General features: G+C 49.0%; 1 protein-coding gene, 1 long non-coding RNA gene and 2 other non-coding genes across 7 annotated transcripts; 1 reads left to right on the top strand and 3 right to left on the bottom strand.

The window, feature by feature from the left end:
* Positions 1-48,451: 48,451 nt before the first annotated feature.
* Positions 48,452-53,019, bottom strand: LOC119969259. Its single transcript, XR_005461321.1, has 5 exons — positions 52,918-53,019; positions 52,274-52,376; positions 50,040-50,103; positions 49,584-49,672; positions 48,452-48,601 (listed from the first exon to the last, which is right to left on the bottom strand). It is a non-coding gene; the product is annotated as an uncharacterized LOC119969259 (long non-coding RNA).
* LOC119978744 lies at positions 49,445-49,515 on the bottom strand. Its single transcript, XR_005463560.1, has one exon. It is a non-coding gene; the product is annotated as a small nucleolar RNA SNORD50 (small nucleolar RNA).
* LOC119978737 lies at positions 50,318-50,386 on the bottom strand. Its single transcript, XR_005463558.1, has one exon. It is a non-coding gene; the product is annotated as a small nucleolar RNA SNORD50 (small nucleolar RNA).
* A 4,297-nt stretch (positions 53,020-57,316) lies between the features above and the next one.
* On the top strand, positions 57,317-127,171 carry LOC119969245 (transcobalamin-1-like). 4 transcript variants are annotated; one of them, XM_038802605.1, is made up of 8 exons: positions 57,319-57,538; positions 73,807-73,909; positions 86,178-86,372; positions 88,054-88,203; positions 92,525-92,680; positions 116,577-116,749; positions 119,309-119,492; positions 127,028-127,171. In XM_038802605.1, the coding sequence occupies exons 1-8, from the start codon at positions 57,536-57,538 to the stop codon at positions 127,054-127,056; spliced, it is 993 nt and encodes a 330-aa protein (XP_038658533.1). In that variant the 5' UTR covers positions 57,319-57,535; the 3' UTR covers positions 127,057-127,171. The 4 variants fall into 4 exon arrangements, with proteins under 4 accessions (XP_038658551.1, XP_038658533.1, XP_038658543.1 ...); XM_038802595.1 differs by having other exon boundaries at positions 57,349-57,538; positions 73,804-73,909; XM_038802623.1 differs by lacking the exon at positions 86,178-86,372 and having other exon boundaries at positions 57,317-57,538.
* The last annotated feature ends 17,008 nt before the right edge of the window (positions 127,172-144,179 follow it).

Below are 144,179 nucleotides of genomic sequence, written 5' to 3'. Positions count from 1 at the left end.
CCAGAGTTCCCGGCGGTCGGCCATTCTCTGTAGTCGACCACCGGGCTAACAACTAGCTGATTAAAGCCACAGTTCGGATCCTAAATGTGTCTTGAGTCGAATTGATGGTACATCAGTCACTCTGCTTGACTAGTTATCCAATTGAACAAAAGTACTCTCCGACACACTTTGCAACAATGCCTGCGACTAAACAGGAACATAAGACATAGGAGCAGAATTAGGCTGCTCGGCCGATCAAGTCTGCTCCGCCATTCAATCATGGCTGATATTTTTTTTTGTAATATTTTATTTAGGCATGTATAATTTTAACAATTTTCAAGAGGAAAAAACAACAAAGCAAATAACACCCAATCAGCCAACCCCAGCCAACATGGCTACATACACAATTCCCAAATCCCCCTTTCCCACTAACTATTTCCCACCTCAACCAGCCCCCATTTTTCCTCTTTCCCTTTATTCCCCCCCCCCCCCCCCCCCCCATTTCTACTGACAGCTTAATTTTCCCCAAAGAAGTCGATAAATGGCTTCCATCTCCAGGCGAACCCGAGCATCGATCCCCTCAGGGCGAATTTGATCTTCTCAAGCCCGAGAAACCCGGCCATGTCACTAACCCATACCCCCGATTTCAGGGGCTCAAAATCTCTCCACGCCAATAAGATTCGTCTCCGGGCTACCAGGGAGGCAAAGGCGAAAACATCAGCCTCTCTCGCCCCCTGGACTCTCGGGTCTTCCGACACACCAAATATCGCCACCTCTGGACTCGGAGCCTTCAATACTTTTCACATGTCATCGGCATATCCCTGCAAAAATCCCCTAAGCCTTGGACATGTCCAAAACATGTGGGCATGATTTGTGGGCCCACGCGCACACCGCCCACACCGATCCTCCACCCCTTCAAAGAACCTGCTCATTTGGGCCACATTCATATACACCCTGTGGACCAGACCTGTATCAGGCTAAGCATGGCACATGATGAGGACGCATTGACTCTACTCAGGACATCCTGCCATGGCTGATATTTTTCGAAATCCCATTCTCCTGCCTTTTCTGCTTGTAACGGTTCAAAATTCCGTTTTGACAGAGCCTGATAAAAACACGTGATTAACTGCATTAAACCTAACTGGGTGACCCACAGCACACCCAGGCCCACCCATGAACATGTCCCTATTCTTTACTGACATCTTTAATCTGACTGAGATCTCAAGATAAGATTTTTAGCAAAAATGAAGTGACACCATGGGGGCAATTCTCCAATATGGAGCCCAAGTGTTTGCATCGTCGTGAACGCCATCACGTTTCACGGCGGCGCAAACTGGGCCCGGGTACGACCGATTCTGGCCCCCACAGGGGGCCAGCACGGTGCTGGAGCGGTTCACGCCACTCCAACCTCCTTTCGCGATGCCAAATGGGCGCCGCGCCAACCCGCGCATGTGCGGGGACTTCTTTAGTGCGCCGGCCCCGGCTCAACATGGTGTCAGTGTTCAGGGGTCGGTTGCGCCAGAAAGTGAATCAATTGGATCCATTAACATTAATTTTAAGATGCACTTGGAATATAGTGTTCAATTCTGGTCGCCATACTACCAGAAGGATGTGAAGGCTTTGGGAAGGGTACAGAGAAGATTTACCAGGATGTTGCTTGGTATGGAGGGCATTAGCTATGAGGAGAGGTTGGAAAAACTTGATTTGTTCACTGGAACGACGGAGGCTGAGGGGTGATCTGAAAGAAGTCTACAAGATTATGAGGGGTATGGACAGAGTGGATAGTCAGAAGCTTTTTCCCAGGATGGAAGAGTCAATTACTAGGGGGCAATGGTTTAAGGTGCGAGGGGCAAGGTTTAAAGGAGATTTACGAGGTAGGTACGTTTTTTACACAGAGGGTGGTGGGAACTCGCTGCCGGGGGAGGTGGTGGGAGCAGATATGGTAGTGACTTTTAAGGGGCGTCCTGACAAACACATGAATAGGATGGGAATAGAGGGTATGGTCCCCGGAAGGGTAGGGGGTATTAGTTCTGACGGTCGGTGCAGGCTTGGAGGGCCGAAGGGACTGTTCCTGTGCGCTAATTTTCTTTTTTCTTTGTATATGTGACCAGCGATGGTGAAGTAGGAGTGATTTTCTTGTTTTGTCCAGCTGCAATCCCACATCTCGGAATGTTTTGGAAATCATTGGAAATTTAGATTTGGACATCAACAATTGGCAAGGGCATAGCTTCAAAAATACTGCAAATATAGCTCGAAAGTATTCCGGTTTACAGGCAAGACTGAACAATGCAAACAATGCTTTATTCATGTACCATGTTCTAGAAAAATGGAGAATAAAAATGTGCAACTGCACAAAGGTGGGCACATAGTTGTGTTAAACATTATAATATTGTTAGGTTTCTGTTGTGCACTTGAAGCACATAAATATTGTTTTTTGCATCGTTTTTCCGTCTTGTACACCCTTGGTTGCTGGCTAACCTGTGACTTTTTCAGTCATTTGATGATGGCATAGAATCCCTACTATGCAGAAGGAGACCATTCATTCCATCGGGCCTACACTGACTTTCCAAAAGAGCATTCTACCTCGGTGCACTGCCCCTGTAACCCCGCACATTGATCATGGCAAATCCACCTAACCTACATATCTTTGGACCGCGGGAGGAAACCGGAGCACCCAAAGGAAACCCACGCAGACACGGGGAGAAAGTGCAAACTCCACACATACAGTGAATCAAGGGCGGAATTGAAATCAGGAACCTGGCACTGTGAGGCAGCAGTGCTAACCACTGTGAATGGGAAGCCATAACTTGATGGTGTCCAATGAGATCTGGGAAAGGGATGCTTGGTTGTTTGCAAGCCTGCTTTGACAATGTCACGAAGAGGGGCAACGGATAGTGATTTTTTGGATGTGGTTGTTAGATGGGTGGGACAATAATTAGGTAATCTGGACATTTCGGACAGCAATGTGCACTGCTGGTGTTGCATTGCCCACATCACCCTCCCCCACATCCTCATCTTCTTCCTCCCTATTCCTGCTCTTTGGAATTATTTTAAGTGGTCTATGACCCGGCTCTCCTGAGGTCCAAACTTCGCTGTTGTATGATGGCGTGGAGGCACAGCACACCATGATAATGCTGGTAACCCTGAGTGGTGTTTACAGGAGGGTGTCTTCAGATCTGTCCCAGCACCTAAAATGTGTTAATGACTTGTTTGATGACACATCTGGCAGTCATTTGGTATTTAATGTATTGCAGCAGGGCCTAATTTCTTGTATTTCTGAGAGATGTGATCAGCCTGGTTTTAAGTGGGCATCCTTTGTTTCTAAGCAGTTGGCTTGCTTCCAGGTACAAAGATGTTTGGGAAGTGGATTGATACAGCGTGAAACCATCACGGCAGCTGTCCATAAGTAGCTTTTTTGTGGTTGCATTTCAACTGCACATTGATGGAGTGGAAGCCCTTGTGGTTGATGAATTCTCTGGGGTGATCGGAGGGTGCCTTCATTGCAGTCAGTGCCACTCAGTACATTTTGGATGTCAGCCAGAACCTCAAACCTGAGCACCTGCTTAATCCAACTGGCGTCATTGCAGACAAAGCTAACATAATTGATGACATTGGCAAACAGCCACCTGTCATTTTGTGTGCCATCTGCAAGATCCTGCAAAGCTCTCCAGCAGAACCCTAGAAGGATTTAGAGACCTAAAAAAAACATTGAGGACATCGCCTTTAACAGCCACTAGTCAAGCATGGTTTCTATGTTCAGTGTCGGCCATGTAGAGCTACATGTCTATAAGTAGCAGGGTATCTTTTGTGCTTCTGTAGTTGCTGTCCTGTTGTTGACCACCTTGGCCCTTGTCTGATGTCCTCGCTAATTCACCTGATTAAGGAGCTGCACTCCAAAAGCTAGTGATTCGAAACAAACCTGTTGGACTTTAATTTGGTGTTGTAAGACTTCTTACTGTGCCCACCCTGCCCAACGCCGGCATCTCCACGTCCCGGTTAAGGTGGAGTAAGCGACACCCATACTGCTTTGATGAATAAAAGGTTCACTATGCAGATCAGACCTCCAAACATCCAAAATGCAGATGACATGCCCAAAGCATTGGAAAAAAACTTCGGCACATATAAAGTAACCATTTAGCACAAGTACTGTGAACAAACCTTTGCCCACAAACAGATAAATTAACAGCTTTGAGTCCTGAGGCCTTATTAGCATTAATCTTTAACATGGCTTCAGCGACAGCTGCTGCTGTGTACATGCCTTGCTTTCACTGACAGTTCCAGTTAGCCTGGGAAACACCTGGACTCAAGGTTAAAGTGGTAAACCGATGTTAATATTGCTCTAATTGAACAATTAGCAGATGGTAAGCGACAACGTACCTCACCCAAAGGGGATGGGGAGTTGCACACATGCAGCCTAACCCGCTGGAGTGAAATGTGCAAGTTGGTGGGATGTAGTTGGTTTACCAACGCGCTGTAAATGTTACCGGTTATAACCAGCAAACAGCACCTGAACCCACAGGCTCCTGCTCATAAAAATCAAATCCATACTTTAGCAGATTGAGCATAATTCCCCCAGTTTTGTACTCCATGTATCTCTTTATATAATGGGTCACTGTCTGTCTGGAGTCTGTACATTCTCCCTGTGTCTGCTCCGGGTGCTCCGGTTTCCTCCCAGTCCTGAAAGACATGCTGTTAGGTAATTTGGACATTCTGAATTCTCCCTCTGTGTACCTGACCAGACACCGGAATGTGGCGACTAGGGGCTTTTCACAGTAACTTCATTGCAGCGTTAATGTAAGCCTACTTATGACAATAAAGATTATAATAATTATTATCATCCTGAAGGTCAGCGGCACTCAGGCAAGACTGAACATTCAGGCAGAGAACAGCATTTCGACCGCGGCAGGGGGGGCAAAGAAAGCATTGGGAGAGGGGGATAGCAAGGGAGGCAAAGGGCCAAGAAAGTATTGAAAGGGGTTGGGGAATCCACAGGAGAAAAGGGGCAGGAAGATATTGAAAGCCTTTGGGGTAGTGATGGAAGGAAGAGGCACAGGAAGGCTTTGCCAGGCGCTGGAGGAGGAGGGGGGACAATAGCAGAAGGGAGGCATAGTGGTGGAAAACTGGAGCCCTTCAAGGGAAACTGAGACATTGAGAAACAAGGATGTAGATGGGACATCACAAGTGTGAATGAGAGGAGATGCACACAGACTCTGAAGTAGGAAAGTGGGGAGGAATGTGTCAGCGTGACACAAGAGGGATGGGAAGCACTGAGACTCATGAAGGTGCTGCCGGGTGGGAAGGGAGACCGTTTTGTGTTCAGTCACACGGGCGAAGGGGAGCTCATTGAAAGTCAAAGTCCTTGGTCTAGTGACAGCAGGTCAGAGATTAGGGACTTTTCTGGGGCTCACAGTCGGGAATGAGACTGTCCTTGGACTCCCAGTCGGGAATGATGCTGTCCTTGGGCTCACAGTCGGGAATGAGACTGTCCTTGGGCTCACAGTCGGGAATGATGCTGTCCTTGGGCTCACAGTCGGGAATGATGCTGTCCTTGGGCTCACAGTCGGGAATGAGACTGTCCTTGGGGTCACAGTTGGGAATGAGACTGTACTTGGGCTCACAGTCGGGAATGAGACTGTACTTGGGCTCACAGTCGGGAATGATGCTGTCCTTGGGCTCACAGTCGTGAGGGAGACTGTCTTTGGGCTCACAGTCAGGAGCCAGAGAATACAGACTGTCCTTGGGATCACAATCGGGAGTGAGAGAGTACAGACTGTTCTTGGGCACACAGTTGGGAGTGAAGGACTACAGACTGTCATTGGGCTCACAGTCGGGCGTGAGAAGGTACAGACTGTCATTGGGCTCACAGTCGGGAGTGAGAGAGTACAGACTGTTCTTGGGCACACAGTTGGGAGTGAAGGACTACAGACTGTCATTGGGCTCACAGTCGGGCGTGAGAAGGTACAGACTGTCATTGGGCTCACAGTCGGGCGTGAGAAGGTACAGACTGTCATTGGGCTCACAGTCGGGAGTGAGAGAGTACAGACTGTTCTTGGGCACACAGTTGGGAGTGAAGGACTACAGACTGTCATTGGGCTCACAGTCGGGCGTGAGAAGGTACAGACTGTCATTGGGCTCACAGTCGGGCGTGAGAAGGTACAGACTGTCCTTGGGCTCACAGTCGGGCGTGAGAAGGTACAGACTGTCCTTGGGCTCACAGTCGGGCGTGAGAAGGTACAGACTGTCCTTGGGCTCACAGTCGGGCGTGAGAAGGTACAGACTGTCCTTGGGCTCACAGTCGGGCGTGAGAAGGTACAGACTGTCCTTGGGCTCACAGTCGGCGTGAGAAGGTACAGACTGTCCTTGGGCTCACAGTCGGGCGTGAGAAGGTACAGACTGTCCTTGGGCTCACAGTCGGGCATGAGAAGGTACAGACTGTTCTTGGGCTCACAGTCGGGCGTGAGAAGGTACAGACTGTCCTTGGGCTCACAGTCGGGCGTGAGAAGGTACAGACTGTCCTTGGGCTCACAGTCGGGCGTGAGAAGGTACAGACTGTCCTTGGGCTCACAGTCGGGCGTGAGAAGGTACAGACTGTCCTTGGGCTCACAGTCGGGCGTGAGAAGGTACAGACTGTCCTTGGGCTCACAGTCGGGCGTGAGAAGGTACAGACTGTCCTTGGGCTCACAGTCGGGCGTGAGAAGGTACAGACTGTCCTTGGGCTCACAGTCGGGCGTGAGAAGGTACAGACTGTCCTTGGGCTCACAGTCGGGCGCTAGAAGGTACAGACTGTCCTTGGGCTCACAGTCGGGCGTGAGAAGGTACAGACTGTCCTTGGGCTCACAGTCGGGCGCTAGAAGGTACAGACTGTCCTTGGGCTCACAGTCGGGCGTGAGAAGGTACAGACTGTCCTTGGGCTCACAGTCGGGCGTGAGAAGGTACAGACTGTCCTTGGGCTCACAGTCGGGCGTGAGAAGGTACAGACTGTCCTTGGGCTCACAGTCGGGCGTGAGAAGGTACAGACTGTCCTTGGGCTCACAGTCGGGCGTGAGAAGGTACAGACTGTCCTTGGGCTCACAGTCGGGCGTGAGAAGGTACAGACTGTCCTTGGGCTCACAGTCGGGCGTGAGAAGGTACAGACTGTCCTTGGGCTCACAGTCGGGCGTGAGAAGGTACAGACTGTCCTTGGGCTCACAGTCGGGCGTGAGAAGGTACAGACTGTCCTTGGGCTCACCTTGAAGAGAGTAGCCCTTTGAGTACATGATGCGAGTTTGAGTTTGGAGGGAGTTAAGGATGACTTACCCGAGCAGAGCAGATTAGATCAGGTGCCATTTAAATATGGTGGGAGGACTTTAACTTCCTGCGGGTAACAGCGGGGAAACAAGTTAATTCCCGACCCACCAGGTGATTCAGAGAGTTATTCGCCTGCGCATAATTTGTTTCTTAAATTTAAGAGCACCCAATTCTTTTTTCCCAATTAAGGGGCAATTTAGCATGGCCAATCCACCTATCTTGCATATCTTTTTGGGTTGTGGGCACGAGGCCCATGCAGACACGGGGAGAATGTGCAAACACCACACTGATAGTGACCTGGGCCAGGATCGAACCCGGGTCCTCGGCGCCGTGAGGCAGCAGTGCTAACCACTGTACCACCGTACTGCCCTCATCTGCACAAAATTAATGAACTTCCAAGTACAGAATTGGCACCATTCCCCACCATTCAGACCAGTGGGAAATGGGCCAAGGAACACACCCGCCATGGCACTTAGCTTCAAAAACGGAAAATTTGGGTCAGCATGGCGCAGTGGGTTAGCACTGCTGCCTCATGGCGGCGAGGTCCCAGGTTCAATCCCGGCCCTGGGTCACTGTCCGTGTGGAGTTTGCACATTCTCCCCGTGTCTGCGTGAGTCTCACCCCCACAACCCAAAGATGTGCAGGGTAGGTGGATTGGCCACGCTAGATTGCCCCTTAATTGGAAAAAATGAATTGGGTACGCTAAATTTATTTTTAAAAACATTTTTTTGATGGAAAACTCTTCCCACAGATTTGCATGTATTTATATTGCAGGCTTTCCCAAAAATCCTGGGATCTACCGGCTCGTAATGCCGAAGGGATTTAATGCAATCTCGTGAGACGTTGCGATGTGAATCCCAGCCACAATGGGCAGGATCACCTTTTAGCAAATCTGCATACAGTATTAGAGTGAGGCAGTAATTCCCGAGCCACCTGAGGCCCATCACCTCAGAGATCTCAGGCCGAGCGCTGTTCAGCACTGGTCCCCACAAATGGGCACCTGACAGAATGACACTCATGGGGTGTCTCCCAGGGGATCAGAGACCCCCAGGTGTATGCCCTTTGGACAGGGTAGTGCCCTGGCACTACTGATGCCAGCCTGGCACCTGGGCTGTACCACCTGGGTGTCAGCCTGGCATTGCCAAGGTGCCCAAGTTGCACTACTAGCTGCCATGGGCACTGCCAGGGTGCCAAGCTGGCATTTTTGTGTGTGCGATTGGGCTGGTGTTGATGCTGTGGGTGTTGGGAGAGGCCTGTGTTTGGTCTGGGGGAGAGGTCGGGGATTATTTCGGGGGACTCGGATGTTGAAAATGGCGTCCCAATCTCTCGCTACAATGGGGAGTTCTGGCGAGCGGAGCTCCTCACTGTAAAAAACAGACCTATGTGCGGCCTCGACTGCATGTTCCCCATTCAGGCCCCTTATTCAATGCGGGTCATGTTGAATAGCCATGTGTTTCTTGGCTCTGTGAGTGCCGGGACACACGTGGCTAAACGTGCTCGCTATGAGACTTTGTTCCTTTTTGGGAAAATCGCACCCATAATTTAATCTAGCACAATCTATCGTTGTGTTTATTGAATGTGTAAATTGCACATAAAATCATCTAGCAGTTGGTACAGAGGAAGACATAGCATTACAGATTGGGAGGCACATTACACATTATAATGTGCATTCGACTGCTACATATGTAAAGTGTGTAAAGTGTAGAACAATGCGAATGTACAAGCAGTATCATAATATCCCTTTGCCATGTAAATCGGTAATTAAAAATGCAGAACTTTTATTCACACGAATGCACAATATTCATTTTTGTAAATTAATTGTGGGAGGGTGGTGCAAGTCTGAAGGTTTACCCTCGGGCGCCTAATATTTTAGCACCAGCACTGATCAATCCACACTTCTGTGTTAAATTATGTCAACCATGCATGAGACCATTTCACCACAGGCAGGTTCGAGACTTTGCCAGAAAGGAGATACAGAGGGCAGCACGGTGGAACAGTGGTTAGCATTGTTGCCTACGGCGCTGAGGCCGGGTTTAAATCCCGGCCCTGGGTCACTGTCCGCGTGGAGTTTGCACATTCTCCCCATGTCTGCGTGGGTTTCACCTCCACAACCCAAATGATGTGCAGGATAGGTGGATTGGCCACACTGAATTGCCCCTTAATTGGAAAAAATAATTGGGCACTCTAAATTTATTTTTAAAAAAGGAGATCCAGAGCTTTCCAGTGGAGCTGGCTTCCACATTGCTGGAGGAGGTGCTGATGACGGGGACTGGAGAAGTGGGGTAGTATCGGCGGTTTACAGGGCTATTTTGGAGGAGGAGAAGGCGCCACTAGAAGGGATCAAGGCAAAGTGGGAGAAAGAGTTGGGAAAGGGTATGGAGGAGGGGTTCTGGTGTGAGGTGCTCCAGAGGGTGAACGCCTCCACCTCGTGTGTGAGGTTTGGGCTGGTACAGCTGAAGATGGTGTACAGAGCGCACCTTACAAGGGCGAGGATGAGACGGCTCTTTGAGGGGGAAGAAGATGTGTGTGAATGTTGCGGGGGAGGCCCTGCAAACCACGTTCATATGTTTTGGTCCTGTCCAACGCTGGAGGATTATTGGAAGGATGTTTAGGGTAATCTCTAAAGTGGTGCACGTGAAACTGGACCCGGGACCTCGGGAGGCCATATATGGGGTGTCGGACCAGCCGGGGTTGGAAACGGGCACGGAGGCAGATGTTGTAGCCTTCGCCTCGTTGATCGCCCGAAGGCGGATCCTGTTAGGGTGGAGATCAACCTCTCCATCCTGTGCCCTGGCGTGGCGAGGGGGACCTGCTGGAATTCTTAATGCTTCAAAAGGTCAAATTTGAACTGAGGGGAAGGATGGAGGGGTTCTACAATTCATGGGCGTTATTCATTATGCACTTTCGAGAATTGGATCACATCGAACATTAGGGGGGTTGGGGGCTGGGAGGGTTGGGGGGAGGGGGACTGTATGTGTCAATGGTGATTATGGGTGATTCCTGATTGTCATTGGTTTATGTTAACATGCGGGCTAATGTCTGGGGTTTGGTGGGAGGATGGGATCGTTGTTGTTGATATGGCGATTGACATTACATTCGTTACTGATTATTGTTTATTGTTGGGTGTAAAGTTGGGAGAAAATGTGAAAAAGGAGGAGAATAAAAAAATATTTAAAAGAAAAAATTAGACCATTTCACTATTTTGTCCTTGTCCTCCTGAAATTTGATTGCTATGTGCCTAAAATCTTTGACCTCATCTGCGAACTTTGTATATTAACGCCAGGTCATTTGCCTATATATCAACAGGAGCAGTGGTCGTAATATCAACTCCGAAGGGATACCATCGTTCATTTAACTCCAGCCTGAAAAATAACTATTCACCATAGTTTTCTGTTTCTTCAGAACAATTTATATCCATTCTACCATTGCCCTTTAACCCCATAGATTTCAATTTTGCTAACAAGCCTGTTAAATGGTAATGCCATTGAGGGCAGCACAGTGGCACAGTGGTTAGTATTGCTGCCTCACAGCGCCAGGGACCCTGGTTTAATTCCAGCCTTGGGTGACTGTGTGGAGTTATCACATTCTTCCCATGACTGTGTGGGTTTTCCTCCGGGCGCTCCGGCTTCCTCCCATCATCCAAAGATGTGCAGGTTGGGCGGATTAGTCAATCTAAATTGCCCCTTAGTGTCCAAAAGATTAGGTGATGGTTACAGGGCAGGGGAGAGGGCCTAGATGGGTGCTCTATCAGAGGGTCGGTGCAGACTCGATGGGCTGAATGGCCTCCTTCTACACTGTTGGGATTCTATGATTTGCAAGTCCAGCATCGACTGCTGAACAATCAACTCTTTTTGTTACTTTATCAAATAATAAGTCAAACATGTAGCTTTACTGTATCTGTCTGGCTGTCATTTGTTAACACATATTTCCCAAGAGTCAATTGATTCTGCCTCAAATCATTGTTTCTACTACATGGATGGGATGAGCTTGGAGTGGGTTTGCGGAGAAATGGCAAAGAGCAAAGTGCAGTGCTGGAGTGTCTGCGAGTTTGGGCAAAATGGGATGTACGAGGGTTGGAGAGACCAGTTGATTTGTTGGGAATAAAGACATTAAAGGCAGATTCGGGTATGATCGTGGGGAAGGTCAAAAGGGCTTCTTTTGCAACTTGTGAAGGGTGGAGAGCTAAATGTGTGTATGTGGGAATTTGGGACTGAATTTGTGAGAGTTGATGCAGATTGTTTTCAATGGGAGAATGGTGGTGTTGGAGGACACTAGGAGGGCACTGATGTTTAAACAGAAATGTTCAGAGACTGAGACCTCAGCTGCAGAGAGGTCATGAGTATCGATGAGGTCAAAGAGCAGGCCATAGGTTTGGGTGGGGAATTTATTAAGATTGAGGGAATACAGCAGGGTGGTGAATTCAGAGAGGAGAGGGCTAGGCTAGAGATGTAAATAGAAAATCGGAGGCCAAGGATTCACTTAGCACAGAGACTTAGGAAGAGAGATGGTAGATCATCCCCACTTCTGACTTTATGATGGAGGGATAGTCATTGATAAAGTAACTGAATATGTATGGGCTTAGGACACAATCATAGAATTTAAAGTGCAGAAGGAGGCCGTTCAGCCCATCGAGTCTGCACCGGCCCTTTTGGAAAGAGCTCCCACTTAAGCCCACACCTCCCACCCTAGCCCTGTAACCCCACCCAACCTTTTTGGACACTAAGGGCAATTTAGCATGGCCAATCCACTTAACCTGCGCATCTTTGGACTGTGGGAGGAAACCGGAGCACCCGGAGGAAACCCACACAGACAAGGGGAGAACGTACAGACTCCGCACAGGCAGTGACCCAAGCCGGGAATCGAACCTGGGACCCTGGAGCTGTGAAGCAACAGTGCTAACCACTGTGCTACCGTACCCCCCTCCACTGTGCTACCATGTTCCCCTGGGGAACACTTGCAGTGATATACTGGGGCTGAGATGATTAACCTCCAACAACCACAACTATCTTCCTTTGTGCTAGATATGACTCCAACTAGCTGGGGGTTTTCACCTGGTTTCCATTTACTCATGTTTTGCTAGAGCTCCTTAATGCTATAATTGGTGAAATGCTGCCTTGATGTCAAGAACAGTCACTCTCACCTCACATCTTAAGTTCAGTTCTTTTTTTTAAATGCACTGTGCAGAGCATAACAAACAAAGTGCACTACAATCAAATGTTATACCCCAAGCACCGACAGACCCCCCTCTGAAAAAATAAGCAATTTAACTTCAATACAAAACTAAAACAAGATACGAGGGTGCAACCACCTCCATAACAACTTTTCCCAATCGACAAGCAAAAACATGTAACAATATTTAACAGAGTCAGAACTTCCACCCACATTCCTCTTTCAGCCCTCCCTCAACTTTTGTTCCTTGATAAAGTCATTCACCTCTGCCGGGGTCCCAAAGTAATAGTCCCAACCCTCTAAAGTGACCCAATGTTTGGCCGGGTACAACACCCCAAAACTTTTTTTTTTTTTTATAAATTTAGATTAGCCAATTATTTTTTTCCAATTAAGGGGCAATTTAGCGTGGCCAATCCACCTACTTTGCACATTTTTGGGTTGTGGGGGCGAAACCCACGCAGACACGGGGAGAACGTGCAAACTCCACACGGACAGTGACCCAGAGCCGGGATCGAACCTGGGACCTCAGCGCCGTGAGGCGGTTGTGCTACCCACTAGGCCACCGTGCTGCCCTCAACACCCCAAAACTAATCTGGCACCGGTACCACACTGTATTGGCCCTGTTGAACCCCTCGCGTCGCTTGGCCAGCTCTGCAGCAATGTCCTGGTAAATCGGATTTGGTTTCCTTTCCAATCGGAATCCCGCTGCACCCTGGCCCACCTCAGAATCTTTTCCTTGTCCTGGAAGTTGTGCATACGCACAATCACCACCCGTGGCGGCTCCTCTGCTCTTGGCTTCTACCTCAGGGATCGATGGGCCTGATCCACCTCCGGGTCCTTGTCCAGCGCCTTCTCGACTACCAACCTGGCCAACATCCTCACGACGCAGCCCGTTGAACACGTTCCCGCCACTCCCTCCAGTATGTCCATAATCCGAAGATTTTGCCGCCTTCTTTGTCTTGCAGCGTCTTACACATTTCCACTTCCAGCGACACAATCCGATCAGTCTGGTCGGATATCACCTTCTCCACCTCTTGGATCGTCACCCCTTGTACCTCCCAGCTCTTGTCCACCCATCAAAAATCCCGCGAAGAGGTGCCACTGCCCCCTCAAGTGCCTTCGACCAGTCACTCTGCATTTCTTTACACCAGCTCTTGATTAAAATTGCTAACTCCTCCAAATTCTATCTTCAACTTGGGTGTTTAAATACTTCAGTAGAGGTTGTGCACATCATTGGTTAAGCCAGTATTTGCCCATCAGAAGGTGGTGGTGAGCTGCCTTCTTGAATTGCTTTCGTCTCTGAGGTGGATGGACACCCGCAGTGCTATTAGGGATGGCGTTCCAGGATTTTGACCCAGCGACAGTGAAGGAACAGCGCTATATTTCCAAATCAGGGTGGTATAAGACGTGGTGCGGAACTTGCAGATGTTGGTGTTAACATTCATCTGCTGGCCTTGTCTTTCGAGGCGGTAGAGGTCAGAAGTTTGCAAGACATCTGGTCCATGAAGAGGAGCGCACCTTGTGATGCCAACAGCTTTCATTTTCTTTTTCACTGCCAGGTAGAGGCATCCCAATTCATGCCGATTTATCACTTCTGCCGGCTGAAGCTCGGAAACAGGTTGGTTGTCTTGGTGTTCCTGGAAAGAGGGAGGAATAAAGTGGTGTTAGGAACAAATTCAGTTTCGAGTGTGGTCTCCCTGCCTGCCCAAGGGTGCTATGCAACTAGAGAACGAGAAGGTTGAATCATCAGCAAATCTCAGAAGCTCAATTCACAGCCTCCAAGAGTGGCCCATGTGCCAGTTAAACCTGTAGGATGCAGGCATGGATTTAAACCTATGGGAGCGTAGACCTGTTAGAGGTTAAAATAAGCCTCTCCTGAGGTTTATAAACCAACTGTTGTTCTATTGTCCTTTACTTTTGAAAAAAAAAAGCAATCAAATCTGTGTCTCCTAATTAATGAGATGGCAGATTTGATGTATCTGCAGGCACCTGAGGAGACCAACATGGTAACTGTGAAACTTAAATTGGGCTCCTAGGTGAACTGTGGGAACCTGATTTTAAATATGTTAATAGAGTGCCCAAGGATGGAATACTCAGGTGGCCGAAACAGGGCAGCACGGTAGCATGGTGGTTAGCATAAATGCTTCACAGCTCCAGGGTCCCAGGTTCGATTCCCGGCTGGGTCACTGTCTGTGCGGAGTCAGCACGTCCTCCCCGTGTGTGCGTGGGTTTCCTCCGGGTGCTCCGGTTTCCTCCCACAGTCTAAAGATGTGCGGGTTAGGTGGATTGGCCATGCTAAATTGCCCGTAGTGTCCTAATAGTAAGGTTAAGGGGGGAGTTGTTGGGTTACGGGTATAGGGTGGATACGTGGGTTTGAGCAGGGTGATCATTGCTCGGCACAACATCGAGGGCCGAAGGGCCTGTTCTGTGCTGTACTGTTCTATGTTCTAAACCTGCTGCCATAAAAATAGCTATGGGATCGTACATAGTGAGATGGAGACCTTTTTAAACACCTCTTGACATTCTCATTTTTGTCGTAAGGGTGTTAGCACTGAGACACAAAACACACCCACCAGAACTGGCCCCTAGTTCAAGTCAGGACCATTTTCATTTAAGTTCCACAACAGCTGGGGCAGCACGGTGGCGCAGTGGTGAGCACTGCTGCCTCACAGCGCCAAGGACCCAGGTTCGATCCCGGGCCCAGGTCACTGTCCGTGTGGAGTTTGCACATTCTCCCCGTGTCTGCGTGGGTAACACCCCGACAACCCAAAGATGTGCTGGGTAGGTGGATTGGCCACGCTAAATTGCCCCTTAATTGGAAAAAAAAAATTAGGGAATCTAAATTTATTTTAAAAAGGGTCCACAACAGCCAGTGTAGCTGACATGGACAATCATGAGTAAGGGTTCTCATTCAAAGTAAGAAATGTGGCACAATGGCACAGTGGTTAGCACTGTTGCTTCACAGTGCCGAGGACCCGAGTTCGATCCTGGCCTCGGGTCACAGTCCATGTGCAGTTTGCATTCTCCCTGTCCCTGCGTGGGTCTCAACCCCACAACCCAAAGATATGCAGGGTAGATGGATTGGCTGCGCTAAATTGCCCCTTAATTTAGCCAGTGTCACTCTGCAGAACCAGGGGCCAAGGTGGGTGGTCAGTGGGCTGTGCAGCAAGATGGCTGCCTTACATAGAACACAGAACAGTACAGCACAGAACAGGCCCTTCGGCCCTCGATGTTATGCCGAGCATTCTCCGAAACCAAGATCAAGCTATCCCACTCCCTGTCATTCTGGTATGCTCCATGTGCCTATCCAATAACCACTTGAAAGTTCCTAAAGTGTCCGACTCCACTATCACAGCAGGCAGTCCATTCCACACCCTAACCACTCTCTGAGTAAAGAACCTACCTCGGACATCCCTCCTATATCTCCCACCCAGAATCTTATAGTTATGCCCCCTTGTAACAGCTACATCCACCCGAGGAAATAGTCTCTGAACGTCCACTCTATCTATCCCCCTCATCGTCTTATAAACCTCTATTAAGTCGCCTCTCATCCTCCTCCGCTCCAAAGATAAAAGCCCGAGCTCCCTCAACCTTTCCTCATAAGACCCTATCCTGCAAACCAGGCAGCATCCTGGTAAATCTCCTTTGCACCCTTTCCAATACTTCCACATCCTTCCTTTAATGAGGTGACCAGAACTGCGCACCATACTCCAAATGTGGTCTCACCAGGGTCATATATAGTTGCAGCATAACCCCGCGGCTCTTAAACTCAAGCCCCCTGTTAATTTTTTTTTTTTTTTTAATAAATTTAGAGTACCCAATTATTTTTTCCAATTAAGGGGCAATTTAGCGTGGCCAATCCACCTACTCTGCACATTTTTGGGTTGTGGGGGCGAAACCCACGCAGACACGGGGAGAATGTGCAAACTCCACACGGACAGTGACCCAGAGCCGGGATCGAACCTGGGACCTCAGCGCCGTGAAGCGGTTGTGCTAACCACTAGGCCACCGTGCTGCCCTCAAGCCCCCTGTTAATAAACGCTAACACACTGTAAGCCTTCTTCACGGCTCTATCCACTTGAATGGCAACCTTCAGAGATCTGTGGACATTAACCCCAAGACCTCTCTGTTCCTCCACATTCCTCAGAACTCTGCCGTTGACCCTGTAATCCGCATTCAAATTTTTTCTACCAAAATGAATCACCTCGCACTTATCAGGGTTAAACTCCATCTGCCATTCTTCGGCCCAGCTCTGGATCCTATAAATGTCTCTTTGCAGGTCACGGCAATGGCCGTTAGTGCCTGTACACCGTTCCAGTCCCGTTTACTGTACGTGCGTTCTGGAATGCATTGACGCTGCTTTCGTGGTGACAGAGAATTACAATTTGCTGTGAAATCGATGCCCACCCCGATTTTGGCGTCAGAACCGATTCTCCACCCATTCGCGTTTCCCGAATCAGCCTACAAAAAATCCCGCCCAGGTTCATGGTTTAACGCACTTTTATTAACAAATCTCTCACTCAACAAAGTATGACTCAGCCTCACAGCTGAACTTTAGGTTTTGTTGCACGTTTTACTTGAGTGTAATTCGCGTTTATTGGAGTGTATTAACACGCCTCCGTTTAAAGGCCGTGTGCTTAACACTGCTAGGCTCTATATGTGTATTTTCAGCTCGGGAGTCGCCAGGTGCCGTATAAACACCTCACAAATATTCCAAGGTCAGGTACAAAGTAATAAAACGATACACCGATTAGTAAGTTCCAAACGATTAGTATTTATTATTACAAATATAATAAATACGCATGCACACGCTAAGGGACTAAGCTACAACTAAATTAAGCGATCAGAATACTTAACTAAACAGGAACAGGCAAGGTCAGGGAGCGAGGCCCTCGTTTCGATCTTGGTCTGTAACCTTCAGAGAGTGTGCTGGTCGCTGGGGGTCTAGGGCGGCTGGTTCGCGTAGCGAGCGTCGTATTGTCACTTACGGTTCGGCGGCTGGTGCTCAACGGCTGGAGTCAGGATACAAGTCGAAGTTCTGGGTCGAAGCCAAAGCCGGAGCACGAAAACAGACAGGACCATGTGTGGGGGTCTATCTTTATAGTGGGCCCCAATGTCCGTGCCTTTTCGGGGCAGGCTTTACCTTCCATGCATTGATTGGATCGATTCTCAATCGATGTCTCATTAATTCCCCAATCTGAGGGTCCCTTGTCGATGGGTGGGGCGGTCTCTAGGGTCTTTTGAGGTGGATACCTTTGGTGCCGCTCTGTCTGGACATCCACTTAAAGTATCTATTCAAACCCAAATGTTGCCATTTAGTGTGCCCAGATCTGGATTGCCTCGTTAATATGCAAAGCGTTTTGCCATTAACACCTTTGGTTAAGATCTTCCACCTGGCCTGAAACTAGTTTTGCTGCGTGCAAAATGCTAATCAGTCTTTGCAGACTGCTTGTCTTGGCTAAACTGCTTTTTCCCTGCAGTCTTAGCAGTTCTCCATCTTGTTAGCCCAGTGTCCATCTTAGGTGGCTACATTCCCTCCTTGTGATCCTCACAATCAAAAATATTGTGAAGGATCACCTATGCACGTTGCTTCGAGTGCTTCTGGGTGCCTTCTTTGTGTTTCCTGACCTCGGCAAGTTCCTGAGCGTCTACTCTGTCCTTGACTATGGGAAGAAAAATTTTTACCTGACATCTCTACTTGGCGCTATGTCAAAGGGGACATGCATTACCAAAAACCGGGAACCTCTACCTATCACAACTATCCTTATCTTACCTTAAACATTTCATTACAGACTAAACCTCATCCATTCATACCACATCACATAACATTTCCTGACTCGGCAGTCGAGTTCAGGACAATATAATACATGGGTATATTTTATTTTATTCACACAGTGCTTTTTATTCATTGAGGGGCTGGGGGGATTGGTGGAAACCGAAGATAGGAGATTGAACTCCATAGATGGTTGAGGGGCAGGAACGGGAGGCTCTCCTCTTCCACTTCCTCAACCTGAGGGTCTGTACGATGATGAAGAGGATTGCAATCACTAGCAGTGATTCAATCACATATGACATGGAGTACCATGTCATAAATTTTGTGCACCAGGTCTGAACCTCACTGATCAGAGCTGAGCACGGGGAAGTTGTTGTGAGTGAAACATTTACGGCGGGGGTTGCGGGGGAAACGTGTCTTGCTTTGACATAAACAAATACAACATTTAAGAGCAATAAGTAGGCTTCCATCATCTTCTCTTCGTTCTTTTTCTCTTCCTCCTGTATGGCCGATCCTTGCTGTGAACCCTTTTTCGTCCTTCGAAAGCTATGGGATCAAGCACAGTATCTGTCAATACAGTTTAATATCCGTACTTGTTAGTGTATCTGTCTTTCAATTCCAATTGACCCATTAAAATGACTGGCCAAGTCACACCCTGTGACTCCCCTCATTTTTTTTTTTTTCAAAAGCGAATTTAATGAACACAATACACCTAACAACTTTCCTCCTGCGAGCCGTCTCGCAGGCTTTGCTCATTTACCATCCGAATGTTCCTGGATGTAAATAGCATGTGGGATGGCGGCCTAAGGGCTGCCTAACGAAAAATGAAAACAAATTGGAAACAAAAGGTCTAATGGGTTGCGTATGGGCGCTACGGGTACGATTTGAATGGGATCCCCGGGTAGGGCGTGCTGTGCCATACCCGAGCTTGGCTGACCAAAGTGGGTTCTCAGACAGGGCGGGTCCTCAATGCCGTTTGTCCACTGCCTGAGTAACCTGGAGTAAACGGGCAAGAATGTGTTTACCGTGGATTTTCAGCCTCTATTCGCCGAATAGAGGGGCACCTAAAAACAAGGGAGGAGCCAAGATGCTCCTTTTGAAAATTGTGCTGGGCTTCAGATATTGTAGCCGATAAGGTGAGCTGCTCACCATAGAAAGTTCTCAGAGGTATCTGCAGACAAACTAAAGTGCGTGCGAGGTGGTCACAATCTTTTCAGCTGAAAAGATCTGCAATCAAACCCTTAACATATTAACAAGGAAACAAACATAAACTGACAAACAAAACATACATGCAGGTTCCATCAGAAAGGACATCGCTTCCCTCAAGCAGTTCCTATTTTACATCATCTGGACACCTCACTTTTCCTCTGTCTCTGTGAACAGGGTCACAAAGGGGTTGCCGTATCGGGGTTCAGACACCGTGTCGTCCTGCTCTCCCGGATCCCACACCCTTGTGTGGATCAGGCATGAAATCTTTGAATTATGTGACCGGGGGTCACTTTCGTCGTTGCGGACAAGTCGGTACGAATTGTCCCTGTGCCAGAGTGTTGGGTCTAAAAGTGAATGGGTATTGTCGGGGTAGTCGGGGTCGGGTGGTGGGTCTGGGTTTTTAATGTAAGTGACTTCCATGGGGTCACTGGAGTCGGGGTCATTGTCGCTGCAATGTGGGCTGTAGTTGGTGTGCTGTGGCTGTCCTCAGAGTCAGTGTCTGTATCGCTGTCTCTGCTGCGGCAGCTTGTGGACGTTTCGGGGCGTGGTCTGTCGTGGTCAGTGGGCGGAGTCGTGGGCGAGTCCGATGAAGAACTGGTCTGTGAGGGGGATGGTGGAAACGTGTCTCTAGTGGGTGGGGTGAGGTGTTCTGCTGCGTCTAGCAGGACATGGTGTGCATGGTTGGCCTGTGTTCCATATGCCTTTAACTGGTTGATATGGAACCACACGGTCTTACCATTAGGATATTTTATCCTATAAACTGAGGGGCTAATTTTATCCGAAATTGAATATGGGCCGGAATATTTTGGTGCCAAAAAACTGCTGGGGTTGTATACAGATAGCATTACCTGTTGCCCAACCTGGAATTCTGTGGGGTGTACGGTCTTGTTAAAACAAGCTGTGCGTTGTCTACGCCGTTTCCCTAGTTGAACTGCGGCTGCGATCTGTGCAGACCTCACAGTCTCAACAAGATCTTTAACTGTCTTTTCATGTGTGAGGGCCGTCACTTCGGGGCTTGTCATGTCCAGTCCTAAAAGGAATTCTGTACCTTTCATAGGGCGTCCGGTCATGAGTGTGTGTGGTGTGTATCCTGTGGAAGTTGAAACTGTATTTCTGATGAACATGAGTGCAAATGGGAGCACTGAATCCCATGTGGAGTTGTTTTCTTGTACCATTTTTCTAAGTGTGGATTTTAGGGTCCGATTCATGCGCTCTACAATCCCGCTGGACTGTGGGTGATACGCAATATGAAAGTTTTGTTTTATGCCAAATATTGTCAGGACGTTCTTCATGACCCATCCTGTGAAGTGAGATCCCTGGTCCGAATCAATACTTCGGGGTAAACCCCATCTCGTGAAGATGTGGTGGGTCAGGATCTTTGCAGTTGTCTTAGCTGTATTCGTTCTAGAGGGGAATGCCTCTACCCATTTGGTAAAGGTATCGATTACCACCAGAACGTATTTATAGCCATTCCTACAAGGGGGCAATGGGCCTATAAAGTCGATCTGGAGGTTTGTCCAGGGGCCATTAACTGGTCGAGTATGCCGAAGTTGTGCCTTTTTAGAATACCTCTCCGGGTTATTCTGGGCGCAAATAAGGCAATTCTCGATGTAGTGACTTACATCTGTCCTTAGGTTAGGCCACCAACAGAGCTGCCTGAGGTGCCTCGTGGTTGCGTCGATCCCTTGATGCCCGTGCCCATCATGGAACAAAGCAATCATTTCATTCCTGTCCTGCTGCGGGACCACATAAAGCTGATCCTTTATGATCACACCCTCATGTGTGGTTAGTGCGTGTCTGAACTTGTCGTACTGGGGCATAAAGTTGCCTTTGAAAATCTCCCTGAGATCCTCATCCTGCTTCTGTGCCTCTACTAGATCTTTAATATCGGTCTGTGAGACTTGAACTGCGCTCACAGGGGCGCTAGCTGGTGCGCTAGCTGGGGGTGTCCACAAGTGTCCTCGCCTGGAACCTGCCTTAGCCAGTGCGTCGGCTTTTACATTCCCAGGGGGGATGACCTATGGTGGCTTCTCACTTTGAAGCACACCTTGCTCCAATAAGCTACCTATTACCTTCTCTATTTCTCCCTCTGCTTCTAGGGGAAATCTGTACTGTTTCTGTGGTCTGGCGTCAGGTCCGGTAACGTGAATTTGTCCAGTCATTCTGCCACAGTCGTGCCGGTGACTGGCAAATGCTGTCCTATGTTTGTTTAATACTGCCTTAACTTGTCTGTCCGTGTTTAGTGTAGTCAAGTCAAATGAATAGTCTCCTACTGCGCTAATCCTATTAGCGTAGTCTCCTACTGTGAGGGTAGCGGGTGCTCTGTCCGATCTTGCCATTCGCCAGACACACTGGTTCACTGGGTCGAACGACAGGCTATGGGCATTCATAAAATCTATCCCTAGGATGTGTTCTGCTGTCCGGGGAAGATTTACTAAAACTACTGGGTGTTTGGTGGAAATGTTCCCTAGCTGGATCACTACGGGTGCTGTGATATGTCCCTGCTGCGAGTGTCCTGTGAACCCGCTAAGTGTGATGGTGGAGGTGGTCGGCCACGTGTCTGCCTGTGCCGTGGTTGTGGAATTAATCGTGGTGCGGGACCCTCCTGTGTCCCAAAGTAACTCTATGGGCTTCCCTCTTACCTTTGCCGTGACTACCGGTCTTCCGGATGGATCCCATAGTGTGTCACAGACCCAAGTGGGGGAGCCCGAACACCGTCAGTTCGTTCCGTCCACATTGGTGGGTCCTGACTGTACGCCTATACTGTGAATCGGTTTTGTTTTATTCCTATTCAGAGTGCCTGTCTGCTGGCCTCTCTGTGATCTCTGGGGTGCATTACATTCCTTAGCCCAATGTCCTAACTGGCCACAGTTGTAGCATTCCTGCGACTTCTGTGGAGGGCTGCTCTTTCCTTCATTCACCCACGCGGGGTTTTGGTGCGCTCTCACTGCCTGTATGTCTGCTGCAGCCTGAGCCTCTTCTGGGGGTTTCACTTTACCTCTGCCCTGAACTGATTGCTCCCAAGCGCGGGACAATCTTTTCAGGACCCACTTCTCATTATGGGCTTCCTCTGAGGGGTCATAGCTGTTGCAAGCGCTCTGTCCTGCTTCTGTTGCATGAGAAATTATGGTGCGCGTCCATTTAACCATATTTTCTCGGTTCAAATGGGCTCTATTTAAATCGCCAAATACTGCGTTAAAATGGATCCACAGCCTTCCTGCGAATGCTGTGGGGTGCTCGGTTTTCTTCTGTCGGCACTTATTAAGTCCTTCTACGGGGTCACCTCGATTATACCCTATGGCATCTAAAATGGAGGTGTGCATTTCCTCTAGGGTGCCTCCGCCAACGTTCTGTGGGTCGGGGAGGGCTGCTACTACCGATTGGTCCAAACTCAGAACTGTGAGTTTAACCTGCTCTCTTTCGTCCAGGCCGTACATGGTTGCCTGTTGCTTTACCTTTGCGAAAAACTGGTGGGGGTCTGCGGTGGGGAGAAACGGAGTGATCTTTTCACACGCGTCCCTTAGTTGGGTTACAGTTAAGGGGGTGGTGTAAGTAATATCGGGTGCGCCTTCTGTGGTCGCTTTCCGTTGGGTGGTGACTGGATTCATTGGTACGGTAATTATCTGATCTGTGGGGGGTTGGGGTGCTTGTCTTTTCTGCTGCGCTGCTGGCGCACATGTTCCCTGAACATATCGCTGCGCTGTCTCACTTAACTCTTTCCAGTCTGGGGCATTCTCCTCATCTAACTGCGTTCCAAAGGTGCTTTGAAACCCATTTTGTACTGAAAGCAGCGATTGCAGCTCCGCAATCTGCTTCCTGCATTTCGCATGATCTACAGTACTCTGTCTTTGTTCTGTGGTGGCAGCATGGAGTGCTCTCAAAGCAGCTTTAAGGTCAGAGCATTGCCTCTGCAAAGCCTCTACCTGCTTCTCTGATTCTTCTCTTATCAGGACGGCACGTTGCACGTCCTGATAGGCCTTTTCGTACTGGGTCTGGGAACTGCTGTGATGGGCTAGACAAGACTGATGTGCCCTCTTGGCATCATCCACCTCTCTACCTTTCTCTGCCAACTTCCCTCTAAGATCCATATTTTCCTTTTCGATGTCCCTGACATCCACTTTACTCATTCGATTTCTCTCCTCTAATTCTGCCCGGAGCGTCTGAACGACCTCCTCTGTGCCTCGCAATTGTGCCAAACAGGACACAATCGCCATCGGCTTACGTGCTTTACTCATATTTTTCTTGTGAATTTGAGAGAGGTTCTCCCACCAAGTATGTCCTATACTTCCGGGACCTGTCTCCTCATTCAAACAAAACTCTTTCCAAAGGGGCCATCCCTTTCCTTGCAGATACTTGCGGAGTTCCAGCTCCCACACGGGACACTGACCTACTCGGCTACTGCTGGTCGCTGCGACCACAAACCATTCTGGGTTCATGAGGCGTTCCATTGCCTGCATGGCCATTTTTCTGACTCACTTTAATTTGGAACAGGGGGTGTTGAGGTTATGTCTCACGAAACGGGTAAGGCTTACGCTATGTTCCGTTCACAAAACTACCGAAAGTTTGTGGCAACAAAAATGCTTTCAGGTTTTCCTTACAACCCTGTTAGTACGCATGCACTAAACACACTTCCGAATTACGTTTATTCCTTTGAACACCTTGAATATTTGTGATTTCTTTCCTTTTTCTTTACCAGATTTCTAATTCAAATTTCAGGGTCCTCGACGGAGTGGGGGTACCACTTGTAACCGCATCCCACCAGAGTCGCCACTAAATGTTGCACGTTTTACTTGAGTGTAATTCGCGTTTATTGGAGTGTATTAACACGCCTCCGTTTAAAGGCCGTGTGCTTAACACTGCTAGGCTCTATATGTGTATTTTCAGCTCGGGAGTCGCCAGGTGCCGTATAAACACCTCACAAATATTCCAAGGTCAGGTTCAAAGTAATAAAACGATACACCGATTAGTAAGTTCCAAACGATTAGTATTTATTATTACAAATATAATAAATACGCATGCACACGCTAAGGGACTAAGCTACAACTAAATTAAGCGATCAGAATACTTAACTAAACAGGAACAGGCAAGGTCAGGGAGCGAGGCCCTCGTTTCGATCTTGGTCGGTAACCTTCAGAGAGCGTGCTGGTCGCTGGGGGTCTAGGGGGGCTGGTTCGCGTAGCGAGCGTCGTATTGTCACTTACGGTTCGGCGGCTGGTGCTCAACGGCTGGAGTCAGGACACAAGTCGAAGTTATGGGTCGAAGCCAAAGCCGGAGCACGAAAACAGACAGGACCATGTGTGGGGGTCTATCTTTATAGTGGGCCCCAATGTCCGTGCCTTTTTGGGGCGGGCTTTACCTTCCATGCATTGATTGGATCGATTCTCAATCGAAGTCTCATTAATTCCCCAATCTGAGGGTCGCTTGTCGATGGGTGGGGCGGTCTCTAGGGTCTTTTGAGGTGGATACCTTTGGTGCCGCTCTGTCTGGACATCCACTTAAAGTATCTATTCAAACCCAAATGTTGCCATTGTGTGTGCCCAGATCTGGATTGCCTCGTTAATATGCAAAGCGTTTTGCCATTAACACCTTTGGTTGAGATCTTCCACCTGGCCAGAAACTAGTTTTGCTGCGTGCAAAATGCTAATCAGTCTTTGCAGACTGCTTGTCTTGGCTAAACTGCTTTTTCCCTGCAGTCTTAGCAGTTCTCCATCTTGTTAGCCCAGTGTCCATCTTAGGTGGCTACAGTTTTACCCGCACTTAGTGAAGGAGGCTGGAAGACTGCGGTCACTTGATGTGGATATCTTCTCTAGGTTTCGAAACCCAGGGTCCTTTCTTCTTACGATGATTGTGCCTGGGGACTCCCAGGTTATCGTTGAAGATCTATTCCAAATGTTCCTTCCTTTATACAGGTCTGTTAGCATTGAGTCATAGGTATATGTGCACAACTGGACTGAGTTCTATTGTCGTATCCAGACCCCAACTTGTTAATGAGAATGACCGGATACTCCTGTTTGTCCAGGGTGATTCAATGAAGACCCATTGTCCTCTTACACACCCTGGTCTGACCAACCATCAGCTCATTATGGAATCTGACAGCTTCTTTTGTCTGTGCTTCAACCTGCTGCAAAGTTGATCACCTGTGTTTGGAAATTCGTCCTATATTCATAGCATGGTCTTGTTCTTTTGTGTAAACGTGAGTGGGTAATCACAAAGTCCATGGGCAGAATTCTCCAACCCCCCAGGGGGTCGGAGAATCGCCCGGGGCCGGTGTCAATCACGCCCCCGCCGTGGCCCGAATTCTCCGACACCCAGGAATCGGCGGGGGCGAGAATCGCGCCACGCCGGTCCCCCTGCGCCGATTCTCCGGCCCGCGTTGGGCCGAAGTCCCGCCGCTGACAGGCCGTTCTCGCCGGCGGGAATCAAAGCACGTCTGGTGCCGGCGGGATTGGCGGCGCGGGCGGGCGCCGGGGTCCTGGGGGGGGGGGGGGGCGCAGGTCGATCTGGCCCCGGGAGGTGCCCCCACGGTGGCCTGGCCCGCGATCGATGCCCACTGATCGGCGGGCGGGCCTGTGCCATGGGGGCACTCTTTTTCTTCCGCCCCGCCATGGTCTTCACGGCGGAAGAGACCCCCTTCCCTGCGCATGCGCCGGTATGACGACAGCAGCCGCTGACGCACCGGCACATGCGTGGACCTCCGCCGGCCGGTGAAGGCCTTTCGGCCCTGGCTGGCGGGGTGCCAAAGGCCGTTCCCGCCGGCCGGCGGTGCGGGAACCACTCCGGCGCAGGCCTAGCCCCTCAATGTGAGGGCTTGGCCCCTAAAAGTGCGGAGAATTCCGCACCTTTGGGGCGGCCCAACGCTGGAGTGGTTCACGCCACTCCGACACGCCGGGACCCCTCGCCCAGCTGGGTAGGGGAGAATCCCGGCCCATATAGCAATAACTTTGAAAAGAATTATCCAGACTCATAGCGTTAGCTCCCTTTTCTCTCCACAGATACTTTCAGACCTGCTGAGATTGTCCAGTATTTTCTGTTTTGGTTTCAGACTCCAGCATCCGCAGTAATTTGCTTTAGCACTAACAAGTTTGTGTTTCCTTGAGTGCTCTTGCAGACGGCAATATCAATTCCAGCAAGGGCCTCATGTGACAGTTCCTGGCCTTGCCAGCCTGACCACATGGCAATGCAACAAAGCGTTAAGGATGGGTCATTGCCTTTTCATCTTCTGTGGGGAAATCAGCAGTATAGTTTCTGGATTTAGGTATAGTTGTCCTTCACTATACAGCCCACCCTTCCTATTCCAGTTGCCTCTCATAGACGAGATCATCATTTTTTAAATCCAGGTTTTCGCAGAAAATATCCCAGTTTTGGGAAAGGGTTGGTCCCAAGACCAAAAAGGACAGAACTTTTTTAATGCTAAACCAAAACCAACACTAGCCAAGAGAAACCGTGATCACCTAATTACTGTTCCCAAACTGACATTCCTCGTCACAATGGATGTCTCGGCACTCTACACCAGCATCCCCCATGACGACGGCATTGCTGCAACAGCCTCAGTCCTCAACACCGACAACTGCACATTCCTCATCACAATGGATGTCTCGGCACTCTACACCAGCATCCCCCATGACGACGGCATTGCTGCAACAGCCTCAGTCCTCAACACCGACAACTGCCAATCTCCAGACGCAATTCTGCAACTCATCCGTTTCATTCTAGACCACAACGTCTTCACCTTCGACAACAAATTCTTCATCCAGACGCACGGAACAGCCATGGGGACCAAATTTGCACCTCAATATGCCAACATCTTCATGCACAAGTTTGAACAGGACTTCCTCACCACACAGGACTTTCAACCGATGCTATACACCAGATACATCGATGACATTTTTTTCCTTTGGACCCACGGCGAGACATCACTGAAACGACTACACGATGACATCAATAAGTTCCATCCCACCATCAAACTCACCATGGACTATTCTCCAAATTCAGTTCCATTCTTGGACACACTCGTCTCCATCAAGGACGGTCACCTCAGCACCTCGCTTTACCGCAAGCCCACAGATAATCTCACGATGCTCCACTTCTCCAGCTTTCACCCGAAACACATTAAAGAAGCCATCCCCTATGGACAAGCCCTCCTTATACACAGGATCTGCTCAGACAAGGAGGAGCGCAACAGACACCTACAGATGCTGAAAGATGCCCTCGTACGAACGGGATATGGCGCTCGACTCATTGATCGACAGTTCCACCGCGCCACAGCAAAAAACCGCACCGACCTCCTCAGAAGACAAACACGGGACACCACTGACAGAGTACCCTTCGTCGTCCAGTACTTTCCTGGGGCGGAGAAACTACGACATCTTCTTCGCAGCCTCCAACACATCATCAGCGAGGATGGACATCTTGCCAAGGTCATCCCCACACCCCCACTACTGGCCTTCAAACAACCGCGCAACCTCAAACAAACCATTGTTTGCAGCAAATTGCCCAGCCTTCAGAACAGCAACCACAACACCACAAAACCCTGCCAGGGTAATCTCTGCAAGACATGCCAGATCATCGACATGGACACCACCATTACACGTGGAAACACCACCCACCAGGTACGCGGCGCATACTCGTGCGACTCGACCAATGTAGTCTACCTCATACGCTGCAGGAAAGGATGTCCCGAAGCGTGGTACATTGGCGAGACCATGCAGACACTGCGACAACGAATAAACGGGCATCGTGCGACTATCAACAGGCAGGACTGTTCCCTTCCAGTTGGGGAACACTTCAGCAGTCAAGGACATTCAGCCTCTGATCTCCGGGTCAGCATTCTACAAGGAGGCCTTCAGGAGACGCGACAACGCAAAATTGCTGAGCAAAAACTTATAGCTAAGTTCCGCACGCATGAATGCGGACTCAACCGGGACCTGGGATTCATGTCGCATTACAGTCGGCCCCCACCAACAAGCCTGGACTTGCAGAGGCCTACCGACTGAACTGGCTTGGGACAATTCACACCTCTTTAACCTGGAGTTACCTCTCTCTCTGCATCTTTGATGATTTGATTGCCTGCAGGTGCTCGCATTCCGGGGCATCTCTGACTGTGTCTATATAAACATTTCTGGAACAAGCCTTTCCATTCACCTGAAGAAGGAGCCGTGCTCCGAAAGCTCGTGTTTGAAACAAACCTGTTGGACTTTAACCTGGTGTTGTAAGACTTCTTACTGTGTTCCCAAACTGGCGAGGGAGACAATGACACCCACTGGTCTGATGTGATCATGGAGATGATAGAGCCAATTGGAATGCAGTTCACACATTGTATAATATTACAGACCAGGAGATTCTTTTGTTCTGCAATACCAGCGAGACGAGAGGTGGGCAAGCAATACACATTCGATCAATGCTCTCTGTCCAGGGGATCAATCAATACAATTTTTGGGTTTGTTTTTGGCCTCTGGATGGATCGGCGGAAAACGGTGTAACTGGGGCATTCTCTGAAATGAAAGGGGGATCGAGACGTGGGGTGAAATGGAAAGGATGGAACACGAGGTAGATAGCTTGACAAGATCGGTACATCAGAGCAGGGTCTGGCTCTCTCTCTGTTGCCCTCTCTCTACAACCAGGACCGGAGGAAGTCACATTCTCCCCGTGTTTGCGTGGGTTTCGCCCCCACAATCCAAAGATGTGCAGGCTAGGTGGATTGACCATGCTAAATTGTCCTTTAATTGGAAAAAGAGAATTGGGCACTCTAAATTTTTAAATAAATAAATTGCCCTTAAGTGTCCAAAATGGTTAGGTGGGGTTAATGGTTTACAGGGATGGGCTTAAGTAGGGTGCTCTGTCCAAGGGCCGGTGCAGACTCAATGGGCAGAATGGTCTCCACAGTAAATACTATGAATTCCACATAAGTCTGCCTCTTCTAGAGACTAATTATTATAATTTTTGCTCTAATTTAATTCACCTGCCTGCCCTCTGCAAGACTATTTAATCTCAGTGCTCATATTGAGAGAAGAGGCTTGTTGAATAAGACATGCTGCAGCTAATTGAGAATACAAAACTGTGTTTTATATCCTGTTTGCAATCTGGAATAAAATACGACTAACTCCATTGGGACGGAATGGTTCAGGTGCTTGGATCGTTTATTAACCAGAATATAAGAGGAGACAGGGTCCACCCAAGGGAGTCAGAGCATTTTAGATGACGAACAGCTCTGCTTGATGAGGAAGGATAAGAAGACGAGGGAAAGCATTACCTCATTAAAGACACTTGCAAACCTTATGTTAGATATCCCAAACCGGGGCGGCCTGTGGCGCAGTGGTTAGTACTGGAACTGCAGCACTGAGGGCCCGGCCTTGGGTTACTGTCCGTGTGGAGTTAGCACATTCTCCCCATCTCTGCATGGGTTTCACTCCCACAACCCAAAGATGTGCTGGTTAGGTGGATTGGCAATGCTAAATTGTCCCTTAATTGGATAAAATAAAAATAATTGGCTACTCTAAATTTATTTTAAAAAAGATATCCCAATAAGGTCATGTTCAAAGAAAGGATTGCCACCTCTGTGAGACTCTTTCTCTTCCTTATATTTTTCTGTCGGCACTCCAGATCAATGCACATCAATTAGAGATCCATGAACATAAAGCAATTCGAAATCTAATGCCATATGTTTGCATTTCAGCACAATCCCACAGTGAGAGCCACACAAATGGATCTCTAGTTATCCCTGGTAGAATCATAGAATCCCTATAGCTCAGAAGGAGTCCATTTGGCCCATCAAGCCTGCATTGACCCTTCAACTGAGCACTCTGCATAGGCTCATCCCCATTAGCCCATCCAACTATTGGACACAAAGGGGAAATTTTAGCATGGCCAATCTATCTAACTTACACATCTTCGGACTGTGGGAGAAAAGTGGAGCACCCGGAGGAACCCCACGCAGACACGGGGAGCAGTCACCCGAGGTCAGAATTGAACCAGGGTCCCTGGCGCTGTGAGGCAGCAGCCCTAACCACCGTGCCGTCCCTAATTATTGTTTTAGAAACGGGTGTCAGTGGTGGGTGGTCTGGATAATTTCACTGAAAGCTGCCTTTACAGTTCACAGCACCAGGGACCGTGGTTCAATGCCTTTACACTAAGAGTTGGAAATATGTATAGAGACAAACTCTCAACAGGTAATGCCAATATACAATTTGATAGACTCTTAACTGGTTCCTGGCAACTGCTGGGATTGCAGCTGGGAGAAGAGGACATCATCCTCACAATCAGGTAGATGGAGGTCTGTGGTTACTGCAACCATTGCCACCCCTTTCCATGGGCCAAAAAGTACCTGAAGACTCAGCCCAAGGGAGGCTGCCAGCATTCGCCAAAGGGTCTCCCCACATAGTAGAGGGCCCACCGCAGCGATGGCGGAAAGAAATCCTTAATTAGCCTCTGGGCGGGAGGGACGTCCTCAACTTTCCCCAGTGCTGCTCTAACGGCACAGCGGTGGGAAGACACTCCACCCTCTCCTGCTATACCGGCGGGATTGGCTGCGCGGGCGGGCGCCGGGGTCCAGTGGGGGGGGGACGCAGGTTGATCTGGTCCCGGGAGGTGCCCCCACAGTGGCCTGGCCTGTGGAAGAGACCTCCTCCCCTGTGCATTCGCCGGTATGACGTCAGCAGCCGCTGACGCACCGGCACATGCGTGGACTTCCGCCGGCCGGTGAAGGCCTTTCGGCCCTGGCTGGCGGGGCGCCAAAGGCCGTTCGCGCCGGCCGGCGGTGCGGGAGCCACTCCGCGCGGGCCTAGCCCCTCAATGTGAGGGCTTGGCCCCTATAAGTGCGGAGAATTCCGCACTTTTGGGGAGGCCCAATGCCGGAGTGGTTCATATCACTCTGTCACGCTGGACCCCCCGCCCCGCCGGATAGGGGAGAACCCCGGCCCATATAGCAATAACTTTGACAAAGAATTATCCAGACTCAAAGTGTTAACTCCCTTTTCTCTCCACAGATACTTTCAGACCTGCTGAGATTGTCCAGTATTTTCTGTTTTGGTTTCAGACTCCAGCATCCGCAGTAATTTGCTTTAGCACTAACAAGTTTGTGTTTCCTTGAGTGCTCTTGCAGACGGCAATATCAATTCCAGCAAGGGCCTCATGTGACAGTTCCTGGCCTTGCCAGCCTGACCACATGGCAATGCAACAAAGCGTTAAGGATGGGTCATTGCCTTTTCATCTTCTGTGGGGAAATCAGCAGTATAGTTTCTGGATTTAGGTATAGTTCTCCTTCACTATACAGCCCACCCTTCCTATTCCAGTTGCCTCTCATAGGCGAGATCATCATTTTTTAAATCCAGGTTTTCGCCAGAAAATATCCCAGTTTTGGGAAAGGGTTTAAAAACACAGGGTGTTGGTCCCAAGACCAAAAAGGACAGAACTTTTTTAATGCTAAACCAAAACCAACACTAGCCAAGAGAGACCGTGATCACCTAATTACTGTTCCCAAACTGGCGAGGGAGACAATGACACCCACTGGTCTGATGTGATCATGGAGATGATAGAGCCCATTGGAATGCAGTTCACACATTGTATAATATTACAGACCAGGAGATTCTTTTGTTCTGCAATACCAGCGAGACGATAGGTGGGCAAGCAATACACATTCGATCAATGCTCTCTGTCCAGGGGATCAATCAATACAATTTTTGGGTTTGTTTTTGGCCTCTGGATGGATCGGGCGGAAAACGGTGTAACTGGGGCATTCTCTGAAATGAAAGGGGGATCGAGACGTGGGGTGAAATGGAAAGGATGAAACCTGTATCCTGAGAACTCTAGTATTCCTACAGTGCAGAAGGTGGCCATTCAGCCCATTAAGTCTGTACCAACCATCTGAAAGAGCACCCTAATTAGGCCTACCCCACCACCCTATCCCTATAACCCCACCTAACCTGCACATCTTTGGACTGTGGGAAGAAACTGGAGGACCTGGAGGAAACCCACACAGACATCGGGAGAAAGTGCAAACTCCACACAATCACCCAAGGCCGGAATTGAACTAGAGTATCTTGCGCTGTAAGGCAGCAGTGCTAACCACTGTGCCAACTACATCACTTGCATTATTCATCTTCAGCGGGGTCCATAAATGTTAATCCCAGACCTTTGACCGTAAATGAGTCAGTTCAGTCGTGACCAATAAGGCTGAACGATCCTCACACGACTGTAACATCCTACAGAACCCCCCCTTCATACACAAGAGCTCCCATCATATACCAGAGCACATCTTATATACAAGAACGCCTCCTATATATCAGTGCTCCCCTCATACACGAGAACTCCCCTCACACAACAGCTCCTCTTATACATCAGCTCTCCTCTCATATACTAGTCCTTCTTTTCTATAGCAGCCCTCATTTCATATATCAGCCCTCACCTCATATACCAGTCTTCATCCCCGTATCAGTTTTCTTTTCCTACGCCACAGCTCTTCACCTATACTGGCCCGCTTAGCCTGTATCAACCTTCATCTCTTAAACTTGCCCTCCTCTCCTACATCAGGGTAGCACAGTGGTTAGCACTATTGCTTCACAGCGCCAGGATCCCAGGTTCGATTGCCGCTTGGGTGACTGTGTGTGGAGTCTGCATGTTCTCCCCATGCGTGCGTGGGTTTCCTCCGGGTGCTCCTGTTTCCTCCCACAGTCCAAAGATGTGTGGGTTAGATGGATTGGCCACGTTAAATTGCCCTTAGTTGGTGGCGCAGTGAATAGCACTCCTGCCTCACGCCGCCGAGGTTCCAGGTTCAATCCCGGCTCTGGGTCACTGTCCATGTGGTTTGCACATTCTCCCCATGTTTGCGTGGGTTTCGCCCCCACAATCCAAAGATGTGCAGGCTAGGTGGATTGACCATGCTAAATTGTCCTTTAATTGGAAAAAGAGAATTGGGCACTCTAAATTTTTAAATAAATAAATTGCCCTTAAGTGTCCAAAATGGTTAGGTGGGGTTAATGGTTTACAGGGATGGGCTTAAGTAGGGTGCTCTGTCCAAGGGCCGGTGCAGACTCAATGGGCAGAATGGTCTCCACAGTAAATACTATGAATTCCACATAAGTCTGCCTCTTCTAGAGACTAATTATTATAATTTTTGCTCTAATTTAATTCACCTGCCTGCCCTCTGCAAGACTATTTAATCTCAGTGCTCATATTGAGAGAAGAGGCTTGTTGAATAAGACATGCTGCAGCTAATTGAGAATACAAAACTGTGTTTTATATCCTGTTTGCAATCTGGAATAAAAATACGACTAACTCCATTGGGACGGAATGGTTCAGGTGCTTGGATCGTTTATTAACCAGAATATAAGAGGAGACAGGGTCCACCCAAGGGAGTCAGAGCATTTTAGATGACGAACAGCTCTGCTTGATGAGGAAGGATAAGAAGACGAGGGAAAGCATTACCTCATTAAAGACACTTGCAAACCTTATGTTAGATATCCCAAACCGGGGCGGCCTGTGGCGCAGTGGTTAGTACTGGAACTGCAGCACTGAGGGCCCGGCCTTGGGTTACTGTCCGTGTGGAGTTAGCACATTCTCCCCATCTCTGCGTGGGTTTCACTCCCACAACTCAAAGATGTGCTGGTTAGGTGGATTGGCAACGCTAAATTGTCCCTTAATTGGATAAAATAAAAATAATTGCTCCCTACTGCTCCCCAGACCTGGAATACCTGACCGTAAAGTGCCGCCCATACTATCTTCCACGTGAGTTCACTTCAGCCATTATCACAGCGGTCTACATCCCACCCCAGGCAGAAGTGAGGAAGGCGCTGGATGAACTGTACACAGTCATAAACAACCATGAAACAGAACACCCGGAGGCCCTGTTCATTGTGGCCGGAGACTTCAACAAAGCCAACCTCAAGAGTGTACTGCCAAAATTCCACCAGCACATCTCCTGTACCACCCGGGGCGACAACACTCTTGACCACTGCTACTCAAAAATCAAGGGTGCCTACCGTTCCATCCCCCGACCGCACTTTGGGAAATCAGACCATAAGACTGTGCTCCTTCTCCCGGCTTACAAGCAGAAACTCAAGCGGGAGAATCCAGCTAAGAAGGTTGTGCAGTGCTGGTCCGAGGAGACAGAAGAGCTCTTACGTGACTGCTTGGAGACAGTGGACTGGTCCATATTTAAGAACTCAGCGGCTAACTTAAATGAGTATGTCACCACCGTCACAGACTTCATCAGCAAATGTGTGGACGACTGCGTGCCAAAGAAAGCAGTACGTACGTTCCCCAACCGGAAACCATGGCTCAACCGCGAGATTGACTCCCTACTGAAGGACAGATCTGAGGCGTTCAAGGCAGACGACCCTGTCCTATACAAGAAATCCAGGTACGACCTCCGCAAAGCCATCCGAGATGCCAAGAGAGAATATCAAACTAAGCTAGAGTCACAGACAGACTCTCGGCGGTTGTGGCAAGGACTAAGCAACATAACGGGCTACAAAGCGAAGCCGAGCAGTATCTCTGGCAGCAGTGCACCCCTCCCCGATGAACTTAACGCATTCTATGCTCGGTTTGAGCAGGTAACCAACAACCCGCTATCGAGTGCCCCAGCAACCCATAATTCACCCATACCCACCATCACAGTTTCCGAAGTCAGATCTGCCTTCCTGAAAGTGAACCCACGGAAGGCGATGGGCCCGGACGGGATCCCTGGTCGTGCACTCAGAACCTGCGCGGACCAGCTGGCAGACGTTTTCACAGACATCTTTAACCTATCCCTACTCCACTCCGAGGTCCCCACCTGCTTCAAGAAGACCACCATCATACCGGTACCAAAGAAGAACCAGGCAACGTGCCTCAATGACTACCGCCCGGTGGCCCTGACGTCAGTTGTAATGAAGTGCTTTGAGAGGCTGATCATGAAGCGCATCACCTCCATACTCCCGGAATGCCTTGACCCACTTCAATTCGCATACCGTCGCAACCGGTCCACATCAGACACCATTTCCCTGGCCCTACACTCATCCCTAGAGCATCTCGAAAACAAGGACTCCTACATCAGACTCTTATTTATTGACTACAGCTCCGCCTTCAACACCATAATCCCAGCCAAGCTCATATCAAAGCTCCAAAACCTAGGACTTGGCTCTCCACTCTGCAACTGGATCCTTGACTTTCTGACCAACAGACCACAGTCAGTAAGAATGAACACCAACACCTCCTCCACAATAGTCCTCAACACCGGTGCCCCGCAAGGCTGCGTACTTAGCCCCCTACTCTACTCCCTGTACACACACGACTGCATGGCAAAACTTGGTTCCAACTCCATCTACAAGTTTGCTGACGATACGTCCATAGTGGGCCGGATCTCGAACAACGACGAGTTTGAATACAGGAGGGAGATAGAGAACTTAGTGGAGTGGTGCAACGACAACAATCTCTCCCTTAATGCCAGCAAAACTAAAGAGCTGGTCATCGACTTCAGGAAGCATAGTACTGTACACACCCCTGTCAGCATCAACGGAGCCGAGGTAGAGATGGTGAGCAGTTTCAAATTCCTAGGGGTGCACATCACCAAAAATCTATCCTGGTCCACTCATGTCGACGCTATCACCAAGAAAGCACAACAGCGCCTTTACTTCCTCAGGAAACTAAGGAAATTTGGCATGTCCACATTAACCCTTACCAACTTTTACAGATGCACTATAGAGAGCATCCTCTCGGGCTGCATCACAGCCTGGTATGGCAACTGCTCGGCCCAGGACCGCAAGGAACTTCAGAGAGTCGTGAATACCGCCCAGTCCATCACACGAACCTGCCTCCCATCCATTGATTCCATCTACACCTCCCGCTGCCGGGGGAAAGCAGGCAGCATAATCAAGGATCCCTCCCACCCGGCTTACTCACTTTTCCAACTTCTTCCATCGGGCAGGAGATTCAGAAGTCTGAGAACACGGACGAACAGACTCAAAAACAGCTTCTTCCCCACTGTCACCAGACTCCTAAATGACCCTTTTATGACTGTCCTCATTAACACTACACCCTGTCTGCTTCATCCGATACCAATGCTTATGTAGTTACATTGTATATCTTGTGTTGCCCTATTATGTATTCTCTTGTATTTTCTTGAATTCTGTTCAATTCCCTTTTCTTCCCATGTACTGAATGATCTGTTGAGCTGCTTGCAGAAAAATACTTTTCACTGTACCTCGGTACACGTGACAATAAACAAATCCAATCCAATCCAATTGGCTACTCTAAATTTATTTTAAAAAAGATATCCCAATAAGGTCATGTTCAAAGAAAGGATTGCCACCTCTGTGAGACTTTTTCTCTTCCTTATATTTTTCTGTCGGCACTCCAGATCAATGCACATCAATTAGAGATCCATGAACATAAAACAATTCGAAATCTAATGCCATATGTTTGCATTTCAGCACAATCCCACAGTGAGAGCCACACAAATGGATCTCTAGTTATCCTTGGTAGAATCATAGAATCCCTATAGCTCAGAAGGAGTCCATTTGGCCCATCAAGCCTGCATTGACCCTTCAACTGAGCACTCTGCATAGGCTCATCCCCATTAGCCCATCCAACTATTGGACACAAAGGGGAAATTTTAGCATGGCCAATCTATCTAATTTACACATCTTCGGACTGTGGGAGGAAAGTGCAGCAGCCCTAACCACTGTACCGTCCCTAATTATTGTTTTAGAAACGGGTGTCAGTGGTGGGTGGTCTGGATAATTTCACTGAAAGCTGCCTTTACAGTTCACAGCACCAGGGACCGTGGTTCAATGCCTTTACACTAAGAGTTGGAAATATGTATAGAGACAAACTCTCAACAGGTAATGCCAATATACAATTTGATAGACTCTTAACTGGTTCCTGGCAACTGCTGGGATTGCAGCTGGGAGAAGAGGACATCATCCCCACAATCAGGTAGATGGAGGTCTGTGGTTGCTGCAGCCATTGCCACCCCTTTCCATGGGCCAAAAAGTACCTGAAGACTCAGCCCAAGGGAGGCTGCCAGCATTCGCCAAAGGGTCTCCCCACATAGAGGGCCCACCGCAGCGATGGCGGAAAGAGATCCTTAATTAGCCTCTGGGCGGGAGGGACGTCCTCAACTTTCCCCAGTGCTGCTCTAACGGCACAGTGGTGGGAAGACACTCCACCCTCTCCTGCTATACCTCACCATTTCACCCCTCCTGTCCTTGTCCCCAACACTGCGCCCCCGCCCCCCGATCAATTCCTAGAGGACTGGAAAAATGAAGTCCTATCCATTAGACCATTGGAGCAGAATAAGGCCATTCAAATCTGCTCTGTCATTCAATCATGACCGATGTTTCTCATCCCCTTTCTCCTGCCTTCTTCCCATAACCCTCAGATCCCCTCATTAATCAAGAACCTATCTATCGGGACTTCCAGTGGCGGCCATGGTGTGAGTGGTCACACATTTGGTGGCCCCGTTGTGGCGTTTGTTTCGGACCTTTTCGTCAGTTAACGGGTGGATGTAAGGAGGCGAAAAGGTGCAGGAGAGTTAGTGGAAGAGATTGACCCACTGGTGTATGCAGCTGAGGGCCAGAAGCGGTTGCAAAAGAGGGGAACAGACTGTCAAAGCTGGTGTGGTGTCTGCGACGCATGTGGAGATGGCGGTGGGTCAGGGAGCGGCCCTGCCGCCTCAGTGGTCAACAAAGCAGCTGGTGAGCTTCCTGAATGGTAAGTTCATGCGGCGACGTAAGGGGAGTCTGGAGGACCAGGACGGGGCAGTGGATTCAATCAAGGCGGTGGTAGACCGCGTGGAAACAAAGCTGGCAACCAAGGGCCAGGCGGTCTAGAAGATGGAGGAGGCGGCGGGGGAACATGAGGAGCAGTTCACCTCGATGGCAGCGGAGATGGGGCTGATGCGAGATCAGCAGAGGCGGCTCCAGGAGAAAGTTGAAGACCTGGAGAACCAGTCACGCAGGCAGAATATTAGGATTGTGGGCCTGCCGGAGGGAAGTGAGGGAGCAGAGGCTGGTGCGTATGTGGGGAGGATGCTGGAGAAGCTGCTGGGAGAGGGAACATTCACACGGCCTCTGGAGGTGGATCGAGCGCACAGGGCACTAATGAGGAAACCCCTGGGAATCGAGCCGCCGAGGGCGATGGCGGTGCATTTGCATCATTTTCTGGACAAGGAGCGGGTCATGAGGTGGGCCAGGCAGACGAAGCGCTGCACCTGGGAGGGCAGTGAACTTCAAACATATCGGGAACTGGGTGCAGAGCTGGCCAAGAGGAAAGCGAGTTTTAATGAGGCCAAGGCAGCCCTCTTCAAGAAGGGGGTGAAGTTTGGGATGTTGTACCCTGCATGTCTGTGTGTGACTAATGAAGGCCAGGAGCTGTACTTTGGGACATCGGAGGAGGCGATGAAATTTATCAGAGACAATGGACTGGCAGGAGAAGGTGGACTTTGAACTTTGATGGAGAGGCTTTGGCACTGTGTTTAACTTGTGTTTGGGCCCATTGTTCGGCTTCAGGTTTGTTTTTGTTCTTTGTTGGAAGATGGGAGGTTGATCTCTTCGATTGGGCTTGGGGAGGGGCTGTTTTTGCTTTCACTAGCTGGATGATTGAGCAGAGGGCGAGGGGATCAGTGGGGGGGGGGGGGTGGGGGTAAGATGCTAGCCGCCATGGGCGGGGGCTGCCAGGCTAGCTGGGCGGGTTAGTTCACAGAGGCGCAGTGGGGGGTGAGCAGAGGAGAAGGATAGTGGGGGGATGGGGGTAGGGGTTGTTGTTTGGGGGACTGGGCGGGGGGGCGGTGTTGATGACACTTAATGCCGACAGGGGAAGGGGTCTTGAAATGTGATAGGAGGAGGATCGATGACGGAGGGCGGGCCTAAGGAGCTGCGGGACGCAGGCTGGAGGCTGGCCCAGGAGGGACTATGGTTGATTGGCGAGGGCCAGTAGGCTTTCCCCCAACCAGGCTGATCACATGGAATGTGCAAGGGTTGAATGGGCTGGTCAAGAGGGCCCGTGTGTTCGTACATTTAAAAAGGTTAAAGGCGGATGTGGCCATGCTGAAGGTGGGGGACCAGTCTAGACTGAGGAAGGGATGGGTTGCGCAAGTATTTCATTCTGGATTGGACTCTAAAATGAAGGGCGTGGCGATTGTGATCAAACAATGGGTGGCGTTTGAATTAGGAAGTAGAGTTGCGGACTCTGGGGGGAGGTATGTTATGGTAAGTGGGAAAATGGAGGTGATATGGGTGATGTTAGTGAATACCAATGCCCCGAACTGGGACAATGTTAAATTTATGAGGCGGGTGCTGGGGAGGATTCCTTTTTTTTTTTAAATTTAGAGTACCCAATTATTTTTTCCAATTAAGGGGCAATTTAGCGTGGCCAATCCACCTACTCTGCACATTTTTGGGTTGTGGGGGCGAAACCCACGCAGACACGGGGAGAATGTGCAAACTCCACACGGACAGTGACCCAGAGCCGGGATCGAACCTGGGACCTCAGCGCCGTGAGGCATCTGTGCTAACCACTAGGCCACCGTGCTGCCCTAGTTGGGAGGATTCCTGACCTGGACTCTCATCGGCTGATTATCGGGGGGGGGGGGGGGGGGGGGGGACATCAATACGGTGCTGGATCTGAGACTGGAACGGTCAAGCTCAAGGTCGGGGAGGGTGTGGGCAACAGCTAAGGTGGTTCATGGAGCACATGGTGGGGTGGATCTGTGGAGATTTGGGAGACCGAGGGCGAAAGAATCTTCATTCTACTCCCATGTGCACAAGGTGTGCTCCTGCATAGACTTTTTCATGTTTGACAAGACGTTGCTGGCAGGTTTGGTTGATATTGAGTATTCGGCAATAGTGGTGTTGGACCATGCCCTGCACTGGGTGGAACTATGAGTGAGCAAAGGGGGGGTGCCCAGAGCCCGCCATGGAGGCTGGATGTGGGATTGTTGGCGGAGGAAGAGGTGTGTGCGCGGATGAGGAAGGCCATCCGGGGATATGTGGAAATTATTGATACGGGGGAAGTTTCGGCAGGTACGGTTTGGGAGGCATTGAAGGCAGTGGTCAGGGGGGAGTTTATTTTGATTTGGGCACATAGGGAGAAGGCGGAGGCAGGCGGACAGGAGATATGCGGGGGCCCCGTAGGTGGGTGAGGAGTGAGTGGAGGGCCTGGGGGCCTCAATTGGGCTGGTAGAAGTAGTGGAGGGGCTGGATCAGACAGGTACCTGGTGGAATTCTCCAAGTAGTGGAGTGGGGCAGACAACAGGTGTGCAACCCCTGGTTCCAACTCCACCTGCAAGTTTGCTGATGATACGACCATAGTGGGTCAGATCTCGAATAACGACGAGTCAGAATACAGGAGGGAGATGGAGAACCTAGTGGAGTGGTGCAGCGACAGCAATCTATCCCTCAATGCCAGCAAAACTAAAGAGCTGGTCATTGACTTCAGAAAGCAAAGTACTGTACACACCCCTGTCAGCATTAACGGGGACGAGGTGGAGATGGTTAGCAGTTTCAAATTCCTACACATCTCCAAAAATCTGTCCTGGTCCAGCCACGTCGACGCTATCACCAAGAAAGCACAACAGCGCCTATGCGCCCCCAGGAAACTAAGGAAATTTGGCATGTCCACATTAACTCTAACCAACTTTTACAGATGCACCATATCACCATGCACTATTTGGATGCATCATAGCCTGGTATGGCAACTGCTCGGCCCAAAACCGCAAGAAAGTCGGCAACACATCCCAGTTCATCACACAAACCTGCCTCCCATCCATTGACTTTGTCCACACCTCCCGCTGCCTGGGGAAAGCGGGCAGCATAATCTTTTTAAAAATAAATTTAGAGTACCCAATTCATTTTTTCCAATTAAGGGGCAATCTAGCGTGGCCACTCCACCTACCCTGCACATAGAACATAGAACATAGAACAGTACAGCACAGAACAGGCCCTTCGGCCCTCGATGTTGTGCCGAACAATGATCACCCCACTTAAACCCACGTAACCCGTATACCCAACAATCCCCCCATTAACCTTACACTACGGGCAATTTAGCGTGGCCAATCCACCTAACCCGCACATCTTTGGACTGTGGGAGGAAACCGGAGCACCCGGAGGAAACCCACGCACACACGGGGAGGACGTGCAGACTCCACACAGACAGTGACCCAGCCGGGAATCGAACCTGGGACCCTGGAGCTGTGAAGCATTGATGCTAACCACCATGCTACCGTGAGGCCCTTTCTTTGGATTGTGGGGGTGAAACCCATGCAAACACGGGGAGAATGTGCAAACTCCACACGGACAGTGACCCAGAGCAGGGATCGAACTGGGACCTCAGCGGTGTGAGGCAACAGGCTAACCCACTGCACCACGGTGTTGCCCAGCATAATCAAAGACCGCTCCTAACTTCTCCCATCGGGCAGGAGATACAAAAGTTTGAGAACATGCACGAACCGACTCAAAAACAGCTTCTTCCCTGCTGTTACCAGACTCCTAAACAACCCTCTTACGAACTGACCTCATTAACACTACACTTTTGTGTGCCTTACCCAATGCCGGTGTCTAGGTATTTACATTGTGGACCTTGTGTTGCCCTTTTATGTATTTTCTTTTCATGTACAAAATGATCTGTTAGAGCTGCTCACAGAACAATACTTTTCACTGTACCTCGGTACACGTGACAATAAACAAATCCAATCTAAGAAGTTCTCAGGGGTATTGGGACCGCTGTTGGCAAGGGCTTTCTATGAGGCAATGGAACTGGGAGTACTCCCCCCGACGTTGTCACAGGCGCGATCTCCCTCATCCTAAAGCAAGATAAAGATCCGGAACAATGTGGGTCATTGTTAGAACCTGCCTGCTCTCTGAAAAATTTCTTCAATAAAAAGTATTTTAAAAAAAAAAGAACCTGCCTGCTTCCCACTGGCTGGGGACTAATGGCAATCCCACAATCCTTTGGGAGTATGAGCTTCCCCAATGAGGGGGGGGGGGGGGGGGCGGAGAAATCATTAGCAGATTCCTTGCATAAATAAAGTTGGCCAGTTTGGAACCGGCTAGAGGAGAGTGAGCAGCAAGGGAAGTTGCTGCTGCTGTTGTATATACATGTTATTGTAAATAAATGTTATTTCTTTCTATCCTTCAACTCGTGCTCGATTCTTCGTGGCCCTCACAAGTCATATAGATTTATTTCCCTGCTAAATGTAGATGCCAAACTATTGGCGAAGACCTGGCCTTGAGGATCGAGGACTGTGTGCCAGGGGTAATAGGGGAGGACCAGATGGGGTTTGTGAAGGGGAGGCATCTGGCGGCCAACATCAGGAGGTTATTTAATGATCATGATGCCTCCAGGGAACTTGAGGTAGAGGTGGTGGTGGCCATGGACTCAGAGGCCTTTGATCGACTGGAGTTGGAATACCTATGTGAGGTCCTGAGGCAGTTTGGTTAAGGATTTAGGGTGTTGTTGCTCGTTTTGGGTGAGTGTGCTTAACACTCACTTGGCTCTGTTTCTCGTTCTAAGCTCTGGAGTCGCCAGGTGCCATAAAGACACTGTCACAAGTTTCAAGGTCAAGTTCAAAGCAATAAAGCTGTACACCAATTAGTAAGTCCAAAACAATTAGAGTTTATTATAACAGAATTATAATAACACTCATGCACACGCTAAAGATGAAACTTACTTCTACCACTAAGCAACTAATACTTAGCTAAGAAGGAACTGCGAGGTCAGGGAACAAGGCCTTTGTTCTGGTCTGGTCTGCAGGCTTCGGATCACTATCAGTCGGCAAGGGTGTAAGTAATGCCGGTTTCAGGTAGCGGTCGTCGTTAGGCACTTACTTATTGCGGCTGCTGCTCAACGGCTGATGTAGAAGACAGGGGTCTGGAGGCTGGAGTCGGAGGCCGGAGACTGAACCATGTGTGGGACCTTTCTTTTATAGGTCCCAGGGGGTCCGCGCCCCTTTGGGCGGGCTCCCTCACCTGCTGGGGATCGATTGAGCCTCTTCCCAATCGATATGGTTTGAACCCCCCAATCCTAGGGCCGTTCCTTGATCGCTGGGGCGGTTCTTAGGACTTATTGTCCTGGGCTTCTCTGGCTCCACCGTGTCTGGTCTGCTATTGAATGTATCGATTGATACTTAATTTGTGTCCATTGTACCTGGGACTGGCCCGGTATCACCTCATTAATATGCTAACGGCTTCTCATTTACAGTGCTGCCTAATCTCTGCAGCTGTCAGGAAACCGGTTTCTGCAATTGTCTCAATATAGAATTGCTCTGCAAACTGTTTGCTCTTTAACATGTCCATTTTCCCTGCACTCTTCCATTTTGTGTTCGTTAGTGGCCATCTTAGATGGCTACAGTGTGTCCGGTAGTTTTATCAGACACCGGTGGCGAGTGTGTGGACGGACAGGGTGAGATCAGATTATTTTAGATTACACCGAAGGACGAGGCGGGGTGCCCACTTTCCCCACTGCTGTTTGCCCTGGCTGTAGAGTCGTTGGCAATGGCACTGAGAATGTCGAGTGTCTGGCAAGGGATAGTGTGGGGCGGTGGAGCACAGGGTCTTTACACAGACTATTTACTTTTATACATATCGGACTCGCTGGGGGGAATCTGGGGGGAATTGAAGGGATTATGGGGCTATTAGAGGAATTTGGGGTATAAATTGAATACAGGCAAGAGTGAGGTTTTTGCCATTCAGGCGAGGAGAGATTTCCGGTCAAGATGGTGGGGGAGGGGGCTTTTGGTATTTGGGTAACCAGGTCCGCGGGAGTGGGAACAGCTGCATAAACTGAATCTGGGTAATTTGGTAGAACAGATGAGGGGGGACTTTCTGAGGTGGGATGCGCTCCCATTGTCATTCGTGGGGCGAGTTCAGAGTAAAAATGACGGTCCTTCTGAGATTTTCGTTTGCCTTTCAGAGCCTTCCGATTTTTATTCCCAAGGTGTTCTTTAAAAAAGTAAATACGGTGATGTCGGGATTTGTTTGGGTGGGTAAAACCCCACAGGTGAAGAATGGCACGGGGGGGGCTGGCTCTTGCGAATTTTATCAATTATTATTGGGCGGCAAATATTGCAGTGGTCAGGAAGCTAGTATTGGGGGAGATGTCAGTCTGGGAACGGACTCATGTAAAGACACTGTTAACGGCACCTGTTCTCACACGCCGGCCACGTACCTCACAGGCCCGGCAGCAGTGGCAGCCCTGAGGGTGTGGGGACAGTGGAGGCAGCACATGGGGTTGGAGGGGGCATCAGTGTGGGCACCAATATGTGATAATCACCGGTTCACTCCAGAGGTCCTGGATGGGGGGGGGTTCTCGAGGTGATAGCGGGCAGGGATTGAGAAATTTGGAGATCTTTTCATTGATGAGGGTTTCCCAAGCTTGGAGGAGTTTGAGTTGCCAGGTCGGAATGGGTTCCAGCATCTGCAAATGAGATTTTGTGTGGAGGTACGTTTAGACGTTCCCACACTGGTGGCTACAGAAGGTGGTGTCGAGAACAGGAGTAGGAGAGGATAAGTTTTCAGAGATCGAGGCCCTGAGGTGAGTCAATGCATCTTCGTGTGCCAGGCTCAGCCTGGTACAATTTAAGGTGGTCCACAGGGCTCACATGTCAGTGGCCAGGATGAGCAGGTTCTTCAGCGGGGTGGAGGATATGTGTGGGCGGGGGGTCCTACAAACCATGTTCATGTTTTGTCTTATCCGAGGCTGAGGGACTTCTGGTAGGTGTTTGCTGATGTCACGTTAGAAGTTTTAAAGGTGAGGGTGGTGCCAAATCCAGAGGTGGCGATCTTTGGGTGTCGGAAGATTCGGGAGCCCGGGGGGTGAGGTTGATGCCCTGCCCGTTGCCTCCCTGGTGGTGCAGAGATGGATCATACAAAGTTGGCGGGACGTGGAACCCCCAAAGTCAGGGAAATGGATTAGTGACATGGCGGGGTTTCTGAGACTTGAGAAAACTAAATTCACCTCGAGGGGATCACTGCAGGGCTTTGCCCAGATGTGGCAGCCATTCCTCGACTTCGAGAAAACTTGGCTGTCAGGGGGCAGAAAGGGAGGCATAAGCTAGTAACGGCAGATCCAACGGAAAGGGGTCTGGTCCTGTTTGTGTAAAACTAATTGGCTGGGGTGTGGCATCGGTTATGTTGTTTTGCTTGTTGAAACCGGTTTAAAATTATAAATGTCTCAACAAAATATTTTGTAAACAAAAGACACTAAATGATTTGGCTTCCACAACCTTCTGTGGCAATGAGTTCCAGATTCACCACACTCTGGCTGAAGAAATTGCTCAGGTTTCAAGGATATTCCTTCAGTCTGAGGCTGTGCCCTCACGTTCTAGTTTCTCCTACGAGTGGTGACATCCTCTCCCCATTCATTCTATCTAGGCCTCTCAGTATTCTGCAAGTTTCAATGAGTTTCCCCCCCCTCTTATCTCTCTAAGCTCCATTGAGTCACCCGAGTCCTCAATTAATCCTTTTTACCTGAGGCAGTGCAAATTCGGATCCTTTTAGCAAAATTCCCTACCCGCTAATTTGACCACTCCTGGAACTTGGTTAAATGGCATCCCATTGTGATTTCAAACATGGTGTGGAAAGAGCTGTTGCACTAATCTTTTGTCAATCTAAAAAAAAAAATCTTGTGACCCAGGGCCTTGAAGCAGCAGTACTAACCACTACTTCATTTATTCTCATATTGGCATTATATTGTGCATGCCAATCCACCCTGTAAGCTGGTCCAGCTTTTAAAAGTCTGGGATGACACTGTCCCACAGCTCAATCCTGATCATTCTACAGTGCAAGTTCCTTGCCGTCAAATTCATTTCGGAAGATGGGTTATGCCAATCCAGCATGAGCTTGGACAATCTAGTGGGAGCTTGGACATTTCTGCACTAAATGTCAAGAACTTTGTACTACACTGTCCAAACATTGGGTGATTTAACCTATAGCTCATGAAAATTTCAGGTAACATGTGATATTTTGGAAGTCGGCCCATCAGTTTTTTTCAAAAAAAGACATCAGATATCTATTTTTGCAAATGCACTATCTTTTGTTCAATTGCACTACTGTATTTAGAAAGAGGAACAGGCCATTAAGCCTACTCTACCATTCAATATCTTCACTTCAATGAAAGCAAATGACTGCCGATGCTGCAATCTGAAACTAAAGTGAAAATGCTGGAAAATCGCTGTAGGGAGAGAAAAGAGCGAACGTTTCCAGTCCGATGACTTTGTCAAAAGCCAACAGGCAAATTGGGAACTATTTATACTGTGGAGTGAGAATGAAAGTTATTTTATTCTCACTCCACAGTATAAATATTTCCCACTTTGTCTGTTAGCTTTGACAGTCATCAGACTCGAAAGTTTAGCTCTTCTCTCCCTACAGATGCTGCCAGACCTGTTGACATTTTCTTTTGTTTCTTCTGCTACTTCAATGTCTTTTCTCCCCACACTATTCGCATAACCCCAACATTGGATCTACCAATCTCAGCTTCAAACATTCTCAATGGCAGCTTCCACAGGCCTCTGGGGTGGAGAATTCCAAAGATTCACAACCCTCCAAGTAAACAAAATTCTCATTGCAGGCCTCTACACTTCCTAACCAGGGGAAACATACCTGGATGTACCATCCAGCCTTTACTCCTGTACTCAAATCCTCTTGCTTGCAGTAAAAGGCTAATATTCCATTTGTCTCTGTACCTGCATGTGAGCCTTCAGTGATTTGAGAAATAGTAGTAAGTCAGAAGATTGGGAGCATTAAAATCAAAGGCAGCAGGGCAGCAGTGGGTTAGCCCTGCTGCCCCACAGCAACAAGGTCCCAGGTTTTATCCCAGTTCTGGGTTACTGTCCGTATGGAGTTTCTATTTGCCCTGGTTTTGCCCCCACAACCCAAAGATATGCAAGATATGTGGATTGGCCACCCTAAATTCGAAAAAATGAATTGGGTAGTCTAAAGACAGCAAATTAGGAACATAAACAAAGAGATTAAGATTTTACAAATCATAGGAAAATATTAAGGCTCCTTCAGGATGGCAATAAATATTAGAAGCACAAGGGACCAATACACAAAACCTAATGGCTTACTAGAATTCTAAAAACAGTGAATGTTCTGGCAATAATTCTCAAATTCTCCCAAGTCTCAGCACATTAGCCTGGGTGAAAGGCAAGCTGTGAAGATGTTAGATGACTCAAACTGGAGGTTTAGTTTGGTTTTACATATTCTGCTTTTTGTACAAGTGAAACCTGTGAATGGTGGCATTGAGGAACCTGGGGTGCCCACCAGGAACTTAAGCAGGCACAAAGCAGTAGCATGCTGATCTTTTTCAAGGGAATAAGAGTGCAAGCATAAGGTTATGACAATTGTACAGAGCTTTTCTGAGACCACATGAAGCACTGTACAATCTGTGATTTCCATATTCAAGATTAAGGAGGCAGTACAGCAAAGATTCACTAAATTGGTCCCAAGGTGACCCAAGGACCACTTCCCACTTATCTACAATGAAATCACATTCTACGATGTTTGTCATCTCAATAACCAAATCCCCCAATGTGCAATCCAATAATTGAACAGTACAGATCCCTCTGAAATATTGTAACAGTAAGAAGTCTTACAACACCAGGTTAAAGTCCAACAGGTTTGTTTCAAACACGAGATTTCGGAGCGCAGGACCCAAGGAGCTGTGTTCCGAAAGCTCGCGTTTGAAACAAACCTGTTGGACTTTAACCTGGTGTTGTAAGACTTCTTACTGTGCTCACCCCAGTCCAATGCCGGCATCTCCACATCATGAAATATTAGAAGCACAAGGGATTGGTTTAGCACAGGGCTAAATCACTGCCTTTTAAAGCCGATCAAGGCAGGCCAGCAGCACGGTTCAATTCCCGTACCAGCCTCCCCAAACAGGTGCCAGAATGTGGCAACTAGGGGCTTTTCACAGTAACTTCATGTGAAGCCTACTTGTGACAATAAGTGACTTTCATTTCATATCACTTCCTGCCAGCCTGCACAAGCAAAATGTAACGCAACTGTTATTTTAACTGTAGCTGAAAGCTCAACCCAACCAAGGGTGGGTATAAAATTGAAACAATTAGTTTAACCTTTTTATTAATATTGGAAACAGGCTACATGTATCGTCATCCAAGAACATGACCAGGGCAGCAAGTTGTAATTGCACATCTTTGCAGGGATTTCTTCAGAACATCTGCAAAATCAGATACCTCCAGAACATAGATGACACCTGCAAAATAAAACAAAGGAAACTTGAAAATACAGAAGTTACAGCGTTAACAATTTACAGCAAGGACTTGCACAGCACTGCTAGCATTCTATGGCATCAAGTCAGCTTTTGAAACCATTCAAGATCCACATGGGACGTGAATATCATATTTACTGCTCACTCCCAAATGCCCTCAATTTGAACAGGGTGCCAGCAGTCTTTTTGAACTGTTGCAATTCACCTAGAGTAGGTAGGCCCACAATGGGGATTGTGGTCATTCCAGGATTTGGACCAGCAACATGAAGGAAAGCAAGTTCACTGTGATTAGCACTGCTGTCTCTCAGCTCTGAGGACCCTGTGTCTGTGTAGGCCTCACTCCCGCAACCCAAAGATGTTCCGGTTTGGCAGATTGCCCACCCCCTCCCAAATTGGAAAAAATAACTGGCTGCCCTAAAACTTTAAAAAGGAGGGATACCAAGTGACTTTGCCCTGGATGGTGGCAACAGTGGTCAGTGCTGCTGCCTTATCGCCTTGCGACTCCCAGTGGACAGCTCCTCCCAGAATGCCATACTATAAAATGCTCCTCAATCAAGGGCAGCAACTCATCTCAGAATGTAGTTGAAAGTCTATGAATACACCCGGAATAAAAACCCAGCTCATAATGATCATGAAACTACCAGATTTGCTGTCTGGCCCACAGCAAGTGCTAACACTGAACTGCCTTCAGAAATGGTCTAACAAGCCAGCCACTTCAATTGTATTGAACTGTTTAACAATTGCATTGAACTGTTTAAAAATGTGATGGGATGTATGCACACTAAATGCCAGACAGTAAACCATTAAACAAAACAATAAAAAGGTCTAATCTCAGCAGTCAGATCCGTTGTAAGTTTCATCAAGAGAGAGTCAGGTTCGGGATAGTGACATCATTGATTAGACCATTTTGGGAAGCGACAGAATAAATTTCCTTCAATAACGAGAAGTCTATTAAATGTGCACTTACCCATGGTAGAATACATCCCTTGACCAGTTACCCATGGTAGAATACATCCCTTAACCGGTGATAGAACTCTTCCATCTGTTACCTCAACACTGGAAAATAATGAAAACATGTATAGATTACAATACAAATCAAAACCAAGTGACTTTGATCATTCAACAAGTGGCTGCACATGGGTCATGGCAGTGTAAAATGTTGGGGGATTTACAATTAAGCATTTCAATTGTTACTTTCAGCTACTGCAGTAATATCAAATTTGGTCAATTTTGAGCATCTCCGTCATGGCCAAATTATGCAGCATCACCAGATTAGCACCATACACATCTGGAAGGCACAAACAAATGCCATAACAGTACAATTTTCAATGAGATCTTCAGCTTTGGAAACAACCAACAGTCAAAAGGGGCAGGTTTTGCCAAGAACAAGATTGGGTGCAGCAAAAACAGTAAAACCATTTACCTGCAGCCATTGTTAAAGAGATCAAACTTCTGGAGGGTAATCCATCATATAGAGCAAACTGCACCTTCAGATACAAGAGAGGGGCAGAACACATTCAGAGCATTTTGCAACAGATACATCAAGTCAGACATAAAAGTGCTGAAACATCAGTGGGATCCGGCAGTATCCTTGGTGAGAAATAGAACTAACATTTCAGAACAACTTTCCATTTTCTCCTGCAATGTTAAGTTTATTTACAGATGCATTACCTGCAGTATTTTACTAAGTCAGTTGGTCAAATCTCAGTAGTCAGATCCGTATTTTTTATCATCAGAACTTCAGGTTCGGGATATTTTTCATCATTGATAAGACCAAGAGACAAGGGAAAACAAACTAAACAAGCATGCACAAAATTCTGGCTGTACCACAAACCCATTTCTCACCAAGGTACATCTAATTTGCATTTCATTAAAAATATTATAGAACAGGCCCTTCGGCCCTCGATGTTGTGCCGAGCAATGATCACCCTACTTAAACCCACGTAACCCGTATACCCGGTAACCCAACAATCCCCCCATTAACCTTACTACGGGCAATTTAGCATGGCCAATCCACCTAACCCGCACATCTTTGGACTGTGGGAGGAAACCGGAGCACCCGGAGGAAACCCACGCACACACGGGGAGGACGTGCAGACTCCACACAGACAGTGACCCAGCCGGGAATCGAACCTGGGACCACTGGAGCTGTGAAGCATTGATGCCAACCACCATGCTACCGTGAGGCCCCAAGTGTCAACTTGGGGCCCCAAAGAGGCCCCAAGTGTACACAAGTGTCAACGTTGATAAAGGATCAACTGAATTCAAGACAGGCCAAGGACACCAGAGGCACTGTGGCTGAGTGCACCAAGAAAACTCCGGACTAACCAGAATTACAGCAGTTTATGAAATTAGTAGACACTCCGATGCCTGTTCAGGTACACAAGAGGGAGAATTCACCTAGCACATCTTTCAGACTTGCAGGAGGAAATCCACACAGGGGTCACCTTCACCAAAGGGTATGAAAATTACCATAGAATCCTACAGTGTAGGCAGCCATTCAGCACTGAATCTGCACCAACCCACCAAAAGTATGCACCACCCAGTAACCCCCACACCTATTGGACAAGATGGGACAATTTTAACACCCCATGGCACATTTTTTAAAAAGCATGATCAATCCACGCAACTTACATCTTTGGACTAAGAGGAAACCCACAGACAGCTTTCAAACTCCATAGTCACCCAAGGTTGGAATTAAGTGTATTGGCTATTCCAAATCGGCCCTCAAGTGTCCAAAAGGTGGGGTTACTGGGCTACCAGAAGAGGGTGGCAACATGGACTTAAGTAGGGCGCTCTTTCAAAGAGCTGAAAGGCCTCCTTCTGTACTGTGGATACTCTAATTCTATGAATTTAACCCAGATCCCAGTGTCATCCACTGCACCCAAGGTTTTCACAAGTTGGTTGAGATAGGATTGTGTCCAAATACAGGAGCAGCAAGTTTAAAAGATAAAGATGACAGAGGATTAAGTGATACAAAATCATACTACGCTAGAGCAGGAGCTTTCCATGCATCCTAGATGAACACTCAAGTGTTATCAACAGTTTAACTGGACAACATTTTATTTACACTGATCCTGTACAGATGGCGAGAGCATGTGCAAGCAAATAATTACTATAGTTACATGGGAACATTCATTGGGACAACTCCCAGCAATTTAGGCAAGATGTGGCATACTGGTCATGACACTGGTCTCATAATTCAGAGACAAATCGCTGTAGGACTTTGGTTCAGATCCATCAGCAGCGGATGGAATTTAGCTTTCAAGGGCAGATTTTATCTGGTCTCAGTAATAGTGACCAGGAAATCTTCCATCCCTACTCAACCCAGAGTTCACTCTTAAATTTAAAGCTTTCAAATTTACATCACAAGACACTCAGTTAACAATTAGTGTTATATTGTGCATTAGCTGAAGCTCATAAAAATGGCCTTCCCCACCCCCTCCCTATAGCAGGACAGCTTGCAATTACACCCACCTACCACTGGACATCCTGCAGTGCTTCAGTTACTTTGCACAGAAACATCCATGTGATAATCCCAAAGTCTTTATTAATGAAGTTCAGGAATAAGTGCTGGCAAGGGCACCAGCAGGAACACCCCAACATACTTTGAAATGGTATACAACACGGCATTGTGGCCTCACTTTAACAGCTTACCTGATAGACAGCACCGGCACACTCCCATGGTATCTGCACAGGTATCAGTCTAAGCCGTAATGCTCAAGCAACGCCACAGCCCAGTGCCCCAGCAGAGCCACGGCTGACCAGGGAAAGGAAAATGGCAACAATTAGATGGTGAAAAACGCAATACAAGATCAAACTAAAGACTCAGAGGGGAAGGCAAAAATAAATCTAACATCTTCCACACGCCAAATCTGCCAACACAAATTTTACAAGTCAGAACTATAAACTTTGGCATTAGACCGTCAAATAATAATAATCAGTATGTTACAATGGTCTGCAGAAAGGATGAGGGCCTTCTTGAATATTTCCAGACCTATTTAATAACGCAACAAAAAGTAAATCCCTCGGCACAGACCCCCCACCCCCACCCCGGGCACAGACCTCGCCTCTCTGTCCCGATCCCGCACTCCAACCCCAACCCAAGGTGCAAAGCCTGCGAGGGCCCCGTGTATCTCCACGTGGCGCCCATCGTGGTCCTCCATCTTAGTTTATTTGAAATTCTTGTTGCAATATCATTACGACGATCATCCAGAGATTATAAACCAAACAAACAAAGGTAGATCTAGTGCCAGAAAACTACATGAGAGGGAAGAAAGCAACACGAAACGGGCAGTCACCTCCTTCCACGACAGCACCAACCTCCACCATGGCCATTCCGAGGACAAAGAGACCGAGGAAAATGGCCGCTCGCTTATATAGGCCAACTCCGCGGAGCCCTGTTTGACGTTAGCGGTACGCACTCACAAGAAGGCACCAATCATTGGAGACGGGGCGGATTCCACGGCAGCCGTGCACGCGCATGCGCTCTGCTCACCCCCGGAGCCTGACGAAAGAGGGCGGGTCAATCTAACTCAGGAGCCTCAGATCTTAACCACTTGAAGAAATGTTTCATTTCTGTGCCCATTCTTTTAAATCTTTGACATCTGGTTACTAATCCACTTGCGAGAGTAAATGTATAAATATCATAGAACCGTAGAATTCCTACTGTGCAGAACGAGATCATTTGGCCCATCAGGTCTGCACTGACCCTCTGGAAACGCACGCTACCCAGACCCAGGGCGAAATTCTCCCAAAACGGGAGAAATCGTCAAACTGCCGTAAAACCCGGGCGGGTTTTACGGCATCGCGCCCCTTCCCGACGGGGGACCGATTCTGGTCCCCCGTCGGGGCTAGCAGCCCGATGTCGGAGGCTCCGACAAGTCGGGCTTAACGAAAATCGTTAAGCCCGCTTGTCGGACTTAGCGCCGGCTGACGCGTCATATGACGTCAGCCGCGCATGCGCAGGTGGGAAGACTCCACCCGCGCATGTGCGGGTGACGTCATCGCGTTTTTGCGCGAAACCCGCGCATGCGCGGTCCGGGTTGCCCCTCAGCCGCCCCGCGTATTGATACTGCGGGGCGGCGGAAGGACAAATAGTGCGCGGGCATCGGGCCCGCTGCCCGCGATCGGTGGGCACCGATCGCGGGCCCATGGCACCCTTGGCACGGCCGTGGTACTGCCGTGCCAATCGGTGCCATGGTTATTTTTTTCCAGGTGGTCACGACGTTTTTACGAACGGCAGGACCAGGTGTGTTTGCCGTTCGTAAAAAGGTCGTAAAGGGCTGGGACTTCGGCCCTTCTAACAGCTGTGAATCGCTGCCGGCCGTAAAAAAACGGCGGCAGCGATTCGTGTCGGGATTTCGGCGGGGGGGGCGGAGAATAGCGGGAGGGCGTCAAAAAAGTCGGGAAGGCCCTCCCGCTATTCTCCCACCCGTCGTGGGGGGGGGAGAATTTCGCCCCCAGTCCCTCGCTGATAAAGAAGAAACTTAGAACAAAGAACAAGGAAAAATTACAGCACAGGAACAGGCCCTTCGACCTGATGTGTTGGGCAGGCTGGGTCGATATGGACTGCACTTGATGCAGTGTAGCGAGAGACAGACCTCCAACACTTAATAAGATGCAACATGATTTTATTTAACGTCTTAACTATTATACATGTTCAACTGTAGGTTGACACTATGCTGACTTGACTGGAGACCTATGTACTAGCCTGGCCAGACTTACTAGATACCGCATGGTGTTTGCACTGGCTAGCTCACAAGCTCTGACTGTCTCAGTAGCTGGGTCCAGAGAGAGCGGGAAATCTAGTGCCCTCTGGCTTTATAGTGGTAGTGTCCTGTCTGGTGATTGGCTGCTCTGTTCTGTGTGCTTACTGCTTATCCTGTGTGTCAATCACTGCCTGTCTGCACTCCATCATATACATAGATGTATATTATGACACAGCCCTCCAAGCCTGCGCCGATCCAGATCCTCTATCTAAAACTGTCGCCTACTTTCTAAGGATCTTTATCCCTCTGCTCCCTGCCCATTCATGTATCTGCCTAAATACATCTTAAATGACGCTATTGTGCCCGCCTCTACCACCTCCGCCGGCAATGCGCTCCAGGCATCCACCGTCCTCTGCATAAAGAACTTTCCACGCATATCTCCCTTAAACTTTTCCCCCCACCTTGAACTCGTGCCCCCATGTAATTGAGTCCCCCACTCTGGGAAAAAGCTTCTTGCTGTCCACCCTGTCCCTACCTCTCATGATTTTGTAGACCTCAATGAGGTCCCCCCTCAACCTCTGTCTTTCTGATGAAAATAATCCTAATCTACTCAACCTCTCTTCATAGCTAGTGCCCTCCATACCAGGCAACATCCTGGTGAACCTCCTCTGCACCTTCTCCATAGCATCCACATCCTTTTGGTAATGTGGCGACCAGAACTGCACGCAGTATTCCAAATGTGGCCGAACCAAAGGCTTATACAACTGTAACATGACCTGCCAATTCTTGTACTCAATACCCCTACCGATGAAGGAAAGCATGCCATATGCCTTCTTGACCACTCTATCGACCTGCGCAGCCACCTTCAGGGTACAATGGACCTGAACACCCAGATCTCTCTGTACATCAATTTTCCCCAGGGCTTTTTCATTTACCGTATAGTTCGCTCTTGAATTGGATCTTCCAAAATGCATCACCTCTCATTTGCCCGGATTGAACTCCATCTGCCATTTCTCCGCCCAACTCTCCAATCTATCTATATTCTGCTGTATTCTCTGACAGTCCCCTTCACTATCTGCTACTCCACCAATCTTAGTGTCATCTGCAAACTTGCTAATCAGACCACCTATACCTTCCTCCAGATCATTTATGTATATCTAAAACCCATCGGGGTTTATATATGCATAAAAACCCATCTGGTTCACTAATGTCCTTTAGGGAAGGAAATCTACCATATTTACCTGGTATTGCCTTCATGCGACTCCGGGCCAGGCCTACATGTGACTCCCGGCCACACTGCAATGTGGTCGACTCTTAAATGCACTTTGATATGTTCTAGCAAGCCACTCAGTTGTGTTAAACCGCTACGAAAACACAAGAATGTAAAGCATTGAACCGGACGGACCACCTGGCATCGACCTTGGCACCAGAAATGACAACAGCAAACCCAGCCCTGCTGACCCTACAAAGTCCAGGGGCCTTGTGCTTAGGAGAGCTGGCCCACAAACTAGTCTAGCAACAGCCTGACATAGTAATACTCGCAGAATAATACCATACAATGTCCCAGATACCTATCACGATTCCTGGTTATGTCCTTTTTCACCAGCAGGTCAGAATGCAGAGGTGGCAGCGCAGTGGTATGCAGTCAGGAGGGAGTTGCCTGGGAGTGAATCTGAATCCCATGAAGTCTCATGGCTTCAGGTTAAACATAAGCAAGGAAACCTCCTACTGATAAGGGCAGCACGGTAGCTCAAGTGGCTTCACAGCGCCAGGGTCCCAGGTTCGATTCCCCACTGGTTCACTGTGTGTGGAGTATGCACGTTCTCCCCGTGCCTGCATGGGTTTCCTCCGGGTGCTCCGGTTTCCTGCTCAAGAATAAAGCAGTAAAATTATGATTTCTTAATGTCAATAATACCATTACAAATAAGCATGCAAAGTATATGTTATATGCAGGGAAGTACTGGCAAATGAGAGAAGTTTCAGGATTTGAAAGAGAAGTGGTGGGTGGAAAATTCCTTTTGTGTTTGAGGCCCCAGAGTCAGTTATTAACTTACAGCTGACAAGAAATGAAAAAACTAAGCTACTGTACCTGACATGTGACAGCACATTAAAAACATACCAAACGCCCATGAAGCTGTCAGCATTCTGGAGTAGCATCTCCCATGAATATCCAGTGCTGAGTAAAATAAGCATTTTGTTGTTATTGCCCTTCACGATGACCTACATGTACGAGGTTGGATTTTCTGTTTTTACAACGATGAAGATGGCACAAAAGAACTGGCTGAAGTCTGTACCTGATATGCGCATTGTCCTCCTGTGAACCTGATTGGCGTGAGATTGTGAGGACCAAGCAGGCTCCCCTTTTAGATTAAAGGTAAACAAATGTGGTGTGTGTCACTTAGGTTGGCTGATGTGGGTCGCGCAGGTCAGCTTGCGTGGCTCGGAAAGGTCAACCGGTGTGGGTGCCGAAGGTCAGCTGGTTGGCAAAAGTGGGTCCCAGGAAAAAAAGTTTGAAAAACACTGGTTTAACTTACCTTCTCGGCCTCTTGAGTTTTTATGCAACCTTTCTACATTACGACTGTTCCTCGTGCCTGGATCGTCTTCATGAATCTTTTCTGCACTCTTTCTAATGTCCCTATATCCTTCCTAAAATATGGCACCTAGAGGTGATGCAATACTCCAGTTAAGGATGGATCAGAGTTTGATACAGGTTAATCATTCCTGCTTTTTGTACACTATGTCCGTCATAGTAAAGCCCAAGATCCTGTATGCTTCATTTCCTGCTCCCTTAACCTGCTCTGCCACATTCAATGATTTATGCCGATAAACACGCAGGTCCCTCTGTTCTGCATCTTTACAGTTGTTTCCAGCAGATTTATCTTTAATTCCAGCACCTTCTGAACAGTCCTAGAGGATCAGTGTCTCTTGTATTGCAATCAGGAAATATTGTAAGGACTCAATGGATTTAACAGCATCTGTGGAGAGAGTAATATAACAACTTGATAGTTTGATATTGATCCAGCTTAACAGGAACAACCCGAGGGAAATTGTGATTCAAGCTGAGGTATTTGCTTAGTTAGATAACTTCTTAGAAACCGGGAAGACTGGTTTCCACAGTGAAGCAAATAACATTAGTCCAGCCTCTGAGTCACAGTGAGGAAGTACCTGCTGAGACAAGGAGCAGCGAAAGCTTGTTGGATTCACTTTAATGGTGAGTATGACAATTTGACAAAAGTAAGTGACTTGTGAGAAAAACATCTTCATGACAATTTGGTTACAATCTGATGGTCTTATTGCCAAGCCAAGGAGCTGAGAGAATTTTGGATTTGTTTTATTGTCATTTATACCGAGTTACAGTGAAAAATATTGTTCTGCGTGCAGTCCAGACAGATCCTTCCATACGTGAGACATACGATAGATACACAATGTAAACACATAGACATATTTATCGGGTGAAGCATCCAGGGTGCAGTACTACTCAGTAGAGAAGATGTGTGAAGAGATCAGGTCAGTCCATAAGAGGGTCATTTAAGAGTCTGGTAACAACGTTCAAGAAGCTGTTTTTGAACCTGTTAGTGCGTGTTCTCAGACTTTTGTATCTTTTGCCCGATGGAAGATGTTGGAAGAGTGAATAACCCGGTGGGAGGGATCATTAATTATGCTGCCTGCTTTCCCTTTTTAAAAAAAATGTAGAGTACCCAATTATATATTTTCCAATTAAGGGCCAATTTAGCGTGGCCAATCCAACTAACCTGCACATCTTTGGGTCGTGGGGGTGAAACCCACACAGACATGGGGAGAATGTGCAAACTCCACACGGACAGTGACCCAGGGTTGGGATCTGCCCGCTTTCGCAAGGCAGCAAGAGGTGTAGACAGAGTCAATGGATGGATTGGATTGGATTTGTTTATTGTCACGTATACCGAGGTTCAGTGAAAAGTATTTTTCTGCGAGCAGCTCAAACAGATCATTAAGTACATGAAAATAAAATAAAAAGAAAATACATAATAGGACAACAATATAAATACATAGAGACTGGCATTGGGTGAAGCATGCAGGAGTGTAATATTAATCAGGTCAGTCCATAAGAGGGTCGGTTCGGAGTCTGGTAACAGCAGGGAAGAAGCTGTTTTTGAGTCTGTTCGTGCGTGTTCCCAGACTTCTGTATCTCCTGCCCGATGAGAAGTTGGAAGAGTGAGTAAGCCGGGTGGGAGGGGTCTTTGATTATGCTGCCTGGGTTCGCGTGATGGACTGGGCTGTGTTCATGACTCTCTGTAGTTTCTTATGGTCTTGGCCGAGCAGTTGCCATACCAGGCTGTGATGCAGCCAGATAGGATGCTTTCTATGTTACATAGAATTTACAGTGCAGAAGGAGGCCATTCGGCCCATCGAGTCTGCACCGGCTCTTGGAAAGAGCATCCTACCCAAGGTCAACACCTCCACCCTATCCCCATAACCCAGTAACCCCACCCAACACTAAGGGCAATTTTGGACACTAAGGGCAATTTAGCATGGCCAATCCACCTAACCTGCACATCTTTGGACTGTGGGAGGAAACCGGAGCACCCGGAGGAAACCCACGCACACACGGGGAGGATGTGCAGACTCCGCACAGACAGTGACCCAAGCCGGAATCGAACCTGGGACCCTGGAGCTGTGAAGCGATTGTGCTATCCATAATGCTACCGTGCTGCCCACTGTAAAAGTTGGTAAGGGTTAATGTGGACATGCCGAATTTCCTTAGCTTCCTGGGGAAGTATAGGCGCTGTTGTGCTTTTTTGGTGACAGCGCGACGTGGCTGGACCAGGACAGATTTTTGGAGATGTGCACCCCTAGGAATTTGAAACTACTAACCATCTCTACCTTGGCACCATTGATGCAAACAGGGGTATGTACTTATTTTCTGAAGTCAATGAGCAGCTCCTTAGTTTTGCTGACGTTGAGAAAGAGATTGTTGTCGTTGTACCATTCCGCTAGGTTCTCTATCTCCCTCCTGTGCTCTGACCCATCGTTGTTCGAGATCCAGCCTACTGTGGTCGTGTCATCTGCAAACTTGCAGATGGACTTGGAGCCAGATTTTGCCACACTGTTGTGTGTGTATAGGGAGTATATTAACTCTGACAGGACAGTAGGGGAGTATAGTAACTCTGACAGGACAGTAGGGGAGTATAGTAACTCTGACAGGACAGTAGGGGAGTATATTAACTCTGACAGGACAGTAGGGCAGTATATTAACTCTGACAGGACAGCAGGGGAGTATATTAACTCTGACAGGACAGTAGGGGAGTATATTAACTCTGACAGGACAGTAGGGCAGTATATTAACTCTGACAGGACAGCAGGGGAGTATATTAACTCTGACAGGACAGTAGGGCAGTATATTAACTCTGACAGGACAGCAGGGGAGTATATTAACTCTGACAGGACAGTAGGGCAGTATATTAACTCTGACAGGACAGTAGGGGAGTATATTAACTCTGACAGGACAGTAGGGGAGTATATTAACTCTGACAGGACAGCAGGGGAGTATATTAACTCTGACAGGACAGTAGGGCAGTATATTAACTCTGACAGGACAGTAGGGGAGTATAGTAACTCTGAGAGGACTGACGGTCTTACAGTCAACTGGTCAGGGATAAGGTCAGGAATGAGACACACGAGAGAAGGTGATGTTCCTTCGAAGGATAGAGGTAGAGATTATGGGAGAGAAATGGGGAGAGAGTGGAAAAGATTGAGGGAGAGCAGAGGGTGATGAGAAAGAGGACAAATCAAGAGAGAGCCAGAGGAAGAAAGGCAAGAGCCAGGGGCAAGAGGGAGTGGAGAGCATAGATAGAGGGAATGTGAGAGATAGGCTAATGAGAGGAAGAAATAGAAAACAGAGCAGCAGAGAGAGGGCTGGATTCTGCATCCAGTGATCCCAGAATCGGGAAACGTGATTGGGAGGATAATCACACGTCAGCTGAAAATAGAGGCTGGTGTCGGGTTCCCGTCAGAATGTGTTACTCCGATGCCTTGTAGCGGCTTGAATGCATTCCATACCGCACACCAGTGTGGGCATGTAAATGTATATCATTAAGAGGCCTGATCCGGCGATTACCATGCCCCCGCAATGCTCTGCCTCCCCCACGAGGAATTACTGACGGCAAGGTTCTCTTGTGGGATTTAAAATCGGGAAACGGGGATCGTGGCTGCTGAGGGAGAGAGGGGGAGTACGCTAAGTGTCCACCATCACTATAGTGTGCTGACAGTTGTCTGCTGGCCAAGGGACTTCTGCTAGGACCAGGGGGCAGTAGAGCAAGGGTGGCCAGGAGGTGGGGTGGTGGTGGACGGGAATGGACCACCATTGCTGCAGCCTGCAAGGCAGCCATGCGGCTGCACACGCTGCTGACTGCTCACTGTGAACTTAGCGCCACAGGTCATATGGGTGCCTTGCCAGGCCACCCCCCTAGGTACACTCTGGCTCCAGCCAATCTATCAACGTGTTGGGTGCACTCCAGCACAACGAGTCCCATCCTTTTGTTTGAAATGAGTGTGTGTGGGGTGTGCAGTGCCTAGATGCAGCTCCTGCTTGTCAGGCTCTCGAGTGCCAATCCCAACCACAGCGAATCACACACCAGCATTCGTTGGAATTGCACTAGTTCCACATGGCGCCTGTGCTAACACATCAGGATGTCCTGAAACACTCCAGGATCAGAGCCACTTTCGAGGCTGTGGAACTCATGCAATTCAACACTTAGGCCACGATTCTCTGCAACCACGATGGGTGGGAGAATAGCGGGAGGTCCGCTCCCGCTCCTCCCGCTATTCTCCCAGCCCCCCCAAAATGGCGTGTCCGGTTTTCCGACATGCCGCTCGGAGAAACGCGGGCTGCCGTTTTTCACGGCGGCCCGCGATTCTCCGACCCGGATGGGCCGAGCGGCCTGCCGTTCCCGACCTGTTCACGACGCCGGCAACCACACCTGGTCGCTGCCGTCATGAACATGGCGCGCCAGGTAAGTGTGGGGCCTAGGGGGGGGTGGATCGGGGATCGAGCACCATGACCGTGCTCGGGAGGGGACTGGCCCGCGATCGGTGCCCACTGATCGTCGGGCTGGCTTCTCAAGGGGACGCACTCTTTCCTCTCCGCCGCCCCACAAGATCATGCCGCCATGTCTTGCGGGGCGGCTGAGGGGAAAGATGGCAACCGCGCATGCGCGGGTTTGAGTTGTCCAACCCGCACATGCACGGCTGACGTCATTAGGCACCGCCGCAGCGTTATTCTTGGCGCGCCGGGCCTTGAAGCCAGGGACAAGGCCCGGCCGCCGAGTTTCCTGGTATGGCCCGCCTATCCCCCCCGGGTAGGGGAGAATAGGGGGCCGGGAGAGGCTTCCGACGCCGTCGTGAACCTCTCCAGGTTTCACGATGGCGTAGGGCCTTGCGGAGAATTCCGCCCTTAGTCTCTGAACCGGAGAATTTTGCCCAGAGAATATTTAGAAAGAGATCAGAGAGAGGACACTGGACTGTGATGTAGAAAGATCTCATTGCAGTAACTTAAAACAGAGCTATTTTGGACTTGACCTAATGGTGGGAAATGAGTCAGGGAAAGTAACCATTCATCATACTCCACGTCTGACTGAAAGCAAAACTGGGCGAGGTGTAGAAATAATGGAAGGTCATTGGGTATCAGCTATTTGACACGATCGTCCAAAGTTCAAAGACCCGACAAGTGTCCCTCGATCATTCCCGATTTGTCCTCCTTGGATAAGCAAGTGACAATCTCAATGCAGCATTTTGTGGCAAGTCGCCAGGCCAAAGCAGGAAAGTGAGAAGTACTGGGAAAATGTCAGGGAGAAATGGCAACATAGGGCAGCGTCAGAGTCGTGGAAAAACTTAGTATCAAAAATAGTATCCAATCATAGAACATCCAGAGAGGCAGCAGTTAATGAAGATGTGTCTGGTTAAGGTGCTGCACGGTGGCACAATAGTTACCACTGCTGCCTCACAACGCCAAGGACCCGGGATCAATTCTGACCTAGGGTAACTGTCTGTGGCTGTGTGGGTTTCCTCCGGATGCTCCGGTTTTCTCCCACAGTCCAAGGATGTGCAGATTAGATCGATTGGCCATGCTAAATTGCCCCTTAGTGTCCAGGGATATGAAACGTAGATTATGGGGGTATGGAGATGTTGGATTCTGATGGCCTCAGTTGCTGTGACCTCCATGGTTGAATGAGGGATTGAGTTGTACAGCAAAAAAATTAGCCAACCTTTCGCAAAGTGTTTCATCAGATTTCTTTTTCATGGTATTCATGAAAGTTTGAATGGCCCTCTCAGCCAGACCATTCGACGCTGAGTGGTAGGGGGCTGCCCTCCTGTGATGAATGCCATTTGCTCGCACAAAACACTGGAAATCATTGCCAGTGAAGGGGGTGCCATTGTCCAAAGCAATTGGGAAACTCATGAATGGCAAACACTCAGCACAAAGTATCTACCATGGCCCCATCTCTTGAACCAACATCAGTGGGCATTGTAGCCATCTGGTATGGCCACTTCCAGAATACAAAATGGATGATCGCAATGACTGTAGAGAAATATGGGCAATGTTAGGAAAGCAAGCAGGCACAAAGCCTGTATGCGTATTGAGAAAGCAACTCCCAGATGAGACTGAAACTGTTGGGCAATTAGCACATTGATGGCCCAGCTCCAGGAACAAAGGAATGACACACAAGTAACTGATACTAAGGCAGACACTCCGGCGCCAGAAAAGACACAAACAAAGCAAGGCCAAAGGCCACCAAAGACACGCCCAGCCATTAGGGCATCCACCCCTTTATTGGTCAAGATCAATACGAGTGATCAAGACACTGCCCAATTAATTGGGGCCAAGTTCAAGGCCCGCCCAAAAGTGCACAAAGTCCATTCAGGTATAAGAAGAAATCCCCGAGAGAGAATCGCTCTCTTGGACTCGGCTCTCGAAGCAGAAAGACCCGTCCACCAGCTGCACCAGAAGCAGTAAGTCCAAGGTCAACGCTCGCTACCAGACGGACGACCTTAGCTGTTCTCCTGTTACATCTTCGAACCCAACAACCTCAGATCCGAACAACGGCCATTGTTCCTCTGACTGAGTGGGCACCCGAAGCTAAGTGTAGGCGTTAGTGTTAGAGATAGTTTAGTTTGTGGTATTTTGTGCATGAGTAGATATTACTGTGTGTGTAAATAAATAGTATTGACTTTGAACTAACTAACTGGTGTATTGGCTCTTTGATCAGTATTCGGGTTTGAACCTTGTGGCAGTATCGAGAGATACCTGGCGACTCTGAAAGTAAACATAATTAGGATTAAGGAAGGCGACCATATTGACCGCTGTATTTATAACCAGATAAATATAGAAACAGCATCCACCAGTACCTCAAACATATTGCCCATAAATGGGCTGGCATAATCAATGTGGATCCTGGTCCATGAGCGACCTGACCATTCCCAAGGGTGAAGGGTGGTGGACGGTGGCAAAGATTGCTGCATTTGGCAAGGGTGGCACTGTTGTACTAGTTATTCCATGGCTTTGTCTATGCCTGGCTACCAGACGTATCTGCGCACCAGCATATTCATCTTTGTCTGCACTGGGAAGGCGCTATGTAGCTTTTGAAGGAGAGGTCCCCTAGCCTGAGGCGGGACACCCACCTGTGATCCACACAAAATCACACCGTCTTCACATGTCAACTCGTCCTGACGAATGAAGTCCGGCCTCAGCTGTTCAGAATTCACGTCATACAGGCCAAACTATATAATTAGTTTAACCTCTGAAAGAATAGGGGGCTGGATTCTTCAATTTGGAGACTATATCCTGACGCCCGCATGGGAACGGTGGCGTTTTACGACTGATAAAACGACGCAAAGCGGCCACAGATCCCCCGTTTGGTGAAGGGGCGAGCAGGCACGCAGCGTAGAGCACCTGGCTCTAGCTGCCGATACGGCCAGAGAATTGCTGGGTCCGTGGCTGCGCATGCGCATGGGGGCGGCCGATAGCGGCCGTGCCGTGCAACATGGCGCTGGCTGCGCATGGACCCGGCCTGCCAAATAGTACCCCCTTTTGGCCAGGCACGACCCTCCGGACCACCCCCCCACCAGTGCCTACAGTCCATGCTAAAGCCCCCCCACCCGCATATCGGCTCTCCCTTGACCGTGGCGGGGCTGGACTCAGCCCGACGGCGTACTCCTAGAGTATGCCATTTTGGAGGGGGAGGAGCATCGTAATAGGAGATTTTCCATTGTGCGCTGGAAGAACCTGTGTGCAGATTGAAGCAAAGCCGAGAGGCAGTCTGGTATACTGAAAGAGGCCTTTGTGGGTATTTATTGAGCTCCTCATCCAATTCTAGTTGCAGGTAGGCGTGACCGATATCCAATTTTGAATAGGTGAGGATCCCCGCCAGGTTAGCGTAGAGGTCCTCAATTCGCGGAATCCGATACCTGTCGATCTGGGCAGCTTGATTTATGGTCAGCTTATAGTCCCCACAAATCCTTATCGAACGATCAGATTTAAGGACAGAGTCTATCAACGCTGCCCACTCTGAAAACTGAACCGACTTGATTACACCCAGCTTTTCCAGTCTTTTCAGCTCTATTTTAACCTTCTGATGCAATGCATATGGCACTGGCCTGGCTCTGAAGAACTTGGGCGTCAAATATGGATTGACATATATCTGGCTTTAACGCCCTTAATCCAGTCCAATTCCTTGTGGAAGACGTCTTCATACCTCCTTAAGACATCTTGGAGGATGGCATTAGATATGTTGAAGGCTTCCAGCCAGTTGAGCCTAATCTTCTGTAATCAGTCTCTTCCCAACAGACTGGGTCTAAGTCCTTCCACCACAACCAGCGGCAGATTGGGCTCCTACCCTCTGTAGGCCACTGGGGTATTGGTTGTTCCAAAGATCATCAAAATTTCCCCAGAGTTTGTTGAAAGTTTGGCTGTAGTACTCTTCCAGCTTAAAGACTGGGTTCCTGCACAAAGATATTGGAAGGTCTGTTCACCCACTACAGTCACTGAAGCTCCAGTGTCGACTTCCATTTAAGGGGTCTGCCATTTACCCTTAAGACAATTTCAATCGGGACCATCTTATTCAATGGACTGCATTCAACCGATACACTGCACAATCTATTCTCCATTATGTTCAGTGGCACCATGGACTGCTGCTGCTGTTTCTAATTGCATTGGCACGTTTTGCCTCACACGGCAAGGTGCTTGAATCTAACCCTTTCCTTTGCATCAGAAGCACACAAACACCTGAACATAGCAGGTCTCCTGGAAATGGGCCCCCTCCTTCTGCAAGAATAGCAGTACACCTCCGATTCAGGTTGACTTCCCGCTTCTTGGGTTCCCGGCCCTGTCCTGAGGACAGTGTTTAGTTCTGTGCTGTGCATGTTGATCCCACTGCAGACCTTGCAGCTATACAGCCCCATAGTGGTCAGCACTGTTGCTTCACAGCGCCAGGGTCCCAGGTTTGATTCCCGACTTGAGTCATCCTGTGTGTAGTCTGCACGTTCTCCCCGTGTCTGTGTGGGTTTCCTCCGGGTGCTCCAGTTTCCTCCCACAAGTCCCGAAAGAAGTGCTGTTAGGTGAATTGGATTTTCTGAATTCTCCCTCTGTGTACCCGAACAGGTGTCGGAATGTGGTGACTAGGCGATTTTCACAGTAACTTCATTGCAATGTTAGTTGGATTTTCCATGATACATTGCCCTTAGTGACCAAAAAGGTTAGGAGGGGTTATTGGGTTGCGGGGATAGGGTGAAAGTGAGGGCTTAAGTTGGTCGGTGCAGACTCGATGGGCCTCCTTCTGCACTGTATGTTCTATGTTAATGTGAGCCTACTTGTGACAATAATGATGATGATTATTATTATAGTTGGTTATGTTTTGAAGCTCAGTGTGCCTTTTTGGTGCACTCCATTGCCTGAGTGTGGCGGTATGATTAGCATAGCTGCCTGCCATTGGTGCAGAACACCGACTTACCATTGGCCCTGGTCGGTCATGTGCCTCTCGACCGGTTGGTTTAGACCAGTCATGTGACGGCTCCCCGATTGGTCGAGAGGCTGAGTTAACCCCGCCTCCAGGACGGGGTATAAATACCCAGTACGCCCGGCGGTCGTCCTTCTACTGTAATCGACCGCAGGGCTAACATCTAGTAGATTAAAGCCATACTTTTGTCCAGCAACTCGTCTCGCGTTCAATTGATGGTACATCACTGAGCGAACTTGATCACTTTTTCCAACTCCATTTTGGATTCTGACAGAAGCTTCTTCTGGATATTACGGACCTCACAAACCAGAGAATCGCGCAATATGTCACTATGCGCGGTCCCGATTTCACAGTGCCCAGCAAGTTAGCTATAAAGATGAGACAGAATCTTCATGTTCATTCACTGCAGAGTTAAACTGATGATGTTGGAGAATAATCGAGGGACTTGTGTTGAAATGTTCTTTAATCAATTTCACTGTCAAATGTTTCAGAGTCAGGTAACTCCGGGGATGTGGGGTTCCCTAATAAAATTATACGTTTAGGGCCCGCAAACTGCCAGATGTATCATCTTCTGCTTGTCCTTGCCTGTGATGCATTTTGGAAGGTCTAATCAAGTGGGAAATATACAGTAAATAGCAGAACCCTCCAGTGTATTGACAGGCAGAGGGATCTGGGTGTACAGGTCCACAGATCACTGAAAGTGGCGACGCAGGTAGTCAAGGTAGTCAAGAACGCATACGGCATATTTGTCTCCACCCATTGGGGCACTGAGTATAAAAATTGGCAGATCACGTGCAGCTGTAAAGAACCTTAGTTTGCCTTCATTTGGAATATTGCATACAATTCTGGCCGCCACACTACCAGAAGGATGTGGAGGCTTTGGAGAATGTACAGAAGAGGTTTACCATGATGTTGCCTGGTCTGGAGATTTAGCTATGAGGAGAGGTTGTATAAAATTGGATTTTTTTCACTGGAACGACAGACGGTGAGGGGCGACCTGATAGCGGTTTACAAATTTATGAGTGGCATAGACAAAGTGGATAGTCAGAAACTTTTTCCCAGCGTGGAAGAGTCAATTACTAGGGGACATACGTTAAAAGTGTGAGGGGCAAAGTTTAGAGGAGATGTGCGAGGGATGTTTTTTACACAGGGGATGGTGAGTGCCTAGAACTTGCTACCAGGGGAGATGGTGCGATAGCGACAAGAGGCATCTTGACAAATAAATTAATAGGATGGGAATAGAGGGATATGGATCCCGGAATGCAGAAGGTTTTAGGTTAGACGCGCATCATGATCGGTGCCAGCTCGGAGGGTCGAAGGGCATGTACTGTTCTTTGTTCGTTCTTTTTAAAAAATAAATTTAGAGTACCAAATTAAATTTTTCCAATTAGGAGGCAATTTAGTGTGGCCAATCCACCTAACCTGCACACCTTTTGGGTTGTGGGGGTGAAACCCATGTAGACACGGGAAGAATGTGCAAACTCCACACAGACAGTGACCCAGAGCCGGGATTGAACCTGGAACTTTGCTGCCGTGAGGCAGCTGTGCTAACCACTGTGCCACCGTGCTGCCCCTTTTGTCCGTTCTTTGTGGTCTCATTCGTGCTAAAGAAGAAACAGAGCTGTTTGATGTACTGTGGTGGTGTGATTAACATAGCTGCCTGCCATTGGTGCAAAACACCGGCTTACCATTGGCCCTGCTCAGTCATGTGCCTCTCGACCGGTTGGTTGAGACCAGTCATGTGACGGCTCCCCGATTGGTCGAGAGGCTGAGTTAACCCCGCCTCCAGGGCGGGGTATAAATACCCAGTTCTCCCGGCGGTCGTCCATTTACTGTAATCGACCGCAGGGCTAACATCTAGCTGATTAAAGCCATACTTTTGTACAGCAACTCGTCTCGCGTTCAATTGATGGTACATCAATTTAATCAGCTAGAATTTTGAAGATGGAGCTCCGGATCAAGCCTGAATGCCTCCGCATCAGCCCGCAAACTCAGAACGCATCGGAAACCTTCAACATTGGCTGGCATGTTTCGATGGCTACCTGGCATCCGCAAGCAGCCCCCCCACCATGGCACAGAAGTTTCATATTCTCCATTCCAGCGTGGGCACGGCAGCCTATGCGATGATAGGGGAAGAAAAAGATTACGACGCGGCCATGCTTAAGCTGAAAGGACAGTTTCTTAAGCCGGAAAACCAAGTGTTCGCCCGACATCTGCTGGCTACCAGACAACAGCTCCCCGGTGAGTCCTTAGACAATTTTTTACCAGGCCCTCGCTGTCCTGGGGAGGAATTGCACCTGCCTCCAAGTTTCAGCCACTGAGCACATGGAACTTTTGATCAGAGATCCTTACGTGGCTGGGATGCAGTCCGCCGCTATCCGCCAGCAGATGCTGGAAAAAGACGACCTCAGCCTAACTGAGGCACGGACTCTCTCCACCTCCCTGGAGGTCGCCAACTTAAACGCCCGCGCCTATGTCCCCTGCCGCGCTGCAGCGCCGCGGGCCTCCTGGCACGCTTCCCCACCGCCATCCGCCGCTCCCGACCCCCCTCAGGCCTGCGCCGCGAGACGCCCCGACACGTCCGCGGGGTCCCGCTGCTATTTCTGTGGGTTCGCCAAACACCCTCGCCCACACTGCCCGGCCTGTTCCGCGCTCTCTAAGAGCTGCGGGAAGAAGGGCCATTTTTCATCGGTCTGCCAGGCCAAATTGGTTACTGCTGTGCCGCGCAGCAACCGGGGATCTTCTCCTCCGGGCCCTTCCGGTGCACCGCGCCAATCTCTCCCCCCCGCCCCCGGGCCCCTGCGCCCGGCCTGCGCGCCTCTCCTCCTCCTCCAGGCCCTTCCGGGCCCTTCCAGCGCATCACGCCAATCTCTCGCCCCCGCCCCCGTGCCCCTGCGCCCGCCCTGCATCCTCTCCTCCTCTTCCGGGCCCTTCCGGGCCCTTCCAGCACACCGCTCCAATCTCTCCCCCCCCCGCCCCCGGGCCCCTGCACCCGGCCTGCGTGCCTCTCTGCCCCCGCACTCAGCCGCTCCGATCGGCCCGCCGGCACAGCTAACCCCGCCCCCAGCAACCACGAGGGTCCTGCGGGTGCCGCCATCTTGGACCCCGGACGCCACGTGCGGGTCCTGGGCGCCGCCATCTTGGGGCCCCGACTCCACGTGCGGGTTCTGGGCGCCGCCATCTTGGGGCCCCGACTCCACATGCGGGTCCTGGGCGCCGCCATCTTGGGGCCCCGACTCCACGTGCGGATCCTGGGCGCCGCCATCCTGGACTGGCACACAAGGTCCTGCCAGCACCTACTCGGCCGACGACGACTATGACGATGGATCTTCTCCACGGCTCGCGGCCATTCAGCCCGACCAGTCACGTCCACGCACGCTCGCCAAGACGACGACGCTAATCCACCTCAATGGGCACAAGATGGGCTGCCTGCTGGACTCCGGGAGCACGGAAAGCTTCGTTCACCCTGCCACGGTAAGACGCTGCGAGCTCCCTGTCCACCCTGTAAAACACAAAATCGGGTTAGCCTCAGGTTCGCACTCCGTCCGCATCACCGGGTGCTGCACGCAGACCTCATGGTCCAAGGGAAGGTCTTTAAAAATTATAAACTTCTTATCCTCCCCGACCTTTGCGCACCGGCACTCCTAGGACTGGACTTCCAGTGCAACCTACAGAGATTGACCTTCCAATTCGGTGGCCCTATACCCCCCTCACTGTCTGCAGCCTCGCGTCCCTCAAAGTGGACCCACCCTCCTTGTTTCCTAATCTCACCCCCGATTGCAAACCCGTCGCGACCCGGAGCAGACGGTACAGCGCCCAGGACCGGACCTTCATCAGGTCCGAGGTCCAGAGGTTGCTGATGGAAGGGGTCATCGAGGCCAGCAACAGTCCCTGGCGAGCCTAAGTGCTGGTGGTCCGGACTGGGGAGAAAAGCCGGATGGTCATCGACTACAGCCAGACCATCAACCGATTTACGCAACTGGACGCGTATCCTCTCCCCAGTATTTCCGCCATGGTAAACGAGATTGCGAAATACAAAGTCTTCTCCAGTGTGGACCTCAAGTCTGCTTATCACCAGCTCCCCATCTGCGCGAGTGACCTCAAGTACACCGCGTTCGAGGCTGATGGGCGCCTCCATCACTTCCTCAGTGTTCCATTCGGTGTCACAAATGGGGTCTCGGTCTTCCAACGGGAGATGGACCGAATGGTCGACAAGTACAGATTACGGGCTACCTTCCCGTACCTCGATAATGTCACCATCTGCGGCCACGACCAGCAGGACCATGACATCAACCTCCGAAAATTCCTCCAAACCGCAAAACTCCTTAACCTAACTTATAATAAGGATAAGTGCGTGTTTAGCCATCTAGCTATCGTCGTCTAGCCATCCTCGGCTACGTAGTGCGTAACGGAGTGATAGGCCCCGACCCCGAACGCATGCGCCCCCTGATGGAACTCCCTCTCCCCAATACCCTCAAATCCCTCAAACGCTGCCTGGGTTTCTTCGCTTACTACGCCCAATGGGTTCCCAATTACGCCGACAAGGCCCGTCCCCTCATTCAGTCCACGACCTTCCCGTCGTCGTCAGAGGCCTGTCAGGCCTTTAGCCGCATCAAAGCGGACATCGCAAAAGGCCACGATGCGCGCCATCAACGAGTCCCTCCACTTCCAGGCCGAGAGCGACGCATCAGAAGTAGCTCTGGCGGCCACCCTGAACCAAGCGGGCAGACCCGTGGCCTTCTTCTCCAGAATCCTCCAGGCTTCCGAACTCCGCCACGCCTCAGTGGAAAAGGAAGCCCAGGCCATAGTTGAAGCTGTGCGACATTGGAGGCACTATTTGGCCGGCAGGAAGTTTTCCCTCCTCACAGACCAACGGTCAGTGGCCTTCATGTTCGATAATGCACAGAGGGGCAAGATTAAGAACGACAAGATCTCACGGTGGCGGATCGAGTTGTCCACGTACAACTACGATATCTTGTATCGTCCTGGGAAGCTCAATGAGCCTCCTGATGCCCTGTCCCGCGGTACCTGCGCCAGCGCGCAGATAGACCGCCTCCGCTCCCTCCACGCAGACCTCTGCCATCCAGGGGTGACCCGCTTCTATCATTTCATAAAGGCCCGCAACCTGCCCTTCTCCATCGAGGAAGTCAGGACAGTAACCCGTGACTGCCACATCTGCGCAGAGTTCAAACCGCACTTCTACCGCCCCGAGCGCGCACATCTGATCAAAGCATCCCGCCCCTTCGAACGTCTCAGCATTGACTTCAAGGGGCCCCTTCCCTCTAGCAACCGCAACATTTACTTCCTGACGGTGATCGATGAATACTCCCGCTTCCCCTTCGCCATTCCCTGCCCTGACATGACCACATCGACCGTCATTAAGGCCTTACTCTCCATCTTCTCCCTGTTCGGCTACCCTGCGTACATACACAGCGATCGGGGGTCCTCCGTTATGAGCGACGAGCTGCGCCAATTCCTGCTCAACAGGGGCATTGCCTCTAGCAGGACGACCAGCTATAACCCTCGGGGTAACGGACAGGTCGAGCGGGAGAATGGTACCATCTGGAAGACCATACTACTGACCCTCCGGTCCAGAGATCTCCCTATTTCCCGATGGCAAGTGGTTATCCCCGATGCCCTACATTCTATCCGCTCACTCCTCTGTACCGCAACAAATCAGACACCTCATGAACGTCTTCTTGTTTTCCACAGGACGTCGTCCTCCGGATCCCCTCTCCCGACGTGGCTGGCCGCCCCCGGTCCCATCTTGCTCCGGAAGCATGTGCGGGTGCACAAGTCCGACCCATTGGTGGAACAAGTCCAGTTACTCTACGCTAACCCGCAGTATGTGTATGTGGAGTACCCAGACGGTTGGCAGGACACGGTCTCCCTCCGGGACCTGGCACCAGCCGGTGTGTGGCTCTCCCCCCCTTCACCATAGACCCCCCCCCCCGTTCTTTTTCCCCCAGCGCCCCACCCAGGCCACCCCTCCCCCATCCATGGCGTCTCCACCACCAGCCCGGGTTACGGAGACAGTTCAAGGACCATCGCTCCCGGAGTCCAGGACATCAGCTGAACCACCACCATTGGCTGAACCAGCGTCACCAACTCTACTGCGGCGGTCTGCCAGAATGTCACGGGCAACGAAAAGGCTGATCGAGTCCATTTAACTTTCAACACCACCATGGACCTTGTATGGACACTATGTACTTGTTAAATGTCTGGGCCAGTGGGAAGCCAAGGATACATTTTTTTTCCTTCTCTCATTACTACTCATACCACCAGTTCTCCCCCCCCCCAGCTCTCGTTGACCCCCCCCCCCCCCCCCCCCCCCGGCTTCCTTCTCCGCAAGGGGGGAACGTGGTGGTATGATTAGCATAGCTGCCTGCCATTGGTGCTTACCATTGGCCCTGGTCGGTCATGTGCCTCTCGACCGGTTGGTTGAGACCAGTCATGTGACGGCTCCCCGATTGGTCGAGAGGCTGAGTTAACCCCGCCTCCAGGGCAGGGTATAAATACCCAGTACTCCCGGCGGTCATCCATTTACTGTAATCGACCGCAGGGCTAACATCTAGCTGATTAAAGCCATACTTTTGTACAGCAACTCGTCTTGCGTTCAATTGATGGTACATCATGTACTGACTCCAATACTCAACCCCTTGGTCAAATGGGCCCAGATTCCCAATGGATTTCCAGTATTTCAGTATTCCAATGTGTTTCTAGTATTTCCACTCACGTTTTAAACAAATTTGTTTCCGGAGCACTCTACTTCCTCAACTGTTCCTTCCTTCCCCCTCAGTACATGACGATTGACAGATTTAAAACCTTTACCTTGTCGTCAGTGTGGTGGCTCGAGACATACACTAGAGGTATACTAGTAGTTAACAAAGGAGTTTATTGATGGAAGGCAAAGGCATTTAAATAACAGACACAGAACACCGTACAACAGGTCTTAACGCTTCAGCTCCCTGGTCCTCACTGCTTTCAGTGCCCCTCACTAACTCCCTATTGGCCAGGCTCCCAAACGATTTGGCTGCACTACCAGGGATTTAAAAAAAAAAATTTGGAGTACCCTATTCATTTTTTCCAATTAAGGGACAATTTAGCGTGGCCACACGGACAGTGACCCAGAGCTGGAATCGAACCTGGGACCTCGGCGCCGTGAGGCAGCAATGGTAACCACTGCACCACCGTGCTGCCTACTACCAGAGATTTTAACACTGTCCACACACTGAGACTGAAAACAAATGGAAGGGGACAGAAGGCATTTTGTGCCTTTATTCAAAGTTCAATTTATCCCCACTGGAAACAGTTAGAAAACAGACTGAATACAAATTCCAATGCTCAGCTGCCTATACACAACAGATAGAGTGGATATATCCTGGGCAATACCTATTAAATGTGCATAGTATGAAAACCAGTTTGTCGATGACTTCAATCTAAAGGAGGGTGTTTTAAAATTGACTGTCACTTTTTTTCTGTTCAGCAGCATATAGGTTATAGAACAAGGAGCTTCTATTTGACAATGTCTATTTGCAGAATTATTGTCTTCCAGTTTCTCATTACCATTGGACATTCCACTGAAAAATGCCGTAAGTAATTGAATTCCACTGAATCTGTCTTTATTGATTTTTGTGAGTGTCGCTCCTTCTCCCTTCCTTGCACAAGATGAAACATGTAAACTTGTCTTCCAGTTGGTGTTGCCTCTGTCATCCCTCCTCCCACCTCCCTCTGCCTAGAACATAGAACACACATTTCAGAAGGAGGCCATTCGACCCATCGAGTCTGCAACGATCCACTTAAACCCTCACTTCCACCCTATCCCCGTAACCCAGTAACCCCTCCTAACCTTTTTGGACACTAAGGGCAATTTAGCATGGCCAATCCACCTAACCTGCACATCTTTGGACTGTGGGAGGAAACCGGAGGACCCGGAGGAAACCCACACAGACAGGGGGAGAACGTGCAGACGCCGCACAGACAGTGACCCAGCCGGGAATCGAACCTTCGGACTCTGGCGCTGTGAAGCGACAGTGCTAGCCTCTTGTGCTACCGTGCTGCCCTATGCTGCCTATGATACTGTTACATCGGTGACGAGAGTAATATTGAGGGTGAGGTGTAAAACTGGCATTCCACCAAATTCCATGGGCTTCTCCACTGCAAGTATGTTTAAGATGACCCTCGTGATCAGCTTTATAAGCAGTCCAATCCATAGATTTATCGTATTGCAATGTATAGATTATGGGTACTCAATGGAACAGAGGTTGTGCAACTACCCAAGTGACCTATGCGAGGGGGAATAGCTAAAACATTGTAAATTATCAACAAACCTCGCTAATGATATTCTCTATTGTGATTTTAATTTTTTGATAAGCTAGAGTATTGATGCCAAGAAACACAAAGGCCCTGGCTCATTCTCTCCATTTTTGTAGCAGTAAAAATAATGGGCGGGATTCTCCATTGTTCGACACCAAAATCGCGAAACTTGATTGGGTGGAGAATAGCTTCCGATGCCGAAAACGAGGTAGGCGGCGGTTTGATGTCAAATTGGGATGCTCCGGCACCCCCAAAATGGCGTAAATGCATCGCTCAACGCGTGGGGTTGAAGTACACTAGGCATATCATTAGCGGGCCTGACACCCTATTCTCCGGGGCCTCCAAGATTCACCACCGCCGATGGACCGAATTCCTGACGCCGTGGTTCACTTGTGCTCTCAAAAGTCGTGAACCTGGCGTCGAGCTGCTGAGCGAGAGAGAGGAGGTAGGGAATGGCGTGGAGTCACTGCGGGCTGCCGGCCCATCGCCAGCTGTGCTGGCTGTGGCAGGGGGAGGCCCTGCCAGGGACCGGGAGAGGGGGGAAGGGTGGGACATGCTGGGGTGCCCCCCCACAGGACTCCCCATGGGAGTATGCGCCATGCTAACCTGAAAATGAAAATCGCTTATTGTCACAAGTAGGCTTCAAATTAAGTTACTGTGAAAAGCCCCTAGTCGCCACATTCCGGCGCCTGTCCGAGGAGGCTGGTACGGGAATCGAACCGTGCTGCTGGCCTGCCTTGGTCTGCTTTCAAAGCCAGCGATTTAGCCCTGTGCTAAACAGCCCCTGTTGGTCTGTTGGCCTTTCGCCCCCTGCAGACAATGGCGTTTGACGTTCAACCTACAATGCTGGTTGCTGTGCTTATGGCCGCAGCCCTGTGAGATGCCCTGCGGCCGAGTGAGCGGGGGCCGCTCGCAGAGGATTGGGAAGCTGCAGCAGCGGAGTAGGCAGCAGCAGAGCGGGTAGCAGAGGATCGGGCTGCAGAGGGTCAGGTGGCACTCGCACAGGCTGGAGGGGCGGCCGCCCAACAGGCTGAGGAGGAGGAGGTGCCAAGGTGGCGCCCCATGAGACCTTGTGTGTACCGGCACTGCCTGTCATTTAAGGACCTGCCATGCCAGACCGGGCATGCTGTCGGAGACCCGGGCTGAGCAGAGAGACAGTGCAACACATCTGCAGAGGATGGCACACCTGGCACTGTGGGGGAGGACACTCGCTCCCGGTGACCTTCAAGGTGACAGTCGCCCTGAACGTCTATGCCACGTCACCCTTCCAGGCGCCGAGTGGGGACGTGTCCGGAATTTCACAGGCCTCGGTGCACAGGTGCATCCGCACCGTCACGGAGGCCCTATATGCCCAGGCGCCTCAATACATCCAGTTCCATGTCGACAGAGCCCACCAGGATGCCCAGGCAGCGGGGTTCGCCTCCATCACCGGGATGCCTCGTGTCCAGGGAGCGATAGACGGGATGCATGTCGTCCGACGGGCACCGGTAGATAACGGGCTGCTCTACACTAACCGAAAGGGGTGCCTTTGTGACCATAAGCTGCGCATCGTGCACCTCTGCGCTCGAACCCGGGCAGAGTGCGCGTCTCCTTCATCCTGGCACACTCTGTGATTCCTGACATGTTGGATGGGCTGAGGGGTTGCCCCAGGGCGACTGGGGATACCCACTGTGGCCGTGGCTGAAAACACCTATCCAGAGACCGAAGCGGAGACCCGCTACAACGACCAGGAGTGTGATCAAGCGATCCATCAGCATCCTGAATATGTACTTCAGGTGCCTGGACCGCTCTTGAGGGGCCCTCCAGTACGAGGCTGAGATTGTCACCCGCATCGTGGTGGCCTGCTGCATCCTCCACAACATCGTGCAACTGAGGGGGATGTGCTGGAAGAGGAGGATGAGAAGGAAGGGCAGGCCTCGTCTGACAAGGAGGATGCAGGGAGGGGGACTATGAGCAGACATGGGGCCCGGGCAGGCAAGGGAGGCCACACGACATCATCGGCAGGACCAACGTTCACAGGGTGCTCTGATCGCCTCCAGATTCACCGAGTAGAGGGAGGGGGTGGAGAAGGGAGGGGTGCCTGATTGTCCCCGGGCTTCTCCATGGGATGAGGATGCGAGTGGAGCCATCCGCTGAGGCCCCCCTGTCACCTGGCGCTGCCAGTCCTGGCGGCCCACTCTGGTCTCGATCAGGATTTGTATGCTTGCGGCCGTGGAGCACAGGGAGTGGACCATCTCCGTCTGGGACTGAACCACATCACGCTGTGACTGTGCCACCACCCTGTGGGTCTCTGCCACATCAGCCAGTGACTGGGTAGCATCCTTCTGGGTCTGGACCGCATCCCCCTGGGTCTGGGCCACCCTGCCCAGTGTATGCGCCACGGCGGCCAGTGCCTGGGCAATGCCACTGACGCTCTCAACCATGGCCTGCTGTGACTGGGCCATGCTGAGGAGCACTGCCGCAATGTACAGGTAGCTCTGGCACATGGCTGCCTGTGAGAGGGCAGCCCTGTCCTGGGCCTCGGACACCCCGGAACACGAGTCCGAGGATAATAGAGGTTTCCTGTCACAGTGTCTCCAAAACCCACCACCATCCCAGAGGCACTGACCTCGGTTCGGCACGTTAGTGAAGTGGCTCCTGGGACACTATCTGGTGCGCACCACACACATGCACCGGTACAGCAGGTGGAGGTAGGAACTCCCGACTGGGCGGTGGGTCGGAGGGCAGCCCGACCCCAGGACCCAGCTGCCATTTAACGAGTTTCAGGCTTCTGGGACAGACAGGCCCATCGATAGTGGAGATGCAGTCTCAGAGCCAGGGACTGCCTGAGGGGCTGTCAGGGAGCATCCAGCACCTGCAGGTACAGGTGGAGGAGCCCAACTGCCTGCAGCAGCAGGAGGTGGTGCCGACCATGCGGGCCACCAGGCCAACACTGCATGGGTGCTATTCCCAGGTGGAGGTATTGGGGACGACGGTTTTGGCTATGGATCAACGTGTCCAAGGCCTGGGCATCCTGTGCAGGTGGTGGCTGAGGCCCAGGACAGGGCTGCCCTCTCACAGGCAGCCATGTGTCAGAGCCACCGAGACATTGCAGCGGCGCTCCTCAGCATGGCCCAGTTACAGCAAGCCATGGTTGAGTGTGGGCGGCATTGCCAAGGCGCTGGCCAACATGGCAGAGACGCAGAGGGAGGTGGCCCAGTCCCAGAGAGAGATTGTGCAGTCACTGGCTGATGTGGCACAGGCCTATAAGGTGTTGGCACAGTCACAGCCACAGTGTGATGTGGTGCAGTCCCAGATGGAGGCGGTCCACCCCCTGTGCTGCTTGGCCGCAAGCATGCAGACCCTGCCCTTGAGGAGAAGTTTATAGAATGTATTTGCAATAGTTTCCTAGAACAGTATGTAATGGAACCTACAAGGGAACAATCCTAGATATGGTCCTGTGTAATGAGACAGGATTGATTAATGATCTCATAGTTAGGGATCCTCTCGAAAGGAGCGATCACAATTTGGTGGAATTTAAAATACAGATGGAGGGTGAGAAGGTAAAATCAAACACCAGTATTTTGTGCTTAAACAAAGGAGATCACAATGGGATTAGAGAAGAGGTAGCTAAGGTACTCTGGGAGCAAAGACTCTATGGTGAAACAGTTGAGGAACAGTGGAGAACCTTTCAAGCGATTTTTCCCAGTGCTCAGCAAAAGTTTATACCAACAAAAAGGAAGGATGGTAGAACGAGGGAAAATCGACCGTGGATATCTAAGGAAATAAGGGAGTGTTTCAAATTGAAGGAAAAAGCATACAAAGTGGCAAAGATTAGTGGGAGACTCGAGGATTGGGAAATCCTTAGGGGCAACCGAAAGCTGCTAAAAAAGCTATAAAGAAGAGTAAGATAGGTTATGAGAGTAAACTTGCTCAGAATATAAAAACAGATAGTAAACGTTTCTGCAAATCTCTAAAATAAAAAAGAGTGGCTAAGGTAAATATTGGCCCTTTAGGGGATGAGAAAGGAGATTTAATAATGGGAGATGAGGAAATGGCTGAGGAACTGAACAGGTTTTTTGGCTCGGTCTTCACAGTGGAAGACACAAATAACATGCCAGCGACTGATAGAAATGAGGCTGTGACAGGTGAGGACCTTGAGATGATTGTTATCACTAAGGAGGTAGTGATGGGCAAGCTAATGGGGCTAAAGGTAGACAAGTCTCCTGGCCCTGATGGAATGCATCCCAGAGTGCTAAAAGAGATGGCTAGGGAAATTGCAAATGCACTAGTGATAATTTACCAAAATTCACTAAACTCTGGGGTGGTCCCGGTGGATTGGAAATTAGCAAACGTGACACCACTGTTTAAAAAAAGAGGTAGGCAGAAAGCGGTAATTGTAGGCCAGTTAGCTTAACTTCGGTAATAGGGAAGATGCTGGAATCTATCATCAAGGGAGAAGTAGCAAGGCATCTGGATGGAAATTGTCCCATTGGGCAGACGCAGCATGGGTTCATAAAGGGCAGGTCATGCTTAACTAATTTAGTGGAATTTTTGAGGACATTACCAGTACAGTAGACAACGGGGAGCCAATGGATGTGGTATATCTGGATTTCCAGAAAGCTTTTGACAAGGTGCCACACAAAAGGTTGCTGCATGAGATAAAGATGCATGGTGTTAAGGGTAAAGTAGTAGCATGGATAGAGGATTAGTTAATTAACAGAAAGCAAAGAGTGGGGATTAATGGGTGTTTCTCTGAGTGATGTCCCTCAGGGATCCGTGTTGGGCCCACAGTTGTTCACAATTTACATAGATGATTTGGAGTTGGGGACCAAGGGCAATGTGTCCAAGTTTGCAGATGACACTAAGATGAGTGGTAAAGCAAAATGTGCAGAGGATACCGGAAGTCTGCAGAGGGATTTGGATAGGTTAAGTGAATGGGCTAGGGTCTGGCAAATGGAATACAACGTTGACAAATGTGAAGTTATCCATTTTGGTAGGAATAACAGCAAATTGATTATTATTTAAATGATAAAATATTAAAACAGAGGGACCAGGGTGTCCTAGTGCATTGGTCGCAAAAAGTTGGTTTACAGGCGCAACAGGTGATTAAGAAGACAAATGTAATTTTGTCCTTCATTGCTAGAGGGATGGAGTTTAAGACTAGGGAGGTTATGCTGCAATTGTATAAGGTGTTAGTGAGGCCACACCTGGAGTATTGTGTTCGGTTTTGGTCTCCTTACCTGAGAAAGGACGTACTGGCGGTGGAGGGTGTGCAGAGGAGATTCACTAGGTTAATCCCAGAGCTGAAGGGGTTGGGTTACGAGGAAAGGTTGAGTAGACTGGGACTGTACTCGTTGGAATTTAGAAGGATGTGGGAGGGATCTTATAGATACATTTAAAATTATGAAGGGAATAGATAGGATAGATGCGGGCAGGTTGTTTCCACTGGTGGGTGAAAGCAGAACTAGGGGGCATAGCCTCAAAATAAGGGGAAGTAGATTTAGGACTGAGTTTAGGAGGAACTTCTTCACCCAAAGGGTTGTGAATCTATGGAATTCCTTGCCCAGTGAAGCAGTTGAGGCTCCTTCGTAAAATGTTTTCAAGATAAAGATAGATATTTTTATGATGAATTAAGGGATTAAGGGTTATGGTGTTCGAGCCAGAAAGTGAAGCTGAGTCCACAAAAGATCAGCCATGATCTCATTGAATAGCGGAGCAGGCTCGAGGGGCTAGATGGCCTACTCCTGCTCCGAGTTCTTATGAGACCAGAGCGGGCCTCCAGGATGGTAGCGCCAGGTGGCGGGAGGGCCTCAGGGGATGGCTCCACTCGCACCCCTGTCCCATGAAGTAGCCCGGGGCCATCGGGCACCCCGAAGAAGGAGGAGGTGATGGGGCCCATGCCGGTGACTCATGCAGTGCAGGTGCGGTAACACCGCAGCACTACAGACTTTCTCTGCCCCACTCCCCCACCCCCACCCCCCTGCCCCCCCTGTCCTCCTGTTCCTGGTGCATCTAGTGGACAGCAGGCACCATTCCACCTGGGACACCTGAGCAGCAGCTGGGCCTATCCATGCCCGGCCGTCCCAGAAGCCGCCCACCAAAGGGGACCCAGTTCGCAGGGTGGGAATCACAGCAGACCGCCTCCTGATGTACCCTCTGGGGATCCATCTCGGCGTAGCGTTAGGGCCCCTAAGGCTAGAAAAGTACACGGGTGAGGGCTGGGCCACGCATCCATATATATCCGTTTTCACATTAAATACCTGTTTACACTGCTTTAACCTGCCTCGTGCTCTGTCAGATGGGTGTGAGGGGTGGGCTGGCCGGGGCTGACAGCAGAGGAGGTGCGGTGGGGGGGGGAGGGGGATTGCGCAGGCGTTGTGGGTAGACTTTCTCTCAGGGACCGCAGTTCAGCTAGCATCCGCTATCCACACCTCAGCTACTCCAGGGATCTTATAGCACAGTGTGATGGAATGGCCAGCTCGCTAACAGGGATATCCAGGTGGACGGTGGAAAGTGCTGACATGGGCAGAAGTCAGATGTTGCCAAATGATGCAGAGCACCAGAGCTCATCGCAGAGCGGGTCGTCATCATCCTCCGTCCCATGGACCAGACCCACTGTTACTGCCAACCCAGGGGCCCACCCAACAGTGTGACAGGTATGTACCACGGAGGGGTTACAGCGGGTGGGGGAGGGGGGGGGCAGCCGGCGGGAGGGGGCAGGGGGGAGGTGGGGGGTTTCTGTGCCCCTGACCAGACCCGCCCCTAGTCGGTGAACCGGGAGGCAATCAGAGGGTCCTGTGAGCCTTGGGCCTGCTCCAGCGGTTGTATGACCTCCTGTGCCTGCCTGGCCCCCATGTCCTGTCCATCCTCCCCCTCCCCCTTCATTCTCCTGTCGGACAAGGCATCGCATTGATCCTCCTCCTCCAGCACATCCCCCACCTGGGCTGTGCGATGTTGTTAAGGACAAAGCAGGTCGCCACGATGCGGGTGACTCTCCCAGCAGCATACTGGAGGTTCCACCGGTTCTCCACCTCACCCCACTCTGCGTCCTACCCCCCCCCCCCCCCCAAGTGCCCTCTCCGTGATCCTCAACCTGCTTGTTCTTCCGTGCTCTACCGCTGAGTCTAGTTGTGTCCCCAGGATGCACATCAGGGGCGGGATTCTCCCCTACCCGGCGTGACGGAGGGTGCCGGCGTAGGGGAGTGGCGCCAACCACTCAGGGGTCGCGCCTCCTCCAAAGGTGGGGAATTCTCCCCACCTTTGGGGGCCAGCCCCGCGCCGGAGCAGTTTGCACCGGTAGACTGGCGCAAACACCCGGCGCAGTCGGTAGCGGGGCTGGCCGAAAGGCTTTCGGCGGTCGGCGCATGCGCCGGCAGTGACGTCAGCGGCAGCTGGCCGCTGACCTCACTGCCGGCGCATGCGCGATGCGGGGTTCTCCTCCGCGTCCGCCATGGCGGAGGCCGTGGCGGCGCGGAAGGAGAAAGAGTGCCCCCACGGCACTGCCCCGCGGAGTGAGCGGGGGGCCCCGATCGCGGGCCAGGCTTCCGTGGGGGCACCCCCCCGGGTCCGATCGCCCCCCGCCCCCCCCAGGACCCCGGGGGCCCGCTCGCGCCGCTGAGTCTGCCGTTTCTGAGGTGGTGTACACCTCGGCGGCGGGAGAAGGCCTCCCAGCGGCGGGACTTCGGCCCATCCGGGCCGGAGATTTAAAGGTGAGTTTTAAAAAAATGAAATCCCGCCGGCGCCAGCTGTTTTCACAGGCTGCCGGCGGGATTTGCACAACGCCGGTTTTTTACCGGCGGGAGAATTAGGAGACCTGCGGGAGCGGAAATCACGCCGCTTCCCGCCAATTCTCCGACCCTGCGTGGGGTCGGAGAATCCCGCCCCCGATGTGGAGGCAGACTGCTGCCTACCACATCCCGTGGCCTTTGATGCCCCTGGAGGAAGTCCTCTGGGAGCCTTGGGGCCAGAAGGCCCTGGCCCGCTTGCCAGCAGCCCATGCTCCTCCGTGCCACCCTGTTTCATGGGCTGATTCCGAGACCCACCATTGTCAGGAGGGTGGAACTGGGGGAAGCTGGTGCCTGCTGTTGCCACACTGTAGGTGGCGGCTCCGTGATGGCACCCATCACCCCATCCTCCCGGTCGATGCCCGTAGGGCCCATAGGGTTTCACCTCGAGATGGAGCGCCAGCTGAATCGAGCCCTGGCTGCCACCTCCGTTATCTGGCTCCAGCAGCCCAGGCAGCTCTTCGATGTCTGCAGCACAGTGTTGACACCCTTGGCAGTTCTCCTCAATGACTGGGACATGCTCTGGAGCGATCCGGCAATGCTCACCTGCGACTGAGACATAGAATCATAGAATGTACAGTGCAGAAGGAGGCCATTCGGCCCATAGAATCTGTACCGGCCCGTGGAAAGATCACCCTACTTAAGCCCACACCTCCACCCCATCCCCATAACCCAACAACCCTATCCAACCTTTTTGGATACTGAGGGCAATTTTTTAGCTTGACCAATCCACCTAACCTACATACCTTTGGACTGTGGGAGGAAACTGGAGGACCCGGAGGAAACCCACGCAGACACGGGGAGAACCTGCAGACTCCGCACAGATAGTGACCCAAGCCAGGAATCGAACCTGGGACCCTGGAGCTGTGAAGCAACTGCACTAACCACTGTGCTACTGTGCCGCTACATGTTTTGAAGCATCCCAGCAATGCTAACCTGAGTCTAGGACATGCCCTGCAGAGCCTCATCAACGTCCACCTGGTACTGGGTGACTTTCCCCAGTGACATGATGCTGAGGCGCTCTGCTATGGCCGTCGCTGACTGAGCCACGCCTTGGATGCCACCACTCAAGCTGCTGAGATCGTGCACCAGGCTCTTCACTGCGGTCTCCATTCCAGCAGTGCTGGCCTCAGTGCCGTGCATTGCCGGCAACATCTCCTACGCCCGTTGCCTTTAGGACTCCTCCAATCAGCAATGGACACCTGCTGCAGTGTCGCTGACATCCCCTCTGAATCTCTCAGCCGCACCCTATCGACTGCATCAGTTCGGGTAAACCTGGTCCAGAGGCTCAGCATCTGACTGGGACCCAGCTGGGTCCTGAGATCCAGCAGATCTCTGACCGCTGTCTCACCTGGGTGTTCCTGCTTCTACCTGATGTGCTCCAGAAACCTGACCACTACTGTTGCCCACCGCTGTGTGTGTCTCTGCGCTGGTGGAGGGTAGGAATGAAAGCTGTGCCGTGAATATGGTGGTCTTCTCAGAGCTCCTCTCCGAGGTGTTCTCATGGGAGGCATGGAGGGGGACCAACCAGGATGGACCGGCACCGTCGGCTGGAGATCCTACGGGAGAATAGGCATGTGGTCAGTGGGAGGGAGAGGCCAGTCTGTATGGCATTAACAACTCATGTGTGACAGGTCATCTATGTTTGGGTTGTTGGATCCTAACCCCTGCACCTTACGCCAATTTCTGCCTCAGTGACCAATCTGTCCTGGGCCACCCCTGCGATCTCCAGGGCCCATTCCTCGTAGGGGGTGCGGACTCTGATGCCCAGCATCCTGCCGCCCATCTGGGCCCTCTCCTGTCTGTTGTGGACCAACTTCTCCTGCGGGGACATAGGGGGCATCGTGAGCTGCATGCTTCATTCATTGTGGGGATGCGGGCAGGCACTGCTGGACTTGGGTAGGCTGGGCATAGGCATGGTGCTGGGCAGGGGCGGTGCCAGGCGCATGTTCGCGGGGGAGTGGTGTGCGATGCCAGACAGCCAGTGCCAACCCATCCATGCGGCCTGGTGGAGGTCGTTGACCTTCTTTTGGCACTGGGTGCCAGTCCACCTGGTGATGCTTCCCGAGCTGACGGCCACTGCCACTTCCACCCAGGCAGCACTGGCTGCCCTGTGGCTGACCCTTTGAGCCCCTCGGGAGAACAGGGCATCCGGTCTGGTCTTGACCGCATCCACCAATCTGGGGGGCTGGTTTCAGAGGCATGGCTGCGAGCTGAGTGGGGTTGGTTGTGCGGGATCGGTTTAAGTATTGCTACCCCTTGCTAGCAGGGAGCTGACGGGCACGGTCCCGGCGAATCAGCCGGCAGGACCATCATTTGTGACCTGAAGCCCGTGGAGCCTTGTTAAGTGGCAAATTAACGTTTTATAGAGGTGACGGCCTCACCGGGTCGAGCGCTGGAATACCCGCGGCAGTTCCCGCTTGCTACCACACTTAGAAACGTTTCCATTAAATGGAGCTTTTAATGATATTAAGTCTTGTTGATGTCAGTCGATTTTCAATCCCAGCACCTGTCACTTGATCGTAGTAAGCATTGAGAAGGCGAAGAAGGAACAGGCTTATCAGTGTCACAAATTTGTGTTCAGAAAGTGGGTTTCTTTCTTAAAGTTAAAGCAAGGAAGAGAACCTTTCGGTCGTGTGACTACAGGAATTCCAAAACAGCCAGTTAAGAAATTATGAAGTGTAGGTAGGTTTGAGTTACAAGATAGGAAACCCAGCAGACAATGTTTCCTGAGCAAGGATGCACAAACGGTGATGTGATTGTAATCAGGTCATCAGTTTTGGTGATGTTGGTTGAAAGAATAAGAATTGAGCAGGTCACTGGGGAGCCACTGGTGGTGGGGGGGGGGGGGGGGGGGGGGGGGCAGCTGCTCTGCTTTGAATAATGTTATGGAACCTTTTGCGTCCAGATGAGAGGTTAGATCTCAGTTCAACATGCCACCCAGGAGATGGCACCTTTGACAGTGCAGCAGATCCTCACTGGAGTTTGTGCTCAAATCTCTGGAATTCACACCTTCAAAAGATTTTGGGTGTTTGGACAATTGAAGTTTTCAGGACTGGAAGCGTGAGATTTTTGTTAGGGTAAGGGTATCAGAGAATAAGGAGCTAAGGCAGCTAAATGGAGTTGAAATTAAGAGCAGCCTTGATTTGACTGAAGGGTGGAGCCAGGCCAGAGAACTGAATGATCAATTTGTTCCTTCATTTCTGGATTATCCAGGGTGGCTATTGAATGTCAGCACAGTGCTCAACATAAGATGGCACGGCAGCACGGTGGTTAGCACTGCTGCCTCACAGCACCAGGGACCCGGGTTCAATTCCGGCCTTCGGTAACTTCTGTGTGGAGTTTGTTCTTCTCCCCATATGTTTCCCCCGGGTGCTCCGGTTTCCTCCCACAGTGCAAAGATGTGCAGGTTAGGTAGATTGGCCATGCCAAATTTCCCCTTAGTGTCCAGGGATGTGCAGATTAGGTTTGGGGTTATGGGGCTAGGGTGGGTTGGTTATGGGTAGTGTGCTCATTCGAAGGGTCCGTGCAGATTTGATGGGCCGAATGACCTCATTGTGCACTGTAGGGATTCTATGATTGTATAAACGGCTTCCACAGGCAGTAGGAAACATTTCTCTGGAGAACATCCTTCGAATGATATGCTGGGAAGCTGACCAGGCTAATCTATTAGGTCAGCTTGAATCTGTTGACCAATGAGCCATTAGCACAACTTCTTGTGGTGACTCTTCACAGCTAAAAAAAGTTAGCATTAAATTCATATTCTTGCGTTTGACAGACGTTTCTGAGAACAGAAGGCCTCTGGTCAATTCACTCCTCAGAACATTGCTGCGAAGCCTGAATGTTGGTGACTCCACTGATCCTGATCCCACTGCCTTACTCGCTCTGCGTCTGGCCAACCTACACAACCTGACAGGGGAGAAGCAGTTCCAACAGCGCCTGATTGAAGCTGCTATCAGAAAAGTGAAGGAAGGTAAATATTTGTCATTTAAAGAAATCACTGGAAATTAAATTGTATATTGACAGGGACTGGTCCATATTCAGTCCTGTCAGAGTGTGGAACTGGTGTGGAACTGGGCAGCACGGTAGCATTGTGGATAGCACAATTGCTTCACAGCTCCAGAGTCCCAGGTTCGATTCAGGCTTGGGTCACTGTCTGTGCGGAGTCTGCACATCCTCCCCGTGTGTGCGTGGGTTTCCTCCGGGTGCTCCGGTTTCCTCCCACAGTCCAAAGATGTGCGGGTTTGGTGGATTGGCCATGATAAATTGCCCTAATTGTTCTTAGTGTTGGGTGGGGTTACTGGGTTATGGGGATAGGGTAGAGGTGTGGGCCTTGGGTAGGGTGCTCTTTACAAGAGCCGGTGCAGACTCGATGGGCCAAATGGCCTCCTTCTGCACTGTAAATTCTATGATCTATGAATATTGGGTGGGATGTATCACAGATGACCGATAATTACCGCCTGCTTCATGTCCATACCCCAGTCAAACTCCAACCCCGAAAGTTCTCATTGGATTTGCTATCACTTACATGGTTATGACTGGCGTATTGTTATTGCTTATTGATTTGTTGATTGATGGTAAATGGATGGATGAATGGAAGAATAACAAAACAGAGACTATGGGGGGTGATTTTCAGCACGCAATCACCATCAGAGATCGGCCACATGGGTGGAAAATCCGGAGAGACTCTGGTGACGCGCTTCTCTCCGGAGAGATCACGTTTCCCCAATTTCCCTGCCCTTTGCTGGCGACGTCACAAGGTTCACACCCACGAGGGACGGGTAACTAATTGAAATAAATTTTAATGAATATGAATATTATTAACCCTCCCCCCCCCAAGCAACATTATCCCCCATACTAAATATTCATACCCCGTCGGTGAGGCTTATAACAAGTTTGGCCAAACGGGAAGCAGTCAAGGGAATCCCTCCAGGGATGCAGAGGTCATTTTAACCCTCCGGGGTGGGGGTGGGGTGTGGGGGGGGGGGGGGGGGGGGGGGGCGGTAGTATGACATGCTCGGGTAGTGGCACAATCCTGGCACAGGTTGGCACCGACAGGTTGGCATGATTCATTTATGTGTGGTGGGTGCAGCCACGGGCACTGAGTGAGGGGGGAATGCTGGCAATACTTCGGCAGTGGTGGTGGTGGCGTGGAATGCTTGCGATGATTGTCAGTGCATGGGGTGGGAGAGCTTTCTATCACTCCGTGATTGGGGCCGGGGCCCATTTGGTTTCAGCGCTGATTGGGGAACACTTTTAAGATGGGGACTCAATATCTGTGGAGCTGGTTGCCGGCTCTCTCAGGCCCCACCCTGCCAGAGTGATGGCGTAAATCATGCCCACCCAAATATTTTCTTTAGAGAAGTTAAAGATCCGGAGAGAAAACTGGTCTGTGTAACTGGAGAATTAAACACCAGTTTTCAGTCTGAGCTTGAAACTTTGCCAAATCCTGGTAAGATTGCACCCTGTCAAAGTTTACTAATGACTCACATAAGGAAAATATAAACTGAATTTGGATTTGGATTTATTGTCACATGTACTGAGTTACAGTGAAAAGAATTGTAATAAGGTATTGCAAGTAGTAACAAAGATTACAAGATGTGTTATAGATGTGGATGATATTACTGACTCTGCTCCTCCTTCTTTCCCTGAAGGTGACGATTTTTCGAGTGGCCCTACAGCACTCTACACATTAGCTTTCAGGTCTGCCTGCCTTGACCCGGCCAAAATATCAGATGGACACAGCCAAATCGATTTGGTGGAACATCTCAATTCCAAGTTAAAGCAGGAGATCCAAAGCCTAGGCAAGTAGTAGAGGGTTAAGTTGCCACTTTGACTGATGGAAGAAGTCACATTTTGCTCCAGCCACAGTGGGATTTAAGTATGTTTTAGAAATTTCTACAATGAAATTATTTGTAATCAAATAATCCCCTTCTCCACAAAGAAAGCTTTCCAGGGTTAGGGTGCAGTTTGGGGTCTGGCCAGCTGACCCAGGAAAAAATCTGCAGGCAGCCAATAGGGTCTGCCGGCTGCAGAGGGGGGCTGTTTAACAGGCCCACCTCAATGCTGTGGGATTTTGTCCCGGTTCAAATATAAACACCAATTACCCTCCATTTCTCACCCCTCACACCTTCCAAACGCTCCACATGCCCCATGAATGCTACCTCATTGGGAGAAGCAAGTGATAACACCAACACCAGATCCATTCGCGCATTGCCCTCTGTAATTGTTTCTCCGGCACCCAAATGTATGTGTACCTCCCCAGTTTCCCCTCCCCCACAAACAGATGCCTACTTATGTGTAATATTGCCAATTGTAAAGAGTTGCTGTTGTTGAGCTGGTGCATAATACCCTACCAGTTGTTCTATTTTATTTTTATTTTTTTGTTTGTTTGTGTGTGCACTTCTCTTCTATATATATATATTTTATTCTGTGTACATAACGGTAAATATACTTGGTTCAAAAACCCAATAAAAAACATTTATTAAAAAAAATGAATGCTACCTCATGCCATCTACCCACCCACTTTGCGTCCCCATGCCTCCTATGTTAAAGCTCTGCCCTTCATCCCACCCCCGTGTCTGTCCATGCTCCACATGCTAAGTTATGGTACTTGCATGCCCACTGACCCACTATACACGGTCCAGAGTCAGTGAACCCGTTAGTAACAGTAGGATGTATAAAAGTAGCTTTATTTTTTAAATAAATTTAGAGTAGCCAAGTATTTTTTTCTCAATTAAGGGGCAATTTAGCATGGCCAATCCACCTAACCAGCACATCTTTTGGGTTGTGGGGGTGAAACCCACGCAGATACAAGGGGAATGTGCAAACTCCACACGGACAGTGACCCAGAGCCAGGATTCAAACCCGGGTCCTCATAGAATCCCCACAATGCAGAAGGAGGCCATTCGGCCCATCGAGTCTACCCCAACCCTCTGAACAAGCCTTCTCCCCATAACCCCTGATCCCCTTATTAATCAAGAATCTATCTACCTCTGTCTTAAAGACACCCCATGATTTGACCTCAACAGCCTTCTGTGGCAAAGAGTTCCACAGATTCACTACCCTCTGGCTGAAGAAATTCCTCCTCATCTCTGTTTTAAAGGATCGTCCCTTTAGTCTAACGCTGTGCCCTTGGATTCTAGTTTCTTCTACCAGTGGAAACATCTTCTCCACGTTCATTCTATCCAGGCCTCGCAGTGTTCTGTAAGTTTCAATAAGATCCCTCCACATCCTTCTAAACTCCAACGAGTACAGATCCAGAGTCCTCAACCGCTCCTCATACGACAAGTTCTTCATTCCAGTGATCATTCTTGTGAAACTCCTCTGGACTCTTTCCAAGGCCAGCACATCCTTTCTTAGATACGGGGCCCAAAGCTGTTCACAATGCTCCAAATGGGGTCTGACCAGAGCCTTATACAGCCTCCGAAGTACATCCCTGCTCTTGTATTCTAGTCCTCCCAACATGAATGCTAACATTGCATTTGCCTTCCTGACTGTGAACTGAAGCTGCACATTAACCTGAAGAGAACCCTGAACCAAGACTCCTTATTCCCTTTGTACTTTGATTTTCGAAGCCGTTCCCCATTTAGAAAATAGTCTATGCCTCTATTCTTCCTACCAAAGTGCCTAAACTCGCACTTTTTCACATTGTATTCCATCTGCCGCTTCTTTTCCCACTCTCCTAACCTGTCCAAGTCCTCCTGCAGCCTCCCTGCTTCTTCAATACTACCTGTCCCTCTATGTATCTTTGTATCATCTGCAAACTTAGCAATGCCCTCAGTTCCTTCTTCCAGATCGTTAATGTATATTGTGAATATCTGTGGTCCCAACACTGACCACTGCGTTACCTTGCCTAACTTCTTCGTTACCTCCTAAAATAATTATTTTTTTATATATTTAGAGTACCCAATTCTTTTTGTTCCAATTAAGGGGCAATTTAGCGTGGCCAATCCACCTAGCTTGCACATCTTTGGGTTGTGGGGGCGAAACCCACACAGACACGGAGAGAATGTCCAAACTCCACACGGACAATGACCCAGGGCCCGGGATCGAACCTGGGTCCTTAGTGTCATGAGGCAACAGTGCTAACCACTGCACCACTGTGTCACCTCCTCATCAAAAAATTCTAACAGTTTTGTCAAGAATGACCTCCCCTTGACGAAGCCATGCTGACTCAGTCCTATTTTACCAGTAGTCCGCAATCTCATCTTTGATATTGGACTCTAAAATCTCACTAAGGACCAAAGTCAGGCTAACCGGCCTATAATTTCCCATCTTCTATCTGCCTCCCGTCTTAAACAGGTTGTTACATTCGTCATTTTCCAATCATTTGGAACCTCTCTGACTCCAGTGATTCCTGAAAGGTCACCACCAATGCCTCCACAAAAAGGGCAGCATGGTAGCACAGTGGTTAGCACTGTGGCTTCACAGTGCCAGGACTCGGGTTCGATTCCTGGCTAGGGTCACGGTCTGTGCAGAGTTTCCACATTCTTCCCGTGTTTGTGTGGGTTTCCTCTGGGTGCTCCGGTTTTTTCCTACAAGTCCCGAAAGATGTGCTTGTTAGGTGAACTGGCCATTCTGAGTTCTTCCTCAGTGTACCCGAACTGGCGCTGAAGTGTGGCAACTAGGGGATTTTCACAGTAACTTCATTGTAATGTAAGCCTATTTGTGACACTAATAAAGATCATTATTATCTCCTCAGTTATGTCCTTCAGAACCTTGGGGTGTTGTCCATCTGGTCTGAGTGATTTATCCACCTTCAGACCTTTCAGTTTCCCCAACACCTTCCCCTTAGTGATGGTCACTACACTCACCTCTGTCCCCTGAGTCCCTTGAAGCTCTGGTATGCCACTGGTGTCTTCCACCATGAAGACTGATGCAAAGTTCCTATTCAGTTCCTCTGCCATTTCTTTGTGCCCCGTTACTACTTCTCCAACCTCATTTTCCAGTGGTCCCCATTCTTGTCTCATTATATATGCTTGGTTGAAATCTCAGACAATTATTACTCTATTAAGTTGGTATTAAAAAGTGTCGCAGGGCTGTAGGAGATTACAGAAATAGTGAGACGCAAGGTTAAGGAGGGATTTGTACACAAGGATGAGAGTTTCAAAATCAAGACATTGCTTAACCAGGCACTCAGTGTAAGTCATTGTGCAAATGGTGATTTAGGGTTGGTGCAAGTAAGGACATGGCAAAGTATTTTCGATGTCTTCAAGTTTAAATTGGATTTTCCTTTGAACAAGAAGGTAGAGAATCTGTTTTATTCTACCTTTGTTTGTTTTCTCACGCACTACCTCTCTAGCATCTGTCTATTTCCATTTCAATTATCTGTATCTATCTAAGTCCTTACACAGATTTCCATAGAATCCCTAAAGTGCAGAAAGAGACCATTCAGCCTATCAAGTCTGCACCGACCCTGTGAAAGATCTCACCCAGGCCTAATTCCCCTGTCCTATCCCATAATCCTACATACCTTTGGACTCTACGGGCCAATTTTAGCATGGCCAATCCACCGAACCTGCACATCTTTGGGCTTTGGGAGGGAACCGGAGCACCCGGAGGAAACCCACACAGACACGCAGAGAAAGTATAAACTCCACACAGTCACCCGAGGCTGGAATTGAGCTGTGAGGCAGCAATGCTAACCACTGTGCCACCGTGCAGCCCATCTCGCGGCTTATCTCTTTGCTTTTCTGATTTTGTTTTGTGACTTTATTTGTTTAGTTTGGTTTTAACATTTTAACATTTCAAAGTGCCCACTGCTGCCTCACGGCGCCGAGGTCCCAGGTTCGATCCAGGCTCTGGGTCACTGTCCGTGTGGAGTTTGCACATTCTCCCCGTGTTTGCGTGGGTTTCACCCCCACAATCCAAAGATGTGCAGGGTAGATGGATTGGCCATGCTAAATTGCCCCTTAATTGGAAAAAGTGAATTGGGTACACTAAATTTATATTAAAAAAAACTTTTCAAAGTGCCTTTCACAAACTGCAGCAATTACAATATTTATAGTATTTACTTTTCTCCCTTCAAATGTACTTTTAACGTTGTTGAAAACTCAACCTGCTCAATGATCACCTTGGCTTGGCTGCTGTGCTGCAACTAAACATCTTGTTTCCATGTTACAGAGTTGAATCGACAGCCTCTGACAGACTACTACCAACTTGCTTTAGCAATTCTAGCACTCTGCATAGAAAAACAACCTGTCTCTACTTACGTTGTGGAGGAGCTCATTGTTAGGATTATGGATTATGGAGCTCCATTTATAACGTTTTTTTCCATTGGTAAGTGCAATTCACTGTGAATGTCACATTATAGTGTCTGATTGGTACTTTAAAATGTAACCATGGTCTTTTCTCAGATGTTGATGGACTTTCTTAATCCCAGTGACCAGCAATCTCTCCTGACTTTTACTTGATGCTTTTGTCACACGTGGTAACTTCCACTTTTTAGATTTAGTTAGCTTTGCTGGAAATACTGTTCCTGGGATACAAAGGGGAAGGAGTGATGCCTCCACAGAACGTTGGTTTGTTCAATTCCTGACCTTGTCCCTTGTCCACAAATAATTTTTTTCCAGCAATCACCCTGTTGTTGACTTTTATCTTTATTATTATTAATAACCGCAATGTGCGAGTGCGTTCCGTGTATTGGACAAATGAGCACACAACAAGTATTTAGTATAATCACAGTTTATTATTGAACATAGGATGGGCAGCACAGTGGCGCAGTGGGTTAGGCCTGCTGCCTCATGGCACCGAGGTGCCAGGTTCGACCCCGGCTCTGGGTCACTGTCCGTGTGGAGTTTGCACATTCTCCACGTGTTTGCGTGGGTTTCACCCCCACACACCAAAGATGTGCAGGGCAGGTGGATTGGCCATGCTAAATTGCCCCTTAATTGGAAAAGATGGATTGGGTACTCTAAATTAAAAAAAATAATTATTGAACATAAGATTAGTTCGATACTTAATAAATCACACGCTACTACACATTAGACTATATCTAGCAGTTTAACCGACCTTTACTTAACTTCCAAGTGATCGGCTCTTGTGCAGGTTAGATGAGGCCTTTAACTGGTTCCCCATGTGTGGTGGCTGGAGGTTGTCTGGTTCATCTCGACTGAGTGTCGTCTTTCAGATGGAGAACGCGGGTCCTTGGAACTTGGCTGATCGATGTGCTGTAGTTGGATGACAGAGGCTGGTCCCCCAAAAGAGACAGAATATTCGTTGCGCAGTTCCTCCGATCTTTCGTGCACTTTTGGACGGTCCCAGGTAGGGATCCAATGGATCGATAGGATTTCCGTTACCCTAATCGATTATGGCCAATTAGGGGCGGGTACCTTGATGGCTGGGCGGATCCTAGTTGTTATTGTCCAATGCACATAGGCACTCCCAAATAAGGCAAATAGGCTCCCCCGAGTCTGCTACTAATGGTACGTTTCAATCTGAAGCCCATTGTCCTGGGGAGACCTGTGAGTGGCCTCTAGCAGGTGCGAGTTTCTGTATAAGTCTGAGTTGTTGTTTGCAATAGACACAAGTAGTGTCCTGTCTGTGTCCCAACCTGACCACAATTCTCATCATTCCTTGCGGACGGCCATTTTAGATGGCCACAGCCCTAACAAATAAGCTGTATTCCCAATATTAATATGAAGGAAATCAAGGGAACTAAATATCGGGCAAGGTATGTAATGGGCAAATGAAGTGATATTGCAGTATTGGAACCAAAGCAAGTCCAATTTTCAGTCGACTTCCAACTTCCGGGCCTCGATATCATTACTTCTGCCTGCCTAACTCAGGATTTTCCATGATCGCATCATTCACTTTTGTATAGACATTGGGAAAAGGGTGGGTAATGTCTATACTGGGCAATGGTATAAAATGGGTGATGATGAAATATCCACCCATTGTACACCAGATCTGACTTTCCTTTATGTTGACTTCAGTTGAGACGACAATTGGGTGAGATGTATGATAAGCAGTATAATATGCATAATACATAATGTACAATACCTTATAGAACATAGAACATAGAACACTACAGCGCAGTACGGGCCCTTCGGCCCTCGATGTTGCGCCAACCTGTGAAACCATCTGAAGCCTATCTGACCTACACTATTCCATTTTCATCCATATGTCTATCCATTATGTAACATCAGCTTTTCTTACCCCCGAGCTCCATGTTAAAATGCCGTCCATGATTTTCTCTCCAGTTATACTTGGCGCTTTGATTATGTTACCTCTCGCCACTTGCACATTATTCACTAATTCACGAGTATAAACAATTTTTTCACCAACAACTTGCATTTGTATAGTGCCTTTGACATAGTGGAATATCCCAGTGTGCTTCAGAAGAGATGCTCCAACCAAAATTTGATATCAGCCACCGCAGGAGATATTAAGCCATGTGAAGAAGTGCTTGGTCAAAGAAGTGAAGTTTGAGAAAGAAAAATTTGCAATCTTATTACATCAGCACGGTAGCATTGTGGATAGCACAAATGCTTCACAGCTCCAGGGTCCTAGGTTCGAATCCCGGCTTGGGTCACTGTCTGTGTGGAGTCTGCACGTTCTCCCCGTGTGTGCGTGGGTTTCCTCCGGGTGCTCCAGTTTCCTCCCACAGTCCAAAGATGTGCAGGTTAGGTGGATTGGCCATGATAAATTGCCCTTAGTGTCCAAAATTGCCCTTAGTGTTGGGTGGGTTACTGGGTTATGGGGATAGGGTGGAGGTATGGGCTTGGGTAGGGTGCTCTTTCCAAGAGCCGGTGCAGACTCGATGGGCGGAATGGCCTCCTTCTGCACTGTAAATTCTATGAAAAAAAAATTATTTCACTACTTCATGATGTCCCAAAGTGTTCTGCAGCCAATTAAGTACTTTTTAAGAAATGTACTCACTCAGCCAATTTGCAGACAAGGCCGTACAGTGTGATAATGACTGATGGAGAAATATTTGTCAGGATATGTGGGAAAATGCCTTGCTTTTTTGAATAATGGCACAGGATCCTTTGTGTCCACTTAAGAGGGCAGCGAGGTCTTGATTTAATATCCCATCCAAAAAATGGAGTGACATAAAGGAGGAAAGAACGGTGGCGAGGCTGAATGAAAGGAATTTCAGAACTTAGTCCTGAGGCAGCTAAAGGCAAGACAGCTAAAGGCAAGACAGAGAGACAAGACAAGATAGAGCGATGAAAATAAGATTCTCAAGAAGGCAAACCGTGAGGCGATGATATCTTGGAGGGTTTTAAGGATGGAGGGGGTTGCAGAGATAGGTCAGGGAGAGGAACAGAGGGGTTTGAGAATGAGAATGACAATTTTAAATTGGAGAAATTCTTCTGTAAGTTACAATTACTAAAGAAGGTGGGCTGGATTCTCCGCCCTGCCTCGCCACATTTCTGTTTCACCCCGCCGGCGGGATGCTCCGTCATGCCGGCTGATCAATGGGGTTTCCCATTGTGGGGCACCCCACACCTTCGGGCAACCACCGGGATGCCGACAAAACGGAGCTTCCCGCCGGCGGAGAATCCAGCCCCACATCTTTTGTCTGCTTATTTTTCTATAAAGCTTTAGCTTCTTCCACGTTTCAGTTCTTGTAGAATTTAGGTATATATTTCTGCATTCATTCCTTTCCTATTGAGAATCCCATAATTGGTTTCTCTCCTTATTTGAAGTCTTTTGAAGTTCAGGTTGTTTGTAATAACTCCCGTATTGTAAATCAAATCTACAAGACTATTTCTTTCTTTCTTTCTTTTTGTTTATAAATTTAGAGTACCCAATTATTTTTTTCCAATTAAGGGCTAATTTAGCGTGGCCAATCCACCTATCCTGCATATCTTTGGGATGTGGGGGTGAAACCCACGCAGACACGGGGAGAATGTGTGAACGCCACACGGACAGTGACCCAGGGCTGGGATCCGAAAATCTACAAGACTTAACCATCAAATAAGAATGAACACTTTTTTTTAATAAACATTTAATTGAGGTATTTATGATTTTATAACCATATAACAGTAACAGAAGAAACGGTGTACATACAATTATAAACATAGTGCAAAAGCCGTCTTCCTCTCTCACAGGTCCCACCTTTTCTAACCCCCTACTCTGCACTAAACTAACACGACAGCCCCCCCCCCCCCCCCCCCCCCCCTTCTGATGGTTAATTTTCCCGAAAGAAGTCGACGAACGGCTGCCACCTCCGGGCGAACCCTAACATTGACCCTCTCAGGGTGAACTTGATTTTCTCCAGACAGAGAAAGCTAGCCATGTCAGTTAGCCAGGTCTCCGACTTCGGGGGCTTTGAGCCCTCCAAGCTAATAATATCCGTCTCCGGGCCAGGGAAGCAAAGGCCAGGTTGAATGTCTCTTTCTCCTCCTGGATTCCTGGATCTTCTGACACCCCAAAAATCACCACCTCTGGACTCAGTGCCACACTTGTTTTCAATACTTTGGACAGGACGTCCACAAACCCTGCCAAAATCCCCTAAGCTTCGGGCATGCCCAGAACATATGGACATGGTTCGCTGGTCCTCCCACACACCTTGCGCACCTGTCTTCCACCCCAAAGAACCTGCTCATCTGGGCCACTGTCATGTGAGCCCGGTGAACGACCTTAAATTGTATCAGGCTGAGCCTGGCACATGATGTGGAAGCGGTGACTCTACTCAACGTATCCGCCCAGAGACCATCCTCTATCTCTCCTCCCAACTCCTCTTCCCATTTGTGTTTCAACTCCTCGGTCTGTGTTTCCTCTGACCCCATCAGCTCCTTATATATGTCCGAACACCTCCCTTCTCCCACCCACACTCTGGAAACTACCCTACCCTATATCCCCCTTAGCGGTAGGAGCGGGAAGGTTGAGTCCTGCCTGCATAGGAAGTCCCGAGCCTGCAGGTAACTACATTTGTCATAATATACACCACTATATCATGGTGCAGACACACATACTGATGGACACACACTAAGGCCAATCAACATGCAGAACACCACATCCAATCACCAGCAAGAGCACACTCACTATAAAGACAGAGGGCACAAGTTTTCCCGCTCATTCTGGAGGCAGCTCTTCACTAGAGCAGAGCTCACGACTCTCAGCACACAACCTCACCATGTGCTGAGCAACTAGGCTGGTTAGGATAGGTACAGGTCTTTAGTTAAACCTAACATCGTGTAAACCCACAGTAAGTGTATGTTTAACAGTCTGTAGTTAATAAAATAGTGTTGTACTTTTTACATGTTGGCAGCCTGTCTGTGTCTCAAGAATACACAACACCCAACACATCAATATTCATTCCCTCCCGTCAGTTCAAATTGCACCTCCAGTTCCCTCAAGCTGGGAAAGCTCCCCTCTATAAACATATCGCCTATCCTCTCGATTCCTGCTCTCTGCCACCTCTGGAACCCTCCATCTAACCTCCCTGGGGCAAACTGGTGATTAATGCAAATTGGGGACCAGACCGATGCTCCCTCTGCTCCCACATGCTTCCTCCATTGCCCCCAGACTCTCAGGGCCGTGACCACCACGGGGCTGGTGGAGTAGCGTGCTGGCAGGAACGGCAGAGACGGCGTTGCCAACACCCCCAAACTAGTGCCCTTACAGGATGCCAGCTCTACTCACTCCCACCCCCATCCACTTCCTGATCATGGCTATATTCGCCGCCCAGTAATAATTACTAACATTCGGCAGTGCCAACCCATCCTCCCCCTGGCTGCGCTTAAACGTCCCCTTTTTTACTCATGGGGTCTTACCCGCCCATACAAAGCCTGAGATCACCTTGTTGACCCATTTAAAAAAGCACCGAGGAATAAAGATGGGGAGACACTGAAACACAAACAGGAATCTCGGGAGGACCGTCGTTTTCACTGTCTGTACGGTCCCAGCCAGTGACAGCAGGAGCACATCCCACCTCCGGAAATTCTCCTTCATTTGGTCTACTAGTCGGGCCAGATTTAGTTTGTGCAGCCGTTCCCATTCCCGAGCCACCTGGATGCCTAGGCACCGAAAGCTACCCCCTACCACCCTTAACGGCAGTTCCCCAATCTTGCCTGGACCGTGAACATCTCGATTTTCCTCACGTCCAATTTGTAGCCCGAAAATCCCCCAGGATCCCCATGATTTCTTCCATCACTTCCAATGGGTCCAAACATATAAGAGCAGATCGTCTGCTATAGCGAGTCTCTGTATTCCACCGTCCGGACCAGTCCCTTCCAGCCCTTTGAGGCTCTCAACGCAATTGCCAGCAGTTCTATGGACAGTGTGAACAACAGCGGGGAGAGGGAGCATCCCTGCCTCTTCCCCCGGTGCAGCCTAAAATAGCCCAATGTCAGCCTGTTCATCCAAACACTTGCCACGGGTGCCTGATAAAGCAGCCTGACTCAGTCGATGAAGCCCCGCCCAAATCCAAACCACCCTAGTACCTTCCCCAGATAATCCCATTCCACCCGGTCAAATGCCTTCTCTGCGTCCATTGGGACCACTACCTCTACGTCCCTACCCTCTGGGGGCATCATGATAACATTCAACAGCCTTCTTACGTTGGCTGCCAACTGCCTACCCTAAACAAATTCCGTCTGGTCCGCCCCAATCACATCGGGGACGTAGTCCGAATCCTTGAGGACAAGAGCTTAGCCAACAATTTGGCGTGTAGATTTAGTTGAGAGATTGGTCTGTAGGACCCACATAACTCCGGGTCCTTATCCCGCTTCGGGTCCTTATCCCACTTCAGGATCAATGAGATAGTGGCCTGTGACATTGTCGGGGGAAGCACCCCTCTCTCCCTAGCCTCATTAAATGTCCTCATCAGCAGCGACCCCAGCATCCCAGAGAATGTTTAGTAAAACTCCACGGGGTACCCGTCCAGTCCCGGGGCCTTACCCGACTGCAAGGCCTTCAGCCTCTCTTCTATCTCTTCCAACCCGATTGGGGCCCCCAGCCCTTCTACCAGGTCTTCATCAACCTTCGGAAACTTCAACCCCCCTAAGTATTGCCTCATCCCTTTCAGCCCAGCTGGGGGTTCCGACTCATACAGCCTGCTGTAGAATTTCTCGAACGCCTTATTTCTTCTTAATAAACATTTTATTGAGGCATTTTTGATATAGTAACAACAAAATAAACAATATACATGAAACCATAAACATAGTGCAAAACCCATGTACCTATCGTACAGGTCCCACCCTTATTAACCCCCTACTCTAATCTAAACTACTCCCCCCCCCACCCCCCACCCCCTCCGTCTGCTGACGATTAATTTTCCGTGAAGAAGTCGACGAATGGTTGCCACCTCCGGGTGAACTCTAACAGTGACCCTTCTCAAGGCGAACTTGATTTTCTCCAAACAGAGAAAGCTAACCATGTCCGATAGCCAAGTCTCCGACTTGGGGGCTTTGAATCCCTCCAAGATAATAATATCCGTCTCCGGGCTACCAGGGAAGCAAAGGCCAGAACGTCTGCCTCTTTCTCCTCCTGGATTCCCGGCTCTTCCGACACCCCAAAAATCGCCATCTCTGTACACAGTGCCACCCTTGTTTTTAACACCATGGACATGACGTCCGCAAACCCCTGCCAAAATCCCCTAAACATTGGACATGTTCGCCCGTCCTCCCGCACATTTTGCGCACCTGTCCTCCAGCCCAAAGAATCTGCTCATCCGGGCCACTGTCATGTGGGCCCGGTGAACAACCTTAAATTGTATCATGTTGCGGACGCGTTGACTCTACTCAACGCGTCTGCCCATGGACCATCCTTTATCTCACCTCCCAAGTCCTCCTCCCACTTGCGCTTCAACTCCTCGGTCTACGTCTCCTCTGACCCCATAAGTTCCTTGTAAATGTCCGAGTTGCTCCCCGCTCCTACCCACCCTCTGGAAACTACCCTATCCTGAATCCCCCTGAGCGGTAGGAGCAGGAAGGTTGACACCTTCCTGGGAGGCGCTGAAGTGAGCTGATCTCGATATGGGCCCACAGGGAGAAGGCAGACAGAGCAGAGACGGACTGACTGATAAAGGAGATATTGCAGGCCGACAGGAGGAATGCGGAGAGCCCAGAGGCAGGGCTTTTAAGGGAACGGTGGAGGCTACAGGTGGAGTTTGGCTTGTTAACTACAGGGAAGGTGTTAGAGCAGCTGAGGAAGGCGAGGGGGGGCGATCTATGAATATGGCAAGAAGGCCAGTAGAAGAACCACGTAGGAAATCCCGCACCTGCAGATACCGGAATTTGTTTCCCCTCGTCAACCCAACTTTTCCTCCAATGCCCTCATACTCGGAAAGCTCCCCTCAGATCCCTCATCCTCTCAATCCCTGCTCTCCGCCATATCCGGAACCCCCGGTGATTATCACTGATTGGGGCCCAGACTGATGCTCCCACATGCCGCCTCCATTGGCCCCAAACTCTCAGGGCCGCCACCACCACGGGGCTGGTGGAGTACCGTGCTGGCAGGAACGGCAGAGGCACAGTTACCAACGCCCTTACACGAACTGGTGCCCTTACACGAAGCTGCCTCCACGCACACACCTGCCGACCTCTCCCCCACCACCCACTTCCTGATCATGAACGCCTTATTGACCCCAGCTGAATCTCTGGTCAGGTTCCCATCTCTGTTCCTTACTTTTCCAATCTCCCTGGCTTTCTAAGCTGCTGTGTAAGCATTCTACTGGCCTTCTTCCCATATTCATAGATCACACCCCCCCCCTTGCCTTCCTCATCTGCTCTAACACCTGTTGGTGGAGCTGATGGGGGAGGGTGAGAACCCCTCCTGGTATGAGCTAGACCGAGTTCGTCGGTCATTAAGGCCGAACCCAAATTGAACGAGCAGCCAAGAGCAGTAATTATCTGCTTCCATAAATACTGCATGAAGGAGAAGGTATTAAGCTGGGCAAAGCAGAAGTGCTGTAGTTCAGGTCTACCAGGACTTGACGGTGGAGTTGGCAAAAAGACGAGTGGCGAGCGAAGGCGGCATTGTCCAAGAAGGGGGTGCGATTTGGTATGGTGTAACCGGCGAAGCTGAGGGCAACGTATAACGCCAAAGACTTTTATTTTGAGACAGCGGAGGCGGTTGAGGCGTTCGTGAGGGCAGAAAGCTTGGCACAGACGTGAGGAGTGGAACTGGAAGAGAGACTGTGGACTGTGTTTGGGCAGCTGGAAAGACTATAAATGCTGCAACTTTCTTTTTACTGATGTGTATTGTAATTTACTTCTCAATTGGGACAATGTGGGATTCGCAAAGAAGGTGTTTGGGGCCATTCCCGACTTGGACACACGTGAGCTGATTGTGGGCGGGTACTGGAACTTGGTGCAGGAGCCAAGGTTGGACAGATCACGGTCCCATCAGGGGGGGGGGGGGGGGGAAAGGCGCTGGCTGAGCTAATGGTGGAAATGGGACGGGTGGACCCTTGGAGGTTTCTGCACCCAAAGGAACGGGAGTAATCGTTTTTCTCAGCAGTCCATAAGGTATACTCGCTGATCGACGTTTTTTGTGGTGGGAAAGGCTTTTCTGGCTGGGATTAAGGGGTCAGAATACTCGGCAATTGCAGTGTCAGATCACGCTCCACATTGGGTGGATATGGCACGGGAGAAGGGGGTAGCGCAGAGGCCGGGGTGGAAACTGGATGTGGGGCTTTTGGGGAACCAAGTGTTCTGTGAGAAAATTGAAAAGGTAATTAGTTTATCATAGATTATCATAGAATGTACAGTGCAGAAGGAGGCCATTCGGCCCATTGAGTCTGCACTGGCTCTTGGAAAGAGCACCCTACCCAAGGTCAACACCTCCACCCTATCCCCATAACCCAGTAACCCCACCCAACACTAAGGACAATTTTGGACTATGGGCAATTTATCATGGCCAATCCACCTAACCTGCATATCTTTGGACTGTGGGAGGAAACCGGAGCACCCGGAGGAAACCCACGCAAACACGGGGAGGATGCACAGACTCCGCACAGACAGTGACCCAACCCGGAATCGAACCTGAGACCCTGGAGCTGTGAAGCAATTGTGCTATCCACAATGCTACCGTGCATAAGTAATATGTAGGTTTCAACTGTACGGGTGAGGTGTCGAAGGCAGTTGTCTGGGAGGCTCTAAAGGCGGTGTTGAGAGGTGAGGTAATTTTGTTTAAGGCCAGGGAGAACAAAGAGGAGAGGTTGGAGCAGCAGAGAGTAATAGATGAGATGTTGGAGGTAGATAGGAGTTATGCAGAAGATGGGGACCCAGCGAAGCTGGAAAAGAGGAAGGAACTACAGGCGAGTTTCGACCGACTGTCTACCAGGAAGGCGGTTTGCCAACTGAGACGAGCAAGGGGTGTAGTTTATGAACATGGAGATAAGGCGGAGATAAGGAAGGTATGTTAGCAGGTCAGCTCTCAGAGGGAAGCAGCGGCAAGGGAAATTCTTCAGGGGAGGGATAGGGCAGGGAAGTTGGTGGTGACTCAGGATCTGATTAACAAGGTTTTTGAGGCGTTTTATGAGCGGTTGTACAGGTCAGAGCGACCTGTGAGATGCTGGAATTTCTAGATGGGTTGGAGTACCCGAGGCTAGGGGAGGGGGACAGGGCTACATTAGAAGGAGCAATACTGGAGCAGGAGATAAAAGATGCGATTGGGAGGATGCAGTCGGGGCAGGTGGCAGGGCCGGATGGGTTTCCGGTGGAATATTATAAAAAATTCAAGGATAAGTTGGCACCCCTGATGGTGGGGATGTTTGAAGAGGCGATAGGGAAGGGAGTGCTGCCACAAACCTTGGGGCAGGCATCGATTTCACTGTTGCTTAAAAAAGATAAGGATCCGACAGAGTGTGGGTCGTACAGGCCTATATCACTTCTGAATGTGGACGCAAAAGTATTGCCGAAGGTACTGGAGAGCAGGCTGGAGGAGTGCCTCCCGAAGGTGATAGGTGAGGATCAGACAGGGTTCATGAGAGGGAGGCAGCTCTTTTTGAACATTAGGAGGGTTTTGAACGTCATTATGGCAACGGCAGAGGGGAAGGAAACAGAGGTGGTTGTGGCATTGGACGCTGAGAAGGCGTTTGACCGGATAGAATGGGGATACTTGATGGCAGTTCTGGAACGGTTTGGGATTGGACCAAGATTTGTGAACTGGGTAAAGCTATTATATCAGGAGCCGAAGGCGAGTGTCCGAACAAACAACATCAGCTCGAGATACTTTTCTCTCCACCATGGGACAAACAGGGATGTCCTATGTTCCCCCTGCCGTTTGCACTTGCGATTGAGCCGTTGGCCATCGCATTAAGAAGTTCGGGAGCATGGAAAGGAATAGTGTGGGGGGGGGGGGGGGGGTAGAGCATAGGGTGTCCTTATATGCCGACGACTTGCTGTTATACGTTTCAGAACCGAGTGTGTCGATAGGGGGAATATTGCAGCTACTTTGAGTATTTGGGTCTTTCTCGGGGTACAAGCTGAACCTGGACAAGAGTGAGTATTTTGTGTTTTGACCAGGGGTGGGGGTGGGGGCAGGGTTGGGGGGCTACCATTCCATAGGGCAGGGACTCACTTTAGGTATCTGGGGGTGCAGGTTGCCCGTGAGTGGGGGAGGCTTCGCAGGTACAACATTTCTAGTTTGGTGGGGAGAGTGAAAGCCGATCTGGCAAGGTGGGATGGTCTTCCTCTGTCACTGGCGGGTCGGGTACAGGCAGTTAAAATGAATGTGTTGCCGCGATTTCTGTTTATTTTTCAATGCCTACCGATTTTCCTGCCAAAGGCTTTTTTGAGGGCAATTGAGGGAAGGATTACCTCATTCATATGGCGAGGGAAGGTGGCCAGAGTGAGGAAGGTGCTTCTACAGAGGGGAAGGCAGGCAGGGGGTTTGGGTCTCCCGAACCTGATGTACTATTACTGGGCGGCGAATGTGGAGAAGGTGCGGAGCTGGGTCAGAGGGGTTGATTCCCAGTCGGTCAGAATGGAGGAGAGTTTGTGCAGGAGGTCGGGACTGAAAGCGCTAGCAACAGCGCCACTCCCGATAGCTCCGGGGAAATACTCAGTGAGTCCGGTAATAATAGCTTCATTGGGAATTTGAAGGCAGTTTCGGCAACACTTCGGGTTGGGGGCAGGGTCAAGGGAAATGCCGATTCGGGGAACCACAGATTTGAGCCAGGGATGTGGGATGGAAATTTTCGGAAATGGGGGAAGGGGATTAAGAAGCTGAAAGATATGTTTCTTAGGGGCCGGTTTGCAGGATTGAGGGAGCTGCAAGCAAAGTATGGGCTGGAGCAGGGGGAAATGTTTAGATACATGCAGATTCGGGATTTTGCCAGGAAGGAGATACAGAGCTTACCGGAGGAACCGGCCTCCACATTGCTGGAGGAGGTGCTAACGACAAGGGAATTGGAGAAGGGGGTAGTGTCAGCGGTGTACGGAGCTATTTTGGAAGAGGATAAGGGTCCACTGGAAGGGATCAAAGCAAAGTGGGAGGAAGAGTTGGGAGAGGTTATAGAGGAGGGGGTCTGATGTGAGGTGCTCCGGAGAGTAAATGCCTCCACCTCATGTGCGAGGTTGGGGCTGATACAGCTGAAGGTGGTATACAGAGCACACCTCACAAGGGTGAGGATGAGCTGATTCTTTGAAGGAGTAGAAGATGTGTGTGAGCGTTGCGGGGGTGGGGCGCTAATCACGTTCATATGTTTTGGTCCTGTCCAAAGCTAGAGGATTACTGGAAGGAGGTTTTAGGGTCATTTCCAAGGTGGTGCACGTGAAACTGGACCCGGGTCTCCGGGAGACCATATTCGGGTGTCGGACCAGCCAGGGTTGGAAACGGGTGCGGAGGCAGATATCGTAGCCTTCGCCTCGTTGATCGCCCGAAGGCGGACCCTGTTGGGATGGAGAGCAGCCTCTCCACCCTGTGCCCTGGCGTGTCGGGGGGACCTGTTGTAATACTTGACTGTTGAGAAGGTTAAGTTTGAACTGAGGGGAAGAATGGAGGGGTTCTACAAGTCATGGGCATTATTCATTATGCACTTTCAAGAACTGGATAACATCGAACATTAGTTGGGGGGGATGGGTGGGAGGGTTGGGGGGAGGGGGCTGTGTGTGTTAATTGTGACTATGGGTGATCCCTGATTCCTTTTTGTCATTTGTTTATGTAAACAGGCGGGCTAATGTTTGGGGTTTGGTGGGAGGATGGGATCGTTGTTATTGTGGGGCAGCAGGGTAGCATGGTGGTTAGCATAAATGCTTCACAGCTCCAGGGTCCCAGGTTCGATTCCCGGCTGGGTCACTGTCTGTGTGGAGTCTGCACGTCCTCCCCCTGTGTGCGTGGGTTTCCTCCGGGTGCTCCGGTTTCCTCCCACAGTCCAAAGATGTGCGGGTTAGGTGGATTGGCCATGCTAAATTGCCCATAGTGTCCTAATAAAAGTAAGGTTAAGGGGGGGGTTGTTGGGTTACGGGTATAGGGTGGATACGTGGGTTTGAGTAGGGTGATCATGGCTCGGCACAACATTGAGGGCCGAAGGGCCTGTTCTGTGCTGTACTGTTCTATGTTCTATGTTATGGGGATTGACATATTTGTTGCTGATTATTGTTTATTGTTGGTGGGTGTAAATTCCGGAGAAAATGTGAAAAAGGAGAATAAAAATATATTTTTAAAAAAGACGTTGCAATCCACCTTGGCTGCATATTGTGTTGGAAATAGCCAATTGGTCTATAATTTGTCCATTGGTTTTAGCTTATTACGCTAATTGTCTTAACCTTAAGTCAATGGTTTCTCTTAAGGTACCATTTATCTTGAGTTAGCCTATTAATTGAACAATAATTGGTTAATATAACTTTGTCAATTTACAATTGGTTCATGGGGCCTGCCAGCATCTCCTCATGTTTTGACTCAAAGGTTTATTGAAAGAAATGAACAGCTTAAATAAGGCCTCATTCATTCATTCATATAAACCTCGAGAACTCCAGCTTATCTTCCCAGACTGCCTCGGAAGACATAATTTTACAGTTCTCATTATTTATCACTCGTACTTAAAATCAAGTGTTAATAATATGTAACGTTAAAACATTATGATCTGGATTCTCTGCACCCCGATGCCAAAATCGTGGCTGGTGCCATGACGGAGAATCCAGTTTGAAGCGGAAATTGGGACCGGCGCCGGTTTGCCGATTCTCCGGGCACCGAAAAACGCCGTCACCGGGGAGTACACCGCACCACCGGGAACCATTGCCAAAGGCCCGTTCTGACATTCTCCGCCCCTGACTGGCCGAAGTCCCAACGGCGTGGAACTAACCTGATCCAGCCGGTTGGGATACTTGCGTGGCCGGCTGCGGACTCAGTCCACGGCCGCCCTGGTCGGTAGCGGGTGGATCGGAGGCCGGGGCAGCCTTACAGATGGCCAGGGAATGATTGTGCGGGATTTGAGGGTCGGGCGCGCGTCCGATTGGGGGGGGGGGTCTCCTTTGTGTCTACCTCCGTGGTCCGAGTCTGCCATGGAGCATGGCGTGGCCGGCGGAGGCCACCGCGGTATGCATGCGTAGCCTCTAAACCGGAAGTGCAGGGGCCTATGTGTGCAGCAAAAGCTGCGAGATTTAGTCCGGGTCCCTTCTTGCCCCCTGCTGGGCTGGGAATTAGTGTCCCAGGATTTTCAGGAGTAAAACTCCACCGTTTTGACGCCGGCGTGGGGACATAGTCCCAATAACAGAGAATGCAGCCCTATAAACTTTTTACAGGTTATATCACCAGTCCAATGGAAAAGTTGAGGGAGGGCAGAACACTGGTTACAGAAGGTGGCACATGGCTACAGCAGAACAAGGGCATCAAAAATGGCCATCTTGCATGGCCCCCAAACAAAGGGAAACCCCAAAGTGCTGGGGTGTATCCACAAGATAAATATGGTTGACTGGGGGGATGGGGGGGGGGGGGGGGGGGAGATGAACCCCCATCAGGATAGTCACCTGGAACATCAGGGGACATAACGGCCCAGTGAAATGATCCAGGGGCTTTGCCCATTTGAAAAGTCTGAACGGCCACATGGCTTTCCCTCACATGCACCTGAGGGAGAAGGATGGTCGAGGGATATTTTTCTGACTGGAAGCCTGTGTCAAGTGGGTCCCACAGGAATAAGTGTTGGGGCTGTTTGTGGTTTATATAAATAATTTAGAGATTAATGTCGGAGGGTTGATCAGTAAGTCTACGGATGATACGAAAATTGATGTCGTGGTAAATAGTGATAGCCTTCGACTACCGGAGGATATAGACGGGCTGGTCAGATGGACCCATCAGTGGCAAATGGAATTCAATCTGGATAAATGTGAGGTGATGCACTTGGGCAGGACAAACAAGAGAAGGGAATACTGGATAAAACGGTAGGACCCAGGGAAGTACCAAGGATCAGAGGGACATTGGTGTGCATGTACACCGCTCACTCAAGGTAACAGAGCAGGTGGATACAGTGGTTAAGAAGGCATATAGTATGGGGCAGCACGGTGGCATAGTGGTTAGCACTGCTATCTCACGGCGCCGAGGTTCCAGGTGTCATCCAGGCTCTGGGTCACTGTCCATGTGACGTTTGCACATTCTCTCCGTGTCTGTGTGGGTTTCACTCCACAACCCAAAGATGTGCAGGTTAGGTGAATTGGCCACGCTAAATTGCCCCTTGTTAGGAAAAAATGAATTGGGTACTCGAAATTTAAAAACAAAAGAAGGCTTGCCTTTATTAGCTGAGACATATAATTTAAGAGTGGGAGGTTATGCTGGAACGGAATAGGCCACAGCTAGAGTATTGTGTGCAGTTCTGGAATCCAAACTATAGGAGGGATGTGATAGCACTGGAAAGGGTGCAGAGGAGATTTACCAGGGTGTTGCCTGGGCTGGAGAGTGTTAGTTATGAAGAAAGATTGGATAGACTTGGATTGTTTTCCTTGCAGCAGGGGAGACTGAAGGGAGAACAGGATTGAGATGTATAAAATTGTGGGGACATGAATAGAGTAGACAGGAACAAACATTTCCCTTGGTGGTAGGGTCAATGACCAGGGGCATAGATTTAAGGTAAGGGGCATGAGGCTTAGAAGGGGTGTGAGGAAAATCTTTTTCACCCAGAGGGTGTAGGAGTCTGGGACTCTCTGCCTGAAATGGTGGTGGAGGCAGAGACCCTCATAACATTTAAGATTGTCACTTGAGATGCCAAGGCATGCAAGCCTACGGGTCAAGGTCTGGAAAATGGGATTAGAATAGTTAGCTGGTTGTTTCTGACCGGCGCAGATTCAATGGACCGAAAGTCCTTTTCTGTGCTGTATGATTCTATGACTCTATGACTATACTGCTCCACATCACCTGGATGTGAGTTTGGAGATGGGCCAGGCTCAATGTCCCCATGGAAGCTGGACAGGGCCATCTCATTCACAAGGCATTCCGCAAATGGATATCATAAGCCATCGATGGTTATGTAAGCTGTAACCAGAATGGGGAGGTCTCACCCTCCCCATTCTGGGGGGCACTGAAGGCGGTGTGAAGAGGGGAGACTATTGCATACAGGGTGCTCAGGGATAGGAAGGAGAGGGCAGCCAGGCAGCAGCGGGTTGACTGTATACTGGAAATGAACTGGCTACAAAACATTGGTGCCAGCACTGGCCCCGCTCCTCCAGGAGATGTTCGCTGATTTGCTATCTAGGGAGACCCTACCACCAACACTGGCTCAGGCCTCAATATCACTTATCCCCCAAAAAGACACCACCAGCTCTGAATATCTTCGGCTGCAGAGAGCATGAGGCAGTTATGCCCTGTATCCCCGCTACTGTTCGTCCTGGCAATTGAGCCACTGGCGATCACTCTTAGAGCAGCAAAGAGGTGGAGAGGTAACCAAAGGAGGGACAAGGAGCATAGAGTTTCGCTCGATGCAGATGACCTGCTCCTCTACATCTTGAACCCACTGGTCAGCATGGAAAGAATAATGAAACTCCTGAAGGAGTTTGGAGCCTTCTTAGGTTACAAATGTAACCTGCGCAAGAGCGAGATTATCCCTGTGCACCAGCAGGGGGAAGGAGCAAAGCTGGAGCGACTGCCTTTCAAACTGGCCCAGACCAAATTCTGATATCTGGGGATCCAAATCGCCATGGCAGGACACTGATCCACAAATGGAAACTGACGATTCTGGTGGGGGAAGTAAAAAAGGACCTGCAGAAGTGGGACACGTTTTCACTCCCACCTGCAGGGAGAGTGCAGACGATCAAGATAATTGTGGTGCCCAGGTTCCTCTTCCTGTTCAGATCCCGCCCGATATTCACCCCAAAGGCCTTTTTCACTGCAATTGATAAGCAAATCGTGGCATTTGTTTTGGCCGGGGATGGGGTGGGGGAACGGGACAGAGAAAGAACCTGAGGATCAGGAAGAAGGTCCTACAAAGAAGGAGAAACATGGGAGGCCTGACCCTCCCAAATGTCCAGTTCTACCACCGGGTAGCCAACGCGGAAAGGATATGGGGTTGCATCAAGGAACAGGGAGCAGAATGGGTCAGAATGGAGGAGATTCCTACACAGGGACATCCATCCGAGTGCTAGTCGCAACCACACTCTCACCCCCCTTAACCAAATACTGAAAAAGCCCAATGGTAGTTGCCATACTTTGAATGTGGAACCAAATGCAACATCATTTGCGGCGAAGGAGACCCAAGGAGTTTGAGTGAAAGCAAGCATCCAACAGAGGGCAGCAGAGCAAAGCTACTGATCAGCTGTTCTGGGGGAATTTGCATACGTGCAGTGCGGTCAGCCTAAGTTGAAGGTGGTTTGTGGAAGGGCTGTTGGCAAGTGACAGTTAAACCTGAAACACTTCGTGAGTGTTTCCCACCCTACCTCCTCCTCTAACCAACCCCCCCACCCCACGGTGGTTGGGAAGCGGGAGCAGGGGCCTGTCGTGAAGGTGAGTGAGTGCCTTTAAATTTGCTTAACTTTCAGTGGGAGCAGGGTTTGAGGTAATATCAGGTAAGCTCTTCCTTTCTTTTTCTTTTTCTTGTTTTTTTTAAATCTAGAGGTGATGTCAGGGAAGGCAGTACAATGCTCCTCCTGCAGAATGTTTGAGGTGAGGGACGCTGTCAGTGTCCCTGCTGATTTCATCTGTGGGAAGTGCACCCAACTCCAGCTCCTCAAAAACCGTGTTAGGGACCTGGAGCTTGAGCTGGATGAACTTCGGATCATTCGGGAGGCAGAGGGGGTCATAGATAGGAGCTTCAGGGAAGTAGTTACACCAAAGACTGGAGATAGATGGGTAACTGTAAGAGGGATTGGGAAGAAGCAGTCAGTGCAGGGACCCCCTGCGGTCGTTCCCCTGAGTAACAAGTATACCGTTTTGGATATTTGTGGGGGGGACGACTTACCAGGGGTAAGCCATGGGGTACGGGCCTCTGGCACGGAGTCTGTCCCTGTTGCTCAGAAGGGAAGGGGGCAAAGGAGTAGAACATTAGTAACTGGGGACTCAATAGTCAGGGGCACAGATAGGAGATTTTGTGGGAGCGAGAGAGACTCACGTTTGGTATGTTGCCTCCCAGGTGCAAGGGTACGTGATGTCTCGGATCGTGTTTTCCGGGTCCTTAAGGGGGAGGGGGAGCAGCCCCAAGTCGTAGTCCACATTGGCACTAACGACATAGGTAGGAAAGGGGACAAGGATGTCAGGCAGGCCTTTAGGGAGCTAGGATGGAAGCTCAGAGCGAGAACAAACAGAGTTGTTATCTCTGGGTTGTTGCCCGTGCCACGTGATAGTGAGATGAGGAATAGGGAGAGAGAGCAGTTAAACACGTGGCTACAGGGATGGTGCAGGCAGGAGGGATTCAGATTTCTGGATAACTGGGGCTCTTTCTGGGGAAGGTGGGACCTCTATAGACAGGATGGTCTACATCTGAACCTGAGGGGCACCAATATCCTGGGGGGGAGATTTGTTAGTGCTCTTTGGGGGGGTTTAAACTAATTCAGCAGGGGCATGGGAACCTGGATTGTAGTCTTGGGGTACGGGAGATTGAGAGTATAGAGGTCAGGAGCACAGATTTGACTTCGCAGGAGGGTGCCAGTGTTCAGGTAGGTGGTTTGAAGTGTGTCTACCTCAATGCCAGGAGTATATGAAATAAGGTAGGGGAACTGGCAGCATGGGTTGGTACCTGGGACTTCGACGTTGTGGCCATTTCAGAGATATGGATAGAGCAGGGACAGGAATGGTTGTTGCAGGTTCCGGGGTTAGGTGTTTTAGTAAGCTCAGAGAAGGGGGCAAAAGAGGGGGAGGTGTGGCGCTGCTAGTCAAGGACAGTATTACGGTGGCGGAAAGGATGCTAGATGGGGACTCTTCTTCTGAGGTAGTATGGGCTGAGGTTAGAAACAGGAAAGGAGAGGTCACCCTGTTGGGAGTTTTCTATAGGCCACCTAATAGTTATGGGGATGTAGAGGAAAGGATGGCGAAGATGATTCTGGAAAAGAGCGAAAGTAACAGGGTAGTTGTTATGGGAGACTTTAACTTTCCAAATATTGACTGGAAAAGATATAGTTCGAGTACATTAGATGGGTCGTTCTTTGTACAATGTGTGCAGGAGGGTTTCCTGACACAATATGTTGACAGGCCAACAAGAGGCGAGGCCACATTGGATTTGGTTTTGGGTAATGAACCAGGCCAGGTGTTAGATCTGGAGGTAGGTGAGCACTTTGGAAACAGTGACCACAATTCGGTGACCTTTACGTTAGTGATGGAAAGGGATAAGTATACCCCACAGGGCAAGAGTTATAGCTGGGGGAAGGGCAATTATGATGCCATTAGACATGACTTAGGATGTGTTGGTTGGAGAAGTAGGCTGCAAGGGTTGGGCACACTGGATATGTGGAGCTTGTTCAAGGAACAGCTATTGCATGTTCTTGATAAGTACGTACCAGTCAGGCAGGGAGGAAGGGGTCGAGCGAGGGAACCGTGGTTTACCAAAGAAGTGGAATCTCTTGTTAAGAGGAAGAAGGAGGCCTATGTGAAGATGAGGCATGAAGTTTCAGTTGGGGCGCTTGATAGTTACAAGGAAGCGAGGAAGGATCTAAAGAGAGAGCTGAGACGAGCAAGGAGGGGACATGAGAAGTCTTTGGCAGGTAGGATCAAGGAAAACCCAAAAGCTTTCTATAGGTATGTCAGGAATAAAAGAATGACTAGGGTAAGAGTAGGGCCAGTCAAGGACAGTGGTGGGAAGTTGTGTGTGGAGGCTGAGGAGATAAGTGAGATACTAAATGAATACTTTTCGTCAGTATTCACTCAAGAAAAAGATAATATTGTGGAGGAGAATGCTGAGACCCAGGCTATTAGAATAGATGGCATTGAGGTGCGTAGGGAAGAAGTGTTGGCAATTCTGGACAAGGTGAAAATAGATAAGTCCCCGGGGCCGGATGGGATCCTAGGATTCTCTGGGAAGCCAGGAAAGAGATTGCTGAGCCTTTGGCTTTGATTTTTAGGTCATCATTGGCTACAGGAATAGTGCCAGAGGACTGGAGGATAGCAAATGTGGTCCCTTTGTTCAAGAAGGGGAGTAGAGATAACCCCGGTAACTATAGGCCGGTGAGCCTAACGTCTGTGGTGGGTAAGGTCTTGGAGAGGATTATAAAAGATACGATTTATAATCATCTAGATAGGAATAATATGATCAGGGATAGTCAGCATGGTTTTGTGAAGGGTAGGTTATGCTTCACAAACCTTATCGAGTTCTTTGAGAAGGTGACAGGACAGGTAGACGAGGGTAGAGCAGTTGATGTGGTGTATATGGATTTCAGTAAAGCGTTTGATAAGGTTCCCCACGGTCGGCTATTGCAGAAAATACGGAGGCTGGGGATTGAGGGTGATTTAGAGATGTGGATCAGAAATTGGCTAGTTGAAAGAAGACAGAGAGTGGTAGTTGATGGGAAATGTTCAGAATGGAGTTCAGTTACGAGTGGCGTACCACAAGGATCTGTTCTGGGGCCGTTGCTGTTTGTCATTTTTATAAATGACCTAGAGGAGGGCGCAGAAGGATGGGTGAGTAAATTTTCAGACGACACTAAAGTCGGTGGAGTTGTAGACAGTGCGGAAGGATGTTGCAGGTTACAGAGGGACATAGATAAGCTTCAGAGCTGGGCTGAGAGGCAGAAAATGGAGTTTAATGTGGAGAAGTGTGAGGTGATTCACTTTGGAAAGAATAACAGAAATGCGGAATATTTGGCTAATGGTAAAATTCTTGGCAGTGTGGATGAGCAGAGTGATCTCGGTGTCCATGTACATAGATCCCTGAAAGTTGCCACCCAGGTAGATAGGGTTGTGAAGAAGGCCTATGGTGTGTTGGCCTTTATTGGTAGAGGGATTGAGTTCCGGAGCCATGAGGTCATGTTGCAGTTGTACAAAACTCTAGTACGGCCGCATTTGGAGTATTGCGTACAGTTCTGGTCGCCTCATTATAGGAAGGACGTGGAAGCTTTGGAACAGGTGCAGAGGAGATTTACCAGGATGTTGCCTGGTATGGAGGGAAAATCTTATGAGGAAAGGCTGATGGACTTGAGGTTGTTTTCGTTAGAGAGAAGAAGGTTAAGAGGTGACTTAATAGAGGCATACAAAATGATCAGAGGGTTAGATAGGGTGGACAGCGAGAGCCTTCTCCCGCGGATGGGGGTGGCTAGCACGAGGGGACATAGCCTTAAATTGAGGGGTAATAGATATAGGACAGAGGTCAGAGGTGGGTTTTTTACGCAAAGAGTGGTGAGGCCGTGGAATGCCCTACCTGCAACAGTAGTGAAATCGCCAACATTGAGGGCATTTAAAAGTTTATTGGATAAGCATATGGATGAGAATGGCATAGTGTAGGTTAGATGGCCTTTAGTTTTTTTCCATGTCGGTGCAACATCGAGGGCCGAAGGGCCTGTACTGCGCTGTATCGTTCTATGTTCTATCACTTTGGTCTGACCGAGATGTCCACCATGGCCCCATTTGTAAAAACAACAAGTTTATCCCGTGACAATGGACACCTCCTTCAAAAGGTGGAGACAGGACGAGGAGACAATAACCGTTAGAGACATGCACATGGATGGCAGAGTAGCGTGCCATGAGAATGTCACTTTAAGAAATGTTTGGCTGCTCATATTACTGCAGTGATGTCAGAGAGTGGGTGGAGCTGGGCTGTCTGTCAGCTTTTTACTTTTGTTTTAGGCTGTTTGCTGCAGTGTGTGTTTTATTTTTGTTTTTAGTGTTGGAGCTGAAGCCAGACCAAGCAGATGTACTTCTGTTCTCTCTGCCATCAAAAGGCTATCTCTTAATCATTTGGTGAATTCAGAGTTCTAAATGTTCTCAGTAGTGAATGTAAATCTAATGAGCTTCTGTTAAAAGGTGTTTTTAAGTCATATGGATGACAAAAGGAAAGCTTAAAGGATTACTTAGTGTTGTATTCTTTGGGGGTTGCATTTGAATGAATGATTGCTAAGATGTTCTCTATGTTTTAAAAAGGTTAACTTGAGTTCATAGAATAAACATTGTTTTGTTTTAAAAGATACTTTTTCCATTTCTGCTGTACCACACGTGTAGAGTGGGCCATGTGCTCCCCATACCACAATCTATTAAAAATTGTGGGTCAGGTGAACTCCATGATACACTTTGGGATTCTCTAAACATTGGCCCGTAACAGTATCCAATTCATTTTTTCCAATCAAGGGGCAATTTAGTGTGGCCAATCCATAACTTTTGGGTTGTGGGGGCGAAACCTCCGCAAACACGGGGAGAATGTGCAAACTCCACGCAGACAGTGACCCAGAACCGGGATCGAAACCTGGGATCTCGGCGCCATGAGGCAGCAGTGCCACTGTGCTGCCCACATCTGGGGCGAATTTCTCCGACCCCCTGGGGCCGCCGAAAATCCCGCCCCCGCCGTGGCAGAAATTCTCCGCCACCCGGGAATTGGCGGGGGCGGGAATCGCGCCACGTCGAGCGGCGAGCCCCCTGCGGCGATTCTCCGACCCGTGATGGGCCGAAGCCCCGCCGCTGGGAGGCCTCTCCCGCCGCCGAGGTTTGAACCACCTCTGGTGGCGGCGGGATCATCGGTGCGAGCGCCCCCCCGGGGTCCTGGTGGGGGCGTGGGGCGTTCGGACCCCGGGGGGTGCCCCCACGGTGGCCAGGCCCGCGATCGGGGCCCACCGATCGGCGGGCGGGCCAGTGCCGTGGGGGCACTCTTTCTCTTCCGCCGCCGCCACTGCCTACACCATGGCGGAGGCAGAAGAGAATCCCCCAGCGCGCATGCGCTGGTGGTGACGTTAGTGGCAGTTGCCGTTGACGTCACCACTGGCGCATGCGTGAACTGGCGAAGGCCTTTGGGCCAGCCCCGCCGCCGGGCGGCGGGCGTCAAAGGCCGTTGGTGCCGGTTTTGCCGCCAGTCGGCATGGTGCCAACCGCTCTGGCGCGGGCCTAGCCGGAGTGGTTGGCGCCACTCCGCTACGCCGGTAACCCCCGCCCCGCTGGGTAGGGGAGAATCCCGCCCAAGTGCGTAATTAATGAATTTCCAAGTGCAGAATCTTGTGTGGGATCCAAATAAAAACCACTGTGTGCCACTGCACTGAATCTCAAAGCAGGAGAATTCCGCCCCACATCTTGAGGAATGAGGGATCTTTAAGTGCAGGTTTGACTACTTGTCGAGAACATCATAAACAGCCATTACCACCTGCACATGATTCGTGTTTGAATGTACCTGCTGATTAATTTAAATATCAATGCAACTTCTACTGCTGGTGTCAATCTCAGTGTAACGGAGCTCCTGACTGTTTAAAGTGACTATGACGTGCAGCCCTGCTTCCTGTTGCTGAATAATGCAGTTTTTGCAAGTTGGTATCTTATAACTATCTCATTTACAGTTCTAATTCATTGGCAGAAAGCAGCACTTTTAGCAGTCTGAACGACTGAGATTGATGCTGCATCTGTCCATGTTCAGCAAGTCCTCCCCCTGGTGTTATGGTACAAATAGTACAGCCTTTACATATGTAGGAGGTTATATTAGCTTTGAGCAATGATATAAATGCATCATTCTTTATACACCCACCCAATTTTGCTATACTTTGAAATCATTGAAAAAGGATACGGAATGTGATGTCTAACGGATGGCCATTTCAATCCCACCTGGTTTACATTATCCCCAGAAGTTACAATGAATCCCATAGGATCTGACCACCATTTTAATTTAATGTATCTTCAAAATAAAAAGATGGAATAAAATGTTCAAGAGTAGTAACTGGGTTCATTCTGCATATTATAGACACAGCCTCCATGTCTGTACTTGCTCTAAGCTGCTTACATGGCTCCCCATTCAATAAGATCAAGAGACTTAAAATTGAGAGGCCCATCGTGCGACTACTGCAGGCACTCCTTGCAGAACAGCAAAAGGATGGTATCATCGGGACTATCTACAGTACAGGCCTTGCCGTTCAGGTGAGTTAACATTGGTGAGTTAACAAAAGTAATTAACCATTGAACTTACTAGATTGTTAGGAACAAGCAGCCATTCATTGGAACAGGAGAACTTGCATCACAAATGGACAATATTTGGGATCCATGGTCTGGGTAAAGAGATCGGTAGTTGTGACAGGAATGGTGTAAACACACAGCAATATAGTTGTTCATTATACACCCTGCTCAATTTCCACTTGCGTTGACTTTAGAAAATGGAGTTGACAATATAAAGGATATCTATGTCCCATTCCTTATCATTTGCAGAAATTCTATAAATTTAGTGCACTCATTTTTCAATTGAGGGACAATTTAGTGTGGCCAATACACCTACCCTGCACATCTTTGGGTTGTGGGGGCAAAACCCATGCAAACACAGGGAAAATGTGCAAACCACACACGGACAGTGACTCAGAGCCGGGATCGAACCTGGGACTCGGCGCCGTGAGGCTGCAGTGTTCCCACTGCACCACCTTGCTGCCCCATCACAGCCCAAAGTTAAACTTGATTATCTGAACTCCATTTGCCTTCCAAATGACTCAACTTTCAGTAAGCCCTTGGCAATCCTTTCAGAGTCAGGTAAATGTACAGAGCAACTATAGTGACTGTAGGGTGTAAATCGGTACTCGCAGTTTAGAGGGATGCTTGCTGAGATTAAGTCAGTAATGTAATTTAATTTGCCCCAGTCACCTTCCCACATATTGTAATCTGTATCTGGACTGATCACTATGTGAAGCAGTTGCCTATAAGTAGGCATTTGACCCATCAGCAATGTGTGTGATGTCTCTTTACTAAACATCTAGGGGCTGGTTTAGCTCACAAGGCTAAATCGCTGGCTTTTAAAGCAGACCAAGCGGGTCAGCAGCACGGTTCAATTCCCGTACCAGCCTCCCCGGACAGGCGCCGGAATGTGGCGACTAGGGGCTTTTCACAGTAACTTCATTGAAGCCTACTCGTGACAATAAGTGATTTTCATTTCCATTCCAAAAAATGATCTTACTGTCCCACTGTGGCCCTGCATTTTACAATTTTCTTATAAAGATTCAACCACTCACAGGGGCAAAACATTGCGGGGGTTATGTTGGTTAAACAGTTCACATTCAACACTGCTCCAACCTCCCTCCCCAGTGTCCCAACTTTTCCCATTTATAGGTGTACAAATACCCATCATCTGTTTAACAATGTTAATTCTATTAAACTGTAACATTGTAATTAATAAGAACAAAGAAAATTACAGCACAGGAACAGGCCCTTCGGCCCTCCCAGCCTGCGTCGATCCAGATCCTTTATCTAAACCTGTCTCCTATTTTCCAAGGATCTACTTCCCTCTGTTCCCAGCCCATTCATATACCCGTCTAGATGCCTCTTAAATGATGCTATCGTGCCCGCCTCTACCACCTCCGCTGGCAAAGTGTTCCAGGCACCCACCACCCTCTGCGTAAAAACCTTTCCACGCACATCTCCCTTAAACTTTCCCCCTCTCACCTTGAAATCGTGACCCCTTGTAATTGACACCTCCACTCTTGGAAAAAGCTTGTTGCTATCCACCCTGTCCATATCTCTCATAATTTTGTATACCTCAATCAGGTCCCCCCTCAACCTCCGTCTTTCCAACGAAAACAATCCTAATCTACTCAACCTTTCTTCATAGCTAGCACCCTCCATACCAGGCAACATCCTGGTGAACCTCCTCTGCACCCTCTCCAAAGCACCCACATCCTTCTGGTAATGTGGCGACCAGAACTGCACGCAGTATTCCAAATGTGGCCAAACCAAAGTCCTATACAACTGTAACATGACCTGCCGACTCTTGTACTCAATACCCCGTCCGATGAAGGCAAGCATGCTGTATGCCTTCTTGACCTTAGTGGGCACCGATCGCGGGCCAGTCCCCTCCCAAGCACGGTCATGGTGCTCACTCCCCTCTCCGTCCCCAAAAGCCACAAACCAGCATTTGGCGCCATGTTCACGCCGGCAGTGACCAGGTGTGGTTGGCGCCGGCATGAACCGGTCGGGAACGGCAGGCCGCTCGGCCCATCCGGGTCGGAGAATCACGGGTCACTGTGAAAAATGGCGGCCCGCGGTTCTCCGAGCGGCGTGTCGCAAAACGCGACACGCCATTTGGGGGGGGTGGGTGGGAGAATCGCGGGGGGTGCCAGAGCGGCCCTCCCGTGAATCTCCCACCCGGCGTGGGAGCCGAGAATCGCGCCCCAGGTCTCTGATATATATTTTAAAATAAATTTAGAGTACCCAATTCATTTTTTCCAATTAAGGGTCAATTTAGCATAGTCAATCCAACTACCCTGCACACCTTTGGGTTGTGGGGGAGAAACCCACGTGAACACGGGGAGAATGTGCAAACTCCTCACAGTGACACAGAACCGGGGGAATCTGGGACTCAGCACCACGAGACTGCAGCAATGCTAACCGCTACTCCACTGTGCTGCCAGGTCTCTGAATATTGAAGTAAGTTGAGTGTCTTAGCCTATTATCATTGTACGCCATTTTATTACTTTTGGGGTTGTTTGTTTTATGTTTCAGGCTTTGATTGCAAACCAGCAGTTGGATTTTAAGATATTTCATTGTTCAACTTCTTTGGAAAGACTGATCAGTGAAATTCCTAAAGGAACGTTTGACACCTTGGAGAAAATTTCCCATGTTGTACCAGCTTTGGAAGGCCACACGTATCTGGATGTCCAAAGTCTTCATTGTACATCTGATCAGGGTTAGTATGCAAAACCATAACTTGAACAAGTACAGAAAGCAGTTATTAAAATGATTTTCAGAAATCCAAAAATGACTGAAGACAATGGGCACAGCAATGGGCCTGATAACACCCTTGAATACTTAGATTTCAGAACCAGCTTTGCCCGTATCTAAAACGGTTCAAGTAGAAGTACTACACTGGCATCTACCTGATAATGAGGAAAATTGTCCTGGTTTGTCCTGTGCACAAAAAAAACAAGAAATGTGATGCAGGCATCATGGACGGCATGGTGGCACACTGGGGTGACATGGTGGCATAGTGGTTAGCGACGCTGCCTCAAGCTCCAGGGTCCCAGGTTCAATTGTATTTCCTCCGGGTGTCCCACAGTCCAAAGATGTGCAGGTTAGGTGGATTGGCCATGCTAAATTGCCCCTTAGAGTCCAAATGATTAGGTGGGGTTACTGGGTTACGGGGATAGGGTAAAGGTGTAGGCTTAAGTAGGGTGCTCTTGGGCAGCATGGTGGTGCAGTGGTTAGCACTGCAGTCTCAGGGCGCCGAGGCCCCAGGCTCGATCATGGCTCTGGATCATTGTCAGTGTGGCGTTTGCACATTCTCCCTGTGTTTGCGTGGGTTTTGCCCCCACAACTCAAAAGATGTGTAGGGTGGGTGGATTGGCCATAGTAAGTTGCCCCATACTTGGATAAAATAAATTGGGTTCTCTAAATGTTTTTAAAAAAACCAAAACAAAATAAAAAAAAGTAGGGTGCTCTTTCCAAGTAACTGGGGAAGCAGCTCATTTGGCTGGACAGCTGGTTCATGGTGCAGAGCAAGGCTAGCAGCATGGGTTCAATCCCCGTACTTGCTGAGATGATTCATGAAGGCCCCACCTTTCCAACCTTGCCCCTCAGCTGAGATATGGTGAACCTCAGGTTAAATCACCACTACGGTCATCTGGGATTATGGTGATTTACTAGCCTCCAGAGAGTGAGACTGTGGAGTTAATAATTGTGTAAAAGCAATTGGTAGATGAAATGAATAAATATGCTTCTGCTTTAAAAAACATTCCTTGATACCTATAAATCAAGAGGTGGGAAGGAGAGGGGAACTTGGTGAAATTGCAATCACTAGGGAGGTTGTACTGAGCAAATTGATGGAGACTGATAAGTCTCTGTCCTTAAAAGAAGTGGCTGATGAGGTATTAGATGCATTGGTGTTAATTTTCCAAATTTCGCTAGATTCTGGAAAGGTTCCATCAGACTAGAAACTAGCAAATATAACCCTTCTATTCAAGAAGGGAGGTAGGCAGAAAATAACACACTATCGGCCAGTTAGTTTGACATCTGTCATATGGACGGTGTTAGAATCAATCACTGAGGCGATTTTAGCTGGACACTTAGAGAAACGCATGGTCATTGGGAGGAGTTAGCATGGTTTTATGAAGGAGTAACAAACATTACAGAAGGAGACCATTCTGTCCATCAAGTCTGCACCGACTATCTGAAAGAGCACCGCTCCACTGTCTTATCCCATTCACCCCAGCTAAGCTGCACATCTTTGGACAATAAGGAGCAATTTAGCATGGCCCTGCACACCTTTTTAGACTGTGGGAGGAAACCAGAGCACACAGAGGAAACCCATGCAGATATGTGGCAAAAGTGAAAACTCTACACAGCTACCCAAGGTCAGAACCAAACCTGGGACAATGGTGCTGTGAGGCAGCAGTGCTAACCACTGTGCCATCATGTTGCCATGGTAAAAGAGAGCCAGTCGGCGTATTTGATAAGGTGCCACATCAAAGTTTATTGTGGAAAGGGCAGCATGGTGGCACAGTGGTTAGCATTGCTGCCTACGGCGCTGAGGACCGGGTTCGAATCCCGGCTCTGGGTCACTGTCCGTGAGGAGTTTGCACATTCTCCCCGTGTCTGCGTGGGTTTCACTCCCACAACCCAAAAAGATGTGCAGGATAGGTGGATTGGCTACGCTAAATTGCCCCTTAATTGGAAAAAATAATTGGGTACTCTAAACAATTTAAAAAAAAAGTTTTTTGTGGAAATAAAATCTCATGGTGTCGGGTGTAACATATTATATAATATTATGTAATTATGTAACATTGTATATATTGTGTTGCCCTATTATGTATTCTCATGTATTTTCTTGAATTCTGTTTAATTCCCTTTTCTTCCCATGTACTGAATGATCTGTTGAGCTGCTTGCAGAAAAATACTTTTCACTGTACCTCGTTACACGTGACAATAAACAAATCCAATCCTATTAGCATGGATTGGCTGGCAGCGAACAGAGCATGCATAAATGGATCTTTTTCTCATTGGGAGGATGTGACAACTGGAGTCCCACAGGGGTCCGTGCTGGGGCCTCAACTTTCTACAAGTTATATCAATGACTTTGATCAGGAGAGTGAAGGCAAGGTAGATAAATTTGCAGATGACTAAAGATAGGGAGGAAAGCATGTTCAGAAGAGGACATAAGGAATTTGCAGGTGGCGATAGATAGGTTGAGAAAGTGGGCAAAATTCTGGCAATATTAATCATGTGATGAATGTGAAGTTGTTCACTTTGGCAGGAAGATGAAAAAGCAGAGTATTTTTAAATGGGGAATAGCTCAACTTCACCTCCTCGTGTTCAAGATTGAGCCTCATGCTGCTCAAGGCGCTGGACAAGGCGCACTTGACTAGACTGTGTATGAGTAGGTTCATCTCAGGGTGGAGGATAAGTTTGAGCAGTCCACTAGGGGCCAGCGAATCATTTGGTCTTGCCTCAAGCTTGCTAAATTTGGATCTCCTTTTTTGGAACAATGTCAGGAATTCTGGGTGTTAATGGCCAAGGGTGGCCATTTTTGAAGTGTCGGACTTGCCGATGCTGCAAGGGGGATGGAAGCAGATATTTTGGCCTTTGCCTCGCTAATTGCACGGAGGCTCGGGTGGCGGTCCGTCAAAGGCTTTGGCCTGGTTTGGGGACCTGATGGAACTTCTGTACCTTGAGAAGATCAATTATGTCATGAGGGGGTGGGTGGATGGGTTTTAATCAAGGTGGCAGCTTTTATTGCCATTTTCCAGGGATCTGGTTACCGTCAGCTGTTAGGGGAGGGAAAGTGGGGGGGTTGGTCAGTCTATTCTAGTCTTCTTTGTGGGGGGGGCAGGATTTGGGGGTAGTCTTACTATAAAACTGGGTTGGAATGGGTTGTGTTGTATGTTATTTTTGTAATAATGAAAATTTTGTTTGAACATAAATATTTTTTTAAAAAGGAATTCCGAGGGGCAGAGGGATCTAAGTGTTTTTGCATGAGTCAGAAAAAGTTAATATGCAGTTACAGCAAGCAATTAAGAAGGCTAATGGAATGCTATCCTTTGTTACAAGAGAAAAAGTAAGGATATTATGCTTCAGTTATACAGGGCATTTGTGAGACAGCGTCCCAAATATTGTGTGCAGTTTTGAAATGAAAAAATGAAATGAAAATCGCTTATTGTCACGAGTAGGCTTCAATGAAGTTACTGTGAAAAGCCCCTAGTCGCCACATTCCGGCACCTGTCCGGGGAGGCTGGTACGGGTCTCCTTATTTAGGGAAGGATGTAAGTGTTGGAGGCACTTCAGAGGAGGTTTATTAGATTGATATCGGGAATGAGTGGGTTGTCTTATGAGGATAGGGTAGACAGGCTGGACTTGTTTCTACTAGAGTTTAGAAGAGTGAGTGGTGACTTTTTTTTAATAAACTTAGATTACCCAATTATTTTTTTTTCCAATTAAGGAGCAATTTAGCGTGGCAAATCCACCCATCTTGCTCATCATTGGGTTGTGGGGTGATCCACACAGATGCGGGAAGAATGTGTAAACTCCACACGGGCAGTGACCCAGGGCCAGGATTCAGACCCGGGTCCTCAACACCATAGGCAACGGTGCTAACCACTGCGCCACCGTGCCGCCCGAGTGAGTGGTGACTTGATTGAAGTATATAGGATCTTGAATCATTCTGATAATATGGACATGGGAAGGATGTTTCCTCTTGTGGGTGAGTCCAGAACTAGGGGGCACTGTTTTAAAATTAGGGGTTGCCCTTATAGAACGGAAATTAGGAGAATTTTTCTCTCTCAGAGTGTTGTGTGACTTTTGAACTCTCTGTCTCAGAAGACGGTGGAGGCAGGGTCACTAAATAATTTTAAGGTGGAGCTACATAGACTTTTGTTAAACAAGGGCATCACAGGTTATCAGGGATAGATTGCCTGTAGAACTAGAAATACAAACAGATCAGCCATGATCTTGTTGAATGGCGGGATAGGCTAGAGGCTCAGATAGCTTGCTACTGCTCGTATTTCATGAGCTGGATTCTCCGCCGAAGGGGTCCTCCGCTTCGCCAGCAGCGCACTCAAGCCTGCGGATTTCCCGTTACTAATGTTTTAAATAAATGGAAAAAGTTTAGTATGCAAAAAGCAGCAAAAATCTATCTATCTTATGCACAAACATCCAGAATTAGCACAAGGTAAATAAGAATTAACAGGCCAACAATGGCCGAACTCACCACAAACTTCACAGTAACTGGCAGATACAACCAACATATGCATCACAAATTGTCTTAGCAACCACCTCGGTAACAGTTATTGTGGTGAGTCCTGAAAATCTCTTCCTCGGGAGGTATTTCAGCTCCTCTTCTACCCCTCCCTCTCTCCCCCCCCCCCCCCCCCCCCCAGCCACACTCCTCAAGCTCCATGGTACAATCAAAACCCAAAAGGCCCCACCCACACAGTTAGCATGGAGCTAATGGTAGAACTTCACCTGCATGGCGCCAACCTACCACTTCAATTGCTCCCGACTCACTGATCCTTGAACTGATCTGTCTCGTTAGTGCCTCCCACTAGGGCTCTTCCCCAGACAGGGTCGAATGTACCTGAGCGCTCAGAGCATTCAAAATTAGATGGATGAATTAGTTACACAGATTAAAGGGGTATGATATAGTTGGGATTACGGAGACATGGCTCCAAGGTGACCAAGGATGGGAACTAAACATTGAGGGCTATTCAGTTTTTAGGAAGGACAGACAGAAAGGAAAAGGTGGTGTAGTTATACTGTTGATTAAAGAAAATATTGATACAATATTGAGCAATGAGTTTAGCACAGATGATGTGGAATCTGTCTGGGTCGAGTCAAGAAACATCTAGGGACAAAAAACATTCTTTGGGATGGGACACAGACCACCAAACTGCAGTGGTAATATTTGGAATAGCATGAGACAGGAAATCAATGATGCATGTGATAAAGAACATCTGTGATTATGGGTGACTTTAATCTGCATAAAGATTGGTTGAGTCAAATTATTCGCAGTACAATGGAGGAGGAATTTCTGGAGTATCTGGGACCAATGCATTGAGGAACCAACAAGGGAACAGGCCATCTTGGACTGGGTATTGTGCAATGGGAAAGGATTAGCTGGCAATCTAGTTGTGAGCGAGCTCTTGGGGATGAGTGAGCATACTATGATGTACTTCTTTATGAAGGTGCATAGTGAGGTAGTTGATTCTGAGGTCAGGGTCCTGAATCTCAGTAAAGGTAACTATGATGGTATGAGGCATGTTGGCTATGATGGAATTGCAAACATTACTGATAGGAAGGACAGTGGTCAGTCATTCAAGGAATAAATAGGTGAACTCCAAATGTTAATTATTCCTTTTTGGCACAAGAGGAGAATGGGAACTGTGTCCAAGCCATGGTTTACAAGGGAAATTAGAGATAGTATTCGATTGAAAGAAGAGGCAAACAAATTAGCAGGAGAAGGTAGTAGTCCTGAGGATTGGGAACAAAAATTCAGCAAAGGCAGACTAAGGGATTGCTTAAGAGGGAGAAAATACAATATGAAAGTAAGCTAGTCGGGAACAAGGGTGGCACGTGGCACAGTAGCTAGCACTGCTGCTGCATAGCTCCAGGGATTTGGATTTAATTTCGGTCTCGGGTGACTGTCACTATGGTGTTTGCACATTCTCCTCGTGTCTGCGGGGTTTCCTTCAGGTGCTCCAGTTTCCTCCCACAGTCCAAGATGTGCAGGTTAGGTGGATTGGCCATGATAAATTGCCCTTAGTGTCCAAACATTTATAGAATTATAGAATTTGCAGTGCAGAGGGAGGTCATTCGGCCCATCGAGTCTGCACCGGCTCCTGGAAAGAGCACCTTACCCAAGGTTAACACCTCCACCCTATCCCCATAACCCAGTAACCCCACCCAACACTAAGGGACGCTAAGGGCAATTTAGCATGGCCAATCCACCTAACCTGCACATCTTTGGACTGTGGGAGGAAACCGGAGCACCCGGAGGAAACCCACGCACACACGGGGAGGATGTGCAGACTCCGCACAGACAGTGACCCCAGCTGGAATCGAACCTGGGACCCTGGAGCTGTGAAGCGATTGTGCTATCTACAATGCTACCGTGCTGCCCTTAAGTGGTGGGTTTAGGTGGCTTTACCGGGTGGTGGGAATAAGGTGGAGGCGTGGGCTTAAGTAGGGTGCTGTTTGTAAGAGCCATGCAGACTCGATGGGCTGAATGGCCTCCTCCTGCACTGCAAGCATTCTATGATAAAAACTGACCGTAAAAGTTTCTATCGATATGTAAAGGAAGAAGATTGACAAAAAATAATGTAGGCCCCTCACAGTCAGAAACGGGGGAATTCATAACGGGGAACAAAGAAATTGCTGAGGAACTAAATTCATACTTTGCTTCTGTCTTCACAAAGGAAGATGTGAAAAATATACCGGAAGTACTGAGCAACACAAGTTTTAGTGAGCGGCTGAAGGAAATCAGTTGTAGTAAAGAAATGGTTTTGTGGAAATTAATCTGATTGAAGGCAGATACATCTCCAGGGCCTGACCATCATAATCCCAAAGTACTGACGGAAGTGGTCCTAGAAATAACAGATCCATTGGTGGTCATTTCCAAAATTATTTGGATTCTGGAATGGTTCTTACAGTTTGGAGGGGAGCTAATATAAGCCTGTTATTCAAAAAGGGAGGTAGAGAGAAAACAGGGGACTAGAGTCCATTAGAGCCTGAAGTCAGTAGTAGGGAAGTTGCTAGAGTCCATTATCAAGGATGTCATAGCACAGCATTTGGAAAGCAGTGGAGTAATCAGACAAAGTCAGCACAGATTTACGAAAGGGAAATCATGCTTGACAAATCTACTGGAATTCTTTGAAGATGTAATTAGTAGAGTTGACCAGGGAGAACCAGTGGATGTGGCTTATTTAGACTTTCAGAAGGCATTTGACAACGTCCCACATAACAGATTGCCACGTAAAGTTAAAGCACAAGAGATTGCAGGTAGTGTCTTGAGATCGATATAAAGTATTTCATTGATTGTAAAGTGGTCTGAGACATCCCTATGGTTTGAAAGCTGCTTTCTAAATTTCATTTTTTTCTTTTTTCCTTGGTAGATAGTAATCATGCTTTGAAATAACTTAATTCAGTTAATTAAGTTTCCATTACCTAATGCCTGACATATTGGAACCGTATTAACATCTAAACTATGAATTAAAAATTGCATTTTTCATTTCTCAGATAATCTGCCTCAGGAAAATGAAGGCTAAAATGGACATGGAGACCTGGAGATGGACAGCTCGATACAGCTTATCAGCATCTTTCCAGAATGTGTTAAAGGCACTTTATAATCTAATCTAATTAAATGCTTCTTTGGAAAAATCATTTTTAGGCCAGGATCAAAAATTCCTTCTGTGTATTATTAAATCTCTGCCCTGATCTACAGTAACTTCAAACATTAGTTTACGTATTGAGGAGCCTCTGCAGTGACCAAACTGGGGTCTTAAGCAGCGACGCTGGTTTAGCACATCTTGGTGAAGGAACTGAAGTATGTGCCAGGAACAGCTTCCTGGTGGATTCTTCAGGGGATGATTGTTATTCAGTAAAATGGCTTCACATCATTTTGATGAGTAAAGCTTTAACAACATCTCCCACAGCGACCAGCTGAACAGGAGTGACCAAGTCGTGGTGAGAATTTTGAGTGCTACTTAAGTCATAATCTGCTTCCAGTGTTGACTTGCTGATTGAGATTGGCTGACTGCACTGTTTGGAGGCTACTTTGGGAGACATTCAAGGACAGTTTGTGAAGAATTCACCAACACTATCAATATTTATTCTGGAAATTCTCTCAGGAATTCACCCCAAATGAATGAGTCCTGTGCCACTGTATCTTACAGGAGTGACAGGAGAAAGGTGTCCTCCATCATCTACATGAGAAATTGGGGGAGGAAATGAGATCATACAGAGTAGCACCAGCTACCTTAGGGGAGAGAGACGGAGAGAGAGAAGGAAGGCAAGAAAAGTTTTCAGCAGTAGACCCAAAATCTTCAGGCAACACTATTCCCACATTCACATGACCCAAGTGTAGTATTTTTAAAGGATAGGCTTGCAGACCGTGAAAGTAGAAACACACAAGAGCTTTATTGGAAAGGTGTTTACTTAACATGCTGTAAAGATAGACTGCTCACTTGCCTGCGCACACGGCCGGTAACATCATCAATATGTCACGTGATCGGACTCTTAAAGTGACCTTGTTTCAACTAGGAACAAACATGAATACACAACACATTCCTTCCCTTGAACATTAGATGTTCCGCAATGAAACACGGTCTGATGTTAATAATCAAAATTTACAATATGACGAATTAACAAACACAACAGTCAATAAGTTAGATGCTTCGGTGGATGTCAATTTCTATGTGGTTGTCAGCGAACCTCAGGCATCTGCATTTTCATATTGACTGCAGCCTCTGGTGTTTTGGGTTGAGATTGGATCTCGTCTGTAATTACCTCAACTGGAATTGACGTAATGTTTGTAGGTTGACTCTGAATGCCCTCAACTGAGGTACTGTCTTCTACAACTGTTTCTGGTAATGTCAGCTTCACAGGAATATCTAGGCCTTCACTTGGCACAGTTGGTTGTAGTCTCTTGTTTGACTCAGTTTCTGGCAAACTAGTTCTAGTTGCTAAACGTTGATCAGCGTGTCTCCTCCACACTACATCGTCCAAAGTTTGAACAGTGTAGGAGACCAGTCCTGTCTGTGCTAAGTCGATGGCAGATATCTACTTGTCACTGACGGTATAATCCCTTGCCAATATTTCCTGGCCTTCCAGAAAAGGCACTGTGTTTAACCCTGTTCTCACAGTGCAAAACCTGACTTTGCTGTTTCCTCTCAACAATCACTCTTGCCTCAGGCTGCTTCAGCTGTGCGTTACTGACATTTTACCATGAGTAATGCTGGAGAACTTTGGGTTGTTGAATGTGTTGTATTCCTGTATGTCATCAGGAATTGGTGCAGTTGTTTCAACAATGATCCTTGCTCAAGAATGCTTCATTATCTGAACAAACCTTTCAGCCAGCCCATTTGTGGAAGGATGATAAGCAATGGAACAGATGTATTGGATTCCATTCTCCTTTAGATAACTTGTGAATTCTTGCAAAATGAACTGTGGCCCATTATCACTAACAAATTGTTCAGGGTAACCAAATCTTGCAAAAATCTCACCCAGACTTTCTATTGTTCTCTCCAAGGATGTAGTCTTCTTAATGACGGCTTCCGGCCATTTCGAGGGTGCTTCCATTTTCACTGGTGGTCCAGTAAAGGAGTAATCCAGTAACGGTTGGTTGCACCAACAATAGCCAAAATGTTCAACGACAGTTCATCATCTGACTGTGACTCTGGTCCTTTACCGTGCCACTTTTGATCATGTGGATCTTCGTTCTTCTCTTCGGCGTTCCATTCGATACCCTTGTTTCTTTCTTTTTACAGTTCTTATTTGGAACTTGTTGTTTCTTTCTCCGACACACACATTCAATGAGCCCCTTTTTAACCACAATTCCAGCATCTTGTATCTTTGCACGAGCAGTCTGCTGCGTGCCATGTTTTTCCACATCAATGGCCAGTTCGAACGTGTGTTTGGGTCTCAGCAACATTTTATTGATTTTAGTGCTCATATTTAACCATTGGTCTTCCTTAACTAATTCCATGGAGATCCAAATTTCTAAAGTCTTCTTTAGGTTTAAGTTGCTTTCTGTTAACAGTCATTTTTTGAATAGCTTCACTTCTTAACCCACACACTAGTCTGTCTCTAGTGGCGTAATTCAAGACATGTCCAAATACATAGCATTCAGCTAATTTCTTCAAAGTAGCCACAAATTATGTGATTGTTTCACCTTCTTGTTGGTTACGTTTATAGAACCTGAACCTTTGGCGATGACCAAGGATTTAGGTGAGAGGTTGCTCTGAAATATTTCCACAATTTCACCATAGGTTTTGAATACGGTTTCTCTGGTTGCACCAGACTTCTCAGGAAGTTGAAGGTTTCTCCGCCCCATTGCGGTCAGGAAAGTTGGGACTACAATGTTTGCCTCAATTTTGTTTGCTTGAAAAACATAATCAAATCTTTCAGTATATGAGTTCCACCCCTCGGTGTCTCACCATATGGTCCATGGAACAAAAATTCTCACCATTTTTAGTATGGAAAGGGCTTGCGTAAGCACAATGTGCCACTAAACCTTGAGCTCAACCTCGCTTCTTTTTTCAAACAAGGTACTCCTGACCTCAGCCTGTTTTCTTCCAGGTTTTGGAACACCCCCAGCTCTAAACTATTGTTGCAGGGTACAGTACTCCCTGTACTGTTCTAAGATCTTTCCTGGCAGAGCAAGTGCCAAGCTTCTATTCCATGTTATTTCCTTAGAATCTATGTTAAAATTTTGGTTCCTTTGATGGCGGCTTTCCATATTTGGCACCCCTCCATTGTCAGCTTTGGTGTTGAGAAGTTTTTAGCTTCTTAATCCTTTTTGGATGTCAGCACATGGATTAACAATTTTCCTGTCCTTTTGTTTCTTCTCTGCGGGTCTGCCAGCGTGGTTCTCACCTTCTCGTCGCCAGCTTTCTTTGTGCTAAATGTAAAGGGTAGGCTTGCAGACCACAAAGGTGTTTATGAGATCTTCCTGTGTGGATATTGGCTGCTGTGTTTCACTGCATTACAACAGTGATTACACTTCAACAGTACTTCATTGGCTGTAAATAAAACTTTGGGACATTCTGAGGTAATTCAAGATGCCATAAAAATGCAATGTTTTACTTTTATTTTGACAATGTCGCTATCCTTTAAAAAAAATTTTTTTTTAATAAATTTAGATTAGCCAATTATTTTTTCCAATTAAGGGGCAATTTAGCATGGCCAAGCCACCTACTCTGCACATTTTTGGGTTGTGGGGGCGAAACCCACGCAGACACGGGGAGAACGTGTAAACACCACACGGACAGTGACCCAGAGCCGGGATCGAACCTGGGACCTCAGCGCCGTGAAGCGGTTGTGCTAACCACTAGGCCATTGTGCTGCCCCTCAATGTCGCTATCCTAATGGTAGATACAATTGGTACAGTGGGTAAACTTTCAATCTATCAGGGAATTTGAGCATTGCCGAAGAAGAAACATGTTGTTGAAGCTTTTCGTCTTGCACTCATCAGGACTGAATTTACAAGGATATCAATTGTAAAGGGGACAACAATATTTTTGCATGATTGGTTGGCAAGTAGGTCATCACGGTGGCGCAGTGGGTTAGCCTTGCGGCCTCGCGGCGCCGAGGTCCCAGGTTCGATTCTGGGTCACTGTCTGTGTGGAGTTTGCACATTCTCCCCGTGTTTGTGTGGGTTTCACCCCCACAACCTAAAGATGTGCAAGGTAGGTGGATTGAACATGCTAAATTGTCCCTTAATTGGAAAAAAATGAATTGGGTACTGTAAATTTATTAAAAAAAAGAAAAAAAATGATTGGCTGGCAAGTAGATCCTGATTTGTAGAGGTGTTGCCATGGAGAATGCACCAGGGAACTGTCACGCTTTTATATAAATTCAAACCAGGCAGGTTGACTCTGATTGGTTAAAGGCATTGCCATGGTTCATTCCCCGTGGTAAAGCCCCTTCAAATAATTCCCAACTACTGTGTAGATGTAGCTTTAATTTGTGAGGATGCAATTACTGTTTAAACATCAGGCACACAGCTGAGTAAAAGTTTCCTCAGGTCGGCTTCCACCCAGGAAGCTTGTTAAACACAAGCAGAGAGAAAATGATCGTGGGCGGTCATGCTAAAGAGGTGATAATGCATTGGTCACCTGTTACATACCTTTCAGAGTGCTAGGTAAAGTGAATATTATACAGCAGGATATTCAGCATGTGACAAATAGGAATTTGCTTTGATGTCAGGTCAATACTAATGACCAATCGATCTTTCCTGGTGACCAGGTTATGAATGAGACATTTTGAGAAATTAAATTTTTGCTGAGGCAGACTCCCAATCATCACTGAGACATCTGGAAAGAAATAGGAATCAGGAGAGAAATGGTCAAAGAGGCTGGGAACAGAATTAACAGTTTAATCTCATTCTCGGTGAAACTTTCATTCAGGAGAGCTAATAATGTTACCTTTAACAGGGCTGATGGCCAGTGACTGGGTTAACATAAAAAGTAATCAATGATGGTTTGAGAAATAATAAATAAATGAATAGAGTGTAGCAGATCGTAAAGGAGAAAATGATTAATAATAAAATCAGGATTATGTACCAGGCAATGAAAGCAATTTCCAAAGGTGTATGAAGTGTCTGCAATGAAATGGAAAATCTCAGATCCAGTTCTCAGTCGGAACCTGGCTCAGAGATCGTTTGCATAAGGGGCCTTGAGGTTAGAATGGAATTAAAAATAATATCACAGGCAAAGCTCCTGCTGCTGATCATTGTAGAGTGAGCCCTGCTGGATATCCTATATTAATGCAAGTGAGATTCAGACACAGTTGGTTTGATTAAATGCCTTACACTATGTGAGATTCAGTTGGTAACACACTTGCATCTGCGTCGGTCGAAAGTTTAAACCCCAACTCCAAAGAATACAGCACATAATTTAGCCAGACTAAAATTGCCGCTCAATATCCAAAGATGTGCAGGTAATGTGGGGTTACGGGGTATGGTCGGGGAGTGGGTCTAGATATGGTGCTATTCATATCATTGAGGTTACAGTGCAGAAGTAGGCCATTCGGCCCATCGAGTCTGCACCGGCTCTTGGAAAGAACACCCTACCCAAGCCCACACCTCCACCCTATCCCCATAACCCCATAACCCAGTAACCCCACCCAACACTAAGGGCAATTTTGGTCACTAAGGGCAATTTAGCAGGGCCAATCCACCTAACCTGCACATCTTTGGACTGTGAGAGGAAGCCGGAGCACCCGGAGGAAACCCACGCAGACATGGGGAGAACGTGCAGACTCCACAAAGACAGTGGCAGGTGCTGTTTCAGAAAGTCGGTGCAGACTCGATGGGCTGAATGGCCTACTTTGATGGTTCTATGGGTGCGATTTAACAGTAGAAAATCTATGTCCGATTTTGGGAGCGTTTAGCGGGTGGTGGCAGTGCTGAGAAACACCCCACTGTCCAATGCCACTTTGCTGTTTTTTTGGTCTCTCTGCAGTGGCCGCACTTAGAGTGAATATCTAGCTGGCGGGCCCAGCAGGAAAGGCTCCGCAGAAAATCGCAGCACCATTTTGTCTGGCTTTCAGCCCCCCCCCCCCCCCCCAACCCCATTTTCAACCCTCTACTCCCCCCCCCTCCCCCCAAACTCGGGGAGGCCCTTGGGAACACTCCCTCATCCATCCAGCACCTGGTAAGATCCCGCGGCCCGGTCACCTGGCACCCGGGCACCCTAACGTTGCCACCCTGGCACACCCCTACCAGTGCCACTCGGGTACCCTGGCAATACTGGATAGGCTGGCAGCGCCAAGGTGCCTGGGTGCCAGAGTGAGTGCCAGCGTATAACCGTACCCTGTCCCTGACCACCCGGGGGACTCCAGTGGCCGGGGTGACCCCGCCCAGGTGCCATTATGACTGATCCACGTTTGTGCAAACCAGTATGAAACGGCGCCCTGGCGAGGTCTCCCTGCCGTGGCCATTAAGTCCCGGGTGCCGGAAGAATCCTGTGAACATATGTGTAAGTGAGCCTAATGATAATTTAAATGTGCAGATCCGGATCAGAGAGGCCTCTCGCGAGATTCCCCAGCCCGACACCAATTCTGGCTCAACGAGGCCATTAAACCGCGCCCAGTGTCTTCAATGTAGGAAAAATATGTCAATTTGTTTCACAGAGGCATTATTAAAACAGACATTGACGCACATAAGAAGTTATTGCTATCCTCGACCAGAAGCTGTCAAAGAGGTCGATGATAATGAGATTCTTAAAGGAGGAGTCAAAGTCAGCGAGACAGAGAGGTTTAGGGAGGTTGTGTTTGGTGTTCGATGTCTAGGAAGGAATCTACCAAACGACTTGTCACTTGTCCAAATCAGGATCATTATTAAATCACACATGGCAGGTTAATGATCTGTTACAGAGCAAGTTATCATGGAGTTTCTTTGTACACCTCTGAAACTACCCCTAGTGCACGTCTGTCCTCTTATACAGTTTTCGTAACTGTTCTGCGAGGCTTTGACCTTATGCTTCGGTTCAGTTAGAATTGTTTTTAACACTACTTTTTTACTCTTCCTCCAGTCGATCTTGCAGCCTGTGGACCCCATGATTTCTGGGTCATCGAAGAATGATTCAAGCGGCTGTGAACCCAGCTGATCGGCGTGATTCTCCGGAGAATCGGTGCAACCACGCCACCCCGACGCTGGCGCGCGATTCTACAAAGTGCGGTGAATCGCCGCCATTTGCGCTGGCGCGTTTGACGCGGTGCCGGCTGCGGGCCGCTGGAATCGGCGTGGCCGCCGATTCTCCAGCACAGATGGGCCGAGCAGCCGCGCGGAAAAAGTAGAGTCCAGCCAGCGCCATTCACCCCTGGTTGCTGCCGGCGGGAACTCTGCGTGAAGGGTCGGGGGTGGCCTGTGGGGCGGAGAAAAGCGCTCCTTCACCAGGGCGGGGGTGGGGGGGGGGGAGGCCTCCGATGGGGTCTGGCCTCCGATCGGGGCCCACCAATTGGTGGGCCAGCCTCTCCCCCACCACCAGCCTACTTTGTTGCGCAGCCAGCCCCTGAACCCCCACGCCATGTTGCGTTGTGGCTGGCGCGCTGATGAAGTCCCCCGTGCATGCGTGGGTTGGCGCGGCGCTCATTTGTCACCGGGAAGGGAGGCTGGAGCGGCATGAACCGCTCCAGCGACGTGCTGGCCCCCTGTGGGGGCCAGAATCGGTTGTCCCCACGCCTGTTTTGCGCCCTCGTGAAACGCGATGGCGTTCACGACGGCGCGAACACTTAGTCTCCATTTCGAAGAATCGCGCCCCATATACTTTTGTGATTATCTCATTTGTAAAATACTCCTTCAGCTTGAACTTAAACTACAGAGTGAAGCTCCACGGCTTCTCATGCTCTGTCCATTTAACACTCACATCTTGCAGATTCTTTAAACGGGCTCATCATGCTCCTGTATCATGCCACTGAGCACAGGCACGTTCTTGAAGACTGTGAACAGAAGTTCAGAATGCTCGCTGGCTGTACCGTCTTTGTCTGGTTTGTCGTCTTCCACCTGGAGTTTTCCTGAACCCGCATCAACTGTGCACACTGTGATGTCTTGTCGGGATCTGTAGTATTCAGCTGGCCAGCCTATTCTGGGACACACAGTGGCTCAACTAAATTCAGGGATTCGCATAAATCTGCTCCTCTGATGGATTCCATGTCCATGTCTACAATATGAAATAATAAGTTGTACCTCATGTCGTCTACGGATAGCTGATGTTCACATGCACCGAAAGTCTCCAGTGTTTTTGTTCCATAATACACCAGCAGCCCTGGCTGATCAGCAATTTTCAGCTGTGCGTTCAGCTTGTGTAAAGCAGACTAACTGAGGAGGTTAGGTCTTATTTTAGTTTCAAAGTTGCATCGTAATAATGAATTGTTTAGGAACACCATTGATTTCTATCTGGGTTTAATGGTTTCTAGAGAGATCTTACTAGCTTTGGTGTTTTTATCACTCTTCTGGCCCTTGGTTGTGATGAGATCGATGAAAAACTGTTGTTTAGTGTTCTGTCTAATGATATAATGCCTGTTACAACATAGAACATACAGTGCAGAAGGAGGCCATTAGGCCCATCAAGTCTGCACTGACCCACTTCAGCCCTCACTTACACCCTATCCCCGTAACCCAATAACCCCTCCCAACCTTTTTTGGTCACTAAGGGCAATTTATCATGGCTAATCCACCTCACTTGCACGTCTTTGGATTGTGGGAGGAAACCGGAGCACCCGGAGGAAACCCACGCAGACACGGGGAGAACATGCAGACTCCGCACAGTCAGTGACCCAAGCTGGGAACCGAACCTGGGACCCTGTCGCTGTGAAGCCACAGTGCTAACCATTTGTGCTACCGTGCTGCCCTGTTTGTTGGTATTTATTTCATCAAGCACATTTACTGATCCTATATGGTCTATTGAAGGATGCATAAAACATTGTTTTTCAAAATGCCCAATATGGCCGCACCTGGAACAATATTTTCCAAAAGCCGGACATTGCCGTGAGTCATATCGAGTGCCACACGTTTGGCACAAGGTGGCAGTGGCGGCTCCTGTCGGCCGCCCACACTTTGATCACGTTTTTTCATGATGCGCGCTGCAGCACAATGGCGCTGGCATCTTCCTCTCAGTTTTATTTTCATAAATTTAGAGTACCCAATTCATTTTTTTTCCAATTAGGGGGCAATTTAGCGTGGCCTATCCACCTACCCTGCACATCTTTTTGGATTGTGGGGGCGAAACCCACGCAAACATGAGGAGAGTGTGCAAACTCCACACGGACAGTGACTCACAGCTGGGATCGAACCAGGGATCTCGGCGCCATGAGGCCGCAGTGCTAACCCACTGCGCCACCATGCTGCCCATCTTCCTCTGAGTTGGCGCCAAAATTTTTCGAGCAGAGTGTACTGATTCACTCTGCAGCTAACTCGCTCACCTGGCAAATCTTTACTGCTTGTTCCAGTACCAAATCTCTCAAAAGTCTCATTATTTTTGGGGGAGCACTGCCGATCAAAGTATTGAATTACTTCATTGTAGCTCTTGCTATCCTCCTCATTATCAAATGCAAATGTATTGTACAGTTCAATTGCTTGTGGACCTGCCACCGTTAGCAGCAACGCTATTCGCCTGCAGGCCTAGGGCCGAAACATAAAGGTTAAACGTTGCTTGAAGAACCCCTAGGTTTCATCTACATTACTGGATATCTGATGGCGGGGCCGTCAGTCCTTCCATCTCGCTCTCCAGTATCTTCTAGTGCATCGAGTCGCCACAGGCTGCAGTTCACCAGATCGGTCTGTCCGCCGAATTTTAACTTTGTCACTGCCGTCGTTATCTTCAAATCTTCAACACTCTGGTACCATGTTGTGTTTGGTGTTCGATGTCGAGCAAGGAATCTACCAAACAACTTGTGACTTGTTCAAACGAGGATCTTTATTGAATCACAAGTGTTAAGATAGCGATCTGTCACTGAGCAAGTAATCAAGGGGTTTCTTTGTACTCCTCTGGAACTACCCCTAGTGCACGTCTGTCCCCTTGTACATCTTATATCCATCTGGGGATAACCAGATATGCCTCCACTAATATCTGAGTGTCTTATTACAGGACCACTGACTCCAGACCACATGGTGGGTCTGTACCGCCGCCTGCTGGTTGGAGGTCGCATCACCAGCTATTCTATATTAATTACTTACAAGCATATCACCACAGAGGGGATTCCTCTGCTAAGGGTCTCGGCAGCTGACGGCACAGCCACCAATAAGCGAGTGAGTAAAATCAAGGATGTAAAAGGGACAAGACTTAGAGGAGTGCAGCGTTCTTAAATAGTGGCAAGGGGTGGAGGAGGTAACACAGGCAGAAAAGGTCAATAGAGGGATTTGAAAACAAGGATGAGAATTTTGAAATTGAGGCATTGTCGGACCAGAGGCCAATTTGGTCAACAAGCACAGGGCTGATAGGTGAATGGGGCTTGGTGTAAGTTCTGATAAGGACAATAAACCTTTGGTTGAAATCAAGTTTAAGGAAGGTGGAAGATGGCCAGAAGAGCATTTGAATAATCAAGTCCAAAGGAACAATGGAACGGGTGGGTTGAGATGGGGCAGATTTATGCTATGTTATGTGGGAAGGAAGTGGTTGTTGCGTGGGAGTGGATATGCAGTCAGAAAATTACCTTAGAGTCAAGTATGAATGTGAATGGTCTGTTGAAGCCTAAGGCAGTTGCTGCAGTGTGAAATGGACTTGGTTGTGGAAGGACATTTGTGGTGGGATTGAAGGCAATGGCTTCAGTTTTCCTAATATTTAATAGGACATTTCTATTAATCTGGTAGGGTGAGCAGTCTGATAAATAACAGAGAATGGGGGAGTGAGAGAGATAGAGATGAGCTGACTGCTGTCTGTGTACCTGTGGAACCTGGTTCTGTTTTTTCAGATGATGTTTGTCGAGGGGTTGCCTGTAGGTGAGAAACTGAAGGGACCAAGGATATACCCGTGAGGTAACAGTATGGGAGCTAGAAGGTAAATGGTTTCCCCGACTCCAACTGGGTAAATAAGAATAGAAACAGGGGAGTGCGGTTCCACTAGCCAGATGACAGAATCGGCATCAACTGGGTCTACGTCTCGGCACAGGAGAGCGGAGATAAGTTGTTACAATACTCTGGGCTAGTGCGCAGTCAATTCCAGCCCCACTTGACCCAGAGTCACAACACAAGTGAATTAACCAATAATTCTTAAAAAGAATACGCAAAGTCTTTGGCTCTTGGTTGCCCAATAATTACAGTCACCAGGTTTGTAAATGTTCACACAAATTACTGTTTATTAATAACAAGAACTATAATGAAATATGCAACAAATGTAACTGGTTAACAATTCTGTTATCCCTAATCCCTGATTTTACTTTACCCCCACCATCTATATATACACGCACACACACACATACACATACAAACACAGAGGGGAAGAAAGAGGTAAAGAAAAACAGATTTTTCTTCTTTTTTCTATTTGCTTTGCAGCCCCCCCCCCCCCCCCCCCCCGCCCCCCTCTGCCCAATGACCACCATATAAAAAATGCTGGCTTGTTACCTTGGCAGTGACAGCCTAGAACCCTGGTAGTGCCACTGCCATCTGGGCACCTTGGCAGTGCCAGGCTGGCACCCATGTGGCGCTGCCAGGGTGCCTGAATGGCACCAGAGGTACCACCCTGCTCAGAGGGCATGCACCTGGGAGCCTCCAATCCCCTGGGGGACCCCCATAGGTGCTGTTCCATCTGATCCCATTTGTGGAGACCAGAACTGACCGGCACACACCCAAGGACTCCAAGGCTGTAAAAAAGAAAATCATAAGTAAAAGTTAAAAAAGAGTCGTTGCTTCAGATGGTGTTTCCAGCACCTTACTCCATTTCAAGCCTCACTTTCAGTTTGAGGCTTTACTGAAGCTCATGCATGTATCTGTAGTTTCAGAAATACCATACTCACAGCCTTTTTTGGAGAAAGAGAGACAGACGGTTGTTGTCTTTGTTTACAGTCTGCAATGGTTTTCCTGCAGATTCATTCATTTAACTTCACTGCAGGAATCCAGCCATCACAGCCTTTCTGGAGAGAATATGGAGAAGAGAGGGAGAGTACTTCTCTATGTGCTTTCAGGAGTCACGTTGAAACTCCTTGGGACTCTGAAAACCATTCCATTTGGCCAGGATCTAATCACCACTTGTTTCTGGGCAGGGTCATGTGAGAGTGCCGTTAAGAAATGGATGTTTAAGCAATGTACCTTTAAGAAATGCAGTGATGTCAGAGTGTGGGTGGAGCTTGGCTTTAGCTCAGCCATTTTGAAGTTTTTAGTTTCAGTTTGAGAGAGCAGCTGAAAAGTGCCTGGCTGGTTTGCTGAGAGCTGCAGGAAGGAAAAGAGCTGGTCTGGTGATTTCTGCAAATCCAAAGACTATGAATATATTGAATGTAACCTGTTGTGCTCCGATTTTTGAAGGGTTGAAGACCTTTGGAGGTTTAAAAGAACAGTGTGCAGGATTGGGTAGTGTTGTATTATTTTAGGGGTTATCTTTGAAGTAAGGGGTGTTAAGAGATCCAATGTTTATTTTAAAAGGTTAAGTTGAGTTCATGGAATAAATATTGTTTTGTTTTAAAAACCACGTGTCCATAATTGTAATACCCCACCTAGGGAGCAAGTCGTGTGCTTCAAAAGCAACAATTCATTAAAGGGGGGGGGGGGGGGGTTGGTTGGACTCCATGATACATTTTGGGGTTCTGAAAACACCTCTCCCATAACAGCAGGGTTTTTTGAAAAATCATATACGGATGTGGGAGTCGCTGGTTTGACCAGCATTTGCTGTCCATCCCTAGTTTCCATTCAGAAGGTGGTGATGAGTTGCCTTCTTGAACCTCTGCAATCTTTGGGGTATAGGTACACCCACTATGCTGTTAGGGAGAGTTCCAGGATGTTGCCCCCAGCGACAGTGAAGGAACGGCGATATATTTTCAAGTCAGGGTGGTGAGTGGCTTGGAGGGGAACCTCAAGATGGTGGGGTTCCCATGAATCTGCTGCTCTTGTACTTATGATGGCAGTGGTTGTGGGATTGGAAAGTGTTGTCTTTCCAAGGAACATTGGTGAATTCCTGCAGTGCATCTTGTAGATGGTACACACAGCTGCCACTGTTCGTCGGTGGTGGAAGGTTTGAATGTTTGTGAAAAGAGGAGCAATCAAGCGGGCTGCTTTGTCCTGGATGGTGTTGAGCTTCTTGAGTGTTGTTGGAGCTGCATTTATCCAGGCAAGTGGAGAGTGTTTCATTACACTCCTGACTTGTGCCTTGTAGATGGTGGACAGGCTTTGAGGGGGTGGGGTCATGAGGTGAGTTACTTGCCGTAGGATTCCTAATCTTTGATCTGTCCTGGTAGCCACAGTATTAATGTTGCTAGTCCTGTTCAGTTTCTGATCAATGGTGAGCCCCAGGATGTTGATTGTGGGGATTCAGCAATGGTAATGGCATGGAATGTCAAGGGGTGGTGGTTAGATCCTCTCTTGTAGAAGATCATCATTGCCTGCCACCTCTGTGGCACGAATGTAACTTGCCACTTGTCAGTCCAAGCCTGGATATTGCCCAGGTCTTGCTGCATTTGGAAATGGACTGCTTCATTATCTGATGAGTTGTGAATGGTGTGAACATTGTGCAGTCATCCGCAAACATTCCCACTTCTGACATTATGATGGAAGGGAGGTCATTGATGAAGCAGCTGAAGATGGTTGGGCTGAGGAACTCCCGCAGTGCTGTCCTGGAGTTGAGATGATTGACCTCCAATCACCACGACCATCTTCCTTTTTGCCAGGTATGACTCCAACCAGTGGAACGTTTCCCCCCTGATTCCCATTGACTCCAGATTCGCTAGGGCTCCTTGATGCCATACTCGGTCAAATGCTGCCTTCATGCCAAGGGCAGCCACTGTCACTTCACCTCTAGCATTCAACTCTTTTGTCCATATTTGAAGCAAGGCTGTAATGATGTCAGGAGCTGAGTGACCCTGGCGGAACCCAAACTGAGCGTCCGTGAGCAGGTTATTGCTGAGTAAGTGCTGCTTGATAGCACTGATGATGACTCCTTCCATCACTTTGCTGATGAAGGTGAGTAGTTCGAAAGGGCGGTAATTGGCTGTTTTGGATTTGGCCTGTTTTTTGTGTACAGGACACACTTGGGCAACTTTCCGCATGGTGGGTAGATGTACTGGAACAGCTTGGCTTGGGGTGCGGCAAGTTCTGGAGCAGAAGTCTTCAGTACTATTGCCGAGATATTGTCAGGGCCCATAGCCTTTGCTGTATCCAATGTCTTCAGCCATTTCCTGATATCACGTGGAGCTAATCGTATTGGATGAAGGCTGACATCTGTGATGCTCCGGGGGAGACTGAGATGGACCATCCACTCGGCACTTCTGGCTGAAGATTGTTGCGAATGCCTTTAGGGCCAATTTAGTGGCCACCAGCCAATCAATCAAACCAAGTTCCACCCCATCTCTCTCTTTCTGGTGGCAACAAGTGTGGGGCCTCCTGCTCAAACTAGCAGAGACTGGCAGAGCGTTCTTTCCTGCAACTCCCGAATTCCTCATTCTCTCGGCTGCTTGACTTAAAGATACATGTCCATTAATCACCCATGGATCAAAAATGATAACGGCCAAATAACAGAAAGGCAAAATAAAGGGATAACCAGGAAGGACCCTTACAAAGTGGAATTAGAAATGCTACAAGGGGGTAAGCAAGGCACTCGCAAGTTGACAGGCGCAAAAACATTCCTGCTCCTCCTGGACCCGCAAAAATAAAAGTGAAAGGTCTTGGGTTGTTTCTGAGGACTGCTAGTGACTGTACAATGCCGATACAAATATATCCTTTTGTACCCCAAAATTATAATCAAGGTCGTAAATAGGCTGTATATTTTTTGACTCCAAAATAGCCACAGAGGTGGCCTTTCGAGTGAAACAGGTGGGTGATCTGACTGCCTGCCCTACAGAGGAGGCCAGCAGCCAGAGTCCATTGTCATCAGGGAGATAGGGTGACCCCCATCCCTTGTTCAGGCTTCTAATCACTTCACTTACACTGGGCAGGGGCAGCTAATACCCATTTTGTGTGGGCTATTACGAATTAACTAGCTCTGCTGAGAAAATGTGAGCATGTTAACTTTCCGTGTTGTAAGAAATAAAGAGCTGACCTTACAACGTCGAACCAATAGATGGCACTCTCACACACATATTAACACCAACATCTGTGTCAACGACAGGTTTCTTTGGCTTCTGGCCTGAGTGACATCACTGGCACAATGTACAGAGCTACCTCTGATTAGCAGTTTCCAAACAGTTTGTTGTATTTTAATCGTGTTGGCAGAATGACTGAGAGGGAGGAATGTAAGAAGACAAGCTGTATGACGAGCATTAATAATGTGTTTGTTTCCAGTGTTCATTTCATGTAACAATTGAAGCTCCGCTCTCAGTCTCAGTCACTATAAGTGAAAACCTCAATGAAAACTGTTCCGCTGGGACTTGAATGATCACTGGAGTGGTTTATGTACCTTGATTTTAAAAATCTATGCCTGGTAAAGAGGGACTGCTCACATGCAGTAGATTTAGACAGGGGCTTTCCATGGGAGATGACTGAAGATTATTTCAGACAGATGGCTTGATGGTCTCCTCTTCAGTCAATTACTCTGCGATTCCTGCATTCCTCCTCTTGTGCACCCCCAATTTTAATCTCTCCACCATTTCCCAGTCATGCCTTCAGCTGCCTGGGCTCTGAGCTAGAGAATTCTCTCAAAGAACAAAGGACAGTACAGCACAGGAACAGGCCCTTCGGCCCTCCAAGCCTGTACCGGTCACGATACTACCCTTGGCCAAAACCCTCAGCACTTTCTTGTGCCGTATCCCTAGGGGCAGCACGGCAGCATTGTGGATAGCACAAATGCTTCACAGCTCCAGGGTCCCAGGTTCGATTCCGGCTTGGATTACTATCTGTGCGGAATCTGCACATCCTCCCCATGTGTGCGTGGGTTTCCTCCGGGTGCTCCGGTTTCCTCCCACAGTCCAAAGATGTGCAGGTTAGGTGGATTGGCCATGATAAATTGCCCTTAGTGTCCAAAATTGCCCTTAGTGTTGGGTGGGGTTACTGGGTTATGGGGATAGGGTGGAGGTGTTGACCTTGGGTAAGGGTGCTCTTTCCAAGAGCCGGTGCAGACTCGATGGGCCGAATGGCCTCCTTCTGCACTGTAAATTCTATGATCTATAAATTCTATGATCTATACCCATCCTATCCATGTATTTGTCGAGTTGCCTTTTGAACGCCGTTAATGTATCTGCTTCCACAACCTCCCTTGGCAGCGCTTTCCAGGTAGTCACCACCCTCTGTGTAAAAAACCTGCCTCGCACATCTCCTCTAAACTTTGCCCCACGAACCTTAATTCTATGCCCCCTGGTGACTGACCCCTCCCCCGTGGGAAAGAGTGCCTGCTCATCCATTCTATCCGTGCTCCTCAATATCTTGTAGACCTCCATTAGGTCACCCCTCAACCTCTGTCATTCTAATGAAAACAGTCTGTGGTGAATGTAACGTAGTAATTCACACTGTATTTACCAATACCATTATAAGCACAGTAGCGATATCCGACCACTAGGGGAAGTAGCTCTGGGAATGCTCAGGAGTTTGTACAGGGCTCCACCCTTGGCTCCGCCCATGACTCCTCCCCCTTGACTGCTGTATAAATAACCGTGTCGAAAGCCAGCCTGCAGTTCATCGAGAGTTCAACGGGTAACAGGCTGGCTCTGTAGTAAGTAGATTAAAACCACTGTTCATATCTTAAAGCACGTGTCTCGTGAATTAATGGTTCCATCAATTTAATCTACTTAAGAACAGTCAGGATCGATCATGGAATCAGCCCTCAAGCCTGGACGCCTGGAACTCGACCCACAGGATGCAGAGGCTAAAGAAATCTTCTCCCACTGGCTGCGGTGCTTTAAGGCCTACCTGGCAGAAGCGAGCACAGCCGAAACAACAGAGGAACAGAAGTTAAGTCTACTGCATGCGAGGGTGAGCCACAGAATCTCTACGCAACTAAACTTGGCCGGTTCATATACTGCAGCGCTAGCGATACTCGATAAGATGTATGTAAGGCCCATTAACGAAGTTTAAGCACGCCATGTGTTCACGACTCGC

The sequence above is a fragment of the Scyliorhinus canicula genome, chromosome 1 (genome assembly GCF_902713615.1).
Source record: "Scyliorhinus canicula chromosome 1, sScyCan1.1, whole genome shotgun sequence".
NCBI classification, from domain to species: Eukaryota; Metazoa; Chordata; class Chondrichthyes; order Carcharhiniformes; family Scyliorhinidae; genus Scyliorhinus; species Scyliorhinus canicula.
Note: the sequence above shows the minus strand (reverse complement) of the source record. Positions and strands in the feature narration are given on the sequence as shown.

Coding starts and splice junctions, on each gene's coding strand:
- LOC119969245 (XM_038802595.1), top strand. Junction 86,373..88,053: donor TATCAGAAAAGTGAAGGAAG/GTAAATATTTGT, acceptor CTTTCCCTGAAG/GTGACGATTTTTCGAGTGGC. Junction 92,681..116,576: donor TATAACGTTTTTTTCCATTG/GTAAGTGCAATT, acceptor TGCATATTATAG/ACACAGCCTCCATGTCTGTA.